Source organism: Dermacentor andersoni, chromosome 4 (genome assembly GCF_023375885.2).
Source record: "Dermacentor andersoni chromosome 4, qqDerAnde1_hic_scaffold, whole genome shotgun sequence".
Classification (NCBI taxonomy): domain Eukaryota; kingdom Metazoa; phylum Arthropoda; class Arachnida; order Ixodida; family Ixodidae; genus Dermacentor; species Dermacentor andersoni.
The window spans coordinates 36,067,107-36,168,736 of NC_092817.1; the positions used below are offsets into that span (position 1 = coordinate 36,067,107).

Genomic DNA, 101,630 nt, shown 5'->3' on the forward strand with positions numbered 1-101,630 from the left:
TACATCTGAAGCACAAAATGTATTTATCTTTATACATAATTCTAAAAGATAACCTAACATTTGTAGACAGGACTTCTTCGAAAAGAAAGTAAACACTAACGATGTCATGTTAAACTGCACGCAAATAAATTTTATTCGACTGCTCTCCGATGTTCAGATCAATACAGTTTAAATTGCGCATGCTGTTCCTGGTACAGCGCCGCGTCAACTAAATGTTTCAATTGTCATGTAAGTTCAGTGAATTTTCTAAATATTCATCCTGACAGTCTAAACAAAAAAAAATCTCACAGCCTACAGTAATTTCAGTTTCTCTTTTAGACGCAATAAATTTTGTACTTGCGTGTTAAGCTGTTGGGTAATGAAAACATTATGCATTTCACACGTACTTGAATACGCACACCGGAGTCAAGCGCGCTCCGACGTAAAAATTTGTTTCATTTTAAAGCACTGTCCTACAGATCTGCTGACGCTTTCGTTCGCAGCGAAACTTTCCTGATAAGTAAATACACCGCACAAAATGGCGGCATCGGCAGCCATCCCCTGAATACTTTGTTGCATGATTTGTTAATCGCAGTCATACGTATGCCTTTTAAACAAAGTGGTCGTGACTTTCAAAATTCTTCGTTGTACACTTCGTTGTAAAAGTCACGCACCGTACCACTCGCCCTAAAGCAGGCCTAAGCACGTTCAGCAAAAGAAAAACTTTTTTTTTTTACATCAATTCAAGAGTGTCCTAGTGAAATAAGTCGTTTTTTGTTATTGTTTTTTGTGCACACTATATCAGACTATGGTCTGAGAGAATGCGTGCAGCCGTGCAACAGGACTACACACTTCTGACGTCAGCACGCTTTCAATTGCGCCGCCAGCGCCTCCGTTAGTGGTGCAGAGCGCGCCTTCGTGACACCCGCTGCGGGCAGTGGCTGCACCGCTAGGTGGCGTTCGTTGTAAAGCCACAAACAGCCAACAAATCAGCCATCGGGGACACCTAGGTTTCTTCCGTTTTACAAGCAAATGCGTTCTGGTGGTCTTCATCGTAGAAGCGTTCTTAATAAATATGCAGGTTGTTTCTTTCTTCTTTTTTAGCTGCACCAATTTTTTAAAATATAGCCTTTGGCAGATAGCACAATTCTAACCATTGATCCAAATTGCTCGATGAGGCGCCCATTACTTCTACGAGAAGTAAAAATATTCTATTAGATAACTAGTGTCTTTACGTTATTTAGCTTTTTTATTTATCAACATTGCGGCCACTATATCAACCTACGAATTATAGCCGCCGTGTTCGCACGGCGTACGTATCCACGTGGAACGAGTTCCCCGGACAGCACCAGTTCCGAGATATTCATTTTCGACGTGTCCGACAACACAACATGTCCACTGGTGTTCCAGTCACTTTTGTACTTCAATGCATAAAACAGCGGTTTATTTAATAAGAGTAACTGGAACGTCAATGCATTTCGTCGGACACATTGAAAATTAATATCTTGGAACTGGTGCTGTCCGGAGAATTCATTCCTAGTGGACACGCCGTGCGAACTCTGCGGCTGTAATCCGTAGATCGAAACATATGGCGTAAAGTAACTAATTAAGAAGTTAAGTAGCGCAATTACGTTAATCATTCAACAGAACATTTTGATTTCTCGTAGAAATAATGGCTGCCTGATCAAGTAATTTACATCAAGTGTTAGATTTGTACTATCTGCCATAAGCAATCTTTAAAAAATTTGGTGCAGCTAAACAAACCTCCTGTATATAAAATATAGGAATTCAACCGGGGCCTAATCAATAGATCGTTATACGGTTCATTTCGCTGTATAGACGATCCCTGTGAGGCGTTCGACTGTACAGTCGTCTAGGACAAACGAGACATGAACGAATTCCTACGTCCTCGCTTTGTGCTGTTTCCCCTTTCACGCGCTTGTTCCTATAAGGGTATGACTTTTGTCTTCCCAAACCATAATAAATGTTGATTGATTGATTGATTGATTGATTGATTGATTGATTGATTGATTGATTGATTGATTGATTGATTGATTGATTGATTGATTGATTGATTGATTGATTGATTGATTGATTCGAGGCTTATCGCAATTTTCGTCATCAATTTCAGCGTCTGACGAAGACAATAATAGCGGGCCGTTCGTGCTAGACCACCCACATCCAGACGACTCGGTCGGAAAAGGTACGAGCAAAATTTGAGTTCAAGAGCAATTTTAACAACTATGCTAGTAGTGTATTAGTATAAGCTGTTCCGTATTCCACACAACGACCCTGCTCGAGTGGAAAAATAAAATGTGCCATCAGTTCCCCAACAACTAAGTGCTTGCTATACAGGGACATAAATAACGCATTTCGAGGTCTTACGGATAGATGAATTCCCGTGTTCTTATCCCCACATCTTGAGAGAACGCGTCCACTGTTGGAATAGGCATTTCGTGGTGTTTCCAAACGCACCCTGAAATGCAAACACGCTGCATTCCGTGAAGAGCGCGACCTCCAATCAGCCCCTAACATGCACAGTAATTATTTTCTGCGCAGAATTCGACCTATACGGGAGCGTTGCCGCGTTCGCCGAAGACCTCTTCCTCGACGAGGAAGGTAATTGCAAGTTGGCTGCTGCAGGGTCCGCGGCTGGCGTGCATTCTCACAGTTTGTCTTCACTGCAGCTTCACCCCAGGAGCCGAAGAACACGTCCGGGCTAGAAGACAGCTATCTGAACGCCTTGGACGTCATTTGAGTGAGATTGATTGATTGATTGATTGATTGATTGATTGATTGATTGATTGATTAATTAATTAATTAATTAATTAATTAATTAATTAATTAATTAATTGCTTGATTGATTGATTGATTGATTGATTGATTGATTGATTGATTGATTGATTGATTGATTGATTGATTGATTGATTGATTGATTGATTGATTGATTGATTGATTGATTGATTGATTGATTACGAAGTGGAGGCCTTCGGATAAATTAAAAGAAATCCCTGCTACTGCAGTGTCGTTTGCGTCTGAACCGACGGCGTGTCTCCCTACCGCTATGTTAGGCACACGCTATCTTCGGGATCGGCCGACGAAAACGGTTAGACAGTCGCAAGAAATCGCGGTTTCCCAAAGAATGCTGAACGCAATAAAAATAATTATGACTAACAGGTATGGCTTCAGGCGACCCCATAATGAACAGTATACGACACACGCGCTTTGAATCTCGACGTATTGCGCGAAGGCAGGGCAATGAGCTGATTGAAAACCATGCTTTCGCGTAATGTGAAGCTTTAGTTTCAAGGACCCTGCTTGGGTTTCCATTCTGTCGTCGGTCACGTGTATCAAATTTGTAGCGCTGACTCATAAAATCAAGTTAAAAAGCCTCCGTACGAAAGCACTCAAGCGTCGTGTGCGATGAAGGTTCCCTAGAATCAAGTGGACTGCTGACGCCACCTTGTGGAAACTACTTTGACTAAAAGCAAAAGCAGCCTTTCAAACTCTGGCGTAGAACGACAATGGTGGTCTTACTTCAAGTCAGCCTCTGCAAACTCTTAGAGTTGCTGACTGCCATTCAGTGTGGCGCGCATGTGCCTTCGGCAGAAACAAACCATCCGTGCTTTCGGACAAGTGATTTCCCCTGGAGTCACAAAAGGGCTCAAAACTTCGTTAGCCCACCCCGTATTCAGAAATGCGCCTAAACTTCGCATACAAAATATAAGACACCGTTATCACATCATAAAACAAAAGCAGTTAACTTGTGCAAAGAAATGAGGGACACGAGCTACGAACTTCTTTTCGTTCGAGCACTTTTATGAGCATCTTAAAGGAGTTTTCTGTAGGTTATGAATTTCATCTTAAGATGCTTGCTTTGCCCACTGACGGCAAGATGCTGTTCATTCGCCTGTTCGCAGGATTCCAGCCGGAGGCTCGATCCTCTTGGCCCCAGGCTGCCTCAATCGTCGGAGAGCGTGCCAGCGTGAAAACCATTACTGTAGGCGAAGTCTTCGAACAATGATCGACCATACGTATACGTATACATTTGCTGAAAACATGTCAATTATTATTTGTTCGTTGCCTGTGTCTTATGGATTCTTAATCAAGAGTTCTAACGTGTCCGGTATTCCGGGACATGCAATGGCGTTGCGGATTACCGGGTTACTTGAGCGGCCTAGAGGATGGATGGATGGACGTTATGAGTGTCCCCTTTGGAACGGGGCGGTGGGTTGTGCCACCAAGCTATTGCTATTATACTGCCTAATGTCCTACCTAGGTTAAACAATAAAAAAAAAGAAAAAACACTATGAACTACCACACCCAAATTTTCTGATCCCCTAGTGCGAGCTGTGCTTTTGTACGTCTCCGTCTTTTGTCGTTTCCCAACTTTTCTTCCACCAATCCTCCAATCGCCTCTTACTAATGCCTATTGCGGACATGTTTGCTTTACCACCGCTCCCGCTGAAACCAAGGGCGTCAAGGAAGCCAGTGGTGCCTAAATCGACCACTGGGTAGACTTCTTCACATTCTAATAAAACATGCTCCATAGTTTCCCTAGCTTTACCGCAGCAAGCACATGCTTCTTCTTCCTTCTTATATCTCGCTTTATAGGTGCGTGTTCTAAGGCATCCCGATATCGCTTCGAAAAGTAATGAGCTTCCCTTTGAGTTATCATAAATTGTTTCTTTCCTGATTTCTTTTTTTCCTCTTAAGTAGTTACTCATCGCAGGTTTCTTTTCCATTGCCGCCACCCATGAGATTAATTCAGCCTCTCTGACTTTCCGCTTGACCTTCTTTGTTGCTGTGTTGTCCACCCTACAGGCCGCATACTTGCTGGTAAGCTTCCTAGTTCTTTTCCTTTACTGTGAATCAATGTTTTTTTCTGTACAGATGCCTGAACACTCTCCCAGCCCATTTACTTTCTTCCATATTCCTCAGCTGTTCTTCACACTCAATTTTACTGCGAGCTTCCCTCACTTCAAAACTAGTCTAGCCCATATCACCCTGCACAGCTTCATTTGTAGTCTTCCCGTGAGCGCCCAACGCGATGCGACCCACTGACCTTTGGTTCCCGTCGGGTCCTGATTGTACCCCTGATTTATAGCAAACAACTGCATTTCCAAAAGTAAGTCCTGGAACCATTGCACATTTCCAAATACCTCGCAGGATCTCGTACCTCTTGTATCCCCATAGCGCTCTGTGCTTCATTATGGCTGAATTTCTCTTCCCCTTCACTGTTATTGTTTTTTCCTGTGTTTCCAAATATATATTGCCGTCGTTTATCCATATACCAAGGTATTTATATTCTATTACCCTAGGTATTTCCTGTCCCTGTATCTCCACTGTCTGTTCACTGTTTTCATTGAATACCATAACACCTGATTTTCTAACACTAAATTTCAAACCTAAATTGTTGCCTTCCTGTCCACAGATATTAGCCAGACGTTGCAAATCACTTTGCTTGTTAGCTAGCAACACAATGTCGTCCGCATAAAATAAACCCGGGAGCTTCTGCTCTACTACTGTTCCCGCCTGTTTGTATGAGAGATTAAACCCGATACAACTTCCTTCTAGCGCCCTCTCCATCCTCACCATGTACATCATAAACAGCAGCGGGGATAAAGGGCACCCCTGCATCACCCCTGTTCATATGAACTTTCCCCATGCTCCTCATCCCTTCCCATTCAACGCAAACGGTATTTTCTGGGTAAACCTCTCTCAAAAGCTGTAGACAATCGTCACCTAAGCCTTCCCCTTCCAGAATATCCCACAAAATTTTGCGGTCTACGTTGTCATAGGCTCCTGTAATGTCTAAAAAGGCCACATACAACGGTCTGTTTTCTACTTTTGATATTTCAATACACTGAGTAAGAACAAACAAGTTATCATCCAAACGCCTACCTATTCTGAAGCCATTCCGAAGCTCTCCCAAAATGCCATTATTCTCTTCCAATGCATGAAGCTTTAATTTGGTTGCCTGCATTGCTAGCCTGTATATTACCGATGTGATGGTCAACGGTCTATACGAGTGTCTTTCTCCCCCTTACCTTTATAAATTAAATTTATTTTACTTTGTCGCCAACTGTGTGGTATTCGTCTATCTTTTAAAGTTTTTTTTCCACTGTTTCCACCAGAGCTTCCTTACTTTTCGGTCCTAGTTCATTTATCAGCCTAACGGGAACCTCGTCTAGCCCTGTGGCTGTGCGCTTAGGAATTTCCTCTTCTGCTTTATTCCATTTGAAATTTGTCAGCAGCAGCTCCTTCTCCACTTGGGTCTCTTTCATTCTCTTTTTTTCTTCAAAGACAACCTCGTCATTGCCTTGGAAAGATTCGGCTGTTACTTTTCGGATGTAATTTATTGCCGCTTCTCCTTCCAGTCTGTTTTCATCTTCAACTAGGATATGTTGTTGTATTGTTGTTGACTTCCTGCCCAGGGGCGTAGCCAGGGGGGGGGGGGGCTTATGGGGCTTCAGCCCCCCCCCCCCCCCCGAAATGTTTTCGTGCTGTCCATGCACCGCCGACAAAAGCAACCCCCGGCGCCAGAAATCATTCTGGATTTTGTCTAGAGCGTCTTTTTCACGCTCGAAAAGCCCTTTCATCGCGAAAATTGCGAACTCGGGCTGAATTTCGCGGCAACGCCCATGCACTGGGAGTCACATAACGCAAGCAGCCCCATCCGAGCACAAAGTTTCAAGGAAGTTTTCATGGCGAACGGGCTCGCCGCGGCATTTCGCGGAGGCCGCAGAATCTACACTCTATCATGGAAGTTACGGAGCGCGTGGATATCAATTCCGAAACTTTATGGGTATAAAGTTCCCATAAACTTTTGATGTGAAAGGTGCATTGACATTTCCAAACGTGTGCTTCAGATTTTCAATTGCGGAACTTTGTAAGTTTAATGCTCCCATAAATATTTGACGCCAAAGGTGCATTGACTTTTCCAAAGTCGCACATTGGGCCATACAACGAGACAAGCCAAATCAACACACTATCAGACAAGTTGACAAAGCGTGCAGCGAGACCCGATGACACGAAGCGTTGTGGTGGTTCATTCGTGCCGTCATGTCACATAAAAAAATATCAACATTTTTTTTTCACCTGCGCCAAAGCATCCAGTGCGAGGACATATTGAGTCTCTTCAATCTTTTTGTTCTCGCTCACCTACCCGCGCGCTGCCAGAGCCAGCCAGAGCGCATGCGTTTTTCTCGTGTTGCCCCGACCACCACGCGGCGCACTTCGGTGCGCGTTCGGTTTTCTCTGGCCGAGTGCATTTTCACCTGGCAGAGCTTTGGACGCTTTCTAGCTAGCAGACGAGAAAAAGAAACAATGGTCGCTAGCCGCCATCACTGTGGGGACTCGACGGAATGCAGCGCGTTCGCTTGAGCGCAACCTCTCCAGAAAGTCTTGTCTCGCCGGTGTAGGATACCGAGCAGTATGCGCATGGTTCTTGGTGGACTAAGCGTCTCGTGTTTTCTTCGATATTCCTTTAATAGCCATATTAGTTGCCCAAAGTAGGCATTCGATTGTGACCAACATACTGTGCGCTTTCTTTTAAATTTCATTACGGTGCCCCCGCCCACAAAAGAAAAAAAGAAGCGTTGTTGCGGTGCAGCGAATTGTCGCATGGTGAAAGTGCTATTTTGCTACTTCTTTTGCGGAAAGTAATGGGCCATGGGACGCTACAGCTGCCGGATACTCTTATTATATGATTGCGATAGCAATTATATGGACACTCTAGGCGCATTCCTGCCGTCGCCCTCATGTTCCGCATAAAGTCCAAGCGCGATAACATCGTGACCCTGCGCCGCATGCTCTGTGTACGAGTGAAAGCGTGTGGGGGGTGGGGGGGAATGGGTGAGCCGACGATAGTGGCTCAGTCTTGTGTGCGCAAGGGAGAAAAGTGAGGAGCAAGCGCGCCGCCTTCCGTCGCGCGCGATACATCGGGGGGAGTGGATGGAATGGGGGCAGGATCTAGGATTCTGTGAATCTGTGATTGCGCAACATGTTTATTTGCCTTGTTTGACGCATTATATACCGTGACTTTTTCTTAGATACGTAGATTTATTGGAGACTTACTTATACGTATGTTTACATATCTTCTTGCGAGGTTTTGTGTATACGTGCAGTGAACTTCGTTTCCAGCGGCACTTTTTTGCTCTTTATCAAGCTGTATCTTCGCATTTGTATATTCCATTGTATCTTCGCATTTCTAATGTACGAGGGCGAGTCAAATGAAAGTAAGCCTACCCACCCCGCGCAATTATGGTTCTGTTCATTATATGCAAGGCCTGCGCGTAGCACACAGGCATCTCTCATTTACAAAAGTGACACGCAGGTGTGAGGATAAATGTCCTTTAATGCTCTCATACACTGGGTTGAACATGGTTGCGTGCCGTAATGGACTCTCTAGAAGTTGAGCAGCGTGGTGCCGTCAGGTTTTTGACAGCTGAAGGTGTTTCCCAAAAAGAAATTAGTCGCCGTATGGCTGCCGTGTACATGGAACATTGCATTTCATTGGCCACTGTGAAGCGTTGGAACAAACGGTTCAAAGAAGGACGTGAAATTTGCAAAGACGATTCCAGACCAGGCCAAAGCCACCGTGCAATCACCCCTAACAAAATTGAAAAGGTTGATGAGCTGATGAGACAAGAACGGAGGATAAGCATCGATGAACTGGCAGAGCGTGTGGAAATCAGTGACGGCTCGGTTCACGCCATAATTCATGAGCACCTCGGTTATCGGCTCTTGTGTGCGCAATTGATGCCCGAGATTTTGATCCACCGCCAGAAGACGGAGAAGTTTGGCGCTGCTTTGACTAATCTGATCCGGTATCACAATGAGGATGACGATTTCTTGTTTGCTATTGTGATCGGGGACGAACCATGGTGCCACTACTACGAGTCTGAAACACGACGGCAAAGCTTACAGTGGAAACACTCTAATTTACCACGGCCAAAGAAGGCTAAGGCCGTCATTCTCGCGGGAAAGGTGTTGTTGACTTTTTTTCGATCATCAGGGGCCATTACTGATAGAATTTGCTCAATCTTGAGAGACTATCAATTGTTTCCGATATTGTGAAACGCCGGATCGGCTGCGTGTCGCAATCAAGAACAAATTACGTGGAAAATTGACGAATGGGGTCATCTTGTTCCACGACAATGCCCGTTCCCACGTCGCTGATGTGGTTAATACAAAAGTGGCAAAGTTCAAGCGGGAAACGCTGCAACATCCGCTATACAGCTCAGACCTGTCGCCTTGCGACTTCCACATTTTGGGGCAACCGAAAAAACAGCTCAAGGGAACCAGATTCGTCTCGGACGATGTCGTGAAAGTCAGCTTCAGACGTTTTGAAGCAGCAACCCAAGGAGCTTCATGAGACGGGAATTGCGCGACTCTTTAGTCAATGGGACAAATGTCTAAATGCTCATGGGGGCTACTTTTAATTAAAGTACCCCGTTTGTTATATATTCGCATTGGCTCACTTTCATTTGACTCGCCCTCGTATATTCTGCAGAACTCCTGCTTTTTATACGTGGTCTCTGTTGCGACTATAATTTCGGTGCAATTACTCACGATACACGACCGGTGACAGCTACTGCTGCGTAATACGTTGGAACAAATGGCAGCGTCATTGAGATTTTTCACTGGCCGTTGCATATCTACAAGAATGTAAACAAGGATCTTGAATGGCAAAGTGTCATTATTATATTTGTCCTCAACTTGTTCATTTCATGGCCTTTACATTTTTCATATCAGCGGCATGCACTGCTTTGCTGGCTTCGAACTGATGTAGTTCTAAAGTTCATGTGATATTTTCTTTACTTAGTAAATAGACAAAATACATGGAAGCATTGACATCAGTTATGTTGGGCACAATTTTTGGCACATACGAGTATATTCTTTTATAAAAACATACATATTTTACTTGTATTGACAGTGCGTAGCGTTCAACAATTCGTTTGCAGCATCTTTGGCAATGGCAATGCAGTTATTATTCGTGTATTTGATCCCTAGGCAAAATGTTTAAGAGGAAGCTTTAGCTCGGGTCCAACTCCGACGCGGCCTATTCAGATACATGTAAAACGCAGAAACGGTTTTCTGAGATAGCTCCTGAATAGCTTTTAATGAAATTTGTTGCATTTGAGAGAGTAAGTTAAATTCTACTGTCTGTTGAATGCGGAATTTCGATTTAGGGCCTGAACTTTGTTTAAAATATTTTGAGAAATTCGTAAGTTCGAAAAAAATAGAAGCACGACGTTTACAAATTAATAGCTCTGCATCAAGAACAGATATCGCGGTTCTGTAAACGGCATCCATTACACCATTCAAAGCGAACAAATTCGATATGTCAATTTGGTTATGTTATGTACAAGCGTTCTGCAAAAGCCGTATTTCCATAATACTTAATTTTTTGAGACTCATGTGTAACATATCCATTTTGTCCGCTGTAGATGTACTATTATTTGCAATTCACAGAATTGTGATATCAATTTTCATTGCTGATTTACAGAGTTGTAAACTTAATTATTTCGTTTTCTGAAAATTCTCGATTTTTGCCGCTTTTCAATAAAATATTGACAATATAAATCGAAAATTCGAAACAAACAGTCACTAGAATTTAAGTTTTTCTTTTAAATGCAACAAACCTCGTCAAATTTGGTGCAGTGGTTGCCGAGAAAACGAATTCTCCTTCTACATGTATTTAGATAGGAGCATCCGACGTAATGTTTCCTCTTAAGGAGGAGGCCCACCTGCAACGTGAGCGCCCCCCCCCCCCCCCCCTGAACGAAATTTCTGGCTACACCACTGTTCCTGCCTTATAATTTTATGTGGTTCCAAAATATTCTAGGTGTGGCCTTCTTTTTCTCACGTATTTCTGACAACCAACGTTCACTTTCACCTTTTTATTTTGCTTGCACCAGTATTTGAACAATTGACTTTTTCTCCCGGTATATTTCTCATTTACTGGTTACTTCATCCTGCAGCAACTGCGCCTCCTTTGCCTGCCTGTGCTCTCGAGATGCTTTCTATCGTTCGGCGATCGCAGCTCGCGTCTCCCTGTTCCACCAGCTTTTCGGTTTCTTTTTTCCTTTCCACCGAACATGTTGTTTCTCTTTCCGTATTTCTGTCGTTATTACACTTAGAAGTCACCATATTCCCACTCTTTACTTGCCAATTTGCCAAGTTCTTCCTCGACTCTAGTGACTATATTTGCTATTTGTTCAGCGTTCAAATTTGGACTGGCCATTTTGCGTTCCTTGCTCTCTTTCCCAACTACATATCCCATTTTCAAAATGATGCGTTTATGGTCACTCCCTATGCTGCTAAACCCTTCCTCATCGATGACCATTTCTTTCAACTTATCATGCATTCCTTCTGTCATCAGACAGTAATCAATGGTCGAATGCCGGTTTCCCACTTCCCACGTGATCTGCCCTTCACACTTAGGCCCTGTATTCACGATAATGAGGTTATGTTGCTCACAAAGGTCTAGCATTGACTACCCGTTGTTGTCGGTATAGCCATCTAAATCCTGTATGTGGGCATTCATGTCACCTAATAGGACAATTTCAGCACTATTCCCGAAACCCTTAAAATCAGCGCTTATGCATTCCACTAACTCTTTATTCTTCTCTGTGCAATTATTTCCGGTCCACAAATACGTAACGCCCAGCCAAGTTTTTTTTCCCACTCATTGTACCTAATAACCAAAGATGCTCTTGACATTGTGAATTTACTCTTGTCCATTTGGCTCCCTGATGGATGGGCATTCCACTCCCCCTCCCTTTCTTTCCGACTTCGTTCTGTTGCACCCTTCCCAAACATAATTCTCAATAACTGGCGGTTCTTCTGAGTCTCTAAGGTGCGTTTCTGTAACCGCATACACCCCTATTTGTTCGCTATTTAACTGCGCCTCAATCTCTGCCCACTTTTCCTTTCTTCTGCCGCCCTGCATGTTTATGTAGCCTATTGCATGGCGAGCTCCCTTTCTTGCTTTCCTCCTTTTTCTGTTATCGACGGTAATGCTCTTCCGAGGTTCCCCTATGGGACCTTCTTCATTACTACCTACTCTGCCCTCCTGAGCACCCGCGGGCCCCATAAAGAAGCAACAGCGCGACCACCTAGTCGCCAGCCCGCTTCTCGTGCCAGCCTGTAATTGAAGTGGATCCCGTCTCGTTTAAAACCACCACACCTTCTCACTTCCCTGTTTACTTCGACAACCTCGAAGGCTTTCTCTCGGCTCATTTTCCATATCGCCTCATTAGCAGCCACTACGGCTCTTTGTACGTGACTGTCACGCACAGGCACTTCCGGTACCGTGCACACTACGATCTGCACCTCAGGGAATAGCTCGCGCAAGTCATCCACTCCCTTCGCTAAGCGCTGCCCTACCCCTGTCCCTTTCCTGTTTAGGACGTCATTTAGCCAACCTGCTACTGTGACAAGGTTGCGCACGTGGGCATTTTCCGCGAGCTTTTCTTTTGCTCGCTCCATGACAGAACCTAGTGTCCGCCCTGGAAATGTCCCTACCACCACTCTTTTATCGCCTTTCACCCTCTCGACAATTGCTTTTGAGCACCTAGCCAGGTTTGAGTCGCCGGCGATAATCACCCTTTCACTCTCTTCTACCTCTCCCTGCTTCCCTTTGTCCTTTTCCGCGTGATTCGGACTCGACAAGGGGCATTGTCCCCTGGGCTCCTGCTTTTTCCGCGTGGCGGCCTCAAGGTAGGTGCCGCTCTTTCCAGCTAACTCTTCACGCTGCACGCATTCCACGTACTTTGCTGACACTCCCTCTCCTGTCGCGTCGGGAGTCTGCGTTCCATTGTCACGCACATTCTCGTTCACAATGGCGGCCCTGTTCAGCTTTTCCTCGGCTGCTTCAAGTCTCTTTTCAACTACCTTTCGTGCATCACGCTCCCTGTTTAGCTCATTTTTGAGCTCTTGCACCTGTTTGACAAGCTCTTCCTGGAAAGCCTCCATTTTCTGCAGCCTAGTAACGACATCACATTGTGTGCCGGTTGTTTCGACGCCCTCTCCATTCTCATGCGTCTCCTCAGCTGCCTTGAGGGACCCCCCGCGCATTGCCTGCTTTCCCTGCTTTCTCGCCATGTATTGCACGGCTTTTTGCAAATACTATAATACTCTAATAAGGCTACTACTGATGCAAATACTATAATACTATAATAATGCTACCACTGACGCAAATACTATAATACTATATCAATGCAGAGCACGTGCCTTTTAGCAAAAATCGATACGCACAGGGTCCCAATCCTCAAAATGCCGCAAAGCAACCCTCACCAATGTTTCAAAAGCAATCAATGCCGCGGAGACTGAAGGTATGACACGCTCTCGCACGCGCTCCACCACGCGGCCACGCTCTCACTTTTCTACCAAAACACACACAGTAAAACCACTAACCGGTATTAGTTTTGCCACTTCCAAGCTACCATTTAAAGACTACAAACGCTCAACGTCCCACCCGGCTGCACGTGTACAAGCACGTGGCGCGAAAGGACGTTTTAACCATCCTGCAAAACCAAATGTACACGAAACATACCCGCTCACCCAAAATACAAGAGACAAAGAAAAAAAAAGAAAGAAAAAGAAAACCACCCAATTACTATTTAAAGGCAAAAAATTCAGCAAATCAAAAACAGAAGCAAGCTCAAAGCATGCACAATAACTTATGATTTCGTCGCCGCCACGGATCCCCAAAAAGCACGTCCATTCGCCACAAAATCTAAACCAACCAACTGCCACACAACAAGCGGCCGGTGTGGTTTCGTCACCTTTTGGCGCAGAGCTCAACTAAACAGACGCAAAGCTATTATTGCAGTAACTATGTGTATTTCATACTACTGCTTATGTAAATTTTCTGCAGCGGCATAATCGTAAACATGTTGTTTTTTTAAACATTCTTTTTTCACAAGAACACTTATGCAACACGAAAACGTGTTTATAATGAATTGTGTTTAGACGAAGCGCCACAAGCTACGTTGCTACCAGCATTCGGTAACCAGTAATGTTAAGGGCATAGAAAGACGACTGCAAAACAGCGAATGAGGTTATCATCCATCTTGCATCTGTTATGAGCAAATGGTACAACAAGATCAAGTCTTTGGGCTGATGTATGCGCACGACATCGTGCTACTAGCGGATAATGTAAGAAATATTTACATAGTCGTGCGAATATATGTGGCTATATACAGCGACGAATCTAGCGGCAATCGTGACCTTTAATGAAGAAACATGTAATGAAGCGATATCAATTAAACAGCAAGCCATACCCAGAGTTAAACACTATATATACCTGCGTGTGTATACACAAACGAAGGAAAGACCTACTCAAGGATCCACTAGATAACTTAAATATGAATGAAGCAATAAAACATAAAGCACTATGAGGCTACAGTAAATAAGAGATGGTGCGCGGGACTTGGACAAGTGCAATGGTGCCCGCGCTAACATTCGCAAAAACAATTATGAGCTTTTAAACCAGATGAAGTTAACCAAAGGTCATTGGGAGGACTGGCATTAGGTGCCCATGTTAAAACCATAAATTATGCAGCGCAGGGTGACACATGGGTTAGGCTTCTTTTGAAGTCAGAGAGGCGAAGAACAAAATTAGCTTTCAAGAAATACTAAGGAACATCGATGAAAATAAATGGCTGGCTAAAGTGCACAAATATGTATCTCTACCTTAAAAGCGTGGATGCGGAATGGAGCAAGAGCTAAAAAAAAATGGCCGCTAAGTACAAGTGACATAGCATAGCATTTTTTTGCTGCATCGGTAGATTTCGATGTTTTGTATCAAACTCTACAATCCTATATGAGCTGCCTATAATTGTGGCTTTGTGGCATTAACCTATCTCTTAATATCAGAAAAAGCATCTTCCTAGTTTTCCCTCAAAGCGTTCCTGTGCAAATTTCGATTCTTTATTGACAAGAGAGTATTCCACAGGTGAATTCACTTAAATATTTGGGTGTAATGTACACCGAGAAGCTTAATTGGAGTCCGTTATAGAGCATACTACCTAAAAGGGAGCACGCGCAGTAGGAATGCTGCGTAGACTTAGCACCAATCGATCAGGGTTGCGTCGGCATGCCTTCATTATGATCTATTGCATGTATGTTCGCCCAGTAATATAGTTGGGATGCCTCTTGTTTTCTGGCGGACCTGCATACCAAAGTGGCCTCTGGTTCTATTAGAACGAGAGGCATTACGTTTTTCTTGGGCTTCCTAAATTTGTCGCTAATAATATTTTATATCAAGAAGCACGCCTGCCTTCCCTTTCATGCGGTTTCATATCCTAACAGAACAAACTTTTCTAAAGATATGTGCATCACCACAGAGGAGGTCACAAGTTTTGATTCATGAATCGTCCTCATTTTTGAATACCAATGGTATCGCTCACGTTGCCCTCTAGTTGTTTTCGCACAAGTAATATTGGACCCATTAAATGTTCCCCTATGCAAGGTGGTTTACTCAATTTCTCTGTTCCAGTCACTAGAACTGAATTTGATTGCATTTTTCCAAACAATGCTAAACATTTGCACCACAATGCACTGCGCGCGAAGAAAAAGGCGCCAACACAACTCCGCAGACTGCTTTTGCGGACGGCGCGCGACTTGGCGAACGTTCTGCGCATGCTCCGAAGATAGCAGCCGACGGCGCGCGCGTTCAAGTATAGAGGGGATGGCATCTTGGCTGACGCAGCGCAACCGACGTAGCGTGACTGACCGCGAACGACGCTCGCCCACGCCCCGATAACGTCGGACTATAAACGTGCCTTATAGCTCCGCTTCGCGAACTAGCTCGGCCGCACGAGCCGCCAGATCGACCCGACATTGCCGCTTGCGGTCCGCATCGCGGGCCCGACCTACCGAGGCGTTGGCGCGACGAGATCTCTCCCGCTCCTGCTCTCGGCGCTGTTGCTCGTAGGCCAGCTGCTCCTCGGGAGAACGAACGATGCGTGGCCGTCCCATTGCGAAGGCGGAGAGAGACTGCAGTGCGCGCGCTCTGCTGCGAGAGAGAAATGACGTCACTATCGGCGTAGCTAATGGCGCGAACATACAGCTTCGTTGTAAAAATGGATAAGTTTTTTTCACCGCCTGATTCATGGCCGATCCACCAGAGTGGGTTGCGCCATTTCACTAAGGAACAAGAACTTAAAGTGTATACATAGACAACCAAAACTCGTCAAAAAGAAGGTGAGAGAAAGAGACCCGGTAAATTGGATGCAAAGGATGGAAACAAAAAATAAAATGGAGATTTGCAAAAATGCCAAGAAAGAAGAGAAAAAATCTATAATAACGCAAAGGCCAGTGCCTAATTTCTACATGAGGCCCAAGCTGGCTGCCCGAAAAGGAACAAAATGGCAGTTTCGCCCGAAAGGCACAGCACTGACTGTGATAGCAAGGTTTAGCGTTGCACTTGAACTTCTCGGACGTTGTTCTAACTACATGCGGTTAACGCAGACATTGCACATGCACCACTACGCTGCCCGTAAAGAGCCGCGCCAATAAAATTGCATCACCTTCAAGTTTGAGCTCCAATATTGTTTCGCACTTTTACCATTTAATAGCATGCTAGAAGATTTAAGATATAATGTGCTGTGAATGTTATGTTTCATGACATATCTGTTTGGGGGCTGCCATTCTCAAAATACTGAGGAATATTTAGTCAGATTCGTAAGACTTAGTGTAAGCAACTTTAGTGATGGAATAGTGTATAGCATTATAACCCGCATACAAAACCGTGGAATCTACTTTGGACTTGCCCTGGGACAAAAACAGTTTGCAAAAGTGTACTTAAAGGTGTGAAATAGAAATGTGATCAAGCTGAAGACTATGAACAATGGATTATAAACAACACATTTTATAAGTCATTATTGCAGTATCTCTATGAAACGGGCCTGCATGCTGATGTGCAGAATTCCAGGATGTAGGAGGGAAACCCAGCACCTACTTTAAATACAATGCAGGTGTTTGCCTAGATAGGCCGAAACAAGTCAGTTCGTGCTATCACAAAGCGGGCAAGCAAGCGCTTCTCGGCGTCTTTTTCTTTCACCAGCACCATGCCCATGGGCCTTCAATACATTACTTTCATACTTACACTATCATCATCATCAGCCTGGTTACGCCCACTACAAGGCAAAGGCCTCTCCTATACTTCTCCAACTACCCCGGTCATGCATTAATTGTGGCCATGTTGTCCCTGCAAACTTCTTAATCTCAGCCCCCCAAACTTTCTGCTGCCTCCTGCTACACTTCCCTTTCCTTGGAATCCAGTCCATAACCCTTAATGACCATTGGTTATCTTCCCTCCTCATTACATATCCTGCCCATGCCCATTTCTTTTCCTTAATTTCAACTATGATGTCACTAACTCGAGTTTGTTCCCTCACCCAATCTGCTCTTTTCTTATCCCTTAACGTTACACCTATTATTCTTCTTTCCATAGCTCATTGCGTCGTCCTCAATTTAAGTAGAACCCTTTTCGCAAGCCTCCAGGTTTCTGCCCCGTACGTGAGTACTGGTAAGACACAGCTCTTATGCACTTTTCTCTTGAGGGATAATGGCAACCTGCTGTTCATAATCTGAGAATGCCTGCCAAACGCACCCCAGCTCATTCTTATTCTTCTGATTATTTCAGCCTCATGATCCGGATCCGCGGTCACTACCTGCCTTAAGTAGATGTATTCCCTTACCACTTCCAGTGCCTCGCTACCTATCGTAAACTGCTGTTCTCTTCCCGAGACTGTTAAACATTACTTTAGTTTTCAGCAGATTCATTTTTAGACCCCCCCTTCTGCTTTGCCTCTCCAAGTCAGTGAGCATGCATTGCAGTTGGTCCCCTGAGTTACTAAGCAAGGCAATATCATCAGCGAATCGCAAGTTACTAAGGTATTCTCCATTAACTCTTATCCCTAATTCTTGCCAATCCAGGTCTCTAAATACCTCCTGTAAACACGTGAATAGCATTGGAGAGATCGTATCTTCCTGCCTGATGCCTTTCTTTTTTGGGATTTTGTTGCTTTCCTTATGGAGGACTACAGTAGCTGTGGAGCCGCTATAGATATATTTCAGTATGTTTACATACGGCTCGTCTACACCCTGATTCCGTAATGCCTCCATGACGGCTAAGGTTTCGACTGAATCGAACGCTTTCTCGTAATCAATGAAAGCAATATATAAGGGTTGGTTATATTCCGCACATTTCTCTATCACCTGATTGATAGTGTGAATATGGTCTATTGTTGAGTAGCCCTTATGGAATCCTGCCTGGTCCTTTGGTTGACAGAAGTCTAAGGTGTTCCTGATTCTATTTGTGATTACCTTAGTAAATACTTTGTAGGCACTATGCCATGTGGCAACTCAATCGAATATATATATATATATAATGGCATGACATACATAGCATACATATACCTAAATATGTGCGGAGCCTCACAGCAATGATGATGGGAAAAATTCGCTTGGAGTGTCCATATAACTGCTATCGCAGTAAAATATACCGAGGCAGATATGCCCATCAAGATGAGGCGTGCGTGTGCTGCAACAAAAGCCCGGAAACGACTCGGCCCATATCTAAATGGAATGCGTAGATATTCACCCAGATAGACCTGTAGGAAACATCCACCTTCCAAAAGCGTTGAGATTCAAAGAGTATGGAAAGATCAAGTCAGCAGTCGAGATATGTAAGAGACGTTTGCATTGTTAGCCAAACAAAATTCAGTGCCCTTCCAGTCTGTGAAGAAGTATGGCCAGCGAAGCTGTGAATGTGGACCCCTTAATAGCGAACTGCACCTCCACAGCGGGTCAGCCCAGTATTGCACTATCTTTGGGATCGGTTCACGTATGGGGAGTGCTTAATGCCTGCTTCACCTCCGCTGCGTGGTGGCCCGGCATTACACTTCCTTCGGTATCGGCCCACGTATGAGAAATTGTTGGTGGATGTCCATGGAGACGAGATCTGCCAGAACCTAGCCATAAACAGCTTTGCTGTAAAAAAGAAAAGCATGAGAGGGATTGATATAACCGTGGAGTTCTTACAAGCTTATGCAACGGTCCAATATAGAGATAAGAATTGTAACTAGGTTATATATATATATATATATATATATATAGACTTCAGTTTTATATAACATCTTTGGATTTTATTGACAAAAAATGGAGATATCAGCACAATGGTAGACGGCGATAGATGTAGTAAAACCTGATTAGATCAGGCAGGTCATGCAAGTATTTGTCTTCGCTCCGTTTCAAAGGGGATGCCAATAAAAATCATCATCATCAACCGGTATTACGCAAATGCCATTGTGTATACCGGACATGTTAAAACTCTCTATTGTCTGATTTTACGTATGCCAACTATACAAGACTTTCACTTCGGACAAGATCACTCTTACTTTCTAGAACGGTACGTATATAGGGTGCATACACATATGGCAGCGAACGGGCAGTGTGCCATGTTGGTGCACTGTGCAACGAAGAGACGCACGCACATACTGGCGCAAGTGTGCGTTGAACAAGTGGTGTGATGTGCTGCCGTACGTGTGTTGCTGCAAACATTCCGTAGTAAAAGATAGGCGAAAGACGAAGTAGTGGAAATGTACATTGTCTTTTAACAAGCATTTTCCAAGGTGCGCGCACACACGCGCATTAAAACCACGAAAAAATTTGCAAACAATGACGAGAAGGGTCTTCCATGTCAACATGCGCGGATCGTTTCGCTGTGAATCCTTACACATACAGGGTTTGTTCTCAGCACTTCTTTATGATGTATATGAATCATCGGTTATTTGACTATGCTTATTTGTCCCATCCAAGTGTGTCGGATTGCGATCATGCACATTTTCACTGTGGTTTTCAATGTGGGGTAGTATGCTTAGGTATAGCACCTTGTTTACATGAAATCGGCGTTGGTATCACTTCTAGCTTGGCACGTGTCACTGCAGTCTCATTTGGAAACGCAGCATATAAATGAGGCTCTACTTTACTACGTTTTCGTACTGCAGGCCACCCATCGAAACTCTCCGAAAACTGACCCCTGAAGAACGATATACCACAACATATTGCCTTGAAATTCACAAAATTATAAGTGAACAAATTTTTTACAGGATCAATGTGCACAATGTAATGAAACAAAAGCATAATACCCCATACCTGTCGGCATTGCTGTTTATAAAACCTTTTCATCAAGAGAGAGAGAACACTATTTCTATGAACTGCAGCACAAGTACAAATTTAATAGCACACGTTTCTGTTCCTGCAAAGCTTTGAACTGTCAGAAAAATGAAACTTTCTATTTTAAGAGAGTACTGACATATTTTTGAAGTTGTTGAATCTATTATACACATGACTACACATTTCTTGCACATAAAAGGATGACAACCTGCAAGTGCGAAGGTTATGCCAGATGTGATGTCATCCACATTGTTGACATATCACACAGATCAATAATTGCTGACGTCATGTCGCCTTAAGGCTAGGCACAATGACTTTGCTCATTAGAAGGGGGGAAGAAGCAAGAGTGCTGCACGTAATGCGCTTGCGCATTGCACCCATAGAGACTGCAGGAGCAGAGCAAACTAATGTTTCACGACGCACCCATCTCGTGGCTATCGAAACCGAAATTAATTCATAGAAGCAAGTATTTAGAGCGCTTCGACATTTAACTATTTTGTTATATGGTTTGTGGTTTAGAGGGCTAGGACCATAATTTAACATGGTTGTTTGAAAGAGAAAACACACACAACGAAGAAGAACAGAACGAGCGCAGACTGGAACTGACTGAATCGGACTGAAATATAGCAACAGGCCTGGTTACTATACCACTCTCCTGCCATCATTTAAGGTCTAGAAATGAGAAGTGAACACGTAATGCTAGTACTCCTTCAAATGCAACAAATGTTATTCAAATTGCTTCAGCGGTTGCCTAATGATAATATTTCTGCGTTCCTCGGAGTTGACCCTAAAAGAATCTCAGCAGAAACCATCTCAGAATGACTATCGACGTTAATGCGATTAGCATCGAAGGCACGTAGCGACACATTGTACTGCCAACGCTGAAACGCATCATGTGCGTACGAGCTGTGCATCTATGGCATGTACTGGAGCCAGTCTCTTCTTTCGTGCTTCCCTCTAGACACACTGCGCCATCTAGTGCCGCCGACGCGAAGTCCCCACATGGCATGTGCCTGTATATTCGGACATCATTGAATATATATGTCAAAAATCTGATTCCGCCCAGCATCGGACAAAGTTTAACGTTTCTTTTTCTTTTTGAAGGGGGAAGGGTCATTACATAACGGCACATACTCTAAAAACAGTTGCACCCTTTGGGGTGTATATTTGCCACACAACAATAATCGTCATCTGTCTTGCCTGCATTTCCTTTAACGCTGCGAGCCTGGTATTTCCAAGTCACAAACAGCATGCGCGTTATCAGCATGACACGGCATTCTCGACGCGAAAGTAACGAGCACGGCGTTTTCAAGAAACGCAAGACAGACGACGATTATTGTTGTGTGGCAAATATACACCCCAAAGGGTGTAACTGTTTTTAGCGTCTACCCAGTGTCAAATATCCCGCGAGAGAGAGAGAGGTGGTTTTTTATGAAGCGAAAGGTTAGCAGTCTTCTGCAGCCCATGAGGGAGCACGGCTCAGTGCCTAATGGGAGGGGGAGAATAGGGGGAAAACAACATAGGATAGGAGAGGGAGAAGTTCTCACCAAGGCGACAACTTTACAGCGAAGTCTGACGGTTGGTTTAGAGCCCACTTCCGTCAGCACAGCAGCCCAAAGCTGTGTACCATGAGGCTATGGAGTACCCAGTGACCCGAGATGCCGTGAAAGTGGTTACATATATAGATACAGACAAACACCAGCAAATTGCTGAAGTTCCCAAACAATGCGAATCGCACTAAAGTTTCATGGCAGTTTTGGACTCCCCGTTTTTCTCTTGTGCCCACCCTTTTCAAGGGGTGCAAAAGCGCTCCGTTGGGCATCGGAACTTTGGCTTTTCCACAGCGTTATACTGCCTGGTGGTAGAGCTAGCCGCATCCCGGAAAAAAACAAATTAGGGGAGAGGAAATCACTGAATACAGCACACAAAATCTCGCACTCTGCTATTCGTGCAGATGTGTTTGCGTGTGGTTATATACATGTAAGTCGACTCCAATTCTTTACCATTTCAGAAACATCAAAATAATTTGTTTATTTCAAAGCAACATAAGCAATTGTACAGTTCTTTTCACCAGCCTCACGTGTGAAATAAAAAAAAGAACATTTGCGGCAATAATGCGACTTTTATTAAAGAAGAAAAAGTGCACGTCTTAAAATAGTGAATTTCACTTCTAAACTGGACAAGGCACAGTTTTTACTTTTTACTCGTTAGCTTGTCTTCAACATTTGCGGCAAACCCACAGCCACAAGAATCCACAAGAAAAGAAATTCTGTCTTAAGAGCCAAAAGCCCAATAATTACGAGGCACGCTGTAGTGGGAGCTCCGAACTAATTTCAGCCGCATCGGATTCTATTAATGTGCCCCCAATACATAGTGCACGGGAATTTTTGCATTTATCCCCCTTTGAAATGCAGCCGCTGTGGCCAGGCTCTGATACGACACCCTTAGGCTTAGCAGCGCAATGCTATAACCATTACGCAACCATGGCCAGTGATCCAGAGCCTAGCCTAACTCTCGTGCATAGTTATGATGGCAAGTGAGGTAAATACACTCCTCATCATAACCATATGCTCACAAGACACGATCACATAAACTACTATGCATGATCACTATTATGCTGTTCAGAGAAGGAACTTTATTTTCTTCTTTAATGCACTTTCATTCCCAGTAATCCGCTACTAAAATTTCATGGAATGCCCAGAAATCGGGACAATTAGCTTTCATGAACTCTCACATTAACCTTTTTCAGGATTTTCTCACCTAATTAAATGCAACCACAAAATACAACAAACAAAGCTAAATTATTTCTGTACTTAATTAGGGGAACAGTGCCAAGCACCAATAAATCTGTGCAAAACAGACATTGGAGACCAAAGCACTCTTCTTTTCCTTCTTCTAGGGGGGGGGGGGGGTAGGAGGGGGGGTAAGAAGTCAAGAAAGTCAATAGTTGCAAATTTATTGTTAATAAGTGTTGTTAGTTTTTTCAACACATGCTATTGAACAGGCATTTTTATCAAATGTAAAATTGATTTTCTTTTTAAGAGTTGGACACCTTCAGCAAAAGTGTTGAAAAGAGCCCTTAGCTTAACATAGTTTTCTCATTGTCACCAGGATGCCCCATCAAGTACGCCATTGGCCAAGATTAAAAGTTTTACGGGGGAAGGCACTACTGCAAATATGAGGAGTTGGACTGCAAAGCCATTAGCCCCCATTTCAATCTAACAATGGGAAATCCTGCAGCAAACATGCCTTCATTACATTGCAAAATGCTAAACATTCTTCAATACATTACAAAATGCTAAAGGTACAATACATATGCATTTTATAACACATCAGGCTCAGCGTCTACACACACTAAAAGGAAAACAAGAGGTTTCCACTAACTCAAGGTTGCATGCAGACATTTGCAAGATGAAACAACGCTTGAGATGAACGCAAATGTTGGGTGAGATAGCATGTCATGCAAATCAGATAAACTTGTATCAAACAAATGCTGCAGCTGATGAAGATATGAAAGATGCAACAGATGCAAAATACCAAACTGGGCCTCACCATGTGAGCAGTATTAAAAACAAAGCAACTTCCACTGCTTTGCAGCAATGCTGATTTCTTTCTCAAAGAACAGCGTGAAATTAAATAGAGTAGACAGGTGAAAACAACCTGCCTCGCACATCTACATATGTACACAGTGAGCAGGGGAACTTCGCTGCCATTAATAAAACGCTTTTAAAATAAAGTTGAATCACGGGGGCACACCGTACTACACCACAGCTCAGCTATGGCTCTGTACAATAAACTAAACTGGGTAGGCGAATCTTCTCCGACTTGGCTCATACACATCGTGCAACTCAGCAAGCAGCTGAGGCAACTGTGGGGGCAACCATCAGCCTCTGGCATTGATGCAGGGCGCGTCGATGTCCCAGGGCTCCCAGAATACTCGCGGCCTCTGCGAGCATGCCGTCTTTCTGATCCCTGCTGGCCAGGGATCCTAAATGCTTACAGGACAGCAACAGGGCATCAGCTTCTTCTTTCCTTGGCTCATTCTCAGTGCTCCCTGTAACGACACATGGTCATGATTAATGAGGCTGTAAGATTGCAATTATGCACACTTTATATATATAGCGAGTGCAAGCTAATTTAGCAATTGTTCCCCATGCGTTCTTGTAATTTCACATCTTCCATCTACAACCCTTTCTGTTCTGAAGAAAATTACGCAAAGTGTGAAAAAATGTTACAACAATGTGGCGCCCAGGCCAACTACGTTTTCAATGCAAGCATTCAAGCAGCTCGCAATACAAAGAAAGGCTACACACGCTGCCGCTAACATTAACTAGCGCTGTCAATTAGTGTTGAAAACTGCAACTAGAAGCAAATTGATGGATATAATAGTCAGCTTGCTGCGGTAGAGAAGGCATTTTTCCTCATGATAACTGTACTTGTCAGCAGTAAAGAAAGGGTTAAGACAGTCACACAGAATTTGTATGAATGCATTTTTTCCACATGAACATAAAGGAACTGTAGAGAATTATGGGAATGCGTACAAAATAGCTTCAATAGGAAATACAGCTTTACGCTTATGCAGCTGCTATATTATTAAAAATAAAACGCAGTTACACATCCTTTTCTCCAAATAGCTGCCTTGTTAGTATTATAAATGTGCCTACAGAAGTGTATTCCAGTCGCAGGGCATTTAAGAGTTATCAAGGAACCAACTTCTACAGCATGCACACATCAGTCATGGTAGTGATATCAATAAGCTCGTCTCTCTCTTCACAAAAGTTAATGATCCAATTCTGAAAGATGATGATGCCCGACTCTCACCCTTGGCACAGACAACAGATGGGTAGTGCGAAAGGCGCCTCCTCAGACACCGATCCAATCCAAGCTGAGTCTTCACAGGGTTTGCACCAGCAACAACACGCTGAGTGGCTTCATACAGGTGCAACTGCAGGGACACACATAAATCAATACATTAGAGCTGTTCCAATAGCAAAATTTTCAAATCAAATCTAATATGGATATTTGAGAAAAGCTTCCTTTGAATGCTGAACTAAGCATGAAATATTTCCTCAAAGCTAAGAAAGGAAAAACTTCATTTTACCAATGCAAACATGGTGAGGCCCACCAAGGAAAGAAAAACAGTATTTCACATATTTACTGCAAAGGACAGTAAGGCGACAGTGCAAAAAACGTTCAACAGCGAGAACGCCATTTTAGAAACTCTGGGTGGTTGTCCAATAGACTGGTAAGTTACAACCTTATACATGTGACCTCATTGCATAAATGCAGCAGCCCAATGTGAGTGTGCATATGGCCCCTTGATATATTGCATTGTCCATCGTCCATCAGTTACTGCGATTTACAGATCACCCATTCTAAACTCCTGAACATGGTTCCGCATTGTCAGTATGTGCTTTAATTGCAACATTTCCTTGCACTGTCATTTTCTAAGCTGTCAGGAGCACCCCCAGCCCTCCACATTATATATATGGTTGAATTATGTTAGTACAAATATGGCTTTTAATCACTGGTTGCTGCAACCCCCAAAGCACATTTAATTAGGAAAAATTAAATATGGTTCATCTTTCTTACATAAAAGTGTACCACTAAGATCTCATGTGAGGACTGAAGTCTGTTGTAAGGCCTCATCTGAGGGCTAACATGCTCTGAGGCAACATTTTCTGAGCTGGACAGTTAGACAAGCTTTTATGATCGTGAATTCCAGAGCTTGCAAAGTTCCCCAGGCAAGAGGTCAAAGTGGTCAATCAAGAACTGTCTGCACATCCTGGTCACCTTTAACTGCAGGTTGGGAGAGTTCTGGGCCAGCCGTCGAAACAATGCCAAGTCACGATGAAAGCCATCAATGTGGGGCCCCGATGCAGGGGCCTTACCAGTGCGCTCCCACAGCTCAGATCGCGTTTGCAGCAGCCACTCGCAACTTGCAGTGAGCAGCACCTGCCAAGGAAAGGTCCATCACCATAATCTCCAACACGTCCAACAACTCGCATCTTACACGAGTGAATCTCCTCATTTGATTGATTGATGAAGTTTTACTGTCCTAAACCAATACAGAGGGTATGACTGAGGTTGCAGTGGAAGTCTCCATACTAATCTTGATTTCCTAGATTTTCTTTTAACATGCACCAAACTCTAATTACACAAACATTCTTGCATTTTGCCTCTGTCGGAATATAATTGCTGTGGCCAGGACTCAAACCTGGGCCAAAAATCGGATACGAAACAAAAACCACTTTTAGGACATTTGTATGCTTTACCGCATAACAGATATGTACTGCGGCAAAGCTGACTTTAAACTGCCATGCTGCAAAGCTAACTTCAGAAAACCGGACGTCATTGTGGAACATGTACTAGACCCTCGCTCATTTTTATTGCGAAAAAGTCAGGCACATGTTAGATTTCTGGTTTGTTTGGGAGCTTTAGTGTTACGTCTACGTTGGTTTTCTACTTTAGACACGTGAAATGCGGGCGCGCATTTGATTTGGGGCTGTTAGATTCGGACACATACTGCCAAATGAATCTGGTGCATTTGACCATCAGGGTGGAATTAACAGAAGTCGACTGTATCACCTATTTCAACCTCTTAAGGTTACACCTATCACTTGCTTCTTCACTTGTTTCAATATCCTGTTTCCTTTCAGACTTACATTAAGATGCTGTTCACAGCATGACAGCCCCTGCCAAATGCACTCACACCTATTCTTATTTTAATTCAGTGAAAAAACTTACCTACACAAGAAAGCACTCCATTCATTCAATATAAGTCATTAACACACTGTTGCGTAATGTTTATTTCCCTCATATCACACATGATGGTAAAGGTCCGGAAAAAGTTGCAATAACGAAAGCTTGGCACAGCAACAGACTCCACAGGGCAGACAGATCAGGCAAAACTAATGTCAATACAAATAGCAATACAAAAAGAATGCTCACTCTAGGTGCACACAAAACAATGAAAAAGCAGGCAGCCAAATAGTTTGCCTGTTACACAGTTATAATGGTTACGCCAAAAAAGAAACTCAACATGCATGCTGAGTAGAATATGCATGCTGAATAGCACACAGAATATCTGTGGATACAGAGGACAGATGAAGACAGCCTAGAAGAAGTACTTTTAAAATTAAAAGGCAAAATGAAAATACAGTAGACTTCCATTAATTCTAATCGGGTTAATTAGATCTTTTGGTTAATTCAATTCCGCCCGAAGGTGCCAGCTGGCACCAATGCATTCCTACGGGCCCAAACTATCGTTATTTTGACCCCAAAATTGGCCTTCGCCAGATAATTCGAACTTGACTAGTCAGCATGCCCACGCCTGACCCTTACGGTGACCCCGATAGTGACCCCATTAGTGGTAGTGTTTGTTTCGGCAGAGTTTAGGGAACAATAAATGTGTTCAACATACATCATCTTTAGTTGAATATTTTTGGCCCACACAAGGAAGAGTTTCAAGCAATAACCATAGTTCCCAGTGTTTGATAACAGCACTTACCAATTCTCAAGCTCACCTTTTTTAAGGAAATTGGGCCGTAAATTGCCTGCGTGGTGTGATCAGACACAAATCCAAAGTTGTCCTCACAACTTTCGCACGCTTTGCCGCACAACAAAGATGCATAGCGGCGAAGCCGACTTCAAAAAAAAAAAAAACGCCTTTGTGGAAAGCTAACTTTTGAAAACCAGCCACCATAGTGCAATAATTTTTCTTGCTAAAATATCAGCTACGCATTATATTTCTACTTTATCTAGGAGCTTTAATGTCATTTTTATGTTAGTTTATTACTCTGGACACATAGAAAGTGGGCACGCATTTGATTTGGGGGCATGTTAAAGTCGGGCAAATACTGCCAAATAGATCAATCATGTGTTCTGGCGTTTTTTATGCATCTTGTTTAATTCGATTCACCGGATAATTCAATAAATTTCGTCAGTCTCGTGATGGTGAAATTAACAGAAGTCAACTGTATTTAGCAGCAGAACACTGTGCCCCACTACTGCAATTAAGGTTTCTAATTCTACTGAATAGGATGTCACTTCAGTAGGACCACAAATAATGTTTTTTTTTTTTTTTTTTTGAATTGTGAGAAAGTAAAGAATGCATGCAGGGAGAAGGCAGAGCTTGCCCATGATGGCAACATTACCATCATCATGTTACTGAAGGCAAAGAATTTTCTGCCACGAAATTGATGCAGCTAGTACTCTAACTTCCGTATACTGTTGCAAACAAAATAGCAATCCAGAAGCTACCAAGAAAATGATTCGCAGTCCACATGACTTCTCAGCTACGAACAACCAACAGAGCATGCGGGTTCTAAATCTGTTTAATGAAAAGTTTCCCTGTAATCCAGTAATCCTGCAATTTTTCCATCTGGATGATGGTGAAGTGTTACAAAGGTTGAAGTAATCAAATGCTAACAATTATGGGCACGTAGAGTTACTTGTCCCATAAGTTTTTTTCCATATGCTTCATAAAGAAGCAAGCACTGAATTGTCTGAAGAAAGATGCTGCTTGCTGCAATGTGTATGCGACTTTCTGGAGAGATGCCACGGCACAGACCTTGCGATTGCACTGAAGAAGCACTGCACCGTACATAACGAGCATGCAATGCAACTACAATGCACCGCAAAACCAGGCAACCTTCAATTCCAATGTCCCTTGGGTGCATCAGCAGGTAACATGCAGCATAAGTCTGTACACAGGTGCTGTAGTGGTCGGGTCTGCATTTCATGACAACACATCAGCAGTCATCAACTGCTGGTGAATACTGACTCAGCTGGTCGTGCTACCTAGCCTGAATGGAATGCTGACAGGAAGAATCAATGCGGAGCACCTCTTATGCTAAATTACTTGAAATCGGAATGTGTAGTCATCTTGTGAATGAGGGCTTAATGCAGTCTAGCCTTGAAAGTGCGCACCTGTGAATGAATCACACCAGTGACACACACACTTGACAAGCATGCAAAATGTCTGCTTTTCTTTCTCGCGTGCACATTTCGTTTGGCATGAAAGTACATGATCGCTCAGAACAAAAAATATGGTTTATTGAAGGGGTGCAACAATTAATGTCCTAATGTAATACTACTGGGGCTATGAGAGATGCCAGATTAACTATGACCAATCTATGCTGTTTAATGAGCACCCAGACCTCACTAAATTAGTGTTTTTGCATTCTGTCTCCGGCAGCTTCTGCAACAGTAACATTTACCGGGAAACATATGCGGAGAGCGCTACGTGCTTCGCTTTGTTATAAGGAGCACCTTATCATCAAATATGTGGTTTGGATGCTTGTTTTGTGATTGTTCTTTATCGAAACATACGCTGTTCTGCACATTGTGCGTGCAATTCTAAAGAATGTATGCACTGTTCACTTCACTTTTCTGAGTGCTTGAAGCCTCTGCCTTAAGAGGGTACGAGCCACAGCTCTTGGCCCTGCGCTGCCACCGTGATCGGCCCATGTTTTTGCTAACGGATGCAGACATGAAAAATGTCGACCAACTAGCGGCTAACAGCTTCGCTGTAAAACAACACTTGCCTGTGACGTGGCATTGGCAAGGTGCTTGGGATGGCTGGCACAATCCCACAATCGTGTGCTAGCTCGATTGCAAGCGTTAAGGGTGTCGCGTGACGAAGGATGCTGGGCTGCCAAGAGTCCCTTGCGAGCCAACATAGCGGAGGCCACAGCCCAGGGCAATGGATCCCTGCATAGAAATTTTGCAGATGTGTCACACTCGGTCACAGAAATGAGAGCTCAGCACAGTAGAATTCCATCTACACTAAATAAAATATAAGTACAATGTTATACAGTACATGTGAAAGTTGCAACAAAAACGTAGTTCCATGGAGCACGGTTGCACAGTCACAATACAGTTAAACCTCGATATGACAAATTACAATGTAACGAAATTCTCCATAAAAAGATGTATTTAAGTTTTTATAACTTCTTGTCCATAAGATACCATGCATTTAGAGCCTCAATTTAACGAAGTGTATCTGTGTGATTTCAATACAAGAAAATTCTACAGCCGCCTCAAAGGAATTGGCGCGCGTCTCCTTTTCTAGCGCGGCTGTAACTGCGCATGGCTGTCCACATGTGTGAGTGCATGCGCAGCCACTGCACTCCCCATTTTAGAGGTAATCTGCTGCGTATGCAAAGTGTGGGCGTGCCGAGATGGCATTGCATCACGTGCACTGTGTTCCTGCGCATCTAGTATTGGAGGTTGCACAATATCAAGTTTCGGAGATGCATTGAAGAGAGAAGCAGATGAAGCATTTGCTCCCCGCTGCCAGCGCTTTTCATGATGGCGTTGTCCCACTGCGGCCGAGCCTATCCGTCACAGGCGCAGAGCAGACATGAAAGCATGGCTGACTTCGCTTCGAACCACTGATGTAAAGACATTGTCAACACTGCATAAAACCGTCGCCAACTCTCAAAATCAACAAAATGAATTTGAGACTTGAGAGTTTTGAGAGAATTTGAGAGTTTAGATACGCTTATTCAGATTGCCCTATAATTCAGCCTGTGGCGATACGAGGCCTTGGGGGCAGTACAAGGCACGCTTTACTTTCTTTAGGACTGCCCATTTTTTCGGACGTTTTCACGGCGCCTAGGGAGTCAAAAAAATTGGACGTTGACTGTATTCGGTATTCGCACACCCCTACGTTGCAGAGCATGTTTTAATGAATAAATTCTGGGGTTTTACGTTTTAAAACTACGCTTTGATTATGGGGCACGCTGCAGTGGGGGACTCCGGATTCATTTTGACCACCAGGGGACCTCTAACATGCACAGGACACAAGCATTTTTGCATTTCGTCCCCAATGAAATGAGGCCGCTGTGGCCGGGATTCGATCTCACAACCTCATGCTTAGCAGCGCAATACCATAGCTGCTAAGCCACCATGACGGGTGGCAGAGCATGTTTTTCAAAAGTTATTGTGGGTTAACATTGTGCTCGACTAAGATCACAACAAGAATGCTGCCTTCATGCTAGGTATTTGTGGTCAATGATGAGCAAATGGCAATGAAGACATGCCACTTCAATCATGCAAGCTCATTAAAAAAAAAAAAAATTTACCCTCTGCGAAAATTCTGCACACCTAGTTTTTTATCATTGTGAACATAGGGACATGCTATATTTTTCTTTTATAAATCAGGTGCATGTTACATTCAGGTGCAATTTTATTTTCTTGTTTTAAGCCCGCAAAAATTATATGCGTGCTAGATTCGGGGGCACATTAGAATCGTGCAAATACGGTAACCAGCCTGAGAAAGCAACTCTCACAATATTCAATACCATTATCTAAATGCTGAAAACGACGTTTAGAAAGTGCGAGTCGACCCTCATTTGTATTATGCCCCAAGAAAGCTGTCTTTTCCAACCTAACAAGTACAGACAGAGTTTCAGAACGGAAATCTGCCAGTACAGCTGTTGACTCAATGTATTGCCTCCAGCGTACTTTACGCAGTGGCAATAGGCAGTGCTTCGGCTGAGGCCCAGATATGAATGGCAGCCCTGTGGTTGTTATACCACCGCAACAAGCGCTAAAACCAGCCAGAGCACCAGTTCGTTTCCTGTGGTCTGCAAGCCTGGGAGATACTAGGATTTGATATTGACGTGTGCCACTTCAATATTGTGAGCAAATTTCTATTTCCCTACTCATCTCTCTCCATTCTTATCTCCTTAAATTCACTTTCCCTGTGCAGGGTAGCAAAGAGGACTTTTCTTTGGTTAACCTCTCTGCAACAAGCTTCCCACACAAATGCCAAGTGCCCTTACTGAGTCTGGTCCCAGTGCAGATTGCGCAGGGCAGCCTCGGCGCGGGTGCACTCCTGCTGAGCGGGTTCTCCCCGCACCCACAGCAGGGCGACGCGCAGCACCGCAGCCCACCAGATGGCCGCCTCATCATGCTCCACACCCATCAGGCTACCGCCAGGCATGCTGGAGCTGCAGCTTGCACCTTCCAGCAGTTCCACCAGGTGCAGGGCATCGGGGCCACCACGGCTGCAAGAAAAAGAACCAGCACCATTCCTGCATCGCTTAGAGGCCTGTCCATGGCAGTCAACAGATTAGATGATTAGATAGATAGAAATGCAGATTGGATGATAGGCAGATACATCGACTAATTGATTGGGCATAAGATCCCAAAGCTAAGTGTAGACTGTAAGACCTATCATTGTGCAAAGATCTGAATTGCCTATGACTACCAGGGTTCTGTATGAGGTACTTAAATGCAAGTACAGGAAAATTTCTGCATTGAGCCTCTGTCAGATTGTGGCTGCTGCAGCTGAGAAATGGCCAGGATCTGGAAGTGCCATGTATCTATCTTTCTTTTTTCATGCACACCTGTGAGCAAGGACGCCAGGGTTTGTCTGCAACATTTTTGAATTTAATGGCATTCAACAAAGCAAAAGAACAAAAGTGAAAATAATGGATTTTTAAAAAATTTTCACTACTATCTTCTCATCAGCCACGTCACTCTAGTGATCACACCAACCTTGGTCTGCCTGATGCGGCAAGTGCAGCAACGGCCCTGTGCAAGAGGTGTTCCCGGTACAGCTGTGAAACTGCAGCAAGTACGGAGCCTGCAAGGCAACAAATATTGTTGGTTACATATATCCCCCTGAAGGCAACACTTGCTCATACCTGCATCAGCGTTCGGGCTGATATTCCAATGAGAATCATTCCCACACAATGCACACGAATCAGTTCTGAGCGACCCCAGCAGACCCACTATAGAAGACATCGGCAGTACAATACTCGGACCCCTTAAGGCGGTTTCCCACGACACAAATTTCCGGATGAATTAATGATGCCAATAAATCAGTGACCATTACCAATGAAAAGTATTCGTACAGTAAGAAGGGCAGATGGCAAAGTCATATCAAGTGGGTTAGCGCCTGATAGCATGTTTGCAAGAAACACAGATCAAAGCAGCTGTATTGGCAAGCGCCCTACGGAATCTAAGATTTAGGGGTCTGCTAATATCAATTGTCAACGAATCAAATCAAATATTCAGCATTCGAATAATTCACGAATCAAATATCCATTATTCGATTTCTTGAATACTATTCAACAGATTCGGTATAGAGAGGCACGCAGTGTTGCACGTGCCACAAGCCCCTCGTGTTCAATGCCGCCTGAGCGACCGCTTCACTTCACATTTGCCATAAAAGGAGTGCCGAGAGCACCGTGGACATGCCACCACAACGTCTGCTCGATGCAGGGATAGCCCACACAAAGCGCCCGAACGCAGAATTCACAGAATGGCACCGTGTCGGCCAAGGCCACCTTTGTCAGTACAGTACAAGGTTCAGCCAGGTCGACAGGAGCAATCGAAGTGACACGAAGCAGACAGAGGGAACAGCAACACAAGCAGCATATATTTTGTAAAGTGTGAAGATTGAGTCGATTAACCGCCGAAAGGCTCACAGATCGTGTTGGATATGGGGCGACTAGCTTCATGCTGCTTCAACAGCCGTCAATCTAATTTCGCATGCGTGACCTTGGGACTGATCATATGATGAACGACCCGCATAAGCATACTAGCAGCAACCACCTGCCACATCTGTCAGGGGCAAATTTTCATCATGGCCACACTGCGTATGCCATTAGGCCTAGTTGACACCACTTCATTGGGAATCTCCCGCTAAAGTTACAGTATGGTGCCGAATCAACATAGATATGTTTGCAGCAGCCGCGTGATGCTCGGAAAGCCAACAAACTGCCTTGATTTAGAATCTTTGACAGGTGGCAAAATCACGTCAAACCTGACAATGAAAAGGAGTGGACAGTGTGTGCTCTTTGCTGTTGGTTCTGGCAATGCAAGTCACATGATAAGCGGTCCTTTTGTCTGTAGCGCAGATTGGCCTTACGATACATTACCTGCCATAAAGTTGGTATAGCCCTTCTACATTTCGGATAAAAACTGGAAAATTTCTAAGCAAAATAATTAAAGATTGCCTCAAAACACGGATCCACAATTAAACTGAGAACCTCATTGGCATTCAGTACAACCGAGCGACACTAATTCATTAGTTGCAGAGGAAGAATAGCCAGTTGATTCTATTCAACAGAAATTCTATTGATAAAAAAAATATATTTTCCAGAGCTTCATACACTTAGAACTGAGCTGTAATCAGTGCTGGCATACTAATTTGGTGTTCCCTTTAATAAGAGTAGACAGTACTGTGTCTTGATAGTTTGCTAGATTTTTGTTATGCAATGCTAGGAGACTTCCGAGCATGTGCAGCACCGAATTCTCTTGCTCAAAATTTGTAAGCACGAAATTTTGTGAAATTTTCTGATATTAGATACTTGATTTGATAGATGGCTTTCTTTTTTTTTTTTTGATTCAATTTGAAATCTACTATTTCGTATTCGCACACCCCTGCTATGTTTAAAAGAATGGGACACCATCATACAAAGCCGCAGTAGGCAATTATGAACACTTCCTTCAATAGGGAAGGCAGACATGGTCCGTCATATGCTCTAATCATGGATCTTTCTGGGGCCAAAATCACAGAAAGAAAAAAATGCCTATCTTAAAAAAAAAATATTTTCTACTCCTGTTAACCCTTTGCCCTCTTAGGCTAACAAGCCTAAGTAGGCCATATATAAATGTATGGGCCGTAAATATACGGCACATATATTTGTTTTATTCAATCAATCAATCAATCATTTATTAGCTGCTGAAAATCGGTGATATCATTTCCTGTGATGCGCAATCTGTGCTCGCCAATTAAGTCCACCATATGAATCCACCATAGACAAACAGAAAATTGTACTGTAGAGCTTTTGTAGCGAATGCATTGTATGCCATCCCCACATTTTGTTACACTATAAGTATTGTCCCTTCTACACAATGTTGTCGTTTTCAACAAACCAAATGAAGGATAAAGATGCATCAAGAAAGCAACATTCCTGCTGAAGCAATGGGTCCCAAGCAAAAAAGGAAAAAAAAATATGCTCACAGCAGTCTCCCCTTCGAGTGAATGCATCCTCTGATGTCCCTTGCAATGGAATCCACTCTCGACTAAGGAGGAAACTGCGGCCATTCTCTTCGAAGACCCACTTCAGTTCAGCAGGCACTGCATTTGGCGAAGACCACACACGCCGAGCGCGGAATAGCAGAAGCCTCTGAATATTAAAAAGACACATAAACAGAGGAATTAGACTGTGTACCAAGCAGAGGCCTGGTCATTGCAGCAGACCAAGATAAAGTGATCGACTGATTGATTGGGTGATTGAGTGGGTTCAACATGCTAATGCGACATCTGGACTATGAAGGATGCCATAGTGCAAGGCTCTAGATTGACAACCTGGAGCTCTTAACCAGGCACCTAAATCTGTAGGTAAGAGCATTTCTGCATTGCACCTCCATTGCAACGTGACCACAGAGCCCAAGATTCAAACACATGATCTTGTGCTCGGCAGCAGAGCACCACAGCCACTGAGCCACTGTGGCGATTTCCAGCAGACAAGAAAAATATGCATAATTCTGCATGCAAAAAAACATAACGTACAGGCCTACACCAGTACAGTAGCCATGTGTTGGACCTGTCAGCAAGTACACAAAGAACCTCCAGTCTGGCCCCGCAACTTCTGCGATACACTGTGACAAGTTTATATCTTAGTGGTTGGCACCCTGCCATTTTTGTTTCTGTTGCTATGTTTTCACCATCACGTCTTTCAAAAGTAGGACAGTTCAGCAAATGAAAAATGTAATTAGAGGGACGCTATATTAAACTAAATTTGGGGATTACACCTCCGAAATTCCAAACAGGCCAATATCGTCGAGGGCAGAACCTCATGTAAGGCAAAAATGCAAAAATATACACCACAGCCTTAACAAGCCCTCACCAGAGCTCCGCGACGTCACATACCTCGAGATTGGCTCGAGGCTAGTTACTCATTTGCAAGTACAAAATAGTTAGATTTTATCCAAAAGTAAGCACACATCCAACTCGGAAACTTCAGGGTGCTTTGCTCCAGAATTGCTCGTCTGGCACCAACTGCATCTAGCCTCTGCATGCAATCACACTAAACTACAGAACTACTTTACACCCCTTTGTTACATACAATGTTTTTCTCATTGAGCAGTGGTCTTCTGCTTGTACAAATGGTGCAGAATGCGTGATATTTATGGTATCTCCTCACATAATTTTTTTATTGTGTGCCTTGCACGAAGAGGGTTATCGACAGTCAAATGCTGCTGCTACAACACCGTCACAGCCTTTGCCTACTTTTTGTCATTCAAACTGTGGCCAGAGCTGGGCTGGCATGACCCCTCCACCCCTCTCCTTCAAGGACAATCCCTGCCGTTGACACCTACAGGTGCAAAGAGGAGGCGCACGTGGCAGCAGTCAAGCAGACGCAGGGCAGCTCCAAGATAGATGTGGCAGAGGAGACGACGGCCGAGCATCTCCGCACCAGCCACCTGAGCCCAGTTCACCGAGGCAAGGGCATGCGCCACACCCTGCCAACGCCCCCAAGAAGACACATGACCTGCACGACAAGAGATGTTGACGCAGCGGAACAGGTTCACAACAGGCACGAACTTATGAGCCAAAGTTGTCATATAACGTGTAAGAACGGAGCCTAGCAACAATGCATACAGTGGAAATGTAGCACAGCAGAACATCAGTAATTTGTAGGGGTGTGCGAATGCTTGACTATCACTGAATCAAAGAGGATAATGAACATGCAAATAATTCAATTTACGAATAGAATATCTACTATTCCGTATATTTGGTGTAGATACCTGCACAGTGCCGCATGTCGTGCGTGCCGTGGAGCACCTCGTGGTTAATGCCATGCAAGCGAGCCCTTCACTTCGTAATTTTCAGTGCAAAAGGTGTGCCAACTGCACTGCTGGCGGGCCGCCCCACCCGAGTCGCGTATTTTGGCTCTGCAAGCACTTCTACCTTATGTGCTCCCTGCAACGGCCTGTTGGCTGAGGCCACCTGTCGATGCGGGTGTCAACAGGACTGATCAAAACAATAATGTGTTGCAGAAAGAGGGAATGGCAACAAAGACAGTGTGTCTCCCAAGGTTACCAAAAGCTTGATACATTTTTTTTTAATGCAATGCCAGTAAACTCCCAAGTATGTGCAGTGCCGTGTGTTCGTGCCCCAAATTTGTAGGCATTTACCTATGTACTAAATGTTTTCCCGATTCAATATTCGATTCGAAACCTACTATTTGATATCCAGACACCCCTAGCAATTTGATGTCCCTTTATTGCAAATTTTGTCATTCTTACGGCCCTGCCTTTGTCCATGTAGATGTATTACAAGATAACACAACAAAGAGGCTACAGCATGTGACATGGTAGTTAAAATGTGCTCGCCTACTTTACTACGAGGGCACCATGGTGGAGAGCCCCAAACTACTTGTGACCATCTTGAGCTGTTCAACAGGCACCACGAAAGAGTCACAAACTTACAGAGCTGCCAACCTTAACAGTTCAAAGTTACTGCAGTCAAAGCAAGAAAAGGACTAACATTCGGTGAAAAAGACTAAAAATTGTTTTATTACTCAGGCTGCTGAGTGAAATAAGCTTTCATTGCCCTGTATCTCTTTGATGCGAACATTCCGTTGTTTTGAATGGTATATTCAACCTCTTTATGATGATACCAAGATGCAGGCGCTGTGTCAACGGCAAAACCGCACAATCCGCCATGCGACAGAACTTTGGGAATTCCGAATTTCTAACCGCTTTTTCTTGGTAGTACAATAAAAAAGTGCATTTGGCTCAACGTCTATTTAGATTTTTTTTCTAATATTTCCTCACACGATTAAGGAACACCTGGGAATTACGAAAAAACAAGGAATCTGAAATTTTAATCAAATTGACCATTATCATTGCAGAGTTGCACCCCAAAGGGGTGGGCGGTTTCCCCGATTGCCCACAGGGAGAATCCTGCATGGCACACATTTTAGATATCACGCACCGCAACTGCCAACTATTGAGGTTATGTCTCTTTCAGACTAAAATGACAATGGTGCGCCAACTAGGCTAGTCCTCGACTGTTTAGCCTCCCACACCACACTTACTGACCAAGAAGGTGCAGCTCACTGAGCTGGTGGTGGGCGAGGGCCAGTTGGGCGGCTGTGCGTGCCCGCTGTGCCTTGTCCAGTTGCCAGCCACCCGCGGCACGACGCTCCAGCCAGAGTCCTACGCGAGCAGACTGAAGCAGCTGCCGCAGCGCCTGCCAACCCACAGCACACAAGGCCTCGGGCAGGCTTCCACCAGTGAGCGGTTGACCCAGGGCACCCAGGCATGCAGTCAGCTGCTCAGCTGCTCGTCCTGGCCGACCCTGTAGCACGCCAGTGCCGGTGTTTGCAACAGCTTTTTAGAATGAAGATTTTAGGAAAGAAGCCCTACAGACTCATGCAAATCCTACACACTGTGGGAATCAATGCTATGCAAAGCATTCTTAGTGACACACCTGCCAACTTGAAAATTTGTAAAAATCATGCAGACAAGGGGAAGGGCGGAAGGATGGCGGACATTTTCAAGAACTTTGCACGTAGCACACACTTTTGTAGCCTACATTCTAGCTTTATTAATGATGATCTAATTTCAGATGCAGCACACAAGTAGTGGCAAACTTGCCATAGTCATCAGCGGGAGCCATGCAGAAACGACAGGAATGCTTTACACATTTTCATTATAGCATTAGGCACCAGACATAACAGCATGTTAGCTGCACTCCTTCAGAATTGCATGGTTGCCGTCCACAATCTCCACGACGGCGATCCTGCCATAAATCCAAAGCTAGTCTTGTGAAAGGTCACTCAAAGTTACGAAATGAGACCGATGGGCGACTACAAACAGCATTCAGAATGAAGGGACACCATACCATCTTTCGCAAAGGTGGCGGCCGTGAACAACGGTCATTCTACACACTAGTTCTCGTTGGCGAGACGGTTTGTCGGCTTTCTAAGTGTCGTGCAACCGCTGCATATAGATATGCATTGATTTGGTATGAAACTGCAAGTCTAGTTGCTGACACACGATGATGCAGCTCCGAATAGGCCTAACAAGGTGGACAGTATGGCCATGACAAATTTGCCGCCAGCCAATATGCTAATGGGCCGCAAGCCGTAGTGGAAACCTTGTCACTAATATGCTCCTACAGGTGGCTCATCAGTGATTACTTGGGAGATCACACTTAAGGGTAATGGGTTAAATTGACGATCAATGAAGCAGCATTTGGGTTGATAGGCAACTAGCCAGCAACTTCTGCAAGCATGTGTGCCACATTCATCTGTTTGTTTAAGCATGCTAGGCAGAAAGCTTCGAACTGCGTGAATCTGTCTGTGTGAACACGGAACACGCGTATGCAATACAATATGCGTGCCATTCCAGTGGCTAATCGGCCTAATTTTCACACGTTTTCGTGCTTTTTATACCCGCTATTTTTGTTGTTCCCTCTGTCTGCGTCGTGTAAATCGTTCTGATTGGTACCATGGACCTGGCCGAACCTTGTACTCTAAGACAATTCCCGATGTGGGAATGCTACGCACATCAAGGCACACCACACCCAAATGCCTCACCAAATAGTCGAAAAATCAAATAGCAGATATTCAATTCACGAATCAAATTCTTCGAACATTCAATATTCAATTTGAAATCAAATATTTAAGCATTTGCACACACACCCCTACCAACTACGTTTCTGTTGCTCTCCAGACACACTATGCCATCTAGTGGGTGAAGCATCAGGAGGCGAGATCTGCTGGCAGTTACCTACAAAATGAAGAATTGGAGCAGAGAACGCTTCAGATTAATAAAACTAAGTTTCTAGAATCTTTGCAATGTTTATTTTATGCCAGGAGATCTTCTGGAGTTCTCGGCAACACTTCACACTTGTAGACAGCAAGAGGTTGCACAAACCTGGGCAAGATCAGCATCGGCCTGTTTGCGGTGCCTCCAAAAAGCTGCATTGGCTTTGCTATTTGCTTGAGCCAGGCCATCACCATACAGCAAGAGGCGTCCGAGGCAGGCCACGGTCACCAAGATATTTAGGAACCAACCCAAAAGAGACATTGGGGAAACACCAAGCCAAGAGCTTCCTGGAAGCCGAAGCACAAGCACAGTTAGTACCTCACGAGGGACAAACAACAACACTCACTGATAAAATATGCCCCACATATACAATCAGTGTGTTCATTTCCCTGATTGATACAATCAAGTGGAAATCATCATACTACAAACTGAACTGCAAAATACTTAATATCCTAGTATTTAATAATGAAGTTCTCAATATAAAATAAAGGTTTATTCTCTCTCTCTCTCTCGAATATCAGTACATCATGACACCACAATTTTATCTCCAAAGCTAATTCAACACACAAGGGCTCTCGTTCCAAGACCAAAGCTACAAACAAACAGCGGCCCACTTTGTTGTTGGCTAATGTTGCAGGGCTGTGTTTAAGTCACATGTGAGTGGCATAGATCCAGTGCACTGGGATAAATTCCGACCACGTGCAGTCCTCAGAGGGACACTAAAGAGAAACACTGACTCAGTTTAGATCGATAAAGTATTATTAAAGAATTTGACTTTTGTTAATTTTGCAGTAATAGATTTATTACTAGAAGAGAAAATGATGGTCAAAGTTTCATTTTTGAATTTCAAGCCGAAACTCCACGGCCGGTGCGCCAATGCGACATTAGATTGCAATTCATTTTTTTTTCTGCTTTTCAGCTGTAGTCGTTCAGTAAAAGTTTCTGAAACTTGAAGTTTAGTATTTGGGACTTTTAGAGTACAATATAATCTAGGTTACTAATAAAGCCTAATTACGCCCCAGCAAACGTCACCGTGGCAAGCTGGTGCAGCGAATTTTCAAGGTCCAATATCGCCACCGGTGTTTTGTTCTTGCATCTTTTCTGGCTTACCAAGAGTCTTCTTGCAGTAAGAGTGGCTTTTTTGGTGGCTTGGAAGGGTAATTTACTAACACAGCTTAAATCATTTTTCTCTTTAGAGCCCCTTTAAGATGCACTGAATAGCTTTATTGCACCCTGATACCCAGCCAGCAGCCATGGTCCGGAAAGTCCACGAATAAAGTTTTCATTTAAAAGGCTGCACTCATGACATGGACATGAAGCAGTCTCTTGGCTCTGGTAGGGGAGAAGGGAAGGAATGGCACTTGCAGACGCTAGTCGAGGCAGGAGAATTGTCTGCATTGGCAATGAAGCTTGCCTCCTGGCAGCACGTCAACCTGAATTTCCAACATCACTTACCTTCTATATAATAAATTATGGGCCAATTCGAAAAGTTATTGCGGTGAAATGCTCCCTAGATGGCACCATACAACTTCCAGTACACAGCCGATATTTGCTATGTGGCCTGGTGAAGGGCCTTTTAAAGGAGTGCTTACCACTATCACCTTCTGCAGACAGAATAGTCCGGACCGCAGCGTGCGAAGAGGCCAGTGTGTAGGTGTCCCCCGGCCGGCCTGCCAGTAGCCATCCAAAGGGATTCAGAGCGAAGAAGGCGAACGTAAAGATGCACAAAGACATGCGGGAGGTGTGCATCATGGCACCCCGCAGAGGGCTCGGGAACTTTGTCTCTGAGGGGCTCTGCGGTGGCGAGGGGGGCTCCGAGCTGCTCGTGTCCTCCATTGCGTGATCGGGCGAGCTCATGTCTGATGAGGGAGGAGTGAGTGCCGCTACCTCCTGGCTCACTTCGGCCATGAGGCCCTTCTGGTCCAGCAGCACGTCAGCCACTGTGAGGAGGATATGTCACAACCTCAGCAAAATTACACAACTCAATCAACACGACATTACTACTATTCATGTATATACCGTATTTACTTGCATAATGATCCCACTCGCGTAATGATCGTACCCCTGAATTTTGTCGTCAAAATTCAATTTTTTTTTCTTCTCCCGTGTAATGATCGCACCCCGAACTTGCCACAGCGATATGTCGTGTGCCAAGTCTAGCTAATGATGATCGCGCTTACCATCTGTCGAATGCTACGCGAACAACCCTTTAAGACATACCAAGCAGTCTGCACGCACCAAACATTCTTAGCAGATGCCCAATTTCATTCATCCCTTTCCACACTTCCATGAAAAAAAAGCTACAACCAAACTTACCTTGGCTTTATTATTTGTAGGTTTTCTAATGGTTGTGGTCAACAACAACAAAAAAGGCTCTTTTCGATTCTTCTCGTCTGCACTCGTGGGCACGCAACAAATCACGAGCGGCAACGATAGTAGCTATGTTTACACTGATACATTAGAAGTACACCCTATTCATACGCCGACGCTTGTAACACAGCTAAGAAATCTGCCCACCCATAGTGGAAGCGTGCCGTATCAAGATAGTGAAGACAAATGCTGCGGATTCTGCAGCGTGCCCGCCATGGGTTTCTGTCACTGGCAGCTAAGAGCGGCCATGTCTGTTTATGTCCCCTCAAAGTGGTCATGGCTACATTATTGCCGCAAACTTGCCAATAGTAAAAATGTTATTGATTACTGATGCGGAAGAAACTGTTTCAATGCGCGTAATGTACTCATGAGAGGAAAAAAAATCGCGCTTGGCGTGTTCGGCTTACTCCACCGGCCACCATTTTTGTTTTGGTGTCCCGCACTATTACAGCGGTAGCCACCTATTTGTTGAGCTGTTGTCATCCCGCAGCGAACGTGGGATGAAAAAAAAAAATGTTTTCTTCTTGCGGGAAATTTAACCCGCGCAATGATCACACCCCTGAATTTGCGTCAATTTTTTTGACAAAAAAGTGCAATCATTGCACGAGTAAATACGGTAATCCTCCCAGTATCTTTCAATAGGCCCTGTCCTGCATCAACCAAGCCCATCCTATGCCTGCAAACTTCTTTCCCAGGCACACATTCTGTTACTCAAGCAGGTCACCGTTTGTCCATCCTATGCATTACACAATCAGCCAGACTCCACTTAATTTTTCTTAGATCTTTCGTTACCGCTAAAAATGTGCCAATTTTTGGCGCTTTTATGTCTTAATGTTTTATGACAAGACGTAGTACAGTAGCTGCAACACATACCGCGATACACAAAATTATAGCCTGATCACTGGTGTCTTGAATAACTGTAAAACAGTAATAATTGCTCACACAATTTTCAAGAATGCTTATGTGAAATTTCAATGTACCTCAAGGAACACAAAATTAAATATTTTGCTATTTTTAGTATAAGTACTGAGAGCAAAAAGAAATCTGAAATATACAAAATATGCACCTGGCTCCTAGTTCCCAACTTTTGAAGGTCGGGACAAGGAACAAAATTATTATGAAGATTTGTTGCCACCAACACAAGCCATAGTGATGCCCATGCTATGCAGGAAAGCAGTAGCTTCGCAAATGTGAAAACGGGCAAGTTCCTATTGCACAGGGAGCACTTGCTTTTTATTCATTGCAGCAGACACCTGGTTTGTTTTTTACTGCATTCTATAGGCTCACAAAGCAACAGTTGTCAAATCAGGGAGCATGCAGAAGTCTCCTCATCCTTAATCATTGCATTCGATGAGCTTTTCTGTGCAAGCAAGGTGGTCTGGTGTGCGTTCAACTAGAGCTGGAGCCTCCACATATACTCTGTCCAGTTCCTGCACAGAGCTATACAGTAATGTGCAGTGTTGCACAAGATCGCACAATAATGAATAACAGCACTTGCACGGGGGGTGCTGAAGATGTATGAGATTAGACTGCCAGTAAAGCTTCGGTCGAAGGTTAGCCTGAAATCAAGTGCGCGCTTCAGTGAGAGTGAAAACTCCACACAACAAGTACAATTGCTTGTAATCATATGTAGGTATGCTCTCAAAACACTCATGGGTAAAACAAACCGCAGTGGTAAAAATGAAGTTGCGCTTGATATTAGTTTGACACAATTACCAAAATAGCACGTGCTTACTGAGCATCCACCGTTGTTTGAGACGTCAGATTGGAAAAAATGGGCAACCTAAGAGAAGCTCCTGCGTTTTCACTGCTGCTGTCATTTAAAAATCAAGCTGCTGACTGAACCAAAGCGCAAACTTTGAGTCATTTTATTGAGGAAATGTTAGGAGTACTGGAGGCCAGCTTCAACGACATCTCCAATCGAATTTTATTTTTTCCGACTCTCCAATTAGCCACAAATGATCAAATCTGACAAATAGTTAAAGTTCTGTCATTTCAGACGGTGCATGACATTGCTAGTATAATTCCAATGGAAATGTTTAACAGCGTGCAGAAAAAGTTTCGCTCAAACTGATTGACTTCTATGGGAGCAATAACAAAAGAGTTAATCTCAACTAGTAAATTACTCACATACACAGTTTCTTTTTCATATAGCACGCACGCACAGCAGTTTACAAAAGCTTTAACACCTTTGCACTTGAATTTAACGCCTGCAAATATGTTAATTAGACAGAAATTCAACTTGTTTCACATTGGAAACACCCGGTACTCAAATAGCTAAAGAACAGCCACTGCAAGACAAAGGCCTCATAATATCGGCATTTCACTGCCATTTGAAGGTTAAGTAAAATGAAACGGGGACTAATGAGTCAGAAGATCAACAACTGCATTTCCTTGTCTGGCCACTGGAGTAGAATTCCCAAAATGGGGAGCATTTTTAATGCTGAAAAATAGAGTGTGGGGCCACATTTCTCCGAAACAAAGTTGGTTCTTTGTACAAACCACACAGCAACAAATCCGTTATATGAAGGAAACATGACAACCGAAGGCACTAGCTTCTCAACCCAACCATCTTAACAAAATTGAAGTACCTTTATGCTGCAGTATCGGATTTCACAGCAACAAAAAAAATGTCCGAATGAACTGAATGTTGTGTTATCAAGGGTATCAAGAAAACAATAAACAAATACTTACTAAGTCAACTCATTTTTATTTAGTGGATGAATCAGTAATTTCTGTTTCTATTTTGCACAAAAGCAGTGTGGAAGCTGCAATTCTCATCATCTCATGACTGATAAGTGCTCGCAGGGACCAATGCTTCGCAATTTCTTTCACATGCATCTTTTTCCAAGAGACACATTTCAGTACTGCACACACATGCCAATTATTCTTTTTTTTGCTACTCAGCTGGTTGTTAACAAACTGTAAGTCCATTACGATGTCATCATCAACAGCTTATTCCATGTTTGTGACAATATGCAATCAGCCATTTCATTTAGTCAAAACTAAACTATTGTTTGCTGCAACTGCTGCGAACAAAATGGAGGCTGCTATTGGTGCTCATGAAAGGTGACCCTGCAGTTCTGAAGGCACACAGCTGACATGCGTGCTGAGTCAAAATGAAACTACTGTTTGCTGCAACCCCTGTGGATGAAACTGTGTTTGCAATCGATACAATCATGGATGGTGACTACACAGTTATGAAGGCATGCGGCCGATGCAGTGTTATGCATGGTGGTAAATACAAGAATAAAGGCTATAAAGCCACAAATAGGCACAAAGCATTCCAGTGCTCCTCTCGCTTACGTACGAGTTATGCTGATTACTACAGCGATGTGGGATCCACCACTTAGTTTAGGTTGGACGCTAGCCCTGTTTTTGCTATGTTGCACCGCACATTTGCAGCACTCCACGCTCGCCAAGCCTCAAGTCGTCCGAATTAACCGGTGTGAGGCCAAACACAACCAGATTAATGAGAGTACCATTGCATTATGTTACACATATGCCTACAGGGAGCAGAGGACAAGTTCAAATTACCTGATTTTCCGAGGGTCGAGTTAACAAGGTTTTACTGTAATGTCAAGAACCCACTTGTATCATGGCATGTTCTGTAGCCATCAAAAGATAACCGACCCCAAGATATGGAAAAGGAAACAAGGAAGCTGAATCCTCACCAAATCTTGGACACATAGTCTTTAATTCAGTTTCAGTAAGCAGTAATTGCAACCTATTCAATGTACATGTGCCCCTTACAGAGCAGAAATCCATATTTTTTATGAAGCCCATGCCCTGTAAATTTTCAGCGCGGCTGTATAATCCCAGTGAAATGTCCCTAAGGTTTACCTTGCAAGGAGCCACAAAAATGGAACAGCATCCTAGATGAGCTTGTCACTAACCAATAAACTATAAACTAATACAACGCCAAAAGCTGAATTATGCCTGAACGCATTTGCAGGATATAATTCCCGTTCTACTCACCAGTTGCACCCGTCTGTTGGACTGCCATCTTCAGCAAAAGGTTCTCCTGCTTGAGCTTGGCATTAGCATTCTGCAGGTAGCGCAAATAGTCTATGGCCTTCCTCAAAACAGCTGACTTGTTTAACTGCAATAAAGAATGAGAATTATTGCAACAACAAGGCATGGTTTGTGCACACGGGGAAAATCCGGTGCCCAAAAAGAAGGACACGCTGCAAGACTCACCTTGGCCTCGGGCCCGACTACCATGTTCTTCAGCTCGACAATCTTGTCATTGATGCTGCTTCGGTAACGACGCTCAATTGCGTTGTGGGCATTGCGTTTTTCTCCCTTGTTTGGAGGCTTCACGGTCACCACCCTGTCATGTGAGCAAAAGCATGTATGATGATGGCACCTTCCCTTGCTTTTTAGACATGCGTATTACGTAGTAAAGGGCCTTGGTCTGTTCAAAGTGGGACATGCCAAATGCAAATGCTGTGCTACGTCTTTATAGCATGAGAGGCTGGCTCATAACTATTATGTGTGTCCATTCAGATCTGTTCCCCTTCGCAGGTGGGGCTGATAGATTGACTGACAGAATGAATGTCCTGAAGTAACACAAAAAGCTGAGAGGTGCCATTACGGAAGGCCATTGATTAATTAACCATCTGGGGTTCTTAATGTTCTCCAAAAACTAAGCACACAAGTACTTATGCACTCAACCTGCACTGAGATTACAGTCGCCCCGACCAAGAATCAAATCTGTGACCTCACACTCGGCAGCAAGACACCATAGCCACCGAGTTACTGCAGTAGGTGAATGCCCATTAAATCAGAGAGAGTCAAATGTCTGGCCTATAGTACTAAGCAGAATCCTTATAGAACCTTTTGTAGGATTGACAGAATAGAATGTGGTAACTGGGCAAGCATATCAAGTGCTATGGAAACCAGGTTGCAGTCACATTATACGCAAGAAAATATATGAGCAAGGAACCTACAGTGGACATCCATTAATTCGACTCCAGTTAATTAGATTTTCCAGTCATTTTGATCACTATCAAAGGTCCCTGTCACCGTGCCCGTACATATTCATGGGCCCAAACTTCCGCTATTTCAATCTCAAAATTGGCCTACGCTGAATAACTTGAACTTGACTGGTCAGCTTCGCTGCAATACAGCTGCATACCAAGGATGGGAATGGGCCACTGTCACGGGACATAGTATGTGTTTCTTAATTATGTGTGCACGCACCTGCCATCTCCAGTCACGGTACAAGGAACTAGACACCTCATAAACATACTGGCAGCCATTCAGAATTATTTCTGACGTCTTTGTGGCAATTTGAGCCCTCATTTTGCCCGCCATGCGTGTCTCGTATATGAGACCGTTAATGGGGCCTAATATGCATTATTATACACACACGCTAACACCATGCACCGAGATGCAGAGAAAAGCCATTGTGTTTTGGAAAAGCTATCACAAAGGAAGGCGGTAAGATAAGGAAGCTCCGAAAGTTAAAGGGGCGTTTAAAGTCAACAAAAGTGCGGGGGTCTATCTAAACCTCTGAAAGCTTGCCAGTAAATTTACTAAGTGTCTCAGTGCTCGTACTGTTACGGGAGACGGTGCATATGCGTGTGTAAATTAAGGAACACATGCTATGTCCCATAACATCGGCACCTTTTCAAGCTTGATATGCTTGACCGCACAACACAGCTGTACCGAAGCTAACTTTAAAGGCAACTACTGCCAAATTAATAGTGCGTTTCAGCGTTTTTTCTGCCTTTTGTTAAATTTGACCTGCCGAGTTAGCTGCAGAGTCTTGCCAGGATCGAATTAACGGAAGTTGACTGTATTAGTGAGGCTTTAGTGTACCAAAAGGAACTGCGCCGCATTTGAATGATAAACAGGAGCTTGTCGTTTCAACTGTGGTATAGATGCCAGCTATGCGAGAGGTACTAAATCTGTGACAACACTGCAAAATTTGTGACTTCGCACAAAGGTGCCACCAACGCTGAAGTTCAAACGCAAACTTCAAAAAGCAGACGCCATTTTTACTTTTAAATCACACAGTTCCAAAAGCATAACATACAAGTACTGTTTAATACAACATTTGCCCTTAGCATTATTTGTTCAAATGGCAATCCTTAATTTCTACTTCCTGCATAGTGGTTTGCATTTTTGTCTTTGTGTCGTTTTCAACGTGCACAAGTTTAGAGATGCTACACCGCCTATTAGACCCGTTTCATTGCTCTACTGTCTTCAAAGATTACATGAAGGCCATGACATCCACCTGCTAAGCTTGTCAGCTTCCAAGACTAGAGGAATTCCTGCAGCAGAAGTGGCTGCCAAGAGGGGAGCTCCTTGGGGTGCTGCTGTGACCACAGGTGCTGGTGAGAGTGGCGTGTACGCGAGGATGCTGCCAGCTGCGTTGGTGCCACAACTGTTATCCTTTACCAACTGCTGCAACAGCATCTGCTGCACCTGCATCATCAGAAGGAAATAATTGTAATTATACTTGTTGAACTTTCGAATAAAGGTTCGGTCAACTTACTGAACAACAGTTACAATTTTCTTTAAAACATTGCTATCAACTAGCAACACATTTTCTTTGGTTATCCCTTTCAGTGTCGGGCTTTTTCGGAGCTGACGTCCCCCCAGTGTCCGTTTTCTTTTTTTTTTTTTCCTCGCACAACGGTTTATTTTCATTTATGCAGAAGAAAAAAATAAGACAGATAATGGCAAAAAATAGAAATGTTCTATAAACGTACAACAGTTGGCCGAAACACACAAGGGTGGTGGCTTTGCCCTGGCGCAAATATTTGAACATAGAATCGGCACACTAGCGGTGCAGAATAAGTCTGGGATGCACTCCTCCTATCTGCAGATGCACGCACCACATAACCACGCCCGCGAATGGGCGCGTTCCGCAACACACTAACAAAAACCTAGAATGAGTGAGCAAACCTAGATGATAAAATATATCTCTAGAAATATACAACAACATATACATGGTGGAACTACCTCAGAGCTCACCAACTTCGTGGTACTACACATATCCGAGTGGAGAGAGAGTGCAGAACATACAGGTACATCAGCGACATGGTAGGACAGAAATGCGGAAACGTACTAGTATGTCAGTGACACTGAAAAGGTCAATGCCCAATACTGTGTCAAGCTTATAGTTGCAAGGGTGCCCAACTTAAACTGTACAGAGATGAGGAAGAAGTAAAATGTTTTTCACGCAAGCAAGGACAGATACCATGTTACCACTATGTAGTAACACGGTGTCTACACTGCAACAATGTGACACCATGTGGTTAGATGTGATAACGTTTAAGGCTAAGGCCTTTTGTAACACTACTAGATATCTTGGTGCTCCACTTAATTTAGCTGATATACTGTTTCATTTCTTGTGTGTTTGCCTACTGCCTATATGTCTCAGGTTGTAAACAAAGTTTAGTTGAAAGTCAACACTTCCTGTATCCCACACTTTCCATACCGTGCTTGTCCATTTATGTGCTGAAATGTATCATCTCGAGCAACACAGCCGAACCTACAACTCGCTTAACCATAGTATCACTTGTGCATACCACCGAGCCATCGACCTCTTAAAGTAAATGTGACTACTATAATCTTCAAACTAAGCTAAAACAACTACTTTGCTGTGCTATCAAATGTTTCTATATCTCTGATATGAGTTCGTAGTGAATGCAACCAGTTACCTTCTGTGTGGGCAGCTGGGAGAGGCGGCTGATGCGCTGCTGCTGCTGCGTCTGCTGTTCCTTGAGGGCAGCCAGCAGCTCAGCGACTGAAGGCATGGGGGTTGGCTGCAGCGTGGCCACCCGCGGAGCTACAGCTTGGTGTGAGAATGGCCGCACCACTGTAACCTTCTGCGGCTGTTGTCTAGGGGTACTGACTGCCGAAGTAGCAGCAGGTGCAGCATTGTTTGCTGCTGTCGCCGCTGGGATGCACACCTGGGCAGGGAAACAGTGCATGCCCAATCTGCCGCACCAAACTTCTGCAAAACAGGACTTTCAAAGCATTCCACACCATGGACCAATGCAGTTACCCACATACCAGGTCCCACCAGCAAACTTTACAAACATACCCAGTTTTGAAGGGATACTAAAAAACTGTCACTAAGTTTACACTTGAAAACTGCTTCAAATATACAAGAAATAGCGCAGCTAAAGGAAGACAAGGAAGCAAATAAATATCATGGGAGAAGTGCTGACTGTAACAGCCAACTGTATTACAATAAAAGATCACCAGCCTTTTGTAGTACCTGCCTGGCTGAAGCATGCGTACACAAATGCAAGACAAAAGTATCAGCATGTATGCATGCCTATATCCATGTCACAAAGTTCACTTGTCATTTTGTAATGAAGCATAAAGCATACTACAAACTTTCATAGCAATTGGCCTCCTACTTTATGGATGCATTCTTAAAATACCATCAAAATCACTTACTGCATGCTGCTGATGCAATGGTCCCCATATATTACATTTGCATTTAAACAGTTACACTGAGTACACCTTCTCATGAATTTTGGCTTAAAGCAGTGTTCTGCATTGTATTAAATTCTGTGAAATTTTCATGGTTTTGACAACATTTGTAGAGAACAGTGACTAGCTCCATAAGACAATTCATCGTTGTTCACCTTTTCCATTTAGCAGCAGCTCAGGCCATCTATCACGTTGGCAGTTCTACAATTCTACAACTTTTCCAGGTTTTCCTTAACTATGCACATTAAGATGGAAAACTGAGCTAGTTGGTAGGCATTCATGTTGAAGTTCGTGTAGTGCTCACAGTCCCCTACTAGTTTTAGGAAAATTCCCTGACAGTCTATGATACTGGAGTTTTAGACGATGGATGAAATGGTAGTTTCTAGCTTGCCAAGTTACTAAGCTAGCCCATAATTTTTAACAACTACTTTTAGTAGGCTGTAGATATGGCAGGATGCACTACGAGATTTGTGCAATTCATCTGTTTCATAATATTCCAAGCTACCAGCCAGGCTCACACTCACATAACTAGCAAAAGACAGCATTATTACAAATTGCGCAGCTTCTGCTGAAAACTTCGTTTCCTTCTGGCATACCATTAGCTGCACCATGACCACTGTAGATACTAATTTCCCTGATGAATGCAGTTAGGGTGAAAATTTCTTGTTTTTCTCATGAATATTCCAGAACTGATAAACTCCCTGAAAATTTCATGTTTTCCCCCATGCGTGACATTGTGCACTTACTTAACGATTAGCAATGCACAAGGTACATTAGATTTGCCTGTACCACCTGAACCAGTTCACGAGGTACTGCATTCTGCCATTTGTTTCAGCAGTGCAGCAATGGCACCCTCTGAAACATGCCATTCATTTCAAAAGGTGCAGGAAAGGTGCAGGGCTGGTTGACAATTTTGCTTCATCCTCTCTACTGTCAGCTTGGTGCAGACGTCCAGTGCAGCAGATGACACAGTACACATGCACAAGCGCCATCAAAACCACGCTTAAGTGCAGCTGCCATGTCTATGCAAGCGCAGGTGTATTTATGCCTCATAAGCTGATCATACCAGCAGTTCAGGATCTCACAAGCATATGCACTCCGTGCACATTAGTTGGCAAGACATAATGCCTGCACCATGTCTGCACCTTGGAATTCATTTCTGGTGTTATGCTGTGCCTGCAACATAGAAATTGAGAAGCAAAATTTCTTAAATTCTCATGAACCGCCGTGAACTGGTTAAAAATGGTGCAGGCAAATCGAACAGACCTACAGTGTTTGGACAGAGATTTCTGGTCACTTTGGATAGCACAGAGTGAAGTTGCACGACCTGCGAAAGCACTCAAAATTACACGCATACATTGTGCCAATAAGGGAGCACATAAAATGCCAACTTTTTGTCTAAACAACTCACTAGATAAGAGTGCACGGAACAGTTTCATCCACGCAGTAACAAGCAGTTCCACTGTTCCCTTGCTCACGAAAACCAACATTGTTTATCCAGCCTCACTACAGACGATGTAAAATTCTGGCAGAAAAAGCAAGCGCTGCCTCAAAACATGGTGTCATATAAAACCCACGGCAAAACACTGTGAAATTTGAGCACAAAGAAAGAAGAAGTGGATTAGCTGAAAGAGCCATTTACATAGAGCTCCCTTATTCAACACAATGTCTGGCAGCTTCCAAACAAGCCCACCTTCTGTGGTTGTACAACCAGCGTACGCTTGGGTGGTTCCTGGACAGGTGCTGCCACTTGAAGAATGGTGGCAGGCACCACTGGATCACTTGCTGCCAGGTATGAACTTGGGTTTGTCACAAGTCCATCGGTCAATGATGACTCCCCTTCAAAGAACTCGAGGTCCAAGTCCTCTTCTTTGATGCCCATAAGTGCTGGATCCTCTGGCAGCACGGGCAGGCCGAGGAGTTCATTGTCGAAAAGCTCCGAAGACCCAATAAGGGACTCGGGCATCAGGTTGAACATATCTAAACAAAAGCACAGAAGATATTGTGAAAAAAAAGGAAATGTGTTCAATCTAGCCTACAAATGCACAGATATTACTTAAAAAGGGAAAGCCGAGAAATAAATGGCACGCATCAAATTCCTTGCAACATTAAGGCCATTCAAACAAAGCTCAGCCGAGTCTGCATTCTCAACTAGTCACTTATGGCAAAACTTTCGTTTAAGCATGACCCTGCAATGAATATAGTGCCTTACTTTACTAACAGGCATTCAATGAGGTCGCAAACTTCCTGTTGCCCCTTCTATACACGCAGTTGAGACGTAAGCAACGTAAAAATTAAGGGTCGTGTGCCAGGTAACACGACTGGCATTTATTATGCAACCAGCCGACTGCTACGTAGTGAAAGTGATGCCTCCCAAAGTGACCCATTGAGAACACAATTTGTAACGTTTCCAGTCATTTGAAATGCCACTCGTTCACCCAGATAAAATCCCAACTGAAGTTATGACAAGGACAAAGCGCATATGTCTCACGCAATGCCATTTCAAATTCACAAGTTCAAGAACAAAAATAACATGTTCTGAATATTATATTTGATTTGCTTTATAATAAAGATGCACAGAGGACAATATTAAGTTTACTTTATTTCTCACGTCGCATTCAGTACGCAACGAGTACAAATATATCGCCACTTTCCCGCCTTCTGTTGGCACGACTTTTTTGGTGGACCATGAAGGTTTCTCCATGCTTGACCGTCCGATCTTCGTAAATAACTTTTATTGTCCATTCCAAGAAATCGTTCTCAACTTAATGGGACTTAACGAAACGAAAGCTCGGAAGAAAAACAATGATGCAATACGACGAGCATCGATAAAGCAACGCGAACTACTGAAGAAACAGCGGTTAGCATAGCATCTAGCTAAAGAATAAGGAATACTCGCGTGGTAAACGGTGACCAAAAACGGCCTTCTGAAACCTGCGCTGTCCGCCACGAGCCAGACTACGAGCTCGCGCCCTGTAAGATGCCATGTCACACGGAGATTCTCAGTGTCAATGGTACGCACCATCGATATCTGAAGTGGACGTGGGGTCCATGACATCGTTTTCTTGAGGATCCCGCACTATGGAAGGATCACTTCAAAACAACACTTATTTAACAGGAAATATTTAAAGGTCCATGCCAGTATTTTCCGTGAGTTGCTTGCGCACCCGACATGAGACCACGAGATCTTGGCCAATCGGAAAACACGCCACCGATCGGGTGATCACTAACGTCACCGGTTTGCCCCACAGCGCCGTGCAACGACTCTTTTTAAACCAAGTTATTTTTAAATGTAGAAGTAGAACAATAATAGTTAAAAGCAATTAACGCAAAGTTTATATAAATACACAATTTATAAAACAAAATAATTACGTTTTGTTCTTATGATTAAAGATTACTTTAAGAAATATCTTGCGACAGCTTTAGAGATCGTCACCGCTGGATGAAGCTGGCAATCTCGGAGGCTATTTTTTCTCTTTTTCTCTTGGTGCAAACCATAGAGTTTCTCATTATAGTGAGAAACTCTACGGTGCAAACTAATGCAAATGTTTGTGGGTGCAAGCTTTAACGTGCGCGTGTTTACCCGCGTAGTGCACCATAATATTTTCGCACGTGCCGCAAACATGACCTTAAGTTGATTTCCGGCTGATGAGCCGGTACCATCGTGGCCTGTATTCTGTTTGTAGTATGAATAGAATTTATTGATAGGAAAGACAGAGAGGTCGACCTGAGCTAGTGCGCTCTAGTCTGCTACTCTGCACTGGGGAGGAGGGAAGGGGAGTGAAAGTATTCTATTTAGTTCCTGTGTGTGCAGTGGCTATCAGTGGCGTAGCCTATAGGCTAGAATTCCCCGCATTAGAGAGAGGGAGAGAGAGAAAGTCTGGGTGTGCGCGTGTGTGTGTGTGAGAGAGAGGGGGGGGAGCACGTCACTGTGTATAATGAATGTAATTATCGCAAATATACGAATTAAACGAATAAATAGGGAGGTATATATTTTGCATATGCAAACGGCATTGGGTGCCCAAAAGGAGATTTGTGCGCCCGAATCCTCACGACCTGCACTTGCGCTATACTGTACAGCTTTAGAGTTCTTTTGTGTACTTCTTTTCGCAGGCCCCGCGGATTGCGTCTCCTAGCTCTGGGTACGCAATATCTAAAAATTTCGAATGACGTACGTGGGCTTCTCCTCACACGCTCTCGCATTGTCGAGAAGCAACGTACGCAGGCAAATAGCTACCTGATCAAAATTGGTTGGTCTAAAATTAAATAGACAGCAATGGGACAAGTTGTTCACTTTGTTTGCTTTGATTACAAAATTTAGAAAATAAAATAAAAAAGGCGGCGGAACTCATTTCACGATGACTGCAGTCGACGGTAATGCATATAATGGTAATGGTAATGGTAAAGCCAATATCTATCGAATGGATCCCACGCGACCTTCTAAGCTTCCAAAGCCGTGTGAATTCTGCGACCGGTTTAGCGACCTCTCCATCGTCACTGCCTCAGCTCTTTCACCTAGATGGTGCCACCCTCCCTTTAACAAGAAAGGAGCACCTCCAGCGCCTCACACATGCTCTCATACCTCCGTGTGCGGTAAACCTCCCGCGCGGTCTTACCCGTGCAGAGGAGGTTGCGCTTCGGAGGATCCGGGTCGGGGTTGCCCTCACTCCTGCCGTGACTCGGAAGTGACCACACTTTCGCCAGTTATATTCTCGCCCTGGGGGTCCAGTCTGCAAGCCGCGAAATGCTGAATCCGACATCCACCACCTGCTGTGGGTTTGCCCTGCATTGAAACCGACAAGGATCGGGCACCTCGCAGCAGCGGGACTTTCGCCGCATAATCCTAGCGATTACACTGCGTGGACGCAGGGACCACATTATCGATCCCTCTTGGATTTAATTAGATCCGCAAATCTTTTTTCATTCATTTAATCATCCTTATTCATCCCCATCCCATACCCTTATATGCCCTGAGGCATTTACCCTCGCATAAAAAATGCGTTTAGCATTGAATCAATATAGCGACCACGACGTATTGCCACCATCGAAACGAGATGTGTACGAGACGTGACTTCGCCCCTATTCCTCTTTCACGCTTCCCTAAGACCGCTCGCTGCGACATCTAGTGCGGCCGCCGTGAAGCCTGCGCGTGACCTCCGAAATGCTTGGCGCGCCGATGCGCGAGAACACTCAGAAACTCTTTATGGTGGCTGGAGGCATAAAGGCGTCATACGGCAACCGAGGACTCCTCTCTCGCGCTTCTTGGTGGTGGTGGTGATGGTGGTGGTGGTGGTTATTATGACGATACAAAAGTGTGTAAACATAGCAGCGTGTGTGTATAGTGTTCCTTGATGTTTTCTTCTTGTTTCTCCTTTTTTTTTAGTAAAGAATTTGCGATTGTGTTATAGAGGGCTCTAACATAGCCTACCTTCCTATTTTTATACATTAAAAAAGATAACTATAAATGGTTATGATCAGGTCCAGTTATAACTATGTTGTGTGTATAACATAGCCATAGATTAAGTATGCCCAAAGTATGCATTTCGGGGTCCTCCTGTGAAAAACTCGCAGAGAAAAATTCGTTACAAAATGCAAACCACTTGGTAATAAAACTTCGCATCTTATAAGCGTAAGTGGCCCTTATACAAACAGCACGTCAGCGAATAGAAAAGGAGAAAAAAATCACCGCCCGAGCACTCCGTACAGATGGTTAACGAGCGAAACTGAAACGTGCACTTATCGCTTGACACACTCGCTCTCGGATTCTAGACATAGGGCAGCTGGGTTTTTTCGACAAGTGCGCATTGACGTCAGCAATGACGAACAATGGGCATGCTCCGCCTTAACCGGCGAATCCCCCAGTGAAACCGCCAGTGATGTCATCGGTGAAGACACGACAGAAATCAGATTCAGTGAACCGATGGACATTGAGTAATTATGTCGTGATGTATACATATGTACAATTGTACATACTCCAACAATGTGAAATTGAGCATAATCATCTCTAACAATGCAATGCCATGTAAACCTTTCATATTCACAACTTCAGGTGTACGTTTCACTTCAGAATGCCACTTCAGAAGGACACTCACGGTCCACTGTTCGTGAATGCCCTTTTACTACCAAACAATAGTGCTTCGCATTGCGTATATAGGGCTAAACGGAAGTGCTGGCTACTTTTTTTTCTTCGCTTTGCTTCAGTCGTGCTCCTTATCAATAGAATCACTGCACAAGGCGGTACGCACTGCTCTAGTCCCGCGGCTGCTATACTTATAACCGCAGCGGAAGTGCAACATGCCTTACCACTTTCTTGTGGTCACCAAGTCAATCGCAGAGTAGAGTTGTTTGAACCCATTTCGGGAGCGCTGCTGTCGCGCACTTGCTAACTTCGCATCCGTGTTATAGTTTTACGCCACAACTTCTAAATACGGAAAAAGATAACAAGGAATCAATGTAGCAAGCTAGAAATTGACGATACCGATGTTTTCGAATGCGATGCCCAATTTTAACATAAAGGCTTACGTAACTATACAAGTATTATTAATATCACTGATGAAAGAAAATCTCGAGTTTACGTAAGGTGACTACTGACAAGACACCGTTGGCCTCATCCTCCTATTTCATAACACATTCTTTAATATAGCTTAGCTCGCGTTAGCTGAGACATACTGTGCATGAGAAATGTATGTGAGAGAGAGAAAGAAACTTTTATTTGAAGTAGTGATTTGTCAGTCGAGGTGGGAGGGTCCCTTATTCCAGGAACCCTCTGGCTTGGATCGCCCTCCGGGCCTGGGCGACGAGTTCGCGCTGGTCGACCAGGTCCGGCTTGGAGATCGCAGCCTCCCACATTTCAGCGAGGAGGTTTGGGTCTGCGTCTGTTGCTATTAGTTGTAGCGCTGTGATATTTGCTCAGGCGTTCTTGCATTGCATGAGGAGGTGCGCCAGGGTGTCTGACACGTTGCAGTGTGGACAGATGTAGCTGTATAGCGTCGGGTGGAAATGATGCAGTAAGCTTCCGTGGGTAAAGGTATTGCTCTGGAGTCGCCTGTAGTCGGTGCCTTCGTTTCTTGTTAGTTTTGGATGTGGTGGAGGGTAGACCCTGCGTCCAAGCCGATAGTGTTGTAGCAGTGCTTGGTAAGTTAACGGTATTGTTTCCGTTTCCTCCTCTGATTTGGGTGGGTGGGACCTGTCTAGAATGTCGTGTGGGGAAGCCCAGTTGATGCTTGCGCGGGCCGCGGTGTGTGCCGCTTCATTCCCCTCGAGTCCCTCGTGTCCCGGAACCCACATGACGCAGTTGTAAGGGGGAGGAGTATCGCCACGTTTCAGTAAGTTAATCGCTTTGATGGAGATCCTGCCCTTCATGTAGTTGCGTGCCGCTGTTTGAGAGTCGGTGAAGACCACTATGGCATCCTCGCTTGTATGGGTGGCGAGTGCTATAGCGGCCTCCTCAGCTGTATCCGCGCGTTTGGCGAGAATTGTCGCCAACGCCAGTGTCGTCCCCCTGTAGTCTGTGGAAAAAAAAAAAAAGGACCGGTAAAGCGGGCTTTTTTACATAAATTAGTTAAATGCGGAGAAGCCAGCCTTCAGCATTCACGAGTAAAAGAGTTTTGCGGGCAAGCATAAACCTCGTTTCAGATTCGTCTCTGCTCGACGCGCTTTGGCCAGACCTGGCTGGGCCTTGCGTCTTTAAAACCCCTACACCATCAGAATCGTCTTCCGTATCACATGCAAGCTGTCGACTGCAAGCGTTGTGACGCTCCCGCACCATCTGAGAGAATAGAAAATGACGACGATAGTTGTGGACCACTCAATCACCGCTTCATTCAGACGGCTCAGGTCTTCTGTTATTTATGAATGGCTGTTCAGAGGCGGTCGTTCGTCTACTAAGTGCGAAACACGCCAATTGCGTCACTACCGTGCCTACGGCGTCACACTGTTACTGGCCAAGGAGCATTCCTATAGCCGCGAGCTAGCGACCGAATGCGTTCACGGTGTTGCGACGCGTCATCGAAGGCCTGCACACGGTGCCGTAATCCACAGAGACTGTTTTAAACGCGTCATCTCCACTATAACATTTTGTAAGATTGAAAGATGATAGATAGATATAATTTATTGACAGGAAAGACAGAGAGGTCGACCATAGCTAGTGCGCTCTAGTCTGCTACTCTGCACTGGGGAAGAGGGAAGGGGAGTGAAAGCACTGAGATGGGGGATGATGGTAAGAGAAGTGGTGAGTGCTTATGTATATTAGACAGCGGCCCTACTAAAGCCGCTCGTCTAGCTTGGTGTCCTGCTGAAACCTCAAGAGCGCTTTAGTTGCTCGCATTGAAGTTGCAGTGTGACTGGCCGAGAATAGCGCCCTCCGACAGAGGTTGCCTGCCAACGCTGGCTAAGAAGCTTTCCAGCGTCCTTCGCAGAAATAGTGCAACAGCCTGTACGAAAAGAAAGCTAACTGTTTGATGTGTGAAGCTAGAAAATGACTGCACATTTAAGTGACACAAGTTTGAGCGTGTGTGTGTGTGTGTGTGTGTGTGTGTGTGTGTGTGTGTGTGTGTGTGTGTGTGTGTGTGTGTGTGTGTGTGTGTGTGTGTGTGTGTGTGTGTGTGTGTGTGTGTGTGTGTGTGTGTGTGTGCGCGTGCGCGTGCGCGTGCGCGTGCGCGTGCGCGTGTGCGTGCGCGTGTGCGTGTGCGTGTGCGTGTGCGTGTGTGTGTGTGTGTGTGTGTGTGTGTGTGTGTGTGTGTGTGTGTGTGTGTGTGTGTGTGTGTGTGTGTGTGTGTGTGTGTGTGTGTGTGTGTGTGTGTGTGTGTGTGTGTGTGTGTGTGTGTGTGTGTGCGTGCGCGCGTGCGTGTGTGTGTTGACTTTATACGCATTCTCTTTCTCCTCTTTCCACTATTATACCTCCCCTCTGGGCTGTTCCGCGTGTAAGCGCTGCAGCTTGCGCAACATATTTTGCGGGGCCTCACGCAATATTACAGCCGTCCAAAGGGCGTTGTGTCGACAGCAGAGAGTTCTACATGGCATTGTGTCAGCGCTCAAGGAGTTCTCGTTGGAAATATCTCATACACACCTCTATGTACACTTTACACGTTCTCAACCACCACCCGAGGCAGCGTGCAATACAGCTGCTGTCTTGCACGCCGCGACAGAGGGGAGGGGGGGAGGGGTAGAAGCAGCAGCAGCAGCGGAAAAGCCGAAGGAAGATGCAAAGAAAGCTTCGCTTTATTACGTGCAGGTATTTTTCGTGAAGAAGTCGCAGAAGTTGCCTGTAGAGCTTATCATTCGTAATTAACCGTTCGTAGTCTGCGGGCTGGTCTGTCCGCATCCCGGTCCTCTCTAAGCACTTTTTTTTTCTACTCGGGCCTTCTTCCAGGAACAAAAGTTGTGCTGTTGTCTTTTAGATGTGGTTCTCGGTCCTCCATTTCATCGTCGTTGTCTTCTAGCTACCACCGACAGGTGAAAACATGTTTGGATCCTTCAGACGCTGCCATCTTAACTCTGACTATAACAATCCAGGCCTATTTCTTCCCTCTGCAAAAAGAGCAACAAGTAAACAGCAGCTGCTACGGCAAGAGCGTTCCGATTCTACATGTAACACAAGCTTAGAGCTGACAACCAAGCCCTGATGTCAAATATAATACATATATTGTTACGTGACTACAAACACAGACACATAGACACACACGATATATATATATATATATATATATATATATATATATATACATATATATATATATATATCGTGTGTGTGTGTGTGTAAAATTCGCCTCAGTTACCACATGGCACAATGTTGGAATCGAATTACATGTAAGCATCAGTGGCGTAGCCAGAAATTTTGTTCGGGGGGGGCTACGCCACTGGCCCCATGTATATATATATATATATATATATATATACATGGGACCAGTGGCGTAGCCAGAAATTTTGTTCGAGGGGGGGGGGCACGTTGCAGCTCGTCCTCCTCCTTAAGAGGAAGCTTTAGCTCGGGTGCTCCTATTTAAATACATGTAGAAGGGGAATTCGTTTTTCCCTGCAACCACTTCACCGAATTTGAGGAGGTTTGTTGCATTTAAAAGAAAACGTTTAATTCTAGTGACTGCTGGTTTCGAATTTTTCATTTAGGTGGTCAATTATTTATTAAAAATTGGTCAAAATCGAAAATTTTCAGAAAACGACACTATCAAGTTTAAAACTCCGTGACTCAACAATGAAAAATGATATCACAATTCTGTGAATTGCATCTAATAGTACATCTACAGCGGACAAAATAAATATGTTCGACATGAATCTCAAAAAAATTTAGTATTGTGGAAATACGGCTTTTGCACAACCATTGTACACAACGTAACCAATTCACGTAAGATACAAATTGACATATCAAACTTGTCCGCTTTCACTGTTATAATAGATGCCGTTTACAGAACTACAATATCTGTTCTTCATGCATAGCTATTAGTTTGTAAACGTCGTGCTTCTATTTTTTCAAACTTTCGAATCTTTCAAAATATTTTAAACAAAATTCAGGCCCTAAATCGAAGTTCTGTTTCCAACAGACACTAGAATTTAACTTTCTCTCTCAAATGCAACCAATTTCAATAAAAGCGATTAGCAGGATTATCTCAGAAAAGCGTTTCTGCGTTTTACAAGTATTTGAATAGGCCGCGTCGGATTGGGCCCGAGCTAAAGCTTCCTCTTAAACAATTTGTCGAGGGATCAAATACGTGAATAATAACTGCATTGTCATTGCCAAAGATGCTGCAAACGAATTCTTGAACGCTACGCACTGTCAAAACAATAAAATATGTATTTTTTCATAAAAGAATATACTCGTATGTGCCAAAAATTTTGCCCAAGATAACTGATATCAATGCTTCCATATTTTTGTCTATTTATTAAGTAAAGAAAATATCACACGAACTTTAGAACTATATCAGTTCGAAACCAGGAAAGCAGTGCATGCCGCTGATATGAAAAATTAAAAGGCAATGAACTGAATAAGTTGAGGACAAACATGTTAATGAAACTTTGTCATTCAAGAACTGTGCTTACATTCTTGTATGTATGCAATGGCCAGTGAAAAATCTCAATAACGCTGTCGTTTGTTCCGATGTATTACGCAGGAGTAGCTGTCCCCTGTCGTGTATCGTGAGTAATTGCACCGAAGTTATAGTCGCGACAGAGAGCACGTATAAAAAGCAGGAGTTCTGCAAGATATACGAGGGCAAGTCAAATGAATGTGAGCCAACAACGGAGCATCTTATTTAAAAGTAGTCTTCATGAGAATTTAGACATTTGTCCCATTGACTAACTAGTCGCGTGATTCCCGTCTTATAAAACTCCTTGGGTTGCTGCTTAAAAAAGTCTATATCTGGTTCCCTTGAGCTGTTTTTTCGGTTGCCCCAAAATTTAGAAGTCGCAAGGTGACCGATCTGAGCTGTATGGCGGATATTGCAGCGTTTCCCACTTGAACTTTGCCAGTTTTGTATTAACCACATAAGCGACGTGGGGACAGGCATTGTCGTGGAACAAGATGACCCCATTCGTCAATTTTCCACGTTGTTCGTTCTTGATTGCGACACGCTGCCGTTCTGGCATTTCACAATATCGGAAACAATTGATAGCCTCTCAAGATTTAGCAAATTCTATCAGTAATGGACCCTGACAATCGAAAAAAAAGTCAACCACACCTTTCCAGCGGAAATGATGGCCTTTGCGTTCTCTGGGCGTGGTAAATTCGAACGTTTCCACTGTAAGCTTTGCCATCGTGTTTCAGGCTCGTAGTAGTGGCACAAAGGTTCGCCCCCATCACAATTTCAAACAAGAAATCCTCATCCTCATTGTGATACCCGATCAGATGAGTCAAGGCAGCGCGAAACTTCGCCGTCTTCTCGCGATGGATCAAAATCTTGGGGATCCATTGCGCGCCAAACAGCCGATAACCGAGAAGCTCATGAATTATGGCGTGAACCGAACCGTGACTGATGTTCAGACGGTCTGCCAGTTCATCGATGTTTATCCTCCGTTCTTGTTTCATCAGCTCATGAACCTTTGAAATTGTGTGGGGGGTGATTGCACGATGGTTTTGGCCCGGTCTTGGAATGTTTTTGCAACGTCCTTTGAACCGTTTGCTCCAACGCTTCACAGTGGTCAATGAAATACAGTGCTCAAAGTACAAGGCAGCCATACGGCGATTAATTTCTGTTTTGGAAACACCTTCAGCTGTCAAAAACTTCGCGACACCGAGCTGTTCAATTTTCGAAGTGTCCATTATGTGACGCAACCATATTCAACCCAGTGTATGAGAGCCTTAAAGAACATTTATCTTCACACCTGCGTGTCACTTTTGTAAATGAGACATGCCGTTCTCCTACGCGCATGCCTCGCAGATAATGAGCCGAACCATTATTGCGCGGTTAGAGTAGGCTCACTTTCATTTGACTCGCCCTCGTACATTAGAAATGCAAAGATACAATGGGATCTACAAATGCGAAAATACGGCTTGATAAAGGACAAAAAAGTGTCACTGGAAACAAAGTTCACTGCACGTATACACAAAACCTCGCAACAAGATATTTAAGTATAAGTATAAGTCTCCAATGAGTCTGTGTATGTAAGAAAAAGTAACTGTGTATAATGCGTCAAACAAGGCAAATAAAGATGTTGCACAATCATAGATTCACAGAATCCTAGATTCCGCCCCCATTCCACCCACTCGCCCCGATGTATTGCGCGCGACGGAAGGCTGCGCGCTTGCTCCCCGCTTTTCTCCTTTGCGCACACAAGACTGAGCCACCATCGTCGGCTCACCCATTCCACCTCCCCTCACGCTTTCACTCGCACATACAGCATGCAGCGCGTGGTCACGATGTTATTACCCTTGGACTTTATACGAAACATGAGGGCGACGGAGACGGTCGGAATGCGGCTGGAGTGTCCATATAATTGTTTTCGCAATAATACAATAAACGTATCCGGCAACTGAAGCGTCCCGTCGCCCATTACTTTCCGCAAAAGAAGTATCAAAATCGAACTTTCACCATGCGACAATTCGCTATGCCGTGACAATGTTTTTTTTTTTTTTTTTTTTTTTGCTGTGGGGCGGAGGCACCGAAATGAAAAAAAAAAGAAACGCATAGGAAAGTATGTTGGTCAGAATCGAATGCCTACTTCGGGCACCTAATGGGGCTACGGAAGGAATGCCGAAGAAAACATGAGACGCTTGGTCCACTGAGAACCATACGCATACTGCTCAGTTTCCTACACCGGCGAAACAAGACTTTCCGGAAAGGTTCCGCTCAAGGAACGCGGTGCAATCCTTCGATTCCCCACAGTGATGGCGGCGAGCGACCATTGTTTTTTTTTTTTTCTCGTCTGCTAGCCAGAAAGCGTCCAAAACTCTGTCAGGTGAAAATCCACTCGGCCAGAGCAAACCGAACGCGCACCGTACTGCACCGCGCGGTGGTCGGGGCCATACGAGAAAAACGTATGCGCTCTGGCTGGCTCTGGCAGCCCGCGAGTAGGGTAGCGAGAACAAAAAAAAAATTGAAGCGGCTCAATGTGACCTCGCGAATAAAAGTCAAAGTAGAAAAAATAAATAAGAACGTAGTTACTTCAGCTGGCTTTAGTGTCTTGACATGGATGTTCTGGCGTAGGTTAAAAAAAATGTTGATATTTTTGTATGTGACATGACGGCACAAATGAACCACCCCAACGCTTTGTCTCATTGGACCTCACTGCGTGCTTTGTCAATTCGTCTGCCATTGCTTTGATTTGGCTTGTCTCATTGTATGTTCCGATGTAAGACTTTAGAAAAGTCAATGAACCTTTGGCGTCAAATGTTTATAACAACATTAAACCCACAAAGTTCCGCAATTGAAAATCTAAAGCACAACTTTGGAAATGTCAATGCACCTTCCACATCAAGAGCTTATGAGATTTATACCCATAAAGTTTCGCAATTGATATCCATGCGCTCCATAGATTCCGTGGCCTCAGTGAGATTCCGCGGCGAGCCCGCTCACCATCAAAGCACCCTTGAAACTTTGTGCTCGGATGGGACTGCTTGGCGTTATGTGACTCCCGGTGTATGGGCGTGGCCACGAAATCCAGCCCGAGTTCGCAATCTTCGCGGTTAGATGTCTTTTCGAGCGCCAAAAGGCATGCTAGACAAAATCCAGAGTGATTTCCGGCGCCGGGGGTCGCTTTGGTTGGCGGTCCATGGACAGCCCGAAAAAATTTCGGGGGGGGGCTGAAGCCCCATAAGCCCCCCCCCTGGCTACGCCCCTGGTAAGCATGTAGACCTATGTTCCCGACACATAGATCGTGGCGTGCTGCGGGTAGTGCGTACATCGAAGAGAAACGTTCGGATGAGTTTAAACGCTCCAGCATCTTATAAGTGGCCGATAATATTGCAATACCGACTGGGGCTTTTATAAGGCAATATATTGTCAAAAGGTGCGCTTTCCATTACTGCCATTCTTTCCGCATTACGGCAGTTTGGTTTCATTTCTCCGGCCCTCCAGTACGCCAAGGAAGAGCAAGAGCGAAGAAACTGATTAGGAAATGCTGGTTTAGGCGGACTCGGTATCTGAATTCTATGACGGCAGGTTTTACTTACAAACTAGGACACAGTAACTCGTGAAGACACAGCCACAAGCGCAAACTCTCAAATTAATTTTTTTGGAGGGTAGGGTGAATTTTATGTTCAGATATGCATGGTATAACGTACATCCAGTTAGCAACTAGAAAAGCAAAGTTTTTCTCGGCGCGAGCCGCGCCGAGAAAAATAGGCATACAAAAAAGGAAAGTTAGTTTCACCCAACGCGACACGCCGAGAAAAGCCAGTTATAACCGCAGCCCTTGTAAAAAAAATTAAAAATTGCTTTCTGAGCTGTGCCTATCTAGGTTTACTGAGAACAGTTTCAAATATTGTTTCATTTTCTTAACAATTTATGACGATAATGATGATTATGATGATGATGGTCTTAAAGGGTCTGACAACCAATTTTTATGGTACACATTTTTTTTCCTTTTTGCAATGGAAAGCTTACCGGTCAGAGTATTTAATCATGAGGTGCTAACGCGGAAAGCGCCGTGGATTTTGGATTGTAAAACTTTATTTGTCCAACAGATGTAGGGAAGGCTTTAAGCCTTCCCACCTAGACGACGGCCAGGAGTCCTTGGACCCTAGCGGCGGTTTCGGCCAGTCGGACGGTTTTCAGTTGAATCTCCGGATCGGAGCTGAACATTTTTTATCATAACTTTTAGACCTTTTAGTTTTAGAACTTTTAGTTTTCCACGTTACCACTGTACGATCGGACGCTCAGGCCGGGAAGCTCTCCGTTGCACTAAAAAGCTTTCCGTTGGTTGTTTCTTCCTCTTCAAAGAAAGGGTTCCGCATAAAAGGAAAGACCTGGTATATGCGCTGGGAGGCCTGCGCTGTGTATGAATTCGAGAAGGATTATGTCGTATCTGTTGTCAAGTTCCCAGTGATCATAAGTGGCCATGGCATTGTAGCGGCCTTAGCGCTCTGAGCAACTGGACGCGTCTATCCTTTCTCCTGTTGGATTACAATCTGCGTGTGGTCGGTTAAGTATTAGCTAACTTTTATTCAATTTTGTTGTTTCTGTTTCTTATGAATGTTTTACTATATTTAGGTTTAATCAGATTTATTTTCAGTGATCCTTCTGAGGCTGCAGCAATGTTCGATATTACTCCGGGGCTGCTCCAGCCTCTGGGACATCCTCTCTACCGCTTGATGACTTGCCTCTGGAACTACGGCGCCACTCTGGCAGGAGTGGTATCGGCCGTTGCAGCTGCGGGCCATGCGCGCAACGCGCACTGTCCCACCCTGACAGACTGTACAGAGCTATCTTTACAATATCTGCACAATATACAAAGATATCTTTACAATAGGCTGAACTACGTACGGCGAAGGTTCAGAATACGCGAACTGCCGCGGGATTGTCCTCGTTGGCAAAACTGGATTTTACAGTAGCGTAAGCTGGCACCTTGTGCAACTTTATGGAACTACCCAAGTGAACCTTATATAATGAGTCCTAGTTGGCTGTTTCCTTCCCCATACCCGCTCCTCCAAAGAGACCCCAAGCCATTATTTCAACTCGTTATTCCGATCTAATCTGTCCCGGAGATAACGTTACGAACGGCAGCTGGCATGCATCGATGACGGAACTGCAACAAAAGCGTGAGTTAACTGTTATTATAATTATTTTTTTTTTAGAAATGAAGTCGTTTGTTCTCTGCACGATTTCTCACGTGTTGGGGAAGTTAACGAGTCGTTGGTTTTGAGCGACTTATCTTTATCATGGTTTTATATGTAGACAGGGAAGATAGATATCCTTCTTTTTATTATTAATTCCGAGGCCCACATCTTAACGCCTTTAATTTCTCTTGCTAAGTATAGTGCTAGGACAGTTCAGCCATAACTATATAGTACAACGCTATTTCTTTCACAAACGAGTCTGTCATTCCCACAGACACCAAGCAATTCATGGTATATATTTCCCTCTCCAGCAGTGCAAGGTTTTCGCGCACAGACCTCGAACAATGGAGGAATGAGATTGAAATGGGGGTAAGGGGAAGGGAATCAGTTCTGTAAGCTCCTGTGCGATAACAGAAGCAGCGTGGCGTGAGGCGAATGGGAGCCCCGTAGGCGGCGCCGAAGAGCAGCGGAGGCGGCGCGCGGCGAGCCCGCCTCCCTTGAAAAAGAAGCGGCCGCCGCCGCCGCCGCCACACTCGTACCACACAACACCGGCGGCAGGCATGCGAGCAGCACTGCAACTCCTGGTCGTAGCGACGCACCTTCTTGTGGCCACGCAGGCCCACTACCTCAACGCGTGGGCTGTACGCATCCGTGGGGGACACCAGGTGGCTGACCAGCTGGCATACGAACTGGGCTACGAGAACGTCGGACCGGTGAGTGCCGCTCTGGCGATCAGGAGTGCTTTATTTCGGCAGAGTGCTTGTGGCCACGCCGTACCAGGATGCGCTACGTCATCACTGCGCCGCCACCAAGAGACGGCCAATCACCAACTCCCGGCCGAGGACAGAGCCCGTGTTAACTGAGATAGGCTAGTTGGCTTCCAGAATTGTGACACCGTTTGTACTCCCCGTGTCATGCTCGGTTCCGCTTGTCACCATGTGTGTCAATATATAAAGATCACCGGATTCGTCTTTAGGCATCAGGTTTTTCGTATGGTCTGTGTAAGAGCACCCATATGCTAAATATTCTACCGTGCACAGTTTCTCGCGTTAAATTAAATCCTTTGCGGTAATGATCAGCCTTGATTCAGAGAGTAGTCGGTGGGCGAAAGCGATCCGTAGCAGCGGCAGCCGGCCAATCCTGGCATCGATTCCGGTGAGAACAAAGGCACCAGCCAATGATAAGTTGTTCTTTCAAGCGAATACTTTGTGACTAAAAGGGCGAATTCACAAGGACTTTCGTCCGTAAGAGCACTTTGCCATTGGCTGGTCGTTTTTGCTAATAAGATGTCCTGCATCCGGATTGGCTAGAGTGCGCTCTTACGTAAGCGACTATTGTGAATACGGGCCCAGCGGTTCCTGCCTTTCGCCTGTGTCTTATACAACACTCCCACAGATTTGCCTACAAAGTCGCAGTATCGAAAGTCACTCATTCATTCAACCGAGTTACGCGAGCGACAGACAACAAATCGCCATAGCCACATTACTTCTGCATCTATGGCGAGTTTGCTCTGAACACAACCCGGCCGTTATGGCTAACTATCGCCCTGCATCTCAGTCATAGTCGCCATTATGCCACCCGCAGCCGTCACGTTTAATGGCTGCGGAATGCAACAACAACCCTGCGTGGAAATTTAGACGCAGCCATTACAAATACTCATCAATGGATCGTGAAGAACCACAGACTGGAGAAAATAGCACGCAGCCTTTGACTATACACCGTCTCTCATAGCTATAGGCTTCACCCTTGGCACCCACCTGTTAAGATGTGGGGGTATTAGGCTCAGTTTAGAGATGGGAGAGATGTCGCAACGTTTACTGAGCGAACTGACGTTTTTACATATGTGCTAACAAGACGCTGGACCAGAACAAGAATCAGATACAGGACGCGAAATTCTGCTTGTCCGTCTTTCTCTAGCTTTCGTTTGAACGTCTCAGTCCTGGAATTCGTCCTAACTCGACAATATTACTTCTAAAGTTGTGTCCCTGGCTTTTATATTTCTGACGTCGCCAAAGAGGGCCAATAATATCAAAATCTACGACAACCGTGTTTGTTGCTGCTCTTGTGCAGAAGGACACGGGACCCATTTTCTGTGACAATAAACAAAGTTATGGTCGCTGTTGTTCGTGGGGTCTGTGCGTTGAATTTGTCCCGAGAAAGTGGTTAGTAAGCCACTGTTATCTTCTGAGTTGCACACAAGAAGCAGTTTACTTTTGGTTGCCTAGTTTAGGGTGGCCGAACAGCGTGTGTTAGCTCTGCTCTCATAAGTCTGTTAAACAGCTCTTGAATTAACGCGCTGGCCACTCAAAGGCGTGATGCATCGTGTTATAGCGCACAGAGTTTTCAAAATCATGTGCACGCACTTTTGTCAGAACGAGTCAAGTTTCAGCCTAAGTCATATCTACAAACAAACTCGTTTTAATGACTTCTAAAATTATCAGTTGTTCGCACAATGCAGTGGACAAGTTTAAGAAGATAATTTTGAACAATCATGGGGACGCAGCCGAAGGCTCTCCGTCATGGCAGTCCGACGACAGCCGCTGCTCATTTCGCTTCATTTATTTCTACCCTCGGGTCTCTGCATAATCATTGCCACTCTCCATATTACCATTGTCTGCCTTATGGTAGACGAGATAAGATGGCAACGAGATATGCAAAGAAAGAAAGGAATGAAGACAGACCCGTTAGAGTATACAGATCGAGATGTACAGAAGAAAGCGTAGAGCGCTGCGAGAGCTAAGCAGCCACCGTTCAAAAAGGAAACGGGGATCTATTCATTTCAAATACGTGATCCCGCCACTGCACTGCCAACCAGTGTGTCTACCGGTGTCATGTTCTCGATGTGAACATACGCACTTTCGAGGACACTTTCGCGTGCGGCAAAACATCCAGCACCACGTATCAATGCGGAACGATGATCATTCGCTGACGTCACGACGTCTCTGCTGAAAAATCGTGTTGCGCATTTTTGTAACTATACGCGAGATGACAATGAAGCGCTGATGAACAGTGCATATACGCACTCGCGAATTCTGCCCCATCCGCTCCCGACAGTTTAGCCCTTGCGTCCCAAGCTTCCAGTCACGTGGCTCGAGGCTTTGATTAGGTCCATCGTTCGTGCTCCTTCATTTACTGACGTCATTTACTCTCTGTTTCCTCGTGATCTTCTTGATTCGCGAGGTTTAACTTCACAAAGTAACACCGAGGGTATGAGAGACTCATAGTGGACGTCTCTGATTTATAATTGTGGCCCCCTTCAACGTGCACCTAATTCTTCTTTTTTCAGTTATTTCACTTACACCTGCGGAAGGCTTCTTATTTTTACATTCGGTTGCCACAGGTTCGATTGCTGCAGTGTTCGGTGATCGAACCCACCGCCAGTCGATCAGCGATGGTTCTCACGGTGAAAGTAACTACGGCGAGGCCGATTGTATAGCCTCGCTTTCGCAACGCATTCCATACTCTTTGCGTTCCCACTCAGATTCGCTCAGACAAGAGTGCAGTATAGTTCACTGCTGCACAAGAGGAGGAGACGTAGCACGGGGGCCTCCGGTGGTGTACACAGCAAATAGTGCCGCACGCCTCTGTCTTCATCGGACCAAGCATTGTTCGTCCCGCATCGTTGTATCGTACGAAGCGCCGTAATCCTGTTTAGATTGGGCGACTCACAGGATGTCCTAGACGAGCGGCTCACAGATGGATTCAGATAAAACTAAAGCAAGAGACCGATTCGCCGAACGATAACGACCAGCTGAAGATCTCGGAGATATCGGGCCACTCCGTTTTCCCCCTGATTCCTTCTGTGAAGACGATCAAATTTCGCGCGGAAGTCTTTCGTTTGTGCGAGACACTATGTCCACATGTGTAAATAAACGTTTGTGAGGGTTGACAAAGTGCGGTAATATAACCAGCGCTTTTATTTTTCTTACATTTAACGCCATTCTGAACAGGAGGTGGTGACATAACCATTCGGGCCGGGTTAATATTCGACGCGCAAAAGAGCCGCAACGCTTCATTGTCCTAACCAAAGCAAGACAGCACTGGTGTGTCTTCATAAAACGATAGAAGAACGCAGCAACGTGAAAGTACATTCTAGTATCTGCAAGCCTAATTTTGTGACATATCAAGCACAGCCCGAACCGCTACCATTTTGTGGGTGACATAGGCTCGTAACTGACGCTATCTGGCGTTCGTTTGAACAAACAAAGAACGAAGAGACCGTCTCTCTTCATTTAGGCACGGGCGAGAGAAAGTATTCTTCAACACGTATAGAGTCACTGATGGCGTCAGGAATCTCGTCCAAGAAACCGGGCGCATATGTCCGAAAAATATGAAGTACCACGATGCGAACGGGTTTCTTAAGCTTATGTTTAAAATCCCCAGAGTGGAGCAACGTGAACTCCCATGCGCCACTCGCAACTACACTCAGCAGTAGGCGCGCTACTTTTTCATGAAATGGTAAAATTAAGTTAAGTGATCCCCTCCGCGCACTACTTTTGACTAAGTGCTCTTCAGGCCTCTGAATTTATGGTCAACGAGAACGTCGTGAAATTTGCGAAAAAAAATTTCAGCCTTTGGTATGAATTGTTAGTTACACCAGACCAGTCGTCATAAGTATACAAAAAAAAAAAAGAATTGATTAAGATGTTGACTTTCCATATATTATGCGTGATATCATGAAAAGAGCTCAAATATTTGTTACAAGTAGATGCGCTGCATGGTTACTATTGACTAAAGGGTCTTCTGACACAAGAATTATTATTCGTATTATTTCATATGAAAACACACATACACACCGAGAGAGTGAAATAGGGGAGGAGCAGGGTGGCAAATGCCACCGAGAGGGACAAAGCCTGCCTGCTCTTTAAAAAGGAGAGGATAGAAAAGGAAATTACATACCGAAAGAACATACACCCAGGAACAGAAAGAACAAAAACACGTAGGTCACACTGGCACAAGAAAGAACACAAATTAAAAGCAGTGACGTAGAGCAACACGCCGAGCTTCTCGTAAAACCTAGTAGTGCGCCTACATTTGTTTGCTGTCGCTTTTCGTAATAAAGTGACTTGTGACGTTTTAGTTTGCAGAGGACTACGCTTACATTCAGTAGTATGTTCAATGTTTTCCTTCGTGTCATCACTAGTCGGAACATTCAGAAGTAAATTGCGTCTCCACATCGAGACGGCGTCCCTGAAAGGGCTATGTGATTAACGAACTTGTTCTTTAGCTTGCAACCAAAGCACAGTACACGAGTGTTTTATTTTTGTTCTAGTTCTTTTTTTTTCATTTCACTTCATGCATCGGAATGCGGCTGCCACTGCCGGGAGTCGAACGCACGACGTCATGCTCAGCAGCATTCCGGAAGTCTTGTGACTTTGGGTGAAAGCCGGCTTGATCATGACATGATATTTCTACACCAAGTTGTGGGAGGTGACCTTGACTGCGCCACATCGCCCCCACATCCTTGGGCTTCCGCATACCACATGATAAAACTGCTAAGTCTACGTGTGCATTTCATCCTGTCGTTCGTTTACCATGCCCAACGTCACGACTGCAGGAAACATGCGACACCATGTTTCTGAACAGTGATATTTTTTCCCTGGCTTCACATGAAAGTGTGCATGCATTCTTGTGTGATCTTGTCATCGTATTATTCATGGTCAGCTCTGTCATCGCTTGCCCGCTGTGCTATTGCTCACGTGACAAATGTCTTTCCGTTTTGCATTGTTCTGCACCCATGGTGCAAAAGAAAAATGATGTATATGACGTAGTGAGTAGTCGCAGAGGCCGCAAGGCTGTTGGCAGCCACTAGAAATCAATAAATCAAACCAAATCAAACTAAACCATGCCACTCAGTCACCGCGCGGCAGATATACGGAGCGGTGAAAACAGCTATGTTGTGTGTCTCGGGTAGCACTATCCGAAGTACAGTTAATCGGCAACGATCAACAGCACGCAGGCTGTGCCCTTAAGAAGTCAGTTAGCGGCGTGTCCTCAGAAGCGGAGCTTACGGTCTGCCGACGTCAGAGGCGGCTATCCACGTCAGCTGCTCTCGACGGCCGCCAACCAGTCGAGTGGGTCGCGGCCCGGGCTCTTAGCAGAGTGACTTCAAGGCATGCACGATGCCTGTTATGGATCTTCGTGCAGGAGTTCTTTTTTTGGAATGGGTCATAGAGAAGCTGTAGTGGCGGTGAAATGACCTCCAGTCGGCATTTTGGTGCTTGCGTCTTTGCGCGAGGGTAAGTGTGTGTGCGTGTGCGTGGCGCTGCGGGGCGGACGGATTTGCACACTGCTGTGCTTACGGACAGAGGCGCTTTACGCCTCTGTCCGCAAGCGCTGCCCTCACGTCAACATTCGATCTCTACGGGCCAGTTTCTCTAAGAAACTCAAAAGCAACCGCGACGTTTCCCTTTTCGCTGTTCTATTTATAGAGCTCACCGGATAAGTCGTTGGGAAGCACATCCTAACGATAACGGAAATATTGTGATCCCCTTAACTGTAGCATAATGCAGCAATGAAATATTATATAGCCTGCTCAGTGAAAAAAATAATAAGCTTAAAAGAATAGCTCAGAATAGAGATTCGCGTCGGTCCGGGAATCGAACTACCGGCCTCCTGCCCGGCGGAAAGACTATATATAGTCTTCAACTTTACAGTATCGACGTTTCCGTAAGGCTAGAAAAAAAAAGGTTACCAAATTATAAATGCTTAGTAAAAGCTACGCGACAATTCAAACATTCACGTGACCGGTATTCGCCTACAACTGTCAACCCTCCTTCTCTTTATGAAATACGAAACATTTACTGCTAGCGAAATTCAGAAGAAAACGCACTCGAAAACTTCGCCCAGCGGCCACACACAGATCGAGTTGCAGTACTTACAATAGCGAGTCGTTTCCTGGAACTCTCTTTTATAACGATTCCGCTTTTAGCAAAGATTTGGGAGCGCAACACTGGCGATTTTCCTTTTCTTCCTTTTTTAACATCAGCACCTGTTGCGATCGCGAGCGACGGAGGGTGTCCGTGCTCACGGGTCAGCGATGCGAAAAAAAAAGAAAAAAGAACATAAGTAAGCACAGAGCAAAGCGTCTGCATGCTTAAGAACGAGTAAACAAGTTTGTTCGAGTAGGCCTGAAGTACACGCCCCCTTTCCTTCTTCTACCTCATGCAGGCACGAGAGCAACGCACGGTTATCGCGCTGACGGTTGTTTGGGATCAAATTATCCGCGCGACGCACTCCGTGGCAAGATTGATGGGGCCTCAACAACGAAGTGACGAGGCTGCAAGCTCATCGCGTCGGACGATCCCGCGATGACGCAAACACCTTTGCAGCGCGGCGAAATGTGGTCGGGCGTTGCAAATATGTCGGCGCTGCTCAAACGCTGGTATAGTAAATGCGGCCAAAGTCTCCTTAAAAGAACTTTAACGAGGATCTCCAGCTAACTTGGTAAATTACACTTTGTCGGGTTCTGAAGGGCTCGCAACAAAGGAAACGACAACGCCGTAGTGCAAACATTAAAAAACAGCGCTTTCATTTCTCGTCGTATACACAAGAACGCAAGCTAGACGAATTAAACACTAGAAATCGTTCCTCGATGGAACACGCTGAGGAATCGAGGTAGTTCGAGTCACCACCGATCTTACGTTCGCTAATGCCCAACGCCAACGCCTATACGTCACTCGCGTGTACGGTCCCGCAATAGCAAACGCGTCCGAACGATCGTGTTCGGCCGAGCCGGCACCGCGCTCTCAAACAGACCGGGAACTATTTCGAGGGACAGTCCCATAAAGTGTACCGACGAGCAGCCGTTTGTGTCCCGGCATATACTATTTTCGGACATTGTCAAACTCGGTCATGTTGTCAAATCCCTCGTCTCGAACCTCTGGTTGGCTCAGAGCTGCTCCGGCCTCTGTAATTGGCTCAAAACGCCGCCACTGCGGAATTCGGCAATATGGCAGAATTCGAAAATGTCCAGAATAGCACCCCCGGTTAGTCAACGCGCGACGCCCTCCCGAAATCGGAGATAAGGAAGCAAACTAGCTTTTTCGTCCGAGTTATCCACAGCGGCAGGTGGCGGGAACAATCCCGCCATCTCTCGCCGTAAATTCGACGCCGACTCTCACCATCACGTGTGTCACGTCCATCCCGAACCATCACGTCCTGACATTCGGCTTCACTTTGGGGAAGCCAAATGTCAGGAGGTGCGAAAGCTGCGTGGGGAAGACAAGCTGTTAGGGGACGCGAGAAAGTCGAGCGTTCACATAACTACTGTAGTAGTCATACTATGACAGAACTCTCCTCAAGCCAGCTAAAAACGCAAAAATGGAAGGAGGGATTGAAGTTTCCGGTGACATCTTCACATATGGACGTTGTCAGCTCGTGACTAGTTAACATGTAGTTGGTAAAGAAGATTATTTTGCATTCTAAAGGAGCCAAAGACTCACCGCCAGGAGTTCCAATAACTTTTCTTTCGGCCCAGAAACGGCCTTTTTTCAAGGATTTAAAAATATTTTGAAATCCGCCATGTCACAATAACTAATCGACGACGCTGTCCGGCCTCGAAATTCAAGAATAGAAACCCTGATTGTCGATCTTTAATTTCCTCACTTAGCAAACAACCATTTCGGCCGAAATGTTCGATTATGAATAGTTTCACGTGGATGGTGTGAGCGTACGTATATGTCTCTCGCACGTTGTTTGGCACTTCGCAAAGAATCTATGTATGTGCGTCACTACGACGCACAGTGAACCGAAAGCAAGAGGCCCGTGCGCAATCGTTTCATTCGCTGCCGAATGTGTGTTAGCGTGCGTGACACTGTTTTGTCTCTGAATGGTGCACGCAGCTTCGAGGCCTCAAGGACACGTACCTGCTGCGCAAAGTGGACCAACCTGAGCGTTCCAAACGCTCTGCACGGATGTTCACGCGCCGGCTGACTGAGGACTCAAGGGTATCGGCATTTTAGCATCCTACATCATACACACATCAGTGTGTGCGTGTGTGTGTGCGTGCGTGCGTGCGCGCGTGCGTGCGTGCGTGTGTGTGTGTGTGTGTGTGTGTGTGTGTGTGTGTGTGTGTGTGTGTGTGTGTGTGTGTGTGTGTGTGTGTGTGTGTGTGTGTGTGTGTGTGTGTGTGTGTGTAAATTATTCTTTGTTTGGCAGCTGATTTCACGTGTTATGCACAAATGGAACATATTCGTTTGCGGAACTTCACTCAAAGAGAGAGTCAAAGGAGCATGTGTTATGACGGAATTGTTGAGTATTTTTTCCACTCGGGCAATGCCAAACCGGCTGAGCGCCTTCGAGGTCAATCTTGCGCTTTTCCAACCACCCTCTACTTCAGTTGCTTTTTCAGTGTAGAAAATACCAAGAGATCTGCTTAAAAGTATCAAGCTAGTATTAATGCTAGTTTTTTTTGCTTTTGTTCTACACTTCAATTAAACTCCGCTCAGCGTTTTCTACCTGTAAGGCGGGCATTGTGCTTCTAGCGAGTTTATGGCATTGATAAACTGCGAGCTGTGGCACCAGTGGCGGTATACTTGAGATGTTCGGCGAAACCGCGTCTGCACTTCACCATTCCCTCGACAAAAATGTGTCATCTAGAAGGTCAACAAGCTTTCGTGGAATGTTTCACTCCATATAACCCCCATTGTACCCTTTCCTGAAATGAGATAGAGAAATTAGATAAGTTAGGCAGGGATATTAACCGAAAAAAAGGCGTCTGTTTGCAACTGCAAAGAGTGCAATTCCAGGGTGGCCTGCTCCGAAAGCGGCCTTTCGTCAAGACGTGCTAGCACAGTCGCGAGTGGTTTCCTCTGCGTTCTGCAGCGAGAATTGCGTAAAAGAACGTGTTCAATAGTTTCATCGCGGCCGCACTCGTCGCAGGCACCACGGTCGCTAATTCTGATGCGGCAAACAAAACAGTGTGAAAGGTACACCAAACCAGAGTCGGCTCGGTTCGGGACAGTCTAGATAGGAAAGCAGGAATCGGAGAGGAGAGTGCCAGGCGATGCAGACTGAAACGAAAATCTCGAACCTTGAAACAAAGCCTCAGATGCCCTTAATGTAGGCCCAATGTAGTAGCATAGCAGACGACCGAGCGAACCCGACCGAGTGCAAAAATGTCGCGATATCCTGCACCCACGCGACCACCTCCTGCGTCGGGGCGTCGCGATACATACACCTCCAGTCAAGCGAAACCGAAGCTGGTTGGAAAAGAAGGTTATTATATCAAATTATTTAAGGCACCCTCAGGGTTGTCAGCATTCTCTTAGAGTTTCGAGGCCCAAGAATTTCATTTTAAGCAAAAAAAAGAATATGATAAGTAAGAAATGGTACGTCAGAAGTTTCTTAGTCCTCCGGGTCCTTTTAGTCCAGCTCGCTTTGAAACAACGTCAAACGACTTCTGCACGTGTAGCTCTCGGTTCAGTTAGTCTTTTCACGTTCCTACTTGCGAGTTCGCTTCGCGGTGACCTTTGATGATGTGTGCGAACGGTGCAATGAGCAGGATGAACGACCGCAGGTCGTATGGGCCGAGCAGCAGATGGTGCGGCCACGCGAGAAGCGAGGCCTGCCGCCGGACTGGGAGACGCTGCGCTTCAACGACCCACTGTGGGGCCGCCAGTGGTACATCGTGAGTGCGGTCGGCGCGTATACATGCAGCGACGCAGCTCGGCGGTGACAATAAGAGCGTTCTCCCGCGCAGCACGACACGCGTTCGTCGCCGGAGCTGCCCGAGTTGGACCACCGGGTCACCAAGGTGTGGGACATGGGCTTCACTGGAAGGGGCGTCGTGGTCACCGTCATGGACGATGGTAAGTCTCCGTTCTGCTACATGTTTTGGCTGGTTCGACGTTTCAGGTTTTACTACGCTCCAAAAAAAAAAGGAAGTTTACATACCATTTCGGTCTTACATCTTGTCCCCAAAGAGTGAGCGTTATCCGTCTTAACCTAACCTAACCGCGACAAGTAACGTAAATGCAAACAGAGAAGGACATGGGAAAAGTGCAGTGTTCGCGCGTTCTGTTCGTTTTCAGGTCATTGTTGTGCTGTAAGCAATACGAATCGTAATTAGCTTGCCCTGATATTCACTCTTACCAAATAAAGAACACTAAATCAGTGCATACGGGTAAAGTAACATTTCAAAACTTTATCGTAGTTTATTCCTGGAGAGATTGCATAAAGCACTAACTTTCTTTAACATTTCGTGCCGAAGTGGTGCCGATACGGCAGCGTGACGTCACGGATTGCGAAATATTTTGAAGTATCTCGGTCGTTTGTGAGAAGGGGAAGTTCTAAGAAGCTCTATAAGTGCACGACGTCACGGTGAAATGGTGCGCAAACTTGAGGGCGGCGTCGACACTTTCGTTTTTTACGGCGTTTCTGGCTTACGAGGCCTTACCGTTTCCCAGTAAGAGTGACCATTCCGCTCTTGCAGAAGCGTTACATAATATTCATCTTTATCTTCCCCTTTAGGCAAACCTTATTATAGAAACATCTTGAAGCGCAAGAGCACACGCACAAAAGAAAAGAAAGAAACTTAAACTCGCACGACGCTTACGAGTGCATAACGTGAATGTTTGAGCGCTGGTTGTGGTTCGGGCTACACGTTTTCATTCCCGATCTCGAGCTCGCTGAATAATTGGGGGGGGGGGTCTGAAGGCCCTGTTTTTTTCATGGCATCTCAGTGTCGCGACATGGCGGCAAACGCCCACGCCGCCACCGACTCAAGAAAGGGGGGGAAAACGATACGTGAACCTCCACGATACTGCGGGCGCAACAGATGGGTTCCGCCACCCGTGTTGTGCGGGGTGTTGATGTGGAGACGCTCGAGCACATCCTCTACGGTGCCCCGAGTACACCGCTGAACGGGACGTGCTCATTGCCGCCTACCGCCACCTCGGACTGCCGTGCGACAGAAGCACTACTCTTCCCGTCCGCACACTCCTCGGTGATCGGGCGCACTTTCACGGCGCTGCTTGATCACTTGGGAGCAGCCGATTGTTGGGAACGCCTCTGAGCCTTGCCGCCCTCCCTTCGTGCATTACCGCTCGCCTTTTCTCTCTCTCTCTCTTTCTCTATATCTCCTTCATCTCGTGCAGCACTGTTGAGGAGCCTTCCCAAGAGATGCAGTTACGGCGCTGCACTTTTCTCTTCCTTTTCAATTTTGAAAGTCACTCACACACACGCACACACCCATGTTGCGCGGAGGGCAACACCATCTGATGTTGTTGAAGTGGCCGAGCTTTGCCTCACGTGACCAAACTCTCCTCTTTCATTGGTAGAGGTGCACGCAGCATCGCGCACGCTTTTACCAATTCAACCACCTTCCACTCGCACAGACATCCAACATTGGCGCGTTAAAAAGGTCTAGGATTCAGACGGCGACGCCAACGACGGCTCAAAAGTGAGAAACGAGCGCTTTAAGAAGTGAGGTAATAGGAAGCAGACAGGACAGCGCTTCTGTCTGTTTCCTGTTTGCTCACTTTTTTTTTTTTTTGTATCTGCGCTCTTGCGGCTTCGATACGTTTCTGTAATGAACATAAATCAACTAGCCCCACTAGCCACCTTCAAGAAAACTTCACCCATTAAATGACGTGTTTGAAAATGTAAACAGGACAGCCACATTGCGAGTGGGAACGTTACAAGATAGGAGGGGTTCAGAAATGACCGATCGGTGGCGACACCATGCAGAAACTCCCACACCAGCTATCCGTGACGAGGTATCCACCGATTTATATATAAGCTAATAAAATTGAGGATAATATAATTGAAGAATAGACCTGGCAATATTGGGCAGTCTGCAAGAAGGTGGCCGGCACAAAAAAAAAATGGTGAAATGCATGACGCTGGCGTAGCGTCATTGACACTGATTTCGGTGCAAATTTCGAAGACCACTGTGGCGTCCGCTTTCTCTGCTAATAGCGCAGCATTTACTTTCAAAGAAATGCAGAAAATGCAGATAGAGCTTCGAAAGAGTGATCTATACTAATATATATATATATATATATATATATATATATATATATATATATATATATATATATATGCCCGATCCCGATGATGACGTAGGCGGACCTCTGGCGAAGCCTCATAAGCAATAACACTGGAATATAATCGTTACGTTAATCCTGCCTTGCCCGTGAGCACAAATTTTTTTAGTGAAGTGCAAAGGTGAGGGGCGTCGGTTTCATGGCAGGGTTACCTATTGTGACTATAGTTCTCTTAACTTCACGACGTTAAATCGCGTTAAAATGAGTCTCTTGTGTAAAGAAAATTACGTATTTTATCTTAGTGATGTGCGACATGGCGCCCAAAAACATTGCATATGTAGTTGGAAATGGGGTGGGAGACGATAAAAAGGTTGAGGAAGGGCAATAGATGTAACTGAAGCGGTTGTTCTAATACCTGTGTACATGCAGTTTACGGATTATAGGCACTTTGTTCAGTTAAGGTATGTTTCAACTCAAAATTTATTGTGATGAGCCATGCTTAAAGAGAAGCAAAGAAAGAAAGAAAGAAAGAAAGGAAGAAAGAACCAATCAATCAATCAACCAACCAAACCAACAAATAAGCAAACAACCAATCCAGCAACCAAGCGGCCGAACAAGCAAACAAAAAAAAGACATACGCAAACAAAAGGCATGAGCTTACGCAACTACAAATGCCATAAACATGATGTAGGACACAATGGGCCCCGGTACTCAGATCGACGGTTGATGAACAAAGCATAGACGCTCTGTTATGGTTCGAAACGGACAAGGAACGTTACGTAAAGGGGACTTTAAGGTGTCACGTGTACCACTGGCACTTGGAGATGGCTTTCATGTATTGTACCCTGTAACCTGCACGCCGAATAGTCTGTAATTCTTTCTTCGTTTTACTTGAAGCTACTGCTCCGGCTGATCTATTGACAAATACGCACGGATTAAAGGAGCGTATATTTCCAGTATAAACTCTCAGCTGCCAGTAGCGTTCGTCCCGTGCATGCTTTCTTCTACGTCACTGGTATTGGTTATGGCGGTTAGTTAATATATAATGCACCTACGCTGGCAAGCTCGGTAATAAGCACTTCTAGACACGGGGGCCATATATCTTACAGAGTTACGGACCATCGTGTCTCTTCCAAGACAGCGTCGCTTCATCTTTACAAGGCTTGGACGTAACCAACCCTAACTCCCCGAGACTAACACAATTCAAGTTTACTGCACGTGTCTTCACGTTCACCTTCGCGTTAGCGTTAGAGCCATTCAGGCACCATGTTTCAACCATGGCCAAGGTTGCCAGCCTACGCCCACCGGAAATAACAAAGCCAGCGTCAGTACCGCAGACCAGTACTGTGGAGCCAGCAGTCCAGTCGACACGCCTCGTTCTCGGCCTGAAGCCGGGGCAGACGGCCATGCGAAAGGGCACATCCAAAACAGCACTGCCTCGCCAATGACGTGCGCTTTGTGTCACGCGGAACTGGCCAGCAGAGGAGGCGTCAGGCGCGTTTTGTAACGGGTTCCCGTGGAGCTGTCGCAGCCAGCCGCTGGGATTGGCGCGCTCGAGTAATTGCTTACCACTCTCTACGGGAACGCGTGTAGGACGGGGAGACCTAATCTTAGCCACCGCTGTCTACAGGGGCGAGAGAGACGCCAACGCCTCGAAGTGTGACGTCGCCCTCAGCTGCTCGTATCCTGACGAAGGTCACGTGGTAATGACAAGTTCCTTTCTGTTGTTTTTTTTTTATCTTATTTTTTTTTGGGGGGGGGGGGGGCGCAGTGCAGCGTGCAGGGCTTCTCGAATTCCGGCGGTGTGTCCCTGTTGAAAAATCGAGTGGGAAAGTTTTTACCGTGAACACAGCGATATTAGAGATGAGCCGCTCTGGCCACGTCAATAATTTCTGCGGAGCCATCTGATGTCCTGTCTTCATAGCAAAGGCGGTGCTATTGCAACGAGCGTATAGTTTCTGCCGTAAGCCTAAAGTTTTGATGCTGTGCTGTTGCGGCAAACGCGTGCAGTGAGGTTACGTGCGCAGAAGTCTCATCGGCTCATCACGCTGCTAACGCCGTGGTCCTGACATTTTCGCAGAAGCAACGCGTGTTCCTTTCGGAGTAATCTCTCTGGTGAAACACAATCGTCGGAGCAATATTGTGCCAAAAGATTATGCTATAGGATTTAATTTTCCACCAGGCCGTTCACTATCACAGCCTACGTCTATCAATCGCGAAACCTTACAACAAAAAAGCGAAGGAGAGAGATAGAGAGAGCATACAGTAATTTTTGTACCTCGAAAGCGTTTTTCCTTTTTTTTTGTTCTTTTTCTTTCAACAGGAGATGCAGAATATTTGCTGAGCTGGAGAAATTACACGGGTAGCGGATTCCGAAGCATGGAACCGAATCTCTAATTAGAGTACGCGCGTGCCCCAAAAACCAGATGAGCTTTTTATTATATATGAGGTGTACTAAAATACCGTACCAATCTCGTCCATTCACAGATTAATAAACAGCACCGAAACTATATAACCGCCACAAAAGCTACATTTTCTTTCCGGCCTTTCAGTAAGCCGTAATCTTGCTATTAGTCTCGTAAAACCTGCATAAAATTGCGAGTGCCCTACTGAATCAGATATTAAGCGAAAAGCTAGAGAATAGATATCAAAAGATATGAATCAAATTGGCCCAACAGTTTGTAGTGATTAATCATCAGTGAAAGACCCCTGCCAGTACGCCAGCGAAGTTAGGTAAATTAACGCTTAAAAATTGTTTCACGAGCAGAATAGTAACTTACAAACCATCAATCGTCAAAAAACTGCTGTGGTGTTCGTCGATCAAAAGTACAGCAAGGCAAAGTTTAGTACTTCACGAGCTCTTAAGGCTCAATTATAGAGCTGGAGCGTTGGCTTCGAAGGAAGTTCAGATGCATCTTGTTTATTTAGGTGGAGTTGCAAACTCCCCCCCACTTTTATTTTTGAAGACTGGCTCGTATACTATCGAAAAAGCTTGATGGTCGCGTTTATTTAGCTAATCAAAATTTAATGAGTGAGTGAGTGAGTGAGTGAGTGAGTGAGTGAGTGAGTGAGTGAGTGAGTGAGTGAGTGAGTGAGTGAGTGAGTGAGTGAGTGAGTGAGTGAGTGAGTGAGTGAGTGAGTGAGTGAGTGAGTGGGTGAGTGAGTGAGTGAGTGAGTGAGTGAGTGAGTGAGTGAGTGAGTGAGTGAGTGAGTGAGTGAGTGAGTGAGTGAGTGAGTGAGTGAGTGAGTGAGTGAGTGAGTGAGTGAGTGAGTGAGTGAGTGAGTGTTGCATTGCCCCTCTTATTATACGTACACCACATACTTGCACCGGTAGGTATAATACCTCGTTACTCGTACCTTAGCTTTCTGAATGTATGATCTATGCTTACGCGTCCTGAGGACATTGGAAAGCCCGACTCACGCTGCAAACTTGGGACATAAGCCTGCATGGGGACATCAGTGGATATAATTTTTTTTCCCTGCGGCTGATCGTCATTACAATTAACAGTAGCATACATAACAATTTCGAACCGTCTAGGAAAGAGCCATAACAAGTATCGCTCTAATGAAAGAAAGAAAAAGAAAGAAAGGGCACAAGTAGTGGCAGCCTCTCGCTGTTCAGGCTAAGGGTGCCAACAGAATATGTGTTGTCATGAAGCTTGTATTGCTGCATTACTGGCGTATAGCTAGCCGCTGTGGTGCCGAGTACGTTGCTGCACGACTACACTGATAAAAATCCGCGGGAAGCGCCCGTGTTAAACTTACACACCCATCGTTTGCAGAAGCTGTCTTCTTCTTAGGCACGGCTACTAACAACGGTGCACGCTTTACAGGGGCAGAATTTCGTCGGAGTGTTGTAGTATAGAATGTGTTTCACGTAATTTGTACCTAGCATTTTAAAAGAATCGTTAGCCGCAACTGAATGAAACGGCGTATCGTTTGCCGTCATGTGGTGCTCCTTTTAGCATTCTTTATATTTCGTTTAGTTGGTAAATAACTAAAATGAATTATGCTAATTCCTTTGCATATACTGTAGGGGCAAGTGTATTTCGTTGCGCTGTACGCGGAGTTCAGAAGCGATCGATCGAATTTTTTGCGGCAACGTACATGCTGCGTGGTGATATTTTTCGGCGTTTAAGGAAATCCCATGAAATATGAGATAAAACATCTTGAAGGGGCATCGCAAGATGACGAAGACGCCGCCCCTTCAAGATGTTCAACCAGTGCCAACTCGCCCAAATGTCGGTCCTTCTACATGAAATAAACCCCGTGACTGCGCTAATGCGATATCATATTGCAGCGCGCTCAATCGCGGTTCGTGCGAAAAAACCGTGCACGCGGACCGTGGCGAAATAATCGGCCGCAGCTCCAGGCATCGACTCCACAATGCGTCAGCATCTCTGGCGGTGGCACACAGAAAGGAAGCGCAGTCGTCCCTGATAATCGATAGGCTCGACGCACGGTTGAGAACGCTGCAATACGATTGCGCACGAGCGCAGTCACGTGGTCTTATTTCATATTTCGCGGGGTTTTTTTAAAACGCCGAAGAGAATCGCCCCGCAGCATGTACGTTCTCAAAAAAAAAAATGGATAGATCGTTTCTGAACCCCCTCTACAACGCAAGAAAGGCACTTGACCTTAAAGTGAACATTAATATTTTTGCCTAATTCATCTTAGTTAATTAACTAATGAGGTGGAATATAAAAATGCATTAAGGAGCGCCACATGACGGCAAACCATAAGCCTTTGGTTGCATTCAGCTGCGGCTAACTACTTTTTTTTAATCCTTGTCACAAGTTATGTGAAACACTTCGTATGTATACTTCGTTCAGATATGAGGTGCAATACTGTTAAGGCTCTTGTTGACCGGGATTGTGCGATTGGATTGGATTGGAGCAAACTTTATTTGTGCCTGCAGTTGCGAAAATGTTCTTAATACAACTCAGTATCAAATTAAAAAAGTTTAACCCTTGGAAACAAGTTGGTACACGGCTGTTCATGCACTGCTTTGTATCATTTTGCTTTTCGTTGGTATTGTTTTCAACATTTTTATTTGCAGCCCATCGCGGCAAGCTCACTTGCATGCTCGCCTGAGCAAGTGCCGTTGGCGTGCAGCGAATAATTGGTGGAACGTGCGGAGTGATAAACTTGCGTAGTTTCCACAGTGTTGCACCTGATGTCTGAAACGGAGTATAATTTATGTGAAACAAGCCGGAAAGATGAGACAGAAACTCTGAGCGTGGCTTAACGTGACTGAACTCTCCTCTCTCATTGGCGGAAACGCGCGCACCATCTCGTCCGTTTCCATCAATGAGAGAGGAGAGTGGAGGAGGTTTGGGGAGATGAGGGAGGAGGTCTGCGGACAATACCGACAAAACAAAGCTCACGCTTTGTAAGTACTTGCTTGATCAGATTGCATGAACCACGACCAACTCTCCCGAGCCTCTACCCTAATATAAATTTCATGGGCACACGATACGTACATGGAGATGCTGATGATCTCGATCCACATATATATGTAGCTAGAGAGGCCATTTCTCCAGTACCTTCAGGCAAAAGTGTTTGTTGTTTTCCTAAGCGGATAGATCCAAGGTTGACATGGTTCCTTGACTTCAATTTTCACCTAGGACTGCCGCGTCATATGGTGGCATTTGAAATTTACAACGTTCACTTTTTTCGTAGTATGAGGCGATGCAGCGGTACATCTCACACAAAGCATCAATTTTATCGAAAAGCAGTTACAGAAGAATTATTACACGCTTGACGCATGGCGTCAAATGCATGTAGCTTTATGTTACACCAGATTATTAATCAGATTAGCATTATTTCTCTACCTTCAGGCACTTCGAATCTATCTATTCTATTTATTTACGAATACCTCACAGATTCTTTGTAAGAGTATTATGTGAGTGGGAGTAGACAATAATATTTAACAAGAACACAAAAACAAATAAAATAAATTCAGAAACCTGACGAAATGTAGTAGATATGGTGTAACACGAGTGTAACATTGTAATAATAAAATACTTAGTATGTATTATACAAATTTGAGTGCGCCTACATGATATCATTATAAAATGTATAAATATGATTTCAGTTGATCATATGGTTAGCAAAAACAGTCATAGATGGTTAGTACTTTATTCCTAAATGCCACATGGTCATGAATAAAGACGAAATGTATCCATCCATCCATCCATCTTCTTACGCCCGACCCCAGTTACCCAAGTTGTCTGCTAGCTTCGGGCCACTAGGTCGAAGTGGTCTAGCTCGTCATGCCATCGTGGTCGTTGCATCGTAGTCTTTACAACTTCGTTACCAGACTCTCGTCATGCTGTCGTCGTCATAGAGTCATCGAGTCATCGTCATCACGCTGTGTCATACCACCGTCATAATTTGAGATACTTCATCCCACTGTCGTCATGCCGTCGTCTCCGTATAATCGCCGTCATACCGCCTTCATTGTTCCATCAACGTCATTCCTTCGTGATTTCATCGTAATCATCCTGTTGTCATTCAATCGTGATTATGCCTCCTTTGTCACGGCATCGATGTCACTGCGTCGTCGTCGTACTGCCGTCGTCATCCAATTATCGTCACACCGTCACCGTCATACTCCCTTCATTGTTCCATTGACGTCATTCCGTCGACGTCACTCTATCGTCATCACCGTGTCGTTGTCAAACAGAGGTTGTCATGCCCTTATAGACATGGCCAACTCTGGCGAGTGAGTGTCATTGCAAGGTGGGTCCAAATCGGAGACAGCGTGTGTCGCATGCGGTCGAAGCAATGAAACTCTCAGAATGATCACTAATGATTATAAACGACGGTTGTTTTCAGCAATACGTTGTGTAGGCATGTTGCTCGAATGCTTATCGCGTTAATGTGGACAGTCATCATGAGTTGGGTCACGCCGGAATTTTTTAAAGATAACATTCCTAGTTTAACATTGAAAATGATAAAATCTGTTGTCTACGGGTCTGAATACAGGGTCTGAAGAAGGTAAATTTTTAATGAGAAGCATTTTTGGCTCTTATCAGGCACTTTGCGGTAGGTAGGAAGGATGACAGTTTTCATAAAAAATGCGCTAAAGACGAAGACGAAAGGAACACATACGATGGGCACTGAACCTGTTCCAACTTTATTTATTTATTTATTTATTTATTTATTTATTTATTTATTTATTTATTTATTTATTTATTTATTTATTCGTTTATTTATTGGAGTACCCTAACGGCCCGTTGGGGCATTGCATAGGGGGTGGGGGGTGGAAAAGGTCAAGTGTAAGTGCAATGTGTATAATGCAAATAATATAGGAAGACGTTAGGAACAATAAAAAAAAATGATCTAAACATCGAACAGAAACAAACAAAACAGAAAAAAAGAAAGGAAAGAAAGAAACGAGAAACCGAGTTTATACAATATGTCGTAGCGTGAAAAACGCATAATAACTTAAAAGGCGATGGAGACGACCAGTACCCATCAGAACACTGCAGTTTAAAAACCCAATCGAATGATGATTTAGGTAAACAACCTACAGAAATACATATCAGTTGAAACGAAATGAATGCGCTGTTAATTGGCATTTTAAATAAAAAAATAAATGCGCATCCGATGGTGGTATTTAAACCTACCTATATAGCTTAACGCTGTATCCATTAGGCCATAAACGCTCCCCCCCCCTTTTTTTTTTTATTGCAATGCTACAATTGTCAGCCACGTAATGACAAATTCATGTTTTTAATTGTTTCATAACTAACAGATATGCTGCACGGGGTTCCCAACCGTGTCCCCAACCAATTACCTATTTTTCTTTTTCTTTAATTTTTTTTTTTTCAGTTCAAGAAACTAAGTCAAAGACACCCGAAAATACCCTATCGCTGTGCGAGCATCAGCTACGGCATGACTAAGTGTCATGCGTGGTGTCCAAATACTATTCAGTGTGAATAACATAGCAATATCACAGGAAAGTCTATCCTCTTTATCAATTATTAGGTATCATATTCACTGTGTGTCCAAAGGGTAACTCAGGACATATCAAAAGAACACCGCCATCGCGGCATTCTAGGAGCACGTGCTCGATCGTTACTGATTTGCGGCAAATGAAACAGCGGTCACGCCATGAAACGAAGAACACCTTTTCAGTCAGCCATGCCTTAACTGACAAAACGCCAGCATGCATTTGCGCACCATTTGTGCGCAAATGCGCACAAATGGTGCACAAATGGTGCACAAATGCGATAAAACTAAGCCCGCACTAGGGGGACATGCGAAACAGGTCCAGCTGGATTGTCCGTTCCCGTAAGTATTCCCATTTAGACACGTACAAAAATACGTTGAAGTCTTTGCACATTTGTTTGAGTACCAGTGAAGCACTTGCAACACATACCACAATTTCACAAATAAACAACTCATTGCAAACGATAGCGCGCGCAGAAACAGCTAAATCTTTGCTCTAAGCTTCCACTTTTCTCCTCTTTCTAGGATTGCTTCTCTCTGCCTACGCCAATAAGGACCACTGTCGCCGTAAAGTTCTAGGTGTACATCCAAACACTTCACTTGTGTTATTACCCACTGTACTTTTAGGAAAAGGTGTGGTGTGAGATCTCAATCTCCATGCCAAAAACCAAGGAATATTTTCTTATTGATTCCTCTTCCACTAACTTTAAGAAAGCATTTTACTATGTTTATAACTTCCGCAATACTTCCGAATACTTTCGAAATAAGAATGAAAAATAGGTACATCATCTGCATAGGCCAGTACGCGTACTTCACATGCATCATGCCTGAAGCCACAAATTGCATTGCAGCTTATAACACTTAGGCAAAATCTTCCGGTAAACATGCAAAGAAAGAAGAGCAGAAATTTGAAATATTTGGAGAATGAGCGCCGCACTTGAATAGGCTATCTCGCCTCCTTGTTAATAATCAACCTAGTACTATATGCACTATAGGAGCTCACTGTAGCACTGTATTCTATACGAATGGCTTCTGTTATTACTGTACCGACATTCGCATCTTTTAAGACAGCTATAAGCTGGTCTCGTGGCACGCGGCCAAGTACTTACAAAATCAACCTGAAGCATCGCGTCTGCATCATTAATGACATCGCAGCACTCTAATGCACACCTCGCTTAGTGATTGTCGGTAAAGATACTTCTCTTCTCTCTGCAGCTTTCGAGCAACTATTTTCATTAAAATTGTATAATCTACGTTTGTTAGAGTGATTGGTTGATAGGCTGATACCTGCCGATGTTTGATCGAATTGTTCCTTTTATGAATGAGAATAGTATGGGAAGAAAGAAATGACATTAGAAGAGATTTTTAACCCCAGAGGCTTCGTTGAATAAGCTCACCGATAGTGGGGATAATTTACGCTTTAAGGCCTTACAAAAAAGCAGCAATTAACCCATCAGGGCCAGGTAACTTTCGAGTAATTTGCTCTTCGATTGCTCTCTCTACCTCCCCTACTGATATCGAGAGTTCCAGTCTATTCTATGTTTCGTAATCTAATTGAGGCATGAAGAACAAAAATTTACTGTTTAATTCATCGCTATCTGCAGAACCGAACGAAAACGGCGTACTCTAATACTTAATGGTAAAAGGCTTCCTCCATCCCCTCTTCTGCGTTTGTCAAAGCACCATCGTATACGATTTCCCCTTGTTATGCACGACACGAGGCAATAACAACTACATACCATTCGCCTCTCCTCAAGGAAGGCGGCGCATTGACACGGTTGGCGCGTGCGGCACGTCGCGTAGCCGCAATTTGCTTCCGGATTGGGCCAGCTCATAACGGATCAGATTGAATCAATTCTTAGGAAAAATCGTGGGAAAAATCGGTCATCATGACATCGCCGTCAAGCCATCGCCATCACCATCGTCGTGCCACCACCATGACGTTGTCTTCATGCGCACGCTTGCGTGACAAACACACACACACACACACACACACACACACACACACACACACACACACACACACACACACGCGCGCACACACACACACACACACACACACGCACGCACGCACACGCACACACGCACGCACGCACGCGCCCGCACGCACGCACACACACACACACACACACAGAGAGACACAGGCACACTCGGGCGAGCAGGACATCAGGGCACCTTACATATAGCGGACATGTTCCCCGCAGTACGTGGGATCTGCACAGTTTTTTTTTCTCGGTGCTTATTTATGTCTGCCGAGTGTTCCAGGGGAGCGGGCGACAAGCGGCAGCCCTCCCGGAACGGCTGCTTTCCTCAGCTGATGACAGGTGGCGAAATATGCTAGCGCCGTCTTCGCAGCAGCTAAGCTTCCCCATAGACTAACGCAACTTCGTATTATCTTGTTGCGATGACAATTATATGGACACTCCAGGCGTCGGCGTCCAATGCCGTCGGCGTCGCCGTGACGTTCCATATGTGTTCCTATATAACCACGCAAATCTGTGCCAAATGTCACATTCAACGGTCTAGACCACGAAATTCTATATTTCTGCAAAATCTCAACGAAAGCAAGGCAGCCTTAAGCGCAAGACCTTTGTCTATGATTTTAAACGATACCCGCCGTGGTTGCTCAGTGGCTATGGTGTTAGGCTGCTGAGCACGAGGTCGCGGGATCGAATCCCGGCCACGGCGGCCGCATTTCGATGGGGGCGAAATGCGAAAACACCCGTGTACTTAGATTTAGGTGCACGTTAAAGAACCCCAGGTGGTCGAAATTTCCGGAGTCCTCCACTACGGCGTGCCTCATAATCAGAAAGTGGTTTTGGCACGTAAAACCCCATAATTTAATTTTTTAATTTAATTTTAAACGAAATATGCAAGTCCCTGCATTGGACACGTACTTAACCGTTCCTGCTTCCTACTCCCGGATCGAACGCACGCGTCACGCAGGACTGGAGTGGAACCACACAGACCTGATGCAAAACTACGTGAGTGAGTGTTTCTCTTTTGGCCCCTTCGGCGACTGAAAGATGCCGTGGTCGTGACGCAGGCACCCGAGGCGAGCTACGACTTCAACGACGATGACCGCGATCCCTTCCCTCGCTACGATTCCCAGGACCTCAACAAGTAAGTGCTCACCCAGAGGAAATCCGGAATCGTGTTTATATAGGCTGCATGTCTATCAAGAAAATGTTATATATATATATATATATATATATATATATATATATATATATATATATATATATATATATATATATATATATATATATATATTGCTAAGCCGAGATTGATGCACGTAACCCGAAAGAACGAGGCGTACCGCCTAAATATTATGAGTGTTCGATTCTCTGTAGATAGCTTGTACTTGCAATTAACAGGTATTAAAAAAATATATGCGGTTTTACGTGCCAAAACCACTTTCTGATTATGAGGCACGCCGTATAGTGAAGGACTCCGGAAATTTCGACCACCTGGGGTTCTTTAACGTGCACCTAAATCTAAGTACACGGGTGTTTTCGCATTTCGCCCCCATCGAAATGCAGCCGCCGTGGCCGGGATCCAATCCCGCGACCTCGTGCTCAGCAGCCCAACACCATAGCCACTGAGCAACCACAGCGGGTTCGGCCAGGTATTGAGCCCGCAACCTCGTGGTTAGCACAGAATGCCGAAGCCACAAAGCCAGCGCGACCTGTGAGGCGCTGAAATAATGTGCAGTAAGCATACTGGCCGTAGTCTGGGATCGTTAGTTCCCACAGACACCTACCTATGCAGGTACCAACTGACTCCGACCAAAAGCGATGAGAATCAACCGGCCGTTCCATTGAGCCAGCTTAACGCAACGCATTAACAGTGACTTTCTTCTTTTCGACGTACAGTTCTGATGGTAAATGCCTGAACACCAACGATGAAGGAATTGCAGCTCATCTTGCTATTCTTTCTCCGCAGCCATGGAACCCGCTGTGCCGGAGAGATTGCCATGACGGCCAACAACCGGAACTGCGGAGTTGGCGTGGCGTACGAAGCACGCATTGGAGGTACGCATATTGTTATTATGCATGCGACGTCGTGCGCTGCTCTCGTAAACACTGTCTGCACCAATGAGATATTTTGTGTTGCGACTTGTAAACATATAAATATCTATGAGGTATCGAAGTAATGTCTCGGGGAGCCGATGCCAACGACTAGGCGTGTAAATACTAGGATTGTCTGAAGAAAATCGACCAAGTATGCAACCCTGTTTGAAAAAGTGCTTCAGCGCCGAGCGGGGCAGAAAACTAGATGGCAAAAAATGACCTTCGACACGTGGCACAAAAGTGAGGAGCGCACCGTAAATAAATTATATCAGACATTCCACTTTGGTGCTTATTACATGTATATCTGTCTAGAATGTGCATCTCGGTGCTTCAAACCGCAGCTTTTTGGAGGTGAGGTGGCTACAGAAGTTATTTGATTTCTAATGCTCGCTAAGGCAGAAACGCCAAAGCAGTGACACAAGGAAAGATGCTACAGGTCATCAGCATGAACCAACTAACCCATTTAATGCTTTGCTGACGCAAATTGAGAAATGCGCGACGGATCACGCAGGTATACGCATGCTGGACGGTGACGTAGTGGACGCCGTCGAATCCACGTCGCTGGCGTTCAACGTCGAAGGTAAGCGGAACCACGTATGCTACATTTAAAGGAGTACTGACAGAGAAAAATAATTGTGTCGCTTCTTTTTAACAGCTGTTTTACAGGCAATTACGATACGGAGCCTCATTTCCGCGAGAGCGCTACAAATAAATATTCACAATAAGCTTGAATTCGACCTGTTCAAAAGGCGCCTCAAATACAGTGCGGCTTCAAGTGTGAAAAAGGAGACTATTCACGTCACCGAAATCTGATGTCGCGGTCTCGTGGTACCAGACACTCACACTATGACCGTGCTGCCGAATGCAGAGTCCACTCAGTACTTGGCGTACGGAAAAAGAGTTTCCCTGCATTTCAAACAGAAGCGCGCAGTTGGAAGTTTTTCAGTGACGCGGTCGTTGCACGGGCCTCCAGAAACCGCACCAGAATGACTGTTTTTTGTTTGTGATATTGTTGCGATACCACGTGATCGCCACCTCCGCTTTTTCTGACACCTACAGTGACCTTCTGTCACGCACTCCGTGCGCGTTTAGAAGCGGTCGCATAAAAGGAGCTGTAGTTTATTATTCGTGGCGCACCCGAGAAATTCAGGCTTCGTACCGTTGTTAGGGATTTAAAAAAAGTAGAAGCGGGTCGCAAAATTTTCCCCTCGGTCTTACGGACGACGCGATTGGGACGGGCCTCGCAGAGATCGACGTGTTCAGCGCGTCGTGGGGCCCCTCGGACGACGGGCGCACGGTGGACGGCCCCAAGCGGCTGGCCAGCGAGGCCCTCGAGCGGGGAGTGACCCGCGGCCGCGGTGGCCGCGGCTCCGTCTACGTGTGGGCCTCGGGCAACGGCGGCGCCAAGGGGGACAACTGCAACTGCGACGGCTACGCGGGCTCCCCGTACACCCTGTCGGTGTCCGGCGCCAGCCAACGTGGCCGCTTCCCTTACTACGGCGAGAAGTGCGCCTCGACCATGGCGGCCGCCTACTCGTCGGGCGCCTACACCGACCAGAAGGTGTCCACCTCGGACCTGCACGACCGCTGCACCACGCAGCACACGGGCACCTCGGCGTCGGCGCCGCTGGCCGCGGGCATCGTGGCGCTCGTTCTGCAAGCCAAGTACGTGAGAGAGGGCTGTGACCGGTTTTTCCTTGCCTGGAGGGCGCGGCAGGAGGAAAGATTAGCACGGCACGCAATTCCAGATGTTCGGAGTGAGAGACGTATAGCAGAATAGAGAAATAAATAACGAAAATGAAAAGAGGCAGTCATGAGAGACGTGCGCACATAAAAGAAACAAGCGTATGCAGGCACGCAAAAAGAAATTCTGGGAAATCACAGAAGCTGGTAAAATTCGATGTCCCATAAGAAACTCGTCAGCAAATCCACGCACAGGGCTAACCGGGAGCTTAACGGATAGCAGGGCGAGGGGAATCGACGATCGAAGTGCTGGAGCGTCGAGAAATCCGCAAAATGGCGGCAGAAATTCATAGATTCTGATTGATTGATTGATTGATTGATTGATTGATTGATTGATTGATTGATTGATTGATTGATTGATTGATTGATTGATTGATTGATTGATTGATTGATTGATTGATTGATTGATTGATTGATTGATTCTAACGTCTAAACGCAATACGGGGCTTTGAGAGACGCCGCAATGGAGGGCTGAATAATCATTTTGACCACATGGATTATACGCCCACCTGCATCTACTAGTACGGGAGCGCTTTTGCTTGCATTCCGTATGAAAATACTGCTGTTGCAGTTTGTCGTCCAACCGATGACCTCGAGCGGCACCGTGTGCAGCGACCACAGCAGGTTACGCGGGTTTACGCAGAAAGTTACCTATTCCGATTTTGCTCGTTTGTCGTGTCGGCAAGTTATTACGTTCGTGTCGAGAATTCACGCACGCGACGGCGCACTGTGATCGCAGCCCGGACCTCGGTTGGCGCGACGTACAGCACCTGGTGGCGTGGACGTCGGACTTCGCACCGCTCAGCTCGAACCGGGGCTGGAAGCGAAATGCCGCCGGCCTGCTCTACAACAGCCGCTTCGGATTTGGACTGATGGACGCGCACGCCATGGTACAGGTAAGCTTCCTGTCACGCGCTGCGTGTGCTCGTTGCGGTCTTCCCCACCTGCCGTCGATGTAGTGCGCAGAGGCGATCATTCGCCACCGTGCTGGCTGCGCTTTGACAGACCACTTTCAGAACAGACCGTTTTTGAATGCCGACCTCCTCAGCCGTCGCCGAAGAGGTTGCGCGAAGGCATTGTTACAACTATTAACAGCAATAGACTTGTAATAACGGCTTTAGTACTATCGTGTTGTGTCAACGATGGTGTCAGCGCGAGTGCGCACGGTATCTATCTATCTATCTATCTATCTATCTATCTATCTATCTATCTATCTATCTATCTATCTATCTATCTATCTATCTATCTATCTATCTATCTATCTATCCATCTATCTATCTATCTATCTATCTATCTATCTATCTATCTATCTAATCTAATCTAATATATTTATCTATCTATCTATCTATCTATCTATCTATCTATCTATCTATCTATCTGCCTGCCTGCCTGCCTGCCTGCCTGCCTGCCTGCCTGCCTGCCTGCCTGCCTGCCTGCCTGCCTGCCTGCCCGTTTGTCTATTCATCTGCTTCCTGCTTATCTATCTTGACCTCCCCTTCTACAGTATAATGTATCAAACCGCTCCTAATGCCTCCCATGCCTTTCTTCTTTATTTCGTCTCTCTCTCCTTTCTTGGGCTATTTGTGTACTGCTTCCTTTGGCATCACATTTCCGCTAAATGATAGGGCGCACGATGCAGGCCGCCCTGAACTGGACCAACGTGGGGCGCCGCGAACAGTGCCGGCTGGAGCCGTCGGCGCTGCTGCCGCGCCGCATGGCCTCCGGCCAGCAGCTGCAGTTGGCGTTCGACGCCCTCCTGTGCCCGCTGGCGGCACTCGAGCACGTCCAGGTGCACCTGGACCTGCAGTACTCGCAGAGGGGCGCCCTGGACGTGTACCTGCGATCGCCGGCCGGTTTGCTTGTTTTCCAACAAGATACTGCACGCACGCAGTTCTGTCTTTGCATGCAGTAGCGGCACTGCGTGCAAGAGAGACCTCACCCGTTTATCGCAATTGTTTCTCAATTTCAGTTTTATGCGAACGAACTTTAGTTAGTACTTATATTCTCTTTTTTTTTTTGCGCTCGACTGTAGTCTACGTAGCTAATATTGCGGATAGCTTCACTCGTGCTCTCCTAAGAACTGGCTGCAATGCGGAGCCTAACAGCTAACATTTAGTGCAGCGTATAGAGATATAGAGCAGCAATGCCGGATGTGTCACAGACACTTTTATTGTTTTTGGAGGGATCAGGCGTGGCGTACTAGCGGTGATGTGACAAAAGATAAATGTATGTCAAACAGTGGGGTGTATGTAACATCCCGAATCTGCACACTGGGCTATTATATGGGGTCGCCGTATAGTTGAGGGCTTCAGAATAATATTAACCACCGGGAGTTCTTTAACACGCGCCTAAGCCTAAGCACACGAGCGCCTTTTCTTTATTATTATTATTTCGAAATGCGACTGCCGGGGGCAGGAACTGCACCCGCGACCTATAGTTATCAGCAGGAGTGCGTCATAACCACTCGCCCATGCACCGCAGCGGAGAGTGATGCATGCGACGAGCTCGCTTTATATGCATGTACAGAGTCGTGCGCGCTATACCGGGTGTTCAAAATTAGGCTTTATGGTTTTCTTAAAGTTAGGAACTTGGAGGAACGCGAACACCACCTGTGCTAATAAGTTATGTGGCCAGGGGGACACAAAGTAAGATGATAATTATAGCCGATCTTCAGGGGCCAGGCGGCTAGGGAAGCATATAAGTCCCGTGAAGAGGGAACCACTTCCATCGACGGCGTCTAAGAAGATATCGAGCTCGGCTCAATAAAGTTGGTTCTCTCTCTCTCTCTCAGCAGCCCAATGAACCAAAATTGAATAATTAACTTTTCGTTGACTGCAGTAAATGGGTATCTTCGTCATGAAAAGTTAGAGGCAGTCGTGTTTCTCTACACAATATCAGTTGGAAGAATTCTTCTAGCGTGTCTGTGCTCCGAGATATCCGACTCCAAATTTTAATTGTCGTTCGCATGATTACGCATGCAAGATAGTTAGGATCGGCACAGAGCGCCTCCCTGATGTAACGCGGATGTTGCGTGCGGCGTTTAGTCTGACAACAGGGTGGAGACATAGGCAAAGATGATAACTGCTGCCCTTCACCTCTCGGCTTGCGAAATCAAGATATGACAGCGCGGTGTGCCGTGCAGTTGTTGCTCTTGATTTCAGTAAAACTTACAATACTTGGCAATCAGCAGTCACTTGTTTTGCGTAGTACAGGCAAGGACCATGCCCGCTCGAGCCATTATCTCGGAATGGCAGCTGTCGCCACCGTTACAGGCTGCGCGGTCGCGTGTTACGACAGCGGTTAGGGGTTCTTCCATGTTTTTTTTATTTCGCCAGACTAGAGGTGAAGGGGGACAGTTATCATCTTTGCCTACGCCTCCGCCCCGTTGTCAGACTAAACGCCGTACGCAACAGCCGCGTCACATCAGGGAGGAGCTTTGAGCCAATCCTAACCCTCTTGCATGCGTAATCATGCGAACGACAATTAAAATTCGGAGTCGGATATCTCGGAGCACAGACACGCTAGAAGAATTCTTCCAGCTGATATTGTGTAGAAACACCACTGCCTCTAACATTTCAGTACAAACATACCCACTTACTGCAGTCAACAAAAAGTTAATTATTAAATGTTAGTTAACTGGGCTGCTGACAGCGATAATTACCATCTCACTTTGTGTCCCCCTGGCCACACAACTTATTTGCACAGGCGGTCTTCGCGTGCCTCCCAGTGCCTATATATTAAGAAAACCCTAAAGCTTAATTTTGAACACCCGGTATATGCAACTGCAGCGCTATAGACCTGAAAGAATAGACCGACCCGTTATACGTGCCTGCGCTGCGTTCACGCCGCCACTCACACCCCGCAGGCACCGAAAGCGTGCTGCTCTACCGCCGAGCCAAGGACACCACGGGACAAGGATTCCGCAACTGGACCTTCCTCACGGTCCACCTGTGGGGCGAAGACCCGCGGGGTCTCTGGGTACTCGTCATTCGGGACAAGGTGAGCTACTCTCGGCAGCGCAAACAGCCGTGTCTGTGAAGGGATTGCTCGACAGAGGCAGTCGATCTGGGTACCGCAGTTCGGTCAGGACAACGTCGGACGACTGAACGCGGTCTCCATGACGCTGAGCGGGACAAGCGAGCAGCCTGCGTATCAGGCCGCCAGGAACGGACATCGGCGCTACGACGACGAAAGGCTGGCGCAGGCTGTCATCGACCCAGTACCGGTGAGCAGTCACGAGTTTTGCGCGCAGTGTAGAGGAAACGTAAAAGTCTTGACGTACACCTGATTATATATATATATATATATATATATATAGAGAGAGAGAGAGAGAGAGAGAGAAACGAGGTGTGGCGTGCGCGCTTGACGCAGGAGTACGAAGAAGAGGAGGAGGAGGCACATCGTGCAGCGGACGCCCAGTGGAGCCGCCTGCAGCAGGCGCTGCTCGGAGAGAACCTGATCGCCCCAAACTGAGCAGACTCCTGTTCAGTGAGTTCCCTACGCATCCCCTAAGAGGGATGTACGCATGGTACGCACCTCCTTGTTTTTGTTAAGACACCCCCTTAATTCGTAACATGTTTTTGTTCACAGACAACCGGCAATTTTGTTTAATAGCGCCGTAAGAACGGCATGTACGCGAAGGCCAGCACAGATTGTTCTTATCTGCCCTGTAGTGGAAGATGTAATGGTGTTTATTTAGAAGACACATTTTATGTAGTCCTTGTTATGTAGCTTTCTCTGTCCGTAAACATGAGTTTAGTCCTTGTGTAAAGTGAAGTAATCGTTCGCAATCTTTGTCATCAGTGTTGGAGTCCTAAACGTTGCATGCTATAGTCATACGCGACACATATACGACACAAATAAAAATTAAAGTGACCATAACGCTTCTCCTTACTATCGACACCTACCCCCCTCCATCCACCTAAATATTTGTACAACCCCCTAATTTCAATTCCTGGGGAAACTGCTGCTTTTGGTGCGTCACAATCTAACGGAGGCTTTAGTCTGCAGTGTAGGGCTGGGCGATTGATCGATTAACCTTCCTACCCGCAGTGGTGCGGCAGCGGTTATGACGTTCTGCTGCTGGGCACGGGGTCGCGGCTACAAATTCATAAAAAAGAAAGGAAAAAAAAAACAGAAGAACGCTAGTGTGATCAGATGTAGGTGCAAGCCAGATTTTTTTTTGTTGTTGTTGTTGTTGCGCCTGCGCTTAAGTGTACGTTAAGAACCCCAGGAGGTCAAAATTTATTCGAAGCCTCCCGTGCTGCAGCATATCGCAGCCTCAATGTTGCTTTGTGACCTGAAACCCCATAAATCAATCAAGCGACCTTTCCATTAATCGGTTATTGCCCCTCCCCTCCCTACTTCCGGTTACAGTAACACAATAGTACATACAATAGCCAACACTGTTTTCCCGCAATTATGACTCGCACAGTACCGTAGTCATAGCGCGAACAGTCGTCGACATCATCGCTCCTTGTCTTCGCAGGAGTTTCATTGAAGAAGACCCTCTTTCCCTCCCGGTTTTCCGAGTGTGCAGCACCATCGCAGTCGACGTGGCGGCTGAGGCAGACGTGTGCCGATCCTTCCCTGCACTGAAATGTTCACCGGCGGAACTCACAGCGAATGCCGACAGTGGTCGCCAACAAAGAGCGTGGCGGTTCCTGTCCACGAGCCCCAGCGCGCAGAACGTTATATCAATAAAGAGAGCCCAGGGACCAGCGTTTGATGAAACTTTCGGCGCCGAAGCCAATACGTCGTGCGTGTCTGTCCGTTAAAAGAGCTGAAATAAATGAAAGGGCTTTCAGAACCGCGCACATATGTATGCCATGGCATGTGTGCCATGTCAAATAACAGACAAGACATGCTGTCGATCGAAATCGGTAGTGCATAACTTGAGTGGGATACCGAAAAAAAAAGAAAGAAAGAACCAAATATAGCGTAAAAATTTGCTCCATAGAAGTTGGAGGAGCCACACCTCGTTATATCCAATACTTCGTTATAACCATTGTCCTTTCTCACCTACAACATTGGAAGCCAGGAAATGAGGGAGTGTGCTGGTATCAACCATTTGGTAAGCCGAGGCAAAAGCCCCCTGCGCAACGTCGTTAAGGAGCGCTAAACATTGTTTTCTGCTGCATCTTCATAAGCGAGATGATTGTTTTCGCTAATGCAGCTGTCAACGCTAATACATGCCTTTCGGTGGGGGCTGCCATGTGCATTGAGTGCACGTTAAATAACCTCTGTTATGCAAAATTAATCTGGCCTTCCTTACTATGTAAACGGCGTGCCTCAGCCCGTAAAATCGCAGAATTTACGTAGTGACGGTCGTTGGAGTCTATCGTACGCCAGCAGCGCTCCGCCCGCTTGTTTGAGAAGCCGAGCGATAGCCGAGAACCTGAGTATTAATGGTTGTAATGTAAACATCCATCCAATTTTTAATTCTAATCAGGAAGGCCAGAGTGGTGGCGCTCCTACGCCGCGCAACAGAATTCCCTGGCGGCAGCTGCTTCGCTGACGCGGCCCAGCATGGCAACAGCAACAGTTTCTCAGTAGTGTCGATCAACCACAGGAATTCGACCGTTGACGCTGCTTCGGTACGAAGCACGTCGTAGCGTGCGGCCGAGCAAGTGGCCATTGCCTTGGCCCTCCTGGACGACAAACAGGCCAATATCTTCAGCGGCTAGGGAAGCCATCCGCGCCTTCAGCGTTGGCGTCGTGTGTAAGGAAAAGCCTGTCGCATCCTCGACGGCAAAAGTATCGCCACCCACACCCTCACGTGGTTCCCCGCTCACATGGGAACCATTCTGGGAGGCCCCACAAACCTCAACGAGCTGGCCCGCTCCAAGGCGCGAGGTCTCGCTTTCCGCGACCATGGAGAACTCTCCCGCCGGCCCGCAGTGGTGGAGAACAGAGATCAACCGACCACATACAATGAAATTACGCAGCACCTTTATCTCGGCAGGAGAGACTTTCCCCTTCCTCACAAGAAGTTAAATAGAGCGCAAGCATTGACCCTCAGATTATTGCAAACAGACTCGTATCCAAGCCCGGCTTTATTCCACAAGCTTTATCTCGACACTTATGCCAGTAGTTCTTGCAGGCAATGCAATGACTCCGCTAGCCTAGACCATATGCTCTGGCGTTGCCCCTCGTTGCGAGGCACGGAACAAATCAATGAGGACAAGTGGCTCTCCGCTATCAAGAGCCCCGATGTCGGGGCGCAACTATGGGCTGTCCAGAGGGCCCACGATGCGGCGGTCGGGCATGGCCTGACTGTCCCAACGTGGGAGCGGCACGCAGCGCGCTGAGTCGCGTACCTCAGGACTTTCATTAAAGTTTGCATCTATCCATCCATCCATTCATCGCGCCGATCGAGTGCCCGGTACCTGCGATAACGGCGACGCGACTTTGTCAGAGCTAATGACGAAGGGCCAAAAGAATGGAAAATTAAACGTGTCGTCATAAAATACGTTCTCTTAGCTGCGCACGCGCAGCAAGTTATCGCAGCCGTGGTTCGACGGTGCAGCATGTATGCCACATGTAAGCCGATTTGTTTCTCCGCCTATCAATATAATACAGACGGACAGCAGGCCAAACTTTTTCGAACTTCCCAGTGCACTCGTCAATATTAATTTGAGCGTCTGAATTATGGATAAATTCCGTTTTCTTTTTTTCATGGAGCTTGTGGTCCATATATATGCTTTTTTTTTTTTTTTTTTTTTTACAGGTGTACTCTATAAAACCCCTTTCGCGGAGCAGTTTGCTCTAGAGAAACGAGATGGCGCTTTCGGCGGCGCGCCGCACGTTGCCTCAGCGAAAGCGCACGAA

General features: G+C 45.3%; 2 protein-coding genes across 4 annotated transcripts; one reads left to right on the top strand and one right to left on the bottom strand.

Annotated features, from left to right (window-relative positions):
• Positions 1-22,180: 22,180 nt before the first annotated feature.
• Positions 22,181-54,018, bottom strand: SREBP (Sterol regulatory element binding protein). 2 transcript variants are annotated; one of them, XM_050183974.2, is made up of 17 exons: positions 53,837-54,018; positions 52,508-52,794; positions 50,031-50,282; positions 48,599-48,789; positions 46,555-46,687; positions 46,333-46,456; positions 41,577-41,924; positions 40,093-40,271; positions 38,251-38,509; positions 36,523-36,695; positions 35,162-35,327; positions 32,686-32,773; positions 31,968-32,192; positions 29,724-29,889; positions 25,969-26,130; positions 24,997-25,120; positions 22,181-24,229 (listed from the first exon to the last, which is right to left on the bottom strand). In XM_050183974.2, the coding sequence occupies exons 1-17, from the start codon at positions 53,865-53,867 to the stop codon at positions 24,024-24,026; spliced, it is 3,114 nt and encodes a 1,037-aa protein (XP_050039931.1). In that variant the 5' UTR covers positions 53,868-54,018; the 3' UTR covers positions 22,181-24,023. The 2 variants fall into 2 exon arrangements, with proteins under 2 accessions (XP_050039931.1, XP_054929576.1); XM_055073601.1 differs by having other exon boundaries at positions 31,968-32,219.
• Positions 54,019-66,725: 12,707 nt separating this feature from the next.
• On the top strand, positions 66,726-99,517 carry LOC126536915 (neuroendocrine convertase 1-like). Of its 2 annotated transcripts, none has more exons than XM_055073602.2 (15): positions 66,726-67,749; positions 75,880-75,984; positions 77,556-77,666; positions 77,739-77,847; positions 90,931-90,968; positions 91,031-91,107; positions 91,930-92,018; positions 92,569-92,637; positions 93,305-93,722; positions 94,540-94,696; positions 95,440-95,653; positions 97,666-97,799; positions 97,879-98,025; positions 98,172-98,288; positions 99,289-99,517. In XM_055073602.2, the coding sequence occupies exons 1-14, from the start codon at positions 67,597-67,599 to the stop codon at positions 98,271-98,273; spliced, it is 1,923 nt and encodes a 640-aa protein (XP_054929577.1). In that variant the 5' UTR covers positions 66,726-67,596; the 3' UTR covers positions 98,274-98,288; positions 99,289-99,517. The 2 variants fall into 2 exon arrangements, 1 of the variants encoding a protein (XP_054929577.1); XR_011893815.1 differs by having other exon boundaries at positions 66,727-67,749; positions 98,172-98,328.
• Positions 99,518-101,630: the final 2,113 nt, after the last annotated feature.

Coding starts and splice junctions, on each gene's coding strand:
- LOC126536915 (XM_055073602.2), top strand. CDS start 67,597: ATGCGAGCAGCACTGCAACTCCTGGTCGTAGCGACGCACCTTCTTGTG. Junction 92,638..93,304: donor GCTGGCGTTCAACGTCGAAG/GTAAGCGGAACC, acceptor CGGGCCTCGCAG/AGATCGACGTGTTCAGCGCG. Junction 94,697..95,439: donor ACGCGCACGCCATGGTACAG/GTAAGCTTCCTG, acceptor CGCACGATGCAG/GCCGCCCTGAACTGGACCAA.
- SREBP (XM_055073601.1), bottom strand. CDS start 53,867: ATGGACCCCACGTCCACTTCAGATATCGATG. Junction 32,220..32,685: donor GCCGCATCAGGCAGACCAAG/GTTGGTGTGATC, acceptor TAAGCGATGCAG/GAATGGTGCTGGTTCTTTTT. Junction 24,230..24,996: donor ATCTGTTGTCTGTGCCAAGG/GTGAGAGTCGGG, acceptor GTGTCGTTACAG/GGAGCACTGAGAATGAGCCA.